Source organism: Artemia sp. Qi Xiang Cuo, chromosome 3, assembly GCF_049724085.1.
Source record: "Artemia sp. Qi Xiang Cuo chromosome 3, ASM4972408v1, whole genome shotgun sequence".
Lineage (NCBI taxonomy): Eukaryota > Metazoa > Arthropoda > Branchiopoda > Anostraca > Artemiidae > Artemia > Artemia sp. Qi Xiang Cuo.
The window spans coordinates 55429714-55573892 of record NC_142796.1 but is presented as its reverse complement, the minus strand read 5'-3'; the positions used below and the strand labels follow the sequence as shown (position 1 = coordinate 55573892).

Genomic DNA, 144179 nt, shown 5'->3' with positions numbered 1-144179 from the left:
AAAGATGAAGCATGAGTGATGATACAACGACTCCATTGACAAACAGTCGCCATTTTTTTCAATTAATTTCAAAGATCGCTTATGAATCCAATTGAGCTTCTGCAGGTGAGATTTAAAAGTCGATGGCCAGATCATTGCACAGTACTGTAAATAGGGTTTGATGTAATCTGAACGTTCATCTTTTAATTCTTGTGTTCCTTAAATCTGTCAGCCCACGGCTAATTATTCAGACTAGAATTGCTGTTACTTGTCCACCCTCTCCGGATCTGGGCCTGGACCTCCAGAAATCTCAAGACTTGTACGATTTAACCTATAATTTTCCGAATGATCTTGATGCTCTTTCCGTGTTTTATGCACAGCCCCACCTTTTTATTTAAAACTCTACTTTATGTATTATAGTTTGCACATCTCTTCAACCGTGTTTTGTTTTGTTCCTCTTTAGGAAAAGTTCGTTAAACATTCAGAATTAGGGGATGAGCACTTTCAATTGCTGATGAACCTGACTTGACTCGTAATTTTTCAAATTATCACAATATCCTTTGCCTATTACCCCCTCAGTTATTTTAAGTTAGATAGGGCTATTCCTCCCCTACCCCTGTTACTTTATGTAATAGTATACTTTATAATTTATGTACCTCTTGAGTATCCTGGTTTTTTTCTTTTTGTTTTTCACTTAAAAGGTAAGTTTGACATGGGGAAATGGGAAACCACTTTCAATTTACAGTGTTCCAAGCTCCCTGTACATCCCAGTCCAGGTTTTGGCCAGATCTCCCAGTATCTCAATACTGGTTGATTCGACTCACGATTTTTCCATACAGAAGTAACATTTATTGTTTTTCTGCGTTTAGTTACATCCAAATTCTATGCATTGATATTTTTATATAAAATAATTTATGCACTTCATGGTGTTCAGTTTTTTTTTTTCCAAAAAGCACGTTTAACATGGTAAAACAAGAAAGTAGCACTTTCAATTTTCAGTGATCCCCCTTTCCTGTTTACCCTTGTTCAGGTTTAGGCAAGGCCCTCCAGGATCTCAATGTTTTTAGAATTTAAACGATAATTACTATTTAACTTAAATGATATTTACGTTTTATTCGACCTCTCCCTTAATTTTATGGATTACTTTATTGCATACTTTAGGCACCTCTTAGACCTGTTACTAGACGTGAGAAAAGAACGTTTGCAAGGAGGGTTAGAAAACCAGCAATTTCCATTGGTAGTGACCTCCCCTACCTGTTCATCCTCGTCTATGTTTGTGCCTGGCCCTCTAGAATCTCAAGACATACGATTCAACCTATATTTTTCACACAATTTTGTTGTTCTTGGGGATCACCCAAATCCCCCTTCTTTATTTTATGCACTAATTTCTTTTATATATCATAATTTATGTACCTCTTGAACCTCCTGCTGTTTAGTTTTTTACGGAAAGCACGTTTGACACGGAGAATTAGGAAAGCAGCACTTTCAATTGACAGGGGTCTCCGCTCCCCGTTCATCCCAACTGATCACAGTTGCACTGAGAAAGTCATCGCATTACTAAGATTTTCTCCAGTAGCCAAGTGGCTACTCAGTTTTCTAACGCAGACGTGAGGATGCAGTCTTTAGGAGAAGAAGTGTTAGGAATCAACAATGTAAATCGTAGGTTGTCGTATTAAGATGATGAAACTAATTAATTAGTGAAATGGGTAGGAGTTCAATCAGAACTCGGTGAATGAGTCACTCTGGCAAAGCTGTTGAACTAGGAAAAGGGAATTTTTTAGGATGCATCTGCAGCTATAGTTGAGTAGGCTGTAAACTAAAATGCATCTAACTATATTATCTTTATGCTGAATTTAAACAAGTAAAATCGAAACGTAGACAATTCTAAGGGCTGAGGAAAATTTGTTAAGCATTTTGCAGAGGAGCTAAGAATAGTCTCAAGTTCTCGTTTGACTGACCATATATCAAACAATAAGCTGTACAAAATATGTGGCTTGACCAGATTTTCTAGGGCGGTACTTACGTATTATGCAGAACACACTCAAGAAATTTGTTTTGATTAATCTGAGTAAACCGGTTTTTCTCTCGCATTCGGTTATAATCTACTTCTTCTTTTATAAAATAGACTACAATACAGGCATATATTAATGAAATAATTTATGTATAGAGGTGGTTAGGTTATGTTAGATATTTAATCTAATATATTTTAGGCTTTCCATAATTCTTTGTTGTAGTTTCCATAATTTTGTTACTAAAGTATTATATTTTCATCATATTTTGGTATATTTCCTTATGATCAACCTAACTTCACTCTTTTGCTGTGTTCTGGATAATACGTAAGTACTTCTATGGCTATGATAGGACTAGACCAAATTTCAGGGATGAAAGATGACAGATTGCCAAAAAATGTGCTTTTTGGCATCCAGCAGGGGACAAACAAATAGCCAAACAAGAAGGAAGCGTTGAAAAGATTGAGGATTGTGCTCTGCTGTGTTGTCTTTAGAGGCTTGATGTTGCTTTGACTTATTATTATTAATAGTAGTAGCATTAGTTTAAAGTTATCCAAATATTATTGCTACACTTAGAGCAATCATTTTATTCATTTTGCCATTACCTGAGGCGTGATGGAGGCTAAGCATTCGATCAAATGACAGTTTCATACTACTATGCCAGTATTTTCATTCATAGCAAAAATAAGAGACCTTAAAGATCATATCTGATAAAAATATGAGGTTTTCAATTTCAAAGGAGTCGCAAATGAGACACGCACGTTAAATACATCACACGCACATTCACATAAAAAATATTTTATGGGAAAATTGCAGCCTGGCTATAAAACGAAATACCTATACTACAATTTCTATTTTATGTTTATTTTACTCTCTGTTTATGTTTATTTATTTTACTTATCTGATTTATTATGTATTTATTTACCTTCCGTATATTTATAATTTACTTATTTATTTTATACCTGTATTTATTTATCTAATTGAGATTTATTTCTACATTTTATATTTATTATCTTACAGTGCAAAAATTTGATTGTCCAATTTGAAGCCGTTTGAGCCACCAATCCGCTTCTATGGGAATCGGTGTCTCCCGACACCAACAGGGAGACTAGAAATTGCACTGCGAACTGCGGTAGGAATTTCATCATGCAAACGCTGTCATATACTGTTGCGTCTTATCAATAAAATAAAAAAATCCTTTAGTAAAACAAAATAGGAAACTAACTTCTCTTCATTTGGAAAATGTCATGGACTTCATGGAATCTGTTAAGGACTTCACTGATCACAAAAAACGTTAACTACAAAAATTCCCGTTTTGTGGTGAGGAATCGAATAACTCAAATATAACAATGGTTGAAGCACCAAGAATAGTGAAAATTATATCTGATTGTTTAAGTTAATCAAGTAGAAAACTACTGAATCCTATATCTTAAAAGATTTGAAAAAAAGTCGGGAATTCAATTTTTCAGGGAAAAGGCCTACACATGCAGTTATGCCGTTTTCAGTAATAACAGGGGTTAAGTTTAAAAAAAGAAACATGGATCGTTTAAATGTAAGTTAAAAACAAATGGTACCAATCAACTTAGGTAGGTGTAGCTTTTTTAAAGAATCAGCACTGATCGTTAATGTTAGTGCTATTATGGAGGAAAAACGTTGTCAAATTTAATTAATTAGTTTTGCTTATTCATTGTCACGGTTCAAAGTAGCAACACTGACACAAATGTGATACTGCCCTAAAAATTCATAATTATGAAACAATCATCAGGAAAATCTAAAATTATCCCGGTTTTTAGAAATGAATAGAGCTGAGATGGGTCAAACCAAGTTTATTTTGTGTTTTGATGTCCTTGACACTTTAAGGGGAAAGCTTCTCGAGAATATGCATCTCACTTGACCTAGGCTATTCAAGCTTTCTGATATGAATTTACAGCCCATACAAGTTTCTATATATGTGTTTTCATCATTTCACGAAGAAATGATCGGTTGATATATTTTCTGCTAATATATTGAAATAACATTCCCTGTTTTAATTTGCACATAGCAATTATTTAAAATAAAGAGCTATTCCACATTTATTGTCATTGAGCTTAAGACCAGTCGATGATGGTTTAAAAAGTTGACGAAATTATTTCAGTTCATGGGCTCAACATTTTATTTTAATCTAATTTTGATTTTAAGCTAATTAAATGGTGTGCTCTTTCGTAGCTCATTTGTAAAATGTTTAGAATATATATATATATATATATATATATATATAAATATATATATATATATATATATATATATATATATATATATATATATATATATATATATATATATATATATATATATATATATATATATATATATATATATATATATATATATATATATATATATATATATATATATTTGTTTATTTGTAAAAAAAATAATTTAGTAAAGGTCTATAATAGCGATACTTCAAAAGGAGACATGCTAGAACAAAATAAGAGACACATTTCGATTACTAGTTCTGTGTTCATTTTTATGGTTTTGTTCGCATTTTTGACAATTCATCCCCAGCCCCCCTTTAGTGGTCTGATATAGCACTAGGTCACATAAAAACAATTGATGAAAACTGATTAAAAAACAGATAAAAATGGGAGAAAAACAAGGAAATTCCAAGTTTTTTGGTTAATTTTTGGGTATAGCCTAGGGCTATAAGACACCAATAGAGAGGGCTGGGGATGAACTGCTAAAAATGCGAACAAAACCCTAAAAACGAACATAAAATTAGTAACTTAAAAAAGTTTCTCTTTTTATTCTAGCATGTCTCCTTCTGCAGAGCCGCTATTCTTGACCTTCACCACTAATTTTTTTCTACTTTAGAAATAATTTTAGAAATAAATTCTTTTTTTATTTGTCATGTTCTTAGAAACTTTGAGCTTTAATTGGGATTCACATTTCAATGAATAAAAATTACACTTCATTTAAGGTTGTTTTGAATTTTCCAGGTCTGCTAGTTAGCATGACAATGTCATAAGCATTACTATTTCTTAATTCCTAGTTCTATCCTTTCAAAGCGTTTGCTACTTTCTTCTATAAGTTCCCAATTTCTTCGATCTCACGTTTACGATCAAATAGTAACAACAAATTGGTAAAATAAAATCACTAAGCGTAAAATGAAATAACTCAAAGAACTAAAGGATAAATAAGAAAAGGAATAGAATAATTTGTATATATTGGGGTCTAAATTATTATCGAGAGTTTCATCTTACCAAACAATCTTAGCAAAGCATTGCATAATCGGGAAATATTTCTTAAACAGAAGACTCTAATCCGACTATTAATTTTTATGATTAAAATTATGTGAAAGAATACACATTGAAACAATGACTAAGATTGCTTTTGTTGTAATTGCTTTTGTCCGTGACACAACCTGCGGCACGCAGAGTAATATGCCAAAATAAAATCAGAAACATACCCAAAACCCGAAAGAAAACCTGCTTCACTGGGTCGAGTAGATACCATGAGTTGATCGCATTAGGCTAATGAGCTCGTGACGAGGAAAACCCAAAATTAGCTAAACTGGGAGTTCTAAGTTCACCCAAATATTCCTAGGGAAATCGTCAGGATTTTGGAGCTGCTCATACTCTGAAGCCTAATATTTTTCTCATTGTAACTCAGACACGTATATACGCATACGACGGGATTGAGGGGAGATTTTGTTTCTTCATCCCCCCTCCAAACAAAAAATCAAGATTTTAATTACATTTCCCATAATTTGGTATGTAATTTTCCTGGTGCTAGGCACATTTTCCCCCGTACACCCCCCCCCTCGTTGAAAAGTGTCCCCAAATGCAAAACTGCGCAGCCACAGAGAAAGTAGGACAAATAAAAATAATGAAGAAAAGAAGTAATTTTGGAATATTATACCAATATTCAAAAATATAGGCAGGCTATGGGGGTGATATCAACCCCAAAGGCAAACTTCTTAAACATTTCGAGGTTTTTGAACAAAATAGATATCTATAAATTTGATTCGATATCATTGGAGTTTGAGAAGTGTTGGATAGCAGAAAAGGAACCGAGAGGGAAGTTTGATTACCCTCCAGCAGCTATCGGTCTTAAAAAAGCACGCTAGAACTTTCAATTTTCGAACGAATGATCCCTCTCCCAAGTTTCTAAAATTTCACCTTCCTTTAAAGTAGGTGGGAAAAAAAAATTAACACCCCGTTTTTTCCCTTTTTTGGGCTGCATTTTAAGGGGAAGCAATACTTTTTATTTTATTTTCCTTCTGAGTTCGAGGCCTCTTGCTCCAAAGCTTCATATAATTTTCAGGTCAATCGGAAAAAATCAGAGTCTCCTTTGTTAGAGGAGGGACCAATTTCAAAGAGACGAATCCCTTGAGTAGTTTCTTGTACAATAGTCCTGTGGGTCCAAGGACTTGCGTAAGTTTCAAAATTGATCAGGATAAACATTTTTATGGCTAATTTCCAGGCCTCTAACTCTTATCCCTTCCCATAGCAAAATGTTGATGCTCTTTTTGACTAACAGTATAATCCCTAGAAGTTTCACACCACTGGACTCCCGATATAACCCCCCCCCCCCGGTTTAGCACTAATTTTTATATCAGTAAAGAATTGAAAGTTCGCAAAGTTTACGGCCCTTATCCCAGGAGCTTTGGGGTTATTTCATCCTTGGATGTAAATTTATTGATATTTTCAATTATTCTTAACAAAATGAGTACCTCTAAATGTAGATCAGATGTCTTAAGGATTTACAAAAGGACCAGCTATCGAATAAAATTCAAAGACAGTTGGTTGCTCTCCAATCACTTGGACTCAAAAGGCATTAGAACTCTCAATTTCCGATCGAATGAGTATCCTCCAAAGTTTCTACGACCATGATAGGAGGGAAAGCTAGGGAGGAAATACCTCGCCCTTTCCTAGCACTAATTCTATATTTTTCGGAAGAAGCAATGAGAACTGGGATGTTTGGAATTAAAATGCCCTCTTTGAGGTATCAACCCCCCCATCTTCAGAAAGGCTCACCATCCCTCCTTCACAATAGCTAATGCGCACTTACACATCGTTGCACATAATTTAATGAAATACGGGAAAATTAGTTTAGCTAAAGAAAGCTTCACAATAAATGTTAAAAACATTTTTCTGCAATACGGGAACGGAAATATCCCCCAGAAACACCCGCATTCAGGCTTAGTCTAAATGAAGGAAGACGAGAGATTAATTCCTACCCCCCCCATACCCCTTCTTGTATGTATCTGAAGGCTCACAGAGATTCAGACAATTTGGGTATTGAATCTTTTAGGCATCTGGTATCCCCTGTCGCCAACATAATGACCATTGCCCCTGCTTCATAATGGCTTATGTACAATTATACACTTTTCTTCGCTCTTTTTATTTTTCTTAATTTCCCTTTGGCTTCTTAATTTTAAATTTGGGGAATATTTTCCAGGGGGGGGGGGTTCGTTTATATATTTATTGATATCAAAATTCCGTTTTCGGAACACCGGTTACTATTGAGGCGTGTCACTTCTTACTTACAGTTCGTTACCACAACCTGTGCGACTTAACGCGAGCAAAACTTAAAGTAAAAAAACTTAAACTTCTAGAACTTAAAGCGAGCAGAAACTACCCTAAAGGGGAGAAGGGCTAACACCCCTAGAGCCTTCTTAAGACCAGAACATAATTTGCGCTTTACTTATAACTATTTTTGTTCCATTGTGTTTATTTTTCGTAACATAAAAATAATAACCAAAATAACCCAAATCAGATAGTGCGTGGTAACGAACTGCAAGTGAGGAAAGGCTCGGAAAAATAGTAGCCGAAACTCTAAAAACAGGGTTTTGATAACAATTAATACATATATCAATACAAATTTGGCTCTCTACTTTTCATTGAGACCTTCTCATATGTGTTTTGATTTAGTTCAACATACGCCTCCCTAATTAATAAACATCCACCTCAACATTTCAGGAAATTTTCAATTAAATACCTTTAACCGTTCCTGAGATATCACAAATACGCCCAAACAACAAACTTGGAGGTATATAATGTCTTTTGATTTACTCCAAAATTCCCTATAACATGCTCAAAGCTTCCCACGTAACCCCCCTGATCCCGGGATAATACACACACGCCTTCCTGATAATCTGGATACACATAGTACCTCTTGATTTAGTTTTACACCTTCCTCAACTTGGCTGAAATTTATAATTTCACACCTATTCGGTTCCTGAGATACTGTACATTTGCCATTTGACAACCTGGATGCATTTAAACCCTTTTGATTTGTCAAATTTGCCATTTGACAACCTGGATGCATTTAAACCCTTTGGATAGGTCAGATACATCGGACAAAATTGACAATAAATAAAAGTTCAAATAGGGATAAAATCCTTTTAATAGACAGTGATGATAGAAATTCACAAAAATACCAGATATTTCGGTCACATGTACAGGGACCGTCATCAGTAGCAAAACTTCTTTAACAAGAGTTTTACTACTGATGACGGTCACTGTATATGTAACAGAAATATCTGGTATTTTTGTGAATTTCTATCATCACTGTCTATTAAAAAGGATTTTATCCCTATTTTGAACTTTTATTTTATCGTCATGGAAAGGCAGTGTGGTCTCCGAAATTATCTACAAAATTGACAAAACCTAAGCATCAGAATGAATAAATTCTTTTTCAAAGTTTTTATCGGATACATCAGATAACAGTCATAAAATACAATTTCTATTCATTTTGACTTCATGACTCGTAACGTTGAATTTAGATTAACTCTAAATGAACCTCTAACCACTCTAAGTGAACCTGAATTAACATAACTTTTGCATATCTCTCTCACTATGACTGTGTGTCTGAGCGGGTGTGGTGCCATGCCATCTATAACCGGTCTAACCTAAATTCAACGTAACGAGGCATGAAGTCAAAATGAATAAAACTTGGATTTTATGACTGTTATCTGATGTATCCGATACAAACTTTGAAAACGACTTTATTCATTCTGATACTTAGGTTTTGTCAATTTTATCCGATATATCTTACATATGATGTTGATAATGCATTTAAAGGATGTTGATAAAGCATTTTTTCACTCCGATACTTAGATTTTGTCAATTTTATTGCATGTATCCGAGAAAGGGATGTTGATGTAGAATTTAATAACTTTGATAGTTAGATTTTGTCAATTTTATCCAAAATATCCGAAAAAGGATTTAGATAATGAATTTATTCACTCTGATACTTGGATTTTGTCAATTTTATCCGACATATCTGACAAATGATGTTGATAAAGCAATTATTCAATCTGATACTTATATTTTGTCAATTTTATCCGATGTAACTGACAGAGGATGTTGATAAAAAAAAATTATTCACTCTAACGCTCAGATTTTGTAATTTTATCCCATGTATTCGAGAAAGGGATGTTGATGGAGAATTTAATCAATCTGATACTTAGATTTTGTCAATTTTATCCGATATACCTGACAAATGATGTTGATAATGCATTTAAAGGATATTGATATAGCATTTATTCACTCTGATACTTAGATTTTGTCAATTTTATCCCTTGTACCCGAGAAAGGGATGTTGATATGGAATTTAATCGCTCTGATACTTAGATTTCGTCAATTTTATCCGACATATCCGACAATGGATGTTGATAATGAAGTTATTCACTCTGGTATTTAGATTTTGTCAATTTTATCCCATGTATCCAAGAAAGGGATGTTGATAAATCATTTATTCAATCTGATACTTAGATTTTGTCAATTTTATCCGACATATTTTACAAATGATGTTGATAAAGCATTTATTCAATCTGATACTTAGATTAAGTCAATTTTATCCGATGTATCTGACAGAGGATGTTGATAAAAAAAATTATTCACTCTAACACTTAGATTTTGTCAATTTTATCCGACATATCCGACAAAGGATGGTGAAATAGCATTTATTCACTCTAACATTTAGATTTTGTCAATTATATTCGTTGTAAGTGATAAAAGATGTTGATAGAAAAAATTATTCACTCTGATACTTAGATTTTGTCAATTTTATCCCATGTATCCGAGAAAGGGATGTTGATATAGAGTTTAATCACTCTGATGCTTAGATTTTATCTGACATATCCAACAAAGGATGCAGACGAAGCATTTATTCACTCTGATATATAGATTTAGTCAACTATATTTGATGTATCTGAGAAAAGATGTTGATAAAAAAATTTTATTCACTCTGACACTTAGATTTTGTCAATTTTATCCCATGTATTCGAGAAATGGATGTTGATATAGAATTTAACCAATCTGGTACATATATTTTGTCAATTTTATCCGAAATACCCGACAAATGATGTTGATAATGCATTTAAAGGATGTTGATAAAGAATTTATTCACTCTAATACTTAGATCTTGTCAATTTTATCCAATGTATCCGAGAGAGGGATGTTGATATGGAATTTAATCACTCTGATACTTAGATTTTAATCACTCTGATACTTAGATTTTGTCAATTTTATCCGACATATCCGATAAAGGATGTTGATAAAGTATGTATTCACTCTGATATTTAGATTTCCTCGATTTTGTTCCATGTATCTGGCAAAGGATGTTGATGGAAGTGGATTCAATCGATACAGAATGTTAATAAAGAATTTGTTCAATTTTTTTTCATAATTTCCTGAATTAAATTTCTGTATTGTGTATTCAAGCAGTTAATTCAAGAAATAGTTTGTTCCTTAGTCATTTACAATTTTTTCATAATACTTAGATTTTTATTTTGTCAATTGTATTTGTTGTAACAGATAAAAGATGTTGAAAAAGAACATTATTCACTCTGATACTTAGATTTTGTCAATTTTATCCCATGTATCCGAGAAAGGGATTTGGATATAGAATTTAATCACTCTGATACTTATATTTTATCCGACATATCAGACAAAGCATGCTGATAAAGCATTTATTCACACTAATACTTGGATGTTGTCAATTATATTTGATGTATCTGACAAAAGATGCTAATAAAAAAAAATTATTCACTCTGACACTTAGATTTTGTCAATTTTGTCCAACATATCCGACAAAGGATGGTGATAAAGCATTTATTCACTCTGATATTTAGATATTGTCTATTATATTCGTTGTATCTGACAAAAGATGCTGATAAAAGAAAATTTATTCACTCTGACACTTAGCCTTTGTCAATTTTATCCCATGTATTCGCGAAATGGATGTTGATATAGAATTTAATCAATCTGACACTTAGATTTTGTCAATTTTATCCAATGTATCTGGCAAAGGATGTTGATAAACAAAATTTATTCACTCTAACACTTAGATTTTGTTAATCTTATCCTATTTATCCGAGAAAAGGATGTTGATATAGAATTTAATCTCTCTGATACTTAGATTTTGTCAATTTTATCAGACATATCCGATAGAGGATGTTGTTAAAGCATTTATTCACTCTGATATCTAGATTTTGTCAATTTTATCCGATGTATCTGGCAAAAGATGTTGATAAAAAAAATTATTCACTCTAACACTTAGATTTCGTCAATTTTATCCTATTTATCCGAGAAAAGGATGTTGATATTAAATTTAATCACTCTGATACTTATATTTTGTCAATTTTACCCGACAAAGGATGTTCATAAAGCATTTACTCACTCTGGTATGGTACTTAGATTTTGTCAATTGTATCCGATGTATCTGGCAAAGGATGTTGATAAAAAAAAATTATTCACTCTAACACTTAGATTTCGTCAATTTTATCCTATTTATCCGAGAAAAGGATGTTGATATAGAATTTAATCACTCTGATACTTATATTTTGTCAATTTTACCCGACAAAGGATGTTCATAAAGCATTTATTCACTCTGGTACTTAGATTTTGTCAATTTTATCCGATGTATCTGACAAAGGATGTTGATAAAAAAATTTATTCACTCTGACACTTAGATTCTGTCAATTTTATCCGATGTTTCTAAAAAAAATGTTGATAAAAAAAATTATTCACTCTAACGCACAGATTTTGTCAGTTTTATCCTTTGTATTCGAGACATAAATGTTGAAATAGAATTTAATCACTCTGATAGTTAGATTTTACGGTCTGTCGAGGTAGCGAATTCAATAGGTAAAGTGTTATTAAGGAGTCTGTTCAATTTTTTTTTCATAATTTCCTGAATTAAATTTCTGTATTGTGTATCCAAGAGTTGACTTCAAGAAAGAGTTTGTTACTTACTTACAATTTTTTCATAATGACATATCCAATAACGGATGATGATAAAGAATTTATTCCTTCTAATACATAGATTTTGTCAATGTTATCCGACGTATATGACAAATGATCAAAGAATTTTAATAAAGAATTTGTTTAATTCGATACTTGATTTATGTCGGTGTTATCAAAAGAATCTGTCAAAACACATTGAAAAAGAATTTATTCACTCCGATACTTAGATTTTCTCAATTTTATCAAGCATATCTGACAAAGCATGTTGATACAGAATTTATTCCCTCTGATACTTAGATTTTGTGAATGTTATTTGATGAATCAGACAAAGACGTTGATATAGAATTTGATATAGAATTCACTATGATACCTAGATATGGTCAGTTTTATCAAACGTATCCGTCAAAAAGACATTGACAAAGAATTTCTTCATCCTGATAGTTAGATTTTCCCAAATTAATTAGACGTAACCGATAAAGGATGATGATAAGGAATTTATTAACTTCAATAAACAGGATTTGTGAATGTTATACGATGCATCAGACAAAGGGAAGTTGATAAAGAATTTATCCACTCTAATACAGAGACTTTGCCAATGTTATCCAACATATCCGAGAAAGGATGTTGATATAGAATTTATTCATTCTGATACATAGATTTAGTCAATTTTATCCGAAGTATCTGACAAAGATGTTGATAAAACAAATTTATTCACTCTGATGTTTAGATTTTGTAAATGTTACCCCATGTGTATGACAATAGATGTATGCAAATTCCTTTTCTTACATCTCCGATGTTTTAATAGACATTCTAAGCGTTTGATATGCTAGCATAATCTAAAAATAATGAACAGATAACAATGTAATGCATAATATATTTTTAATGAAATAACACCATGTAAAATATTAATACAAAATATATTATGATACATTATTAATATCAATGATCGACTTTGGACATTTTGAATCTGTTCAATAAAATAGTTCACCATGTTCTCTCTTGATATTGTAGCTATTGTTTTTTTATGTTTTAAGTATGTTACATGTCATTCTAAGAGATGTAAAAAAAAGTTGAAAAAATATATCATGTTCAAAAAAATGATAAAAAGTTAAAAAATCTTCAAAATTAAAAAAAAATGGGTGGAGGGGCGGGAAAGCTGCATAGTGTCTCTGAGCAAGCATAGAGTACAATTGTTAAAGCCATAAGCATATTTCATGTCATTTTAAGATACGTAAAAAAAGTTGAATAATTTCGAAGTCCCAAAAAATTTTGTCCAATAAAAAAAAAGTACTACTGCAAATAATTTTTTTCTAATAGTAAAAGTCACGACTAACATTTCTGTATCATTCTCATTTTGAACTTGGAGAATATTAAATGTGATTTTTTTTATGTTTTAAGTATGTTACATGTCATTCTAAGAGATGTAAAAAAAGTTGAAAAAATATATCATGTTAAAAAAAATAAAAAGTTAAAAAAAAACTTCAAAAAACTTCAAAAAAATGGGGGCGTGGGAAAGCCGCATCGTGTCTCTGGGCAAGCATAGAGGACAATTGTTAGAGCCATAAGCATATTTCATGTCATTTTAAGATAGGTAAAAAAAGAAAAAAAAGTTGAATAATTTCGAAGGCCAAAAAAAAGAAGTTTAGCCCAATAAAAAAAGTGCTACTACAAACAATTTTTTCTAATAGTAAAAGTCGCGACACACATATCTATACCATTCCCGTTTTGAAGTTGGAAAACATTAAATGTGAATTTTTTATGTTTTAGGTATGTTTCATGTCATTCTAAGAAATGTAAAAAAAAGTTGAAAAAAGTGCTTATGATGCTTCACGGTTCGTACTCATATACACCTCACCACTTGATTTGTAAGGATTTCTATGGATTGTTCTGAACTTCTTAATAATAATTATTTTCTTGCATTCTACATCTCTCTTAGTATCACCTTTTTTAGTATTTTAAAACGTTAGACTCTATTTTAAATTGACAACACTGTTCAAACGCAACGTGTGTATTATACAGAACACATCGAAGAAGTAAAGCTAGGTCAAGTCACAAGACCATTTTATCATTGTTAACCATTTTCATAGATTGATGATATTCCAAATTTATACTAAATAAGCTATGAGTTAACCACCCCGAGGGGTTACCTTAACTGCTAATCAGTTTAACCCTTTTTCTCCACCTTCATACGATCCGATCACTAATTAGGATCATTCACATCCCTATTATTGAATCAAAAATTAATACACCTTCATATAATCCAATTCACAAATGTTATCTAGCTCTTTTTTCCCTATTATTCAATTAATATCGTTCATACAGTCCAATTCATAAATTCTATACCCTTTTTTGCAATTAGAGTTTGCTTTTAATCAAAATGATACAACTTTTCATCATTCACAGTTCTGTAATTACCCGTGACGCATTCTTAACCAACGGAAGTTTAATTTGGCTTTCAAAGCTACAAGTAATTACCCTTTTCAAAAACATTAGTTGTTAACTACACCCAGATTCTTTTATATCCTCTAAACCAGTCTGGTTGTATTGCACAATCTCAACCATAGTTCCAAAATGTTTGATAACTTTGCTTGGAAAGCTACCAAGGAACATAATCTACCCAAATGGTACGGGAAGGAACATAAAGGAAGCAAATAGCATGGGAAGGAACATAGAGTAAGCAAAATGGAATGTACTACTCTACTTTGGAGGTCACCCAGCCCCCTCCCCATACACCAATCATTTCCCCAAATACAGACAATCATAAATTTTGGGATAGCCATTTTGTTTAGTGTAGTTTAAAGGTCCAGAAATTATGTCTTAGAGGATAACCCCCCCCCCGTCATATAGCCCCCAGGTCAAGGGTTGGAAGTTACGCCCTGGGGGCATATAAGGTTTTTATAGAAATGGTGGTCGTAGAAACTTCAAAGAGGGCTCATTGGATTGGTAATCAGAAGTTTTAGTGCCCTTTTCAAGAGTCAAAGTGATCAGAAGGCAAATAGCCCCTCCCACACACACACAAACACGTCGTATTATCCAGAAACGCATCTGATAGAAATTTTAAGATGGCCATTTCTTGTCGTAAAAACTTCGAAAGGGGCTCAGTCGGTTGGTAATTAAAAGGGCTAGTACCTTCTTTGATAGTCAAAAGTGACTGGAGGGCAACCACCTCCCCACGCCCATCATTTCCCCAAACACTTCCAGTCAAGATCACGAGATAGTTATTTTGTTAGACGTAGTTTAAAAGTCCATAAATTATGTCTTTGAGGATGAGAACCCACTCATGGTCCTCAGGGCAAGAGTTGTAAGGTATGCCCCGAGGACATTTAAAGTTCTTATGGAAACGGGGGTCGTATACACTTCGGAGGGGCTCATTGGATTGGAAATCGGAGGTTGAAGAGGCATTTTTAAGAGTCAAAAGTAGAGGAGCCTCTCCAATTTTGAGGCGAACAAGATCATAGCCAATCATAGGGCTACAATCCGAGGAGAACAAGACCCCATCCTCTTTCTAAACCAATCACAGAGCTAGAAATACTAACGAGAGTGACGCTACTAAAATAAGGAAGATACAATTTCACCCCGTGAACATTCTTTTATAATGTTAGAAATACTAACGGGACAAGATTTCTGTTTGTCACAATTTCACCTCATGAACATTCCTTGATAACATATTATAATTAATTTCCAGGCAGGATGGTGTGTACTTGATACAGACATGAATTATGTTGAACTTATAGAGCTTCGATTGTGTAAGAATTCAAGACAGAAAAATCAAAAAGCTTCACAGGAATTGAAAGTATCTATGCACAGTTGCCAGAACAAAGGAATTTGGGGTGAAACAGATTGAGACATGTGACTTGACCTAGCTTTACTTCTCGGCTGGGCTCGCTATAATAGACAGTACACAATATAGGATTAGTGAGATGGTTATGGATTTGAACCATCAAGGACCAAATGACCATAGCCACCAAGGACTTAAACCTCCATGGTCCCCTCTCCCCAAACTCCAAGGGGCCCCCTCCATCCAACTTTTTGGGCCCAACCCTCCATTTATATATACTGTTTTGAAGTTTATTTTTTTTAACATGATAATTTTATTTCAACTTTTTTTTACCTTTTTTGAATGACATAAAAAATTCTCAAAGCATAAAAAATCACATTTAAGCTAGGTTTTTTAACGTATGTAGATATGTGTTGTCTGAAACCTGTGATTTGGGGTGGTTAGTTTACTATTTCGCACTTTTCTGACCTAGGTGACTTAGGCTGTCGTAGATGTGTTTTGTCTGAAATCTATGATTTGGAATTTTTGGTTTACTATTTTAGACTCTTTTGAGCTAGGTTTCTGAACCTTTCGTAGGTGTGTGTTGTATGAAACGTATGATTTGGGATGTCTAGTTTGCTATTTTGGACTTTTCTGAGCAAGATTTCCTATCCTTTCGTAGGTGTATGTTGTCTGAAACTTCTAATTTGGGATGCTTGATTACTATTTCGCACTTTTCTGAGTTAGGTTTCATAGCCATTCATTGGTGTATGTTGTATGAAAGCCATGATTAACGTTAATATTATTTTTTTTGGGGGGGGGGATGATCCAAAAGCCTCATTGGGTATATTTTTGTATATTTCTTTAATGAAGTTGGTTTTTAGTTTTCAGAAATATGAACATCCATCTGTGCACAGTTGTCAGAACAAAGAAAACGTCAGAGATTAATTGACATTTTAGGAGATTATTTGGGGTGAAACAGTTTGAGACATGTGACTTGACCTAGCTTTACCTATCAGCTGTGGTCACTGTAATAGACAAGCACACAATAAGGAATTAGTGAGATATTAATGGATTTGAACCATCACGGACCGCAATCACCAATGACCCTAGCCACCAAAGGCCTCAACCTCCAATGTCCCCTCTCCCTAATCTCCAACGGGCTCCCATCCATCCAACTTTAGGGCCAATCCCCCATTTTTTATACTTTTTTGAAGTTTATTATTTTTAACATGATAATTTTATTTAAACTTTTTTTTACATGTCTTAAAATTACATAAAACATACTTGAAGCAAAAAAAAATACATTTAAGCTAGATTTCTCAACATTTGTAGATGTGTGTTGTCTCAAAACCATGATTTGGGGTGCTTGGTTTACTATTTCACCCTTTTCTGACCTAGGTCTCTAAGCCTGTCGTGGGTGTGTGTTGTCTGAAAACTATGATTGGGGATCTTTGGTTTGCTATTTTAGACTTTTCTTAGCTAGGTTTCTTAACTTTTCGTAGGTGTACGTTGCATGAAATTATGATTAGGGATGTCTAGTGGGCTATTTTGGACTTTTCTGAGCTCAATTTCCTAGCCTTTCGTAGGTGTATGCTGTCTGAAACCTATGATTTGGGATGCTTGGTTTACTATTTCGCACTTTTCTGAGATAGGTTTTACAGCCTTTCGTAGGTGTATGTTGTATGAAACCCAATGATTAACTTCAGTAATTTTTTTGGGGGTGGGGGATGATCCAAGGCCTCATTGGGTACATTTTCGCATATTTTTTTAAATAAAGTTGGGTTTTAGTTTTCCGAAATAATAACACCCACATTTAAAATACATGTGATTTTATTAATATATTTGATATTTTGTAATAAAGTTGGGTTTTAGTTTTCAGAAATAAGAAAACCCACGTTTAAAATCCATGTGACTTTATTAATGATATTTGATTTTTTTTAATAAATTTGGATTTTAGTTTCAAGAAATACGAACATCCACGTTTAAAATACATATGATTTTATTAATATTATTTGATTCTTTAATAAAGTTGGGTTTTAGTTTTCGGAAATATAAACACCCACGTTTAAAATACATGTGATTTTATTAATATTATTTGATTCCTTAATAAAGTTGGGTTTAAGTTTTCGGAAACAAGAACATCCAAGTTTAAAAAACATGTGATTTTATTAATAATATTTGATTTTTTTAATATAGTTTGGTTTTAGTTTTCAGAAATATGAACATCCCAGTTTATAATAAATCTGATTTTATTAATAACATTTAATTTTTTTTAAAAATAAACTGGGTTTTAGTTTCAAAAAATACGAACATCCACGTTTAAAACACACATGATTTTATTAATAGTATTTGATATTTTAATAAAGTTGGGTTTTAGTTTTCGGAAATAAGAGCACCCACGTTTAAAACACATGTGATTTTATTAATATTATTGATTTTCTTAAATAAAGTTGGGTTGAAGTTTTCGGAAATAAGAACACCCACGTTTAAAATACATGTGATTTTAATAATAATATTTGATTTTTTTTGTAATAAAGTTGGGTTTTAGTTTCTAATTTCTTCAAAAATAAAAGAGTTCCTCTTTTCCTTTCTGAATTTTCTCAAAAAAAGGTTACAGATCAGTTTTAATTTTTTTGATGAAAATAAAAATGTTACACTTAAGTTCTGTTTTTTCACAAAAAGGTGAAAAAAATTTAAAGTTCCGTTCTTAATTTCTCGTAAAAGATAGAAAAAAGTAATTCTTTGATTGTGAATAATTGCCATAAGGATAAAGAGTTCCAATTTAATTCTAAGATTTCTTGAAGAAAAGAAAAAAGTTATAGTTCAATTCTATTTTTTCCATAGAAAATAAAAATAGGTTCCACTTCAGTTCTTAATTTCTCGCAGACATAAAAAATTTAAAGTTCTGTTATAAATTTTACCATAGAAGATAAAAAAAATTTATAACTTGATTGTGAATATTCGCCATGAAGATAAAAAAAGTTCCACTTTAATTCCAAGTTTTCTCAACGAAGTGAAGAAAAGATCGTCCTCTTCTGAATTTTCTCAATGAAAAGAAATAAGTTATAGATCAATTTTAGTTTTTTTTTCAGAGAAAATAAAAAGATTCGATTTCAGTTCTAATTTTTCCTACAGAGGTGATAAAAAAATTTAAAATTCTGTTCTAAATTTCTTATTAAAGATAGAAAAAAGTTATACTATAATTGTGGATATTCGCCATGAAGATAAAGAGTTCTACTTTAATTCTGAGTTTTCTCAATAAAGTGAAGAAAAGTTCAAGTTCTCTTCTGAGTTTTTTTAGAGACAAAAATAGGTAATATACCATTTCTATTTTCTTCCAGAGAATATACGGAGGTTCCAGATAAGTTCGGGTTTTTCTCAAAGAGGTGAAAAAAATTTAAAGTACTTTTCGAAATTTCTCGTAAAAGATAAAGAAAAGTTATACTTAGATTGCAAATAATCGCCATGAAGATGAAGTGAAAATTTCTCAAAGAAGTGAAGAAAAGTTCAAGTTATCTTCTGAAAATTTCTCAATTAAAATAAAAAAAAAATTACAGTTCAATTTTAATTTTCTCCAAAGAAAATAAAAAAAAGCTTCCACTTGAGTTCTGATTTTTCCCAGAGGTGAGAAAAAAGTTAAAGTCCTGTTCTATTTTTTTCTGTTGAAGATAGAAAAAAGTCATACTTTGATTGTGAATATTCTCCATCAGGATAAAAAGTTCCACTTTAAATCTGAGTTTTCTCAATGAAGGAAAGAAAAGTTCTCTTCTGAAAATATCTCAATGGAAAAAGTTTCGGATCAATTCTAATTTTTTCAAAAAATAAAAGGGTTCCTCTTTTCATTCCTGAATTTTCTCAAAAAAAGTTCTCTTCCTGAATTTTCTTAATGAAATAGAAATAAGTTACAGATCAATTCTATTTTTTTCCAAAGAAAATAAAAATATTCCATTTTAGTTCTGGTATTTCTCAAAGAGGTGAAAAAATTTAAAGTTCTGTTCTAAATTTCTTATTACAGATAGAAAAAAGTTATACTATGATTATGAATATTGACCATGAAGATAAAGAGTTCCACTTCAATTCTGAGTTTTCTCAAAGAAGTGAAGAAAAGTTCAAGTTCTCTTCTGAAGACAAAAAGTTCCACTTTAATTCTAAGTTTTCTCAATATAGTGAAGAAAATTGAATCAACACTCTTAGTAAACCTAAATTAACCTAACTTTTTACAGGTCTCTCTCACTATGACTGTGTGTCTGAGCGGATGTGCTGTCATCTATATCCAGTCTAACCTTTTTTTGGACTGAATTTTCTGGACTTTTTTTACGAATCTTAAAATTACATAAAATATGCTTGCGGCTGTACCCAACTTTATTTAAAAATATACAAAAATGTACCCAATGAGGCCTTTGTATCAGCCCCCCCCCCCCCGAAAAAAAAAAAAGTTAATCATGGGTTTCATACAACATACACCAATGAATGGCTATGAAACCTAGCTCAGAAAAGTTCGAAATAGTAATCAAGCATCCCAAATCATAGGTTTCAGACAACATACACCTACGGAAGGATAGGAAATCTAGCTCAGAAAAGTGCAAAATAGCAAACTAGACATCCCAAATCAGAAGTTTCATACACAACACATTTACGAAAGATTAAGAAACCTATGTCAAAAAAGTGCGAAATAGTAAACCAACCACCCCAAATCACAGATTTCAGAAATCACACATCTACATACATTAATAAATCTAGCTTAAATGTGAATTTTTAATGCTTTAAGTATGTTTTATGTCATTCTAAGACATGTAAAGAAAGTTGAAAAAAAATTATCATGTTAAAAAAAATAAACTTAAAAAAAGAATATAAAAATGGGGGGATGGACCCAAAAAGTTGAAGGGACGGGGCCCCTTGGAGGTAGGGGAAAGGGTAACTTGGAGGTTGAGGTTCTTGGTGTCAATGGTCATTGGTGGTTGCGGTCCTTGATGGTTCAAATCCATAACCAACTCACTAATACTATATTGTGTACTTGTCTATTATAGCGAGCACAGCCGAGAAGTAAAGCTAGGTCAAGTCACATGTCTCAATCTGTTTCACCCCAAATAATCCCCTAAAATGTCAGTTAATCTCTTACGTTTCCTTTGTTCTGGCAACTGTGCATAGATACTTTTAAATTCCCATGAAGCCTTTTGATATTTCTGTCATGAATTCTTACACAGTCGAAGATCAATAAGCTCAACGTAATTCATGTCTGTATCAATTACAAATCATCCTGCCTGAAAATTAATTATATGTTTTCATATATGTTTTCAAGGAATGTTCACGAGGTGAAATTGTGCCAAACAGATATCTTGTCCCGTTAGTATTTCTAACATTATAAAAGAATGTTCATAGGATGAAACTGTATCTTCCTTATATTAGTTGCGTCACTCCCGTTAGTATTTCTAGCTCGGTGGTTGGTTTAGAATGAACGTTTGGTCTTGTTCTCCTCGGATTGTAGCCCTCTGATTGGCTGTGATCTTGTTCGCCTCAAAATTAGAGAGGCTCCTCTAAAGTAAAATTTACCCCCCCCCCCACGTCATATTTTCCCCCAACGCATCCAATAGAAGTTCTAAGATATCGATGTGCTCAAAAATAGTCCAGAGATCTCATAACACGGCTCTTGGGGTTGACACAACCCCCCAAAGTATGGGGATAAGGGTTTTAAGTTATGTCCCAGGGGGATGTAAGGTTTTTATGAAGAGGTGGTCTTGTGAACTTAAGAGGAGGCTCATTTGATTGGAAATGCTTAGTTCTAGTTTTACTTTAAGAGTCAAGCGTGATGGAGCGGAAATAAGCCCCCCCCCGCTCCCTGATATCCTCTTTTCCCCAAACACAGTCGATTGAAATTGGGAGGCAGCCCTTTTGTAGCCATTAGTGCAAAGAGAATACAACGCTGTATTCAGTAATTCAATATAAGAAATATTTAGGCGGGCGTTGATCTAAATCAAAATAAAGTATGAGCATATGAACTTTCAAAATGGTGACAAAGCAATATCCTGAGAACAATTTATATTATTAAGTTAGATCTTTAAGAGTAAGTTGTGGGGGATTTTGGACTAGTTCGAAAGCACGATGTCTATACTTTTAGTACTACAACTACAGTTACTGTAACTAATGACGCTTAGAGTATTAAAGTAAAACTTCTAAGGAGTTTTTAGGGGCGTTCCAATTAAACGAAAAAACTGCATACATGCAGCTTTACAAAAAGGCATATAAGCAATATCATAGGCAGCACCACTCTATAATGGCTAGAAATATCATTGAAACATTTAAAGAAGCTAATTCGATTAAAAATTAAAAGTTCTAGGGTCATTTCTAAGGGTAAAAAGAGATTGGAGGGAAATCAGCCCGCCTCTCAAACCGATTTATTTCCCAAACACATGTAGTCAAAATTTTGAGACAACTATTTTGTTCAGCATAGTAGAACGGTCCAGGAACTATGTCTTTAGGAATATTGGGCATGTCAAACTCCCACAATATTTTCCCATGAAAATGACTATGTAAATAAAAAGCAAACAGAAATTAATCTAAAAAAAACTTTTTCCACAAAACAAGTTTTTCAAAGAAAAGTAAAGAGTTCCATTAAGCCAAAAATGGGCAGAAATTAAGTCAAGTATTCATCCAAGCGTAAAACTACCAAAAATCACTATCAATAAATAAATGAAACTTAAAATGATCAGAAAGTAGAATAAATATCCGAGTCAAACTCGAAACGATCAAAAATTAACATTAGTAGGGCTGATAATCTCCATGTCTTCTCAAGAGCAGAACATAATTTGCGCTTTACTGAAAACAAAATAAGTTTAAATGTTTTCACTTTTTTTACTTAAATAATTAAATAAATTTTTTCCCTCAGTTTTTTTTACCCATTTTTATTTTAAGGAATAAATATAAGTATAGGTAAATTGCACTGAAAATCCACGGTCATTTATTTATATTTTTTTTAAGTAAAGCCCAAGTTATGATCTGGTGATGAGAAGGCATAGGGGTTGTCAGCCCTAGTAATGTTAATTTTTGCTCGTTTTGAGTTTGACTCGGTAATTTATTATAATTTCTGTTCGTTTTGAGTTTCATTTAATTGTTGATAGTTATTTGTGGTAGTTTTACGCTTGGAAGATTATTTGACTTTATTTTGTCTTAATATAGCTCTTTACTTTTCTTTGAAAACTCATTTTATGAAAAGTTTTTTAAACTATTATAAATATATGACGCCGTCATTCAGCCAAAGGGGGGGGGGCCGGTGCCCCCCCCCTGATGGGCGCCCATGCAAACGTCATATTGTCCCGAAATGCGCCTAATAAAATTTTTGAGATAGCCATTCTATTCAAAATAGTCTAAATATCATAACAAGGCTTTTGGGGTTGAAACAAACCTCAGATATTAAGGGCAAGGGTTGTAAGTTAAGCTTAGGGGGTATTAAAGGTTTTTATGGAAGGGATGGTTGTTTAACTTCAGAAGTGGTCTTTCCCCCTGAAAAAGATTATGTCAATATAAAATGAATAGAAATTAATCAAAAAAAAACTTTTTATCTACCAAGTATACAACTACCACAAATCAGTATCAATAAGTAAATGAAACAAAAAACAAACAGAAATTAAAATAAGTCAAACTCAAAACGAGCAGAATTTAATCTGAGTAGGATTCTAAGCCTTATGCTTTCTAAAAGCCAGAATATAATTTGTACTTTACTGAAAAAATTATTTTAAATGTTTTCATTTATAGCTTTAAGAAATAAAAAGTTAATTAAGATATTAAGGAATAAATATCAGCATATGTACATTAAACTGACAATGCACATTTTTTTCAGTAAATTCATTTGATGTTTTCAGGCCAGCACAGCTGCACCTGCTCCTCCCTGACCCCAATTTATCAAGCTCCCTGACCTCCCTGACCCCAATTTATCAAGGCTTCACTCTTTATCCCCGCCCATGGAATCCCACTTTTCTTTAAATTCCTCCTTACAACCTCTTCCTCTCAGATTTGAGGTCGAATTGCTCTTCAAAGCAAAATCTTTGGCAATCCGTCATCTATCATCGGTAAAATGTGGCCTAGCAATCTTAACCTTCGTTTCATTATATTGGGGATTTCCTTTGATTGGGATCGAACAAAATTTTCCGTAGAGATTATTGTTTGACATACGGTCAGTTAAACTAGTACCTAAGAGTATCTTTAGACAATTCCTATGGAAAACATTGAATAAATCTTCCTCGGCCTTTCGAAGCACCCCCGTCTCAGAACCAACCTGGATCACTATCATTGCACAATCCGTTTTAAAATTAGACTTCACAATCCGTAGTAAATTGTTTGTATAGCGACAATTTATACTTTGCAGAATTTGTTTTCGTTACATATTTTACTTTTCTTATTCTTAAGGTTATTGCTTTCTACTGTATATTTCTTTTTTGCAATAAATTATTATCCTTGTCATTACAAATATACATACACATACAGACAGTTAGCCACAGCTTGTCACTGACTCACTTAGATGAAAACCAGGTAGGCTACTATACATTTTCCATGAAACCAATCTCCATCCAATGTGCTTTTAAAAATAAATGAATCTAGACATACGCTGTCTTTTACTTAGCTTGGAAAGGCTTTCGACTCCATAGAGCAACAAACAATTTGGATATTCCTCGATGCAATTGCTTTCCTGTAAAGCCAGCTTGAGTTATTGCACGCCTTATGTAAAGATGCATAAGTGTTTGTTGAAAACTACGATAGTAATGGTAAGTACTGTGCTAAGCTAATGGTAAGTGTTGATAATTTCTTTGACCAAATTGCCTTTAAATCTTCATTTAAAGCCACCTGCAAATATGTAAACGGGTAAGGCATTTTTCGATAAGGCATTGAAAAAGTAACCCGAATTTTTCCCCCTAATAATAAGTCCAAATATTCCGGAAGCCTTTTTCAACAGAAAAAAAAGGAAAAGAAAAAAAAAACAACTAACCTAGTATAAAGAAAACATATAAGGCTAGACAAAATTACAAGAAAAACTTTTAGACCTTTTAAAAACTTTTTATCTTTTGCTAGATTCGACTAGCAGAAAGACCTTATCTGTCCTGTCTCGTTGGTCTTACTTTTTGCATTTACAAAACTAAAAAATGAACATTGGACGGTTTTGAGATGTGAGTTTTTATCTGTGTTTGTTTTTTTTATTTAATAGCTTTCCTATTTTTTCACTTGCTTTATGTTTGTATATCTTGGGTTACTCTGTTTTGTTTTCTTTTACTCTTGCTCCTGCTGATAAATGCTTCCGGATGTAAAGCCGAATTTCCGATTTTAATTATTATTAGTGAAAACTTTTTGTGAATGTTAATTATACATTGTGTTTTTGAAAAATTATACCTATTTTTCTATATTTTGAATTGTTTTTACTTTGGTTTATTATATGATTTTATTTCTGCTCAATTTAGGTTTTAATATGACTCTTTACTTTTCGTTGAAAAGATTCTTTATTGACAAACATTTGAAAGAATAGTAAAATAAAAGTTCAAAATAGGGATAAAATCCTTTTTAAGGGACAGTTTATAGAAATTCACAAAAATACCAGATATTTCGGTCACATATACAGTGACCGTCATCAGTAGTAAAACTGATGACGGTCAGTTTTACTACTTTATTTAGTAGTAAAATAAGCCTCTATTTAGTAGTAATATAGGCCTCTTCATTTATACTTAGTAGCTTTTATTGTGATGCATCCTTCTGTCAAATGCAATACGGTGGGGGGGGTTTATATTTTCAAGGGTTTTGGTTTTATAAAAGTTCCTACAGTCGCAGACTTGCCTCTGCAGCAAACAAACCTACCCTATGTATTTGCACAACCAATCTGTGAATTTGACCTAAAATATGGAAAAGAAGTACAAAATTTGTGAGGATAAAATAAAAGTTCAATATAGGGATAAAATCCTTTTTAGCAGACAGTGTATAGAAATTCCCAAAAATACCAGATATTTCGGTCACATATACAGTGACCGTCATCAGTAGTAAAACCGTCACTGTGTGTGACGGTTACTGTATATGTGACCGAAATATCTGGTATTTTGATATAAATTTCATTGATATAAGATTCTGGCTAATGATATAAATTTAACCAAAACTGAATATCTCTATCTCCGGCGCAAAACCAGGGAAGATAAAATTTTTTTAAGATTCCTTGGAAAGTAGGTGTCGACTTTTAGTTTTCTGTCCTTTATATAGATCTCTTATCAAAGCTCCACAAGTTATAACAAGACCGCCCAATCAATTCTAAATAGTTTGGCCATAATACTAAAAACGTCTTTAATCAGAGGGATAGGGTGATCCTTCAAACCCCATTAAATATTATCGAAATAGGTGCCAAAGCTCTTCTGAAGTGAGTGGTGAGTGTTTGTCAACCTAACCAAAGCCTGTAATCTATGTTCTTAGCCAATTTTCTCCACTAATTGTTTTCTGAATTTGATCGATTTGGCATTAGAACCCTTCAAATATTCCTGTCTAATATTTTCCTGATAGAGGTAATAGTGAGGTTGTGACGTTTTATTCTTGTTGTTCCTACTGTAAAAGGGATCCTTTTTAGAGGAGGGGATAGGACGACATAGGTGTCACTATTAACTCCTTTGGATTGATTAGGTTTTTCGAAAGCTGAAGTCATTAAGAGTAGAAGGGGAGGTTCTACTCCGGGACGACACCCCTGCTGCCACCTACAACTTTTTTTACATAGTTTAAGGATGGTTATGAGTGAAGGTCAATTTATTTGATGTTTTATGGATTTTGTCAGTGAGAATGGAAAAACATGAACTTTGTCACTTTCATGTCTGTTTTCATGGATGGTTATGTGTGTTGGTCGATTTATTTGATGTTTTTCATGGACGGTTTTGTGGGTAGATCGATTTATTTGACGTTTTTATGGATTTTGTCAGTGAGAATGGAAAAACAGGAACTTTGTCACTTCCTTCTTGTTGTTGTTCGATGCAGGTGTTATGAGTTCCCGGGAAATAGTTTTTGTTGCTGTTGTTCAAGCCAAATGTTATGAGTTTCCATGGTAACAGTTAGATCACCCTTCTCAGCCAATCAGAGGACTTTGTTTACATAACAATTTGACCTTGAGATTTCGTATATAACGGGCATGCAATGTGATTCATTTATTGGAAAGTATTGTGACACAATGGATAGAACAATTGACATAATTGATGAGCTTGAGGCCTTGGCAGCCGCAATTAGCAATGTAAGTGCATTTTTATTTTCAAACGAATTTTCCTTGATCACCCTCTAGTATATTTAAGTACCCCCCAACAAACCTAACTATCATACAATCTTTATACTCAATGTAAAACGTAAATATATTCCTTTACCCTCAAACCCCCCCCCCTCCAACAAACCATACAATCTTTATACTCAATGCAAAACGTAAATATATTCCTTTACCCTCAAACCCCCCCCCCCCAACAAACCACACAATCTTTATACTCAATGTAAAACGTAAATATATTCCTTTACCCTCAACCCCCCCCCTCCAACAAACCATACAATCTTTATACTCAATGCAAAACGTAAATATATTCCTTTACCCTCAAACCCCCCCCCCACAACAAACCATACAATCTTTATACTCAATGTAAAACGTAAATATATTCCTTTACCCTCAAACCCCCCCCCCTCCAACAAACCATACAATCTTTATACTCAATGTAAAACGTAAATATATTCCTTTACCCTCAAACCCCCCCCCCCCCAACAACCCATACAATCTTTATACTCAATGTAAAACGTAAATATATTCCTTTACCCTCAAACCCCCCCCCACAACAAACCTAACCACCATACAATCTTTATACTCAATGTAAAACGTAAATATATTCCTTTACCCTCAAACCCCCCCCCCACCCCAACAAACCATACAATCTTTATACTTAATGCAAAACGTAAATATATTCCTTTACCCTCAAAACCCCCCCCCCCCAACAAACCATACAATCTTTATACTCAATGCAAAACGTAAATATATTCTTTTTACCCTCAAAACCTAATCAACTTCTGTCTATCTCTTAGCTATTAAGCCGCTATGTTTTGACATAAGCTCTCCGCGCAAAGTTATACTTACTTTGCCACGCCTCTTCCGGTTTTGCTTACGATAGCACTCTAGCCAAAGTTTTTGTTTTGGTTGTCAAATTAAAACAGTTTTAAGCAATAATATGTAATGCACTATTTTGGAAAAGTGAAATGTATTATAAACAAAATAATTGCTAACAATATATTTAGAACATTATGTAAAAGGGGAAGGCAATACATCGCTTCTAACAGCTTCGCTGTAAAGTAAATTATGTAAAAGGGAGGGGGCAATACATCGCTTCTAACAGCTTTGCTGTAAAGTAAATTACGTAAAAGGGGGAGGTCAATGCCTCGCTTCGAACAGCTTCGTTGTAAAGTAAATTACGTAAAAGGGAGGAGGGCAATGCCTTCAATTCTCCCGCCTTCAGTGCAAAGTGAAAACAAACTGTTTCTTCACATTAAAAGTAAGGGGGGAGTCTGTGTGCAGACATTTACACAAATTGAAAAGAAAAAAAATTTGTAAATATAAGTAATGCGTCTCTATGCATGTTTTTAAATTTTTTTCAATCTTTCAATTAAGTTCCTTTTATATTCCCGGGGCTCGAATCCAGGATTTTTGTTGGGGGAGTGGGGTTAACACTTTTATTAGTGACAAAATAGAAAATGAAAGATTGTTTTCATCATAATTGTTTTCGACTACAGTGTCTAACCATTTCTCATTGACATTTTAGCGATTTTAACTATAACAATTTTCCTAAATTTAGGGGAGGGGGCGTGAATCTGTGATTTTTGTTGGGGAGGGGGTTAGCGCTTTTATTAGTGACAAAATAGAAATGAAAGATTGTTTTTATCATAATTGTTTTCTACTTCGTTGTGCGAACCATTTCCCTTTGACATTTTAGCGATTTTAACTATAGCATTTGAATAAAAGGTAGTAAGATATATTCGTTATTGATCTGGCATGCGCTTGAATAAAAAACTGAACGTTCGTATAATAATGCATTGAGTTATTTCTGAGAAAAGTTGAATTTATTATAATCAAACTATGATTTTCAGAGTTTAGGTTGCTTTCGACAAAGATTTCTCTTTACATACGGCAAATTTTTACAAGGTGATTGATCCATGGCCCTTCTAAATGTGATAGAAGCTACTACACCCTGCTTCAATCTCTTTTTACGTATTCAAACTGAATGTTCGTATAACAATGCTTTGAGTTATTCCTCAGAAAATTGACCCCTCCAAATATTTACTCAGAGGAGCGGGTGCTGAAATATAAAACGTTACTTATTTGCCAATCATTTTCACAGTTTTCAAGTTCAGATCTTTGAACACACTCCCTCCTTCTCAGTTTATTCTATGAAAGTGAGCATTATATGCTAGAGGTTCAGAAACATTACATATTTATTTAATTTAAGCACTTTTTTTCAGATATAATAATGTTTGGTGTGATTGACACAGAATATATTGGTCTGAAATATTCTTCAACTGGCATTATTTTCGAAGTAGCTTTATTACTCCCAGACAATCAACGACGTGAAATTCATTGCTATAAATGTAACATCAGATACAATATGTATAAGTACGAGAAAAACAGATGGAGTCCAACACTAAATTTTATAAATCGAAATGGCTTTTACGCTAAAACAATAAGACCACGTAATGAAAATGGCTATGAAATAAAACATGTACAAGAATAAATTCAGGAAATATGCAGTATTTTCGGTGTGCAAGTTGTATATGTTAAGGGAACGTGTTAATTGATAAATTTTTACTAGAAAAATATGATATAAACATATCATTATTCAATTTAGAAGACTTCAAATGTGAAAAATACCTGCATTCAGTCCATTACCCAGAAGATGAAGTTAGATATTTCGCTCAATGGATACCGGAAAAGATACCTGACATGGAAAAATGCATCAGATATCCAAAGTCCTAAACTTGCTCCTCCTCATATCAAATGGATTAAGCTTCTTTTTTTTGAATTGAACTTTAAATTTCTTTAAGGCTTTGTGAAATAAAGAACTGAAGTGGAAGGATATCCAAAGTCCTAAACTTGCTCCTCCTCATATCAAATGGATTAAGCTTCTTTTTTTTTAAATATGTCATTATTTTAGAATTGAACTTTAAATTTCTTTATGGCTTTGTGAAATAAAGAACTGAAGTGGAAGGATATCCAAAGTCCTAAACTTGCTCCTCCTCATATCAAATGGATTAAGCTTCTTTTTTTTTTAATATGTCATTATTTTTTTCAAATGTTTTTTCAAATGTTTAGAATTGAACTTTAAATTTCTTTCCGGCGAGAGAACTTGTTCTCTCGCCGGACTCAGAAGAGAAGAGAACTTGAACTTTTCTTCACTTCGTTGAGAAAATTTTAAATTGAACTAGAACTTTTTATCTTCAGGGAAAAAATTCACATGTATGGAAATTATCTTATGTGAAAATATTAACAGGTCTGGTATTAATTTTTCAATCTCCCACCGAAAAATTTAGATTTTTACTTTTAACTACTTTATATCTTTGTGAAATAACGAACTGAAGTGGAAGATTTTGTTTTCTCTGAAGAAATTACAATTGAAGTGTGTTCTTTTGTAAAGTTCAGAGGAGAACTTGAACTTTTCTTCACTTCGTTGAGAAAATTTTAAATTGAACTAGAACTTTTTATCTTCCGGGAAAATATTCACAAGTATGGTATTACTTTTTCTATCTTCCACCGAAAAATTTAGAATTGAACTTTAAATTTCTTTATGTCTTTGTGAAATAAAGAACTGAAGTGGAAGATTTTTATTTTCTCTGGTGAAATTAGAATTGAATTGTGTTCTTTGGTAAAATTCAGAAGAGAACTTGAATTTTTCTTCACTTCGTTGAGAAAATTTTAAATTGAACTAGAACGTTTTATCTTCTGGGAAAATATTCACAAGCATGGTATTAATTTTTCTATCTCCCGACCGAAAAATTTAGAATTGAACTTTAAATTTCTTTATGTCTTTGTGAAATAAAGAACTGAAGTGGAAGATTTTGTTTTCTCTGGAGAAAATAGAATTGAAGTGTGTTTTTGGTAAAGTTCAGAGGAGAACTTGAACTTTTCTTCAATTCGTTGAGAAAATTTTAAATTGAACTAGAACTTTTTATCTTCCGGGAAAATATTCACAAGTATGGTATTACTTTTTCAATCTTCCACCGAAAAATTTAGAATTGAACTTTAAATTTCTTTATGTATTTGTGAAATAAAGAACTGAAGTGGAAGATTTTTATTTTCTCTGGTGAAATTAGAATTGAATTGTGTTCTTTGGTAAAATTCAGAAGAGAACTTGAATTTTTCTTCACTTCGTTGAGAAAATTTTTAATTGAACTAGAACGTTTTATCTTCTGGGAAAATATTCACAAGTGTGGTATTACTTTTTCTATCTTTCACGAAAAAATTTAGAATTGAACTTTAAATTTCTTTACGTGTTTTTGAAATAAAAAACTTAAGTGGAAGATTTTTATTTTACTCTGGGTAAATTAGAATTGAATTGTGCTCTTTGGTAAAATTCAGTAGAGAACTTGAACTTTTCTTCACTTCGTTGAGAAAATTTTAAATTGAACTAGAACTTTTTATCTTCCGGGAAAATATTCACAAGTATCGTATTATTTTTTCCACCTTTCATAGAAAAATTTAGAATTGAACTTTAAATTTACTTATGGCTTTGTGAAATAAGTAACTGAAGTGGAAGATTTTTGTTTTCTCCGGAGAAATTAGAAATGAACTGTGTTCTTTAGTAAAATTTCGAAGAGAACATAAACTTTTTTATCTTCTGTGACAAATTTGGAACAGTATTTAAAATTTTTCATCTCTTCGAGACATATCTGAACTATAGTGGAAAATTTTTATATTATTTGGAAAAATGGAAATGATCAAAGACTAATTTTTTTTCATTGAGAAAATTCAGAAGAGAACTTGAACTTTCCTTGACTTTGTTGAGAAAATTTTAAATTGAACTAGAACTTTTTATCTTCCGTGAAAATATTCACAAGTATGGTATTACTTTTTCTATCTTCCATCGAAAAATTTAGAATTGAACTTTAATTTTCTTTATGTCTTTGTGAAATATAGAACTTAAGTGGATATATATATATATATATATATATATATATATATATATATATATATATATATATTATTATATATAAGCTCTGAAATGGTCTTTGAAAAGTATTTTTCAGTGTTTTTCGATAATCAGGCAATTTTCTCAAGCTCTTTTCTCAAGGTCATAGCTTTTGAATGACAACACTAACATCAAAACTTAAACGGTCAGAATTAGAGGCTGTTTCCAAAGATTTAGAATAAGAAAAAATTGTCAGGTGTGGGACTCGAACCCACGACCCCATATGGGGACCAGATCTTAAGTCTAGCGCCTTAACCACTCGGCCAACCTGACTTGTAAACAATTCTTGATGATATTCATATTGTAATTCAGTTTCATTGGTAAAGTTCAGAATTGAGCTAACTTTTTTCTCTTCTTTCAGAAAATTCAGAACCTCGTCTAAATTAACCTTAAAAAAATAAAATAAAGCTATGTTGACTTTGCAGATTCTATTAAACATATCCGATACAGTGCTGGAGGGGGTGCATTCCTGTCGACTTTTGGAGGATGTTTCCCCATTTTTCGAAAATCAGGCAATATTCTCAAGCTCTTTTCTCAAGGTCATAGCTTTTGACTGACAACCCTAACATCAAAACTTAAACGGTCAGAAATAGAGGCTGTTTCCAAAGATTTAGAATAAGAAAAATATTGTCAGGTGTGGGACTCGAACCCACGACCCCATATGGAGACCAGATCCTAAGTCTAGCGCCTTAACCACTCGGCCAACCTGACTTGTAATCACTTCCTGATCATATTCATATTGTAATTCAGTTTCATTGGTAAAGTTCAGAATTGAGCTAACTTTTTTCTCTTCTTTAAGAAAATTCAGAAGAGAATTTGAACATTTTGCACTTTTCTAGTTTTTTTATTTATTTAATCTATTAAAGGCCCTAAAAATTTAGGTTCTGCATAAATCCTTTTACAGAAGTTATTTAGTGAAATCACAAGACATGATGAAAGAAAAAAAGTACATAAGAAAAAAATTGTCAGGTGTGGGGTTCGAACCCAAGACCCCGTATGGGGACCAGATCTTGAGTCTAGCGCCTTAACCACTCGGCCAACCTGACCTGTAAACACTTCCTGATCAGATTCATATTGTAATTCAGTTTCATTCTGTGTGTGTGTCGTCTCTTTGTGTGTGTGTTGTCTCTCCATTCAGGCTGAAGGACTAAGACCTCAATTCTGAGCTAGTGAATTTCCACCATTCAGGCTGGTGGACTAAGACTCGTATTATAAGCTAGTGAATTTCCACCATTCAGGCTGGTGGACTAAGACCCCTATTCTGAGCTAGTGAATTTCCACCATTCAGGCTGGTGGACTAAAACCCCAATACTCAGCTAGTGGATTTCCACCATTCAGGCTGGTGGACTAAGAACCCAATATTGAGCTAGTGGATTTCCTTCATTCAGGTTGGTGGACTAAGACCCCAATTCGGAGCTAGTGAATTTCCACCGTTCAGGCTGGTGGACTGGGACCACAATACTGAGCTAGTGGACTTCCACCATTCAGGCTGGTGGACTAAGACCCCAATTTTCCAACTCTTGCATTTCATGACAGAAATTCAAAATGAACTTCGAAAAATCAAGAGAATGTAACTGTGAGAAGGTAAAGCACAACAAGTCACTACTGAAATATTCCAACTCTTGCATTTCACGACAGAAATTCAAAATGAAATTTGAAAAATTAAGATCCAACTCAGAAAAGCCCGAAATAGTAATTTACATATCCCAAATCATAAGTTTCAGACAACAAACGCCTATGAGAGACTAAGATTCATAGCTCTGAGAAGCCTGAAATAGCCAACTACTCATCCCAAACTTGAAGTTTCAGACAACAAACACCTATGAGGGACTAAGAATCCTAGTTCTGAAAAGTCCAAACAGCAAACTATACCTCCCAAATCATAATTTTCTGAAGGCATACACCCATGAAATGCTAAGAGATCTAGCTCAGAAAAGTCAAAAATAGCAACCTAACCTGAAATTGTGATTTCAGAGAAATTCTTTAAGCGTTTAGGGTTAACTTACCTTTTTTAGGGATGAGCATTTAGGGTTCTCCTATGTGCTGAACCTGAAAGTGTGATTTCAGAAATTCTTTAAGCGTTTAGGATTAACTTACCTTTTTTAATGATGAGCATTAATGGTTCTCCCACATGCTGAACCTGAAAGAATGTTCCCTGGCCCGCTGGATCTGAAAGTGTAATTTCAGGGAAATTCTTGAACCTTTTAGGGTTAACATACCTTTTTAGGGGGTGACTATTAAGGGTTCTCTAACATGCTGAAGTTGAAAGTGTGTTCCCTGACATGTTGAATCTGAAAGTATAATTTTCATGGTGATGGATTATTCTAAAGAATAAAAATGGTTGAGGATTAAGACATTTATTGCTTAAACATATTTAAAAACATTTGAAAAAAATATTTGCATATTTAAAAAAAAAGAAGCTTAATTGATTTGATATGAGTAGGAGCAAGTTTAGGATTTTGGATATCTGATGCATTTTTGCATGTCAGGTATCTTTTCCGGCATCCATTGAGCGAAATATCTAACTTCATCTTCTGGGTCATGGACTGAATGCAGGTATTTCTAACATTTGAAGTCTTCTAAATTGAATAATGCTATGTTTTTATCACATTTTTCTAGTAAGAGTTTATCAGTTGGCACGTTTCCCTTAACATAAACAGCTTGCACACCGAAAAAACTGCATATTTCCTGAATTTCCTCTTGTACATGTTTTATTTCATAACCATTTTCATTATGTGGTCGTATGGTTTTAACGTAAAAGCCATTTTGATTTATAAAATTTAGTGTTGGACTCCATCTGTTTTTCTCGTACTTATACATATTGTATCTGATGTTCCATTTATAGCAATGAATTTCACGTCGTTGATTGCCTAGGAGTAAGAAAGCTGCTTCGAAAATAATGCCAGTTGAGGAATATTTCAGTCTAATACATTATGTGTCAATCACACCAAACATTATTACATCTGAAAAAAAGTGCTTAATTAAATAAATATGTAATGTTTCTGAAACTCTAGCATATACAGCTCACTTTCATAGAATAAACTGAGAAGGAGGGAGTGTGTTCAAAGATCTGAACTTGAAAACTGTGAAAATGATTGGCAAATAAGTAAAGTTTTACATTTCAGCAACCGCTCCTCTGAGTAAATATTTGGAGGGGTCAATTTTCTGAGGAATAACTCAAAGCATTGTTATACGAACATTCAGTTTGAATACATAAAAAGAGATTGAAGCAGGGCGTAGTAGCTTCTATCACATTTAGAAGGGCCATGGATCAATCACCATGTGGAAATTTGCCGTATGTAAAGAGAAATCTTTGTCGAAAGCAACCTAAACTCTGAAAATCATAGTTTGATTATAATAAATTCAACTTTTCTCAGAAATGACTCAAAGCATTATTATACGAATGTTCAGTTTTTTATTCAAGCGCATGCCAGATCAATAACGAATATATCTTACTACCTTTTATTCAAATGCTATAGTTAAAATCGCTAAAATTTCAAAGAGAAATGGTTCGCACAACGAAGTAGAAAACAATTATGATAAAAACAATCTTTCATTTCTATTTTGTCACTAATAAAAGCGCTAAACCCCTCCCCAACAAAAATCACGGATTCACGCCCCCTCCCCTAAATTTAGGAAAATTGTTATAGTTAAAATCTCTAAAATGTCAATGAGAAATGGTTAGACACTGAAGTCGAAAACAATTATGATAAAAACAATCTTTCATTTTCTATTTTGTCACTAATAAAAGCGTTAACCCCCTCCCCCAACAAAAATCCTGGATTCACGCCCTGGAATATAAAAGAAACTTTATTGAAAGCTTGAAAAAAATTTAAAAAAATGCCTATAGACGCAAAGAAAATATTTACACATTATTTTTCTTTTAAATGTGTGTAAATTTCTACACACATAATCCCCCCTTACTTTTAATGCGAAGTAACACTTTTTTTTTACTTTACAATGATGGCGGTAGAATTGAAGACATTGCCCTCCCCCCTTTTACGTAATTTACTTTACAGCAAAGCTGTTAGAAGCGATGTATTGCCCTCCCCCTTTTACATAAAGTCCTAAATATATTGTTAGCAATTATTTTGTTTATAATTCATTTCACTTTTCCAAAATAGTGCATTACATATTATTACTTAAAACTGTTATAATTTGACAATCAAAACAAACCCTTTGGCTAGACCGCTATCGTAAGCAAAACCGGAAGAGGGGTGACAAAGTAAGTATAACCTTGCGCGGAGAGCTTATGTCAAAACATAGCGGGTTAATAGCTAAGAGATAGACAGAAGTTGATTAGGTTTTGAGGGTAAAAAGAATATATTTACGTTTTGCATTGAGTATAAAGATTGTATGGTTTGTTGGGGGGGGGGTTTGAGGGTAAAGGAACATATTTACGTTTTGCATTGAGTATAAAGATTGTATGGTTTGTTGGGGTGGGGGGGGGGTTTGAGGGTAAAGGAATATATTTACGTTTTACATTGAGTATAAAGATTGTATGGTGGTTAGGTTTGTTGTGGGGGGGGGGGGGGGGTTTGAGGGTAAAGGAATATATTTACGTTTTACATTGAGTATAAAGATTGTATGGTGTGTTGGGGGGGGGTTTGAGGGTAAAGGAATATATTTACGTTTTACATTGAGTATAAAGATTGTATGGTTTGTTGGAGGGGGGGGTTTGAGGGTAAAGGAATATATTTACGTTTTGCATTGAGTATAAAGATTGTATGGTTTGTTGTGGGGGGGGGGGTTTGAGGGTAAAGGAATATATTTACGTTTTGCATTGAGTATAAAGATTGTATGGTTTGTTGGAGGGGGGGGGTTTGAGGGTAAAGGAATATATTTACGTTTTACATTGAGTATAAAGATTGTATGGTTTGTTGTGGGGGGGGGGGGTTTGAGGGGAAAGGAATATATTTACGTTTTGCATTGAGTATAAAGATTGTATGGTTTGTTGGAGGGGGGGGTTTGAGGGTAAAGGAATATATTTACGTTTTACATTGAGTATAAAGATTGTATGATAGTTAGGTTTGTTGGGGGGTACTTAAATATACTAGAGGGTGATCAAGGAAAATTCGTTTGAAAATAAAAATGCACTTACATTGCTAATTGCGGCTGCCAAGGCCTCAAGCTCATCAATTATGTCAATTGTTCTATCCATTGTGTCACAATACTTTCCAATAAATGAATCACATTGCATGCCCGTTATATACGAAATCTCAAGGTCAAACTGTTATGTAAACAAAGTCCTCTGATTGCCTGAGAATGGGTGATCTAACTCCTACCTTTGAAACTCATAACATTTGGCTTGAAAAACAATAACCAATACTGTTTCCCGGAAACTCATAACATCTGCATCGAACAACAACAAGAAGGGAGTGACAAAGTTCCTGTTTTTCCATTCTCACTGACAAATCCATAAAAACATCAAATAAATTGATCAACACACATAACCATCCATAAAAACATCAAATAAATCGACCAACACACATAACCATCCATGAAAACAGACATAAAAGTGACAAAGTTCCTGTTTTTCCATTCTCACTGACAAAATCCATAAAACATCGAATAAATCGACCAACACACATAACCATCCATAAACTATGTAAAAAAAGTTGTAGGTGGCAGCAGGGGTGTCGTCCCGGAGTAGAACCCCCCTTCTACTATTAAGCCCCATTTACCATGATGTTTTACTAATATCAAGATTTAGCTAATAACGATTCGGCTTTAATCGAAATCGATATCTAACAATCAGTATCGAAATAAGTATCTATATCCATTTACAAAAGAAGCTTAACTAGCAACCATAAATAAATCAATCCAAAACTGGAACTTACCTGAATTGAGCAGCTTATGTCCTGGAGGTGATGTGCAATAGAAACTGACCTTTCTCGGGGGAGCTTTTGCAGAGCTAGATCCAGTGGTGCCAATTCACGAAAAGATAGAGTAAAATACATATATTTTTTGTAACAACTAAGGAGGCAATAATTTTGTTTTTTTTCGACTTTTTCAAAGAAAATGCAAAAAAGTTAACTTTAAAAACGTAGGGTAGGGGGAGGCAAAAAATTTGGTTTTATTCTGCCTTCCTCATCGCGAACGGCACCCTGACGCACTCACCCCTGGCTTTTATAGAACAAAGACCTTACTCTAATACTTGCCTGTGTACAAACATGCATCGATACCCTTATGGTGCTTTCACACAACCCGTTAAAGTTTTCACACTACAATAACTTAAGACGTAAGATCTACATCATTTACGTAATTTAACCTTACAGAGCAACTTTTGATTGTAACTTAGGCAGTGACAAGTAGACTTAATAAACTAAAGTAGACATAAGTAGTATGAGCATAAGGCTTTCAAGCGCGCCCATAGCCACCACTCCTTTCTTCCATTAATGGTTTAACGGCGCAAGAAGAAGATTTAACGGTGCATCCCTCTTTTGGCGATGCCCTGTTTCCAGAAGTTCCTGTATTTTTATATGATTAATCGGAGCATGGTCGGAATATTTAACAAGTATCAATAACTGAAGTTACTAGCCCATGTGCAATACGTTTCCAGGTGTTCTATCAAAGGTAACATAGCTAGCAACACACCCTCGCGCTTTAAATAAGTCCATAGAGAAATAGCATGGGATTTAAAGGTATCCATAGGAAAATAGCATAGGATTTCCACAAGGGTCCTGTTTCTAGCTAGCAGACTTCCCATGACACTCCCAGGTATTCCATTATTTACCCTAGCAACAGCAATTTGTCTCGGTTCGTAGCCATTTTTGGCATATTGTTTTTCTGTGTATTACCCTCTCTCTATAATAGAAGCCCTAATATAGGAGTCTAAACATGTCTTGTTTTCCTGTACTTCTCTTGTCCCAGGACCACTAAAAACAGAAGTCCCATGCAGCCTTTCAACCTCGATCAGAGCTGGAATCTCCGTCTCCTTTCCACATTTTTTGAATAGTTTGCTTCTGATGATTGTGATCATATTTGACGATGGTTATGATGGTTTTATGGATTTTTGCGATGGCCTAGTGTGAAACACGCTGCTTGTGAAAAAAAAAACACGAACAAAAAAGATTTGAGCAATTATAATTTCAAATTTTCTGAGCTTCAAAATCTGCAAATATGGGTTAAAAAATATGGGCAGAACTTAGGAAATCATTTGACAAATTGTAGCAATCTTATGATTGTATGGACTAAGTAAAGTCCCACACCCCTTCCACAACAGCCGAAAATGCTGTGGCGGTTCTGTCCTCTCTTGCCCCCGGGGCAAAATATTGATTAGCACTCCGTCCCCTGTCTCCCCAAAATTTTGAGGCCAAATTTTAACAAAAATTTTCATTCATTAACAAATCTTTCCATTTATTTAAATCTAAATTTTCTTACTTGAGCCTATGTAAAATAATTAATTATCTCGTCCCAAATGATTGCTGTTAATTCTTTGAGTTCTATACTCATTAAGGCTAAATCCTTTAGTCACTTCTGGCTTATAGTCGATCATAGAAATATTCATATTAATTTAAGTTTACTAAACGACCGCTCATTACTGGCCACCGACACCGCAATTGCTAATAATATTTGATAGTTAACTCTATGTTTTGCGAAGACTCCGTATTGCATAATTAATTGTAACAACATTAAATAAATTAAATTCCGCCTACTTAGTTTTATTTTCAAGGAACGTTGAAGATATGGGAAAAATAAAATTTCGGATTAAATTTGCTAGTACTTGCTGGCAACTGCGTCCTCTACTTTATTTTAATAAAAATAAAGTTTTAAAGATTACAAAATAATCATAACCGTTAATTATTTATTTCAAATTTTGCGCCCCTAAAAGTTCTACACAGTTCTGCATCCGGGGCAAGTGCTCACTGCCCCCCACCCCTAAAACCACCTCTTATAAAGTGCAACCTGTTAATAACGTGATCTAAGACTAGAATAGTTAAGATGATCTGTCAAAAACTAAAGATCATATTATATTCATCATGAAAACATGTTTTGAGCAGCTGTATTTTGTAATTTACTCAACTTCGAAAAAAAAAAGCAAAATAGCATGAGTAGAACACAAGGAAATATTAGAATAATCATGATGATATTGATCTCCCATGGTATGAGTATGGCTATACTCCCCCCCCCCCTTCCACATTTGCCTTAAAACAGCCTCCACATTTATGCCAATCATCTTATACTAAAAAGAATGGTAAAAGTGACGCGTCTAAACTGATGATCCAAACACGGTTTTTAGAAGAATAAGTTTGAATAACTGATTTTTGAAACTTGCTCAACTATAAAAATATACAAAAAAGAGGCTACAAAAGCATTTGAACAAAATAAGAGATCATTGTTGAAATCGTATAAACATCGAAGTTTCGGGAAACAAAACGGTTCCAAGCCCCCCCCCCGTATGTACCTGACTGCAGCCTTCAAGTACACGTTATCCACGTGACCTTAATATAAAATTATAGAAAATTATCTAGCAGAAATCAACAATTTAACACACATATCTTTCAAAAACAAGTTTTGAATATCTACCAACAAAAACTATTTTCGAAAAAAATATAAACTATACTAAAAGTATTATATACAAATATATGTATATTAAGACAAATCCGTGATTCCACAGAGGTCACTAGTCGACAAAGCAGAGGTAGTGACCATATACGGCATTTCTAACTTAAAATTTATTTTGTGAAAGGGATTTTTTTTTAGCCTGGGACAGTCAATTTGTTCTCCTTCTACAAGAAACACTTTCTTGAATAAAAATAAATCGATTTTACTTTCTAAAACAAAAAAAAAAAGAGAGAAAAACAGACAACCGCAAAAGAAAAACATAAAAGAAAGAAAAACAAGTGTACATTTTTCTTAATTCTTATAATTTTTTTAGAAAATTCTTTCTAAAACACAAAAAGAATGAAAAAGAAGCACTGAAAAAAAGAAATGTGAGTATAAATAAATATAAAATGAAGCAAAGTAAATGAGACTACAACAAGAAAATAGAAATAAAAACGGACAGCTTTATTTCTACGAAAATGTGATGATTTGGTTATACAAACTCAAGGTTTATTTACAATAATTTCTTACGAAATATTTACACCCCTTTTTTTTCTAATATGGGTGCGTGTAATATACATCCTGATAGTCCTGATGTCCTGATAGTAATCAGGGACGACAATCAGAGGGGTGAATTGAAAAACACCGTTTTTTATATTTTCATCGAAAAAAATTGCACCCCCTTCCCGACTTTTAAAAATAACTTTTTGGTATCGTCACTTTAAAACAAAATGAAGAAAATTCAACCACACTATAGTTTAGAGAATCGGCAGTCTTGGCTACTATTTTCATTCTTGTCTCAGAAGCTGTTTGATACCCCGTTTAAATCACTTATACAATAGATTTAATATAGAAAAGCTTAAAAAATCATTTTGAGAATCTGATCACTTGACAACTCTGCATTCATCGTCACTTGAGTCACTAAAAGAACATTTCTGCACCTTCTTAGTTTTCTTTCTGTGCGCAGTTATGTCAAAATCTACACCATCATCATCATCTAATATGGATTCCCCCTTTTGGCTACGTTTCCTTTCCTCGGTACTAGTTTGCTTCCCTCGGGAAGTCTCACCATTTTCAACCTTCTGCATTTCAGAATTTGAGCTAATAAGAGACTGGTCAACAGAACTGACCGATGAACCCTTGTGTGTTTTTTTACTGATGAGAGGGGTGGTTGGTTTTGATGTGACCAAAGACCTTCCGGGTATCTCCATTTTAACTGTAGTTTTTCCAGAAACTACACTGCTCATTCGAGGACCTAGAATATTAATTTAACATTTAATACATGATCTTGGTGATTTTTAGGCAATTTGTTTGAATTTTAATCATTAGATCTACCACAGGATATGTGGTTGAAGATTGGGAAATATATAATTCGGGCTGTACATTCTTAACATGTTTCCTTCTCAACAGCCCTAATTCTATGCTTATACAAATACATGTACTTGAACAGTTTTAGTAAATTTAGCTGAATATAACTCAGTCTTTGACTTTTCAATTCAACAGAGTCTTAAGCTAAGGCCTCTTTATTTATAGTTAGTAGGTTTATTGTGATGCATCCTTCTGTCAAATGCAATAAGGTGGCGAGGTTTATATTTTCACGGGGTTTGGTTTTATAAAAGTTCTTACAGTCACAGACTTGCCTCTGCAGCAAACAAACCTACCCTTTTTATTTGCATAACCAATCTGTGAATTTGACCTAAAATATGGAAAAGAAGTACAAAATTTGTGAGGGTAAAATAAAAGTACAAAATAGGGATAAAATCCTTTTTAAAGACAGTGTATAGAAATTCACAAAAATACCAGATATTTCGGTCACATATACAGCGACCGTCATCAGTAGTAAAAGCGTCAGTGACGGTTTTACTACTGATGACGGTCACTGTGTGTGACCGATACAGTGACCGACATATCTGGTATTTTTAGGTATTTCTATACACTGTCTACTAAAAAGGATTTTATCCCTAATTTGAACTTTTATTTTATCGTCATGGAAAGGCAGTGTGGTCTCCGAAATTATCTAAATTTGTGGGGGGTTTCGGCTCTAACTATTCTCACAGAATCTACCATAAAACTCATGTAAAACGTGAAATTCTATTTAATACATGTAAGAAAAATTGATAGTGGACCGTGACTAGCAATACTGAAGCCGCCCAGATAGCATTGACCGCCTACATTCTAGAAAGAGAACTGGTGCATAAAAATAAAGTAATAGTGGATAGTAACTTGTAAAATTGAAGCCGCCATGACAATATTGGCCGCATAGATATTAGAAAGGGAACTAGTGTATAAATAGGCCGCACAAACTGTAGAAAGGGATCTCGCGTGTAAATTGGCCCTATAGATTTTAGAAAGTAAACTGGCTCATAAAAAAAGTAATCGTGAACAGTAAGTAGCAAAACTGAAGCCACCATGACAATATTGGCCGCATAGATATTAGAAAGGGAACTAGTAGATAAATAGACCGCATAGACTGTAGAAAGGGATCTCGTGTGTAAATTGGCCCTACAGATTTTAGAAAGTAAACTGGAGCATAAAAAAAGTAATCGTGAACAGTAAGTAGCAAAACTGAAGCCACCATGACAATATTGGCCGCATAGATATTAGAAAGGGAACTAGTAGATAAATAGACCGCATAGACTGTAAAAAGTGATATCGTGTGTAAATTGGCCATACAGATTTTAGAAAGTAACCTGGTGAATAAAAAAAGTAATCGTGAACATTTAGTAGCAAAACTGAAGCCACCATGACAATATTGGCCGCATAGATATTAGAAAGGGAACTAGAAGATAAATAGACCGCATAGACTGTAGAAAGGGATCTCGTGTGTAAATTGGCCCTACAGATTTTAGAAAGAAAACTGTCACATAAAAAAAGGAATCGTGAACAGTAAGTAGCAAAACTGAAGCCACCCTGACAATATTGGCCGCAAAGATATTAGAAAGGGAACTAGTAGATAAATAGGCCGCACAAACTGTAGAAAGGGATCTGGTGTGTAAATTGGCCCTACAGATTTTAGAAAGTAAACTGGTGCATAAAAAAAGTAATCGTGAACAGTAAGTAGCAAAACTGAAGCCACCATGACAATATTGGCCGCAAAGATATTAGAAAGGGAACTAGTAGATAAATAGACCGCATAAACTGTAGAAAGGGATCTGGTGTGTAAATTGGCCTTACAGATTTTAGAAAGTAAACTGGTGCATAAAAAAAGTAATCGTGAACAGTAAGTAGCAAAACTGAAGCCACCATGACAATATTGGCCGCATAGATATTAGAAAGGGAACTAGTAGATAAATAGACCGCATAGACTGTAGAAAGGGATCTCGTGTGTAAATTGGCCCTACAGATTTTAGAAAGTAAACCTGCACATAAAAAAAGGAATCGTGAACAGTAAGTAGCAAAACTGAAGCCACCATGACAATATTGGCCGCATAGATATTAGAAAGGGAACTAGTAGATAAATAGACCGCATAGACTGTAGAAAGGGATCTCGTGTGTAAATTGGCCCTACAGATTTTAGAAAGTAAACTGGCGCATAAAAAAAGTAATCGTGAACAGTAAGTAGCAAAACTGAAGCCACCATGACAATATTGGCCGCATAGATATTAGAAAGGGAACTGGTAGATAAATAGACCGCATAGACTGTAGAAAGGGATCTCGTGTGTAAATTGGCCCTACAGATTTTAGAAAGTAAACTGGAGCATAAAAAAAGTAATCGTGAACAGTAAGTAGCAAAACTGAAGCCACCATGACAATATTGGCCGCATAGATATTAGAAAGGGAACTAGTAGATAAATAGGCCGCACAAACTGTAGAAAGGGATCTGGTGTGTAAATTGGCCCTACAGATTTTAGAAAGTAAACTGGCGCATAAAAAAAGTAATCGTGAACAGTAAGTAGCAAAACTGAAGCCACCATGACAATATTGGCCGCATAGATATTAGAAAGGGAACTAGTAGATAAATAGACCGCATAGACTGTAGAAAGGGATCTCGTGTGTAAATTGGCCCTACAGATTTTAGAAAGTAAACTGGCTCATAAAAAAAGGAATCGTGAACAGTAAGTAGCAAAACTGAAGCCACCATGACAATATTGGCCGCATAGATATTAGAAAGGGAACTAGTAGATAAATAGACCGCATAGACTGTAGAAAGGGATCTCGTGTGTAAATTGGCCCTACAGATTTTAGAAAGTAAACTTACTTACTTAACTTACTTAAAGCTCTTGCTCGGCAGCGTCGCCAGCGTAGAGGGAACCAGTCGTCAGCGCCGTCAGTCTTCTCCAGAGTGGTCGGTTCAGGGCGAGGGTTGTCACTTCAGCCGGGTTGATGTTTCTGGAGGCGAGCCGATCACGGATAACGTCTGCCCATCTGGTGCGTGGTCTTCCCCTAGGACGCCTCCAGCCGTTTGCAGCTGGGTCGAAATCGAAGATGAGCCGGGCGGGTGTTTGGGCAGGCAGACGGAGCAGATGACCATACCAACGCAGCGAGCGAGACTCAAGCTGCTCGGACAGGGGTGGGAGTTTGAAGCACCTGAGGATTTCCGAATTTCGTACCCTGTCGGGCCATCGGGAGCGTTTGATTTTTCGGAAGTGTTTCGTCTGGATGGCATCTACCTTCACCGTCTGTGTCTGAGTCAGCGACCAAGTCTCAGCAGAATAGAGAATAATGCTGGCAACCGCAGCAGAATATATTCGAGCTTTGGTGAGACGGCTGATCTGGGGTTTATGGAAGACTGTTTTTAGAAGGCGACCGAAGACAGAGTTTGCTTTTGCCGCTCTTGCTGATATTTCAGCATCTAGGCTTCCGTTTGAGCAGACAATTGAACCAAGGTAGGTAAACTGCTTGACTACCTCTACAGTCTGGCCACAAACTTCCACAGATGACAGGGGGTACGCCAGCAGACTGGAGGATTAGCCATAGTGACTGCCTATCGACAGTGTCGAAGGCAGATCGAAAATCGACAAAGGCAATGTACGCCTTCCTCTTATATTCAAGAGTTTTCTCTACTAGCTGTCTAATCGCATGAATTTGCTCGGTGGTGGACCTGCCTGGCATGAAGCCAGCTTGCTGGGGGCGACGCAGGGCATGGAGGTATCTTGTTGCCCGTTTGAGAAGCAGCATAGCGAAGAGCTTTCCAGGAACTGAGAGTAAAGTTATGCCACGATAATTGAAAGTAAACTGGTGCATAAAAAAAGTAAACGTGAACAGTAAGTAGCAAAACTGAAGCCACCATGACAATATTGGCCGCATAGATATTAGAAAGGGAACTAGTAGATAAATAGACCGCATAGACTGTAGAAAGGGATCTCGTGTGTAAATTGGCCCTACAGATTTTAGAAAGTAAACTGGTGCATAAAAAAAGTAATCGTGAACAGTAAGTAGCACAACTGAGGCCACCATGACAATAATGACCGCATAGATTTTAGAAAGCGAACTGGTGCATAAAAAGCAATAGTGGACTGAAGCTGCAATTACAATATTGGCCGCATAAATTTTTAAAATGGAACTGGTGTAAAACCCTTTAATTGAATGCCCCACAACCAAGTTATGCTTATTTTGCTTTACAATATAAATGAGATATTGTACATAAAAACAGGCAAGACACATAAAAAAAAATATACATACTAGCCTATTATTCTCATTCTCACCATTTCAGCTGTGTAGAACTGTGACTTGGAGAGTCATGCCTAATGATACCTCATTTTTCCTACCTGAGTAATTAAACTTTTGTTTAATTTTTGTGAAAAAATTAAATTTTTGTGAAAAAAATTCAGATTTACAACATACAGATATTCCCCTCTAAAAGCAAAATAACTTGAAGCATCACCCCTCCCCTCTCCATTTCAGCTCTGTAGATATATGGGGAGTTATGCCTAGCTGAATCGGCCTTAAGTTTTTGTCCATTCTCAGGACAATTCGTATGAACACTTTGAAGCACTCAAAAATTCCCTGGAGAAATGTTGTTTCTTGGAAGAAATTTACGAACAGCAGTTTGGTTTTACGTCCGCCTGTTCGGAGAATCACCTGGGGAATGCGAATGAATATTCAATGATTGATAGTCAAGCAAGATAAAATGAACAAGAATGGGCTTAGTTTACATGCAACTGGTGTCTACGAGGTCTTCCGGCAATTTTCTTTTTCGAGAAATCCATTTGACAAGCAAGAAAATTAGAAATTTTAAAAGTCTTTTCTTGCTTAATGTTTTAAGAATATGTTTTATAAACGAAAAAACAAATTATTCTCGAAAGATTTTTATGGGATGATATAGACGAGCGCATACAAAGATTGATAGACTTGAAAATCTAGAAAATACTTAGAGTGCATCAAACAACCGAAAAAACCCTTTCTCAGAGGCGTCAATCCGCGAAAATGTAGGGGTGGGGGGGTGCAAATTTGTCAATTAATAAAATTATTAAAAAAATAAAAAATTAGAAACGCAAATGACAGAAAAGGCGTTTTTCAATGAAAACACCCCAAAGAGGTATTTTAAAATTTGAAGGGGGAAGCAAATATATAAGGGCCCCTATCCCTTGTCCCTCCAAATTGACCCCACTGCCTGATCTACGTCCCAAAACACAGCTATTACAAAATTTTCCTCTACAATTCACAAAAAAGTTCTCGATACTTCGGGATAACTTTTTGGCCCGCTTTCACTCACTGTTAGGTTCGTGCACCAACGAGTTAGATTGGTGCAACAACGGTTAGGACAAGGAGGCAAGTACCCAGGAATTTCTGACTGGGGCCACAAATAAAGAAAACTTCGATGAGGCAAAATAATAGAAAACATTAGTTTCATGATAATTTGAATAAGAAATACCCATTAACTTAACACAATTTTAGAATTTCAGGGAGTGCGGGCAGGCCCCGAGCCCCCTGTATAATATAAGGGGCATGTGTCCCCTGTCCTTACAAGTTGATGCCACTGCCCTTTCTACGCCCCCAAAATCGGCTATTACAACTCTTCCAGCTAAAATTTAGGAATTTTTCTTGGTAGTCGAGGAGAATTGTTTGCCCCGTTTCCACCCGCTGTTACGATTGTACAAAAACGAGACAAAATCACAGTTACGAAGTGGTCGACATTTATCCACCCCCCCCCCCCCACCGAAATTCCCCCGCGGGAAATACCATTTGCGAGAAATCCTCCCTCGAAAAATACCCCCATCCCCCGCGGCTGGTTGGTTTCCAATCACTTTCGACTTATAAAAAAGGACTTTAACTCTCAATGTCCGATCTAAATAGCACCCTCCGAAATTTCTGCGACCATCAGGTGGAGGTGTGGATAAGAAAGTGGGCAGTCCTCCTTCTATACAGAATAAATTCTGCTCCTTTTGGGGTTTAATGTTACTTTTTACTTTCATAATAATAGCGTAGACCAGAAATATTCCCAGAAATCATAAGGGAGTGTATATCAATTTCACGTTATTATGTGTTTTTAAAAGTTTCTTTTGTACCCCGGGAGGGGGAGGGGGGGATATTTTAACTGGTTACGAAAAGCAGGCACATACCCATTAATTCATTTTTTTTGGGGGGAAGGCAAAAATAAAGAAAACTTCGATGGGGCCCAATAATAGAAAAGGTTAGTTTGGTTTGATAATTTGATAAGGAAATGCCCATTCTTTTTTTCAAATTCCCGACAGTTTTGTAGAGCACGGGGGTAGGGGCCAAGAAGTCCCCGAAGCCAAGCCGAAAACCGACAACCCACCACCAAAAATATTTCAGTGACCCGCCGCTGCGGCCGCTTCGGCGTGCCGGCGCGCTACCATCATGGTCGGCGGCGGTGGGCCGCAGAGAATTTCTACCACCGAATTACTTTCCAAGATTATCTGTTCAACGGAGAGGCAAATATAAGACACAATCCACCATTTAACGGTAAATGCGAAAATTTTGGATTCCCATCAGAATGCTTTCTAATTTTATCACTAGTTCTTCACTACTCTCTTGTTCGTTAATTTTCGTCTCTTGTGTTGCTTTGAATAAACCAGACAAATACAATTGCAATATACAAGGTTCTTCATATGCTGACAAAAGTAAAGTCTTTATGAAATTAAATTTAAAAAAACAAGTTTTTCTTTAACTGAAAGTAAGGAGCGACATTGAAACTTAAAACGAACAGCAATTATTCCGTATATGAAAGGGACTGTCCCCTCCTCAATGCCTCACTCTTTACGCTGAAGTTTTTTATTGTTTTAAAAAGTAGAGTGGTGACAAAGAGTCAACCTTTAGCGTAAAGAGCGGGGCGTTGAGGAGGGAACAGCCCCTTTCATATATGGAATAATTAATTTTAGTTTTAAGTTTTAATGTCGCTCCATACTTTCAGTTAAAAAACTTGTTTTTTATTTAATTTCTGAACGTTTTTCAACTAATGAAGGTGTGATATTGGCACACCATGCATCAAAAATTAAGACACAATTTGCAAATTAGTTTTGACAGATTTAATCCGGGTAGGAGGGGTCGCCCCTTCCTCAAAACAATGCTTTTTACGCTAAAGGTGTTTGCACTTTTAAAAAAGCTTACTATTCTAATTAAACATCCCCTATGTTTCAATTTTAGTAAACAGTCAAACTTTAGCATAAAGAGTAAGGTATTGAGGAGGGGGCAACCCTTCATGTATGGCATAATTTCTGTTCGTTTTTCAAATAATACCGGCAAATCTGGCTCACCCTCTATGAAATATACCCCTCCCCCTCACGGAACGCCTCCATTTGAATTTAATATAACGTAAAGTGCAACCCCCCCCCCCCGTCAAATTCCCTCCAGACAGTTCCTTCCTCACAGAACCCCCCCATCTCTCTGTAAAATTGCTTAGGACGATTCACCCTGAAATATTCTCCTTAGCGTTTTTCATTGGAATAAGACTTTAATCTGTAACCGGTTTCTCGGTCTCTCCAGAAATTCCCCCTTCCGTGGAAATTTTTTCCTAGAAAACAAAACATGCGGAAAAAAGCTCCCAGATAATCCCCCCGGAACATCTCCATATAAAAAATTTGGCAAAGAGAATGTAAGACAATTAAAATGAATTTCGTATAGTAATTCTGTCAAAACCCCCAATGTAACATTTCCCCTAGAATATTCACTCATCAGAAATTTCCCTCCCAAAGGAAGATTTTCCCTTTGGAAATCCACCCCAAGCACACCCCCCCCCCCAAAAAAAAATGGCTGTATACTTCCCAATAACAAATACTAGCCTATATGTAAACAATGGGCAAACTTCACAACTTGCAGCCCTTCCCCCGGGGACTGTGGCGGGTCATTTTACACCTAAAGACATAGTTATTAGATTTTTCGACTATGCTGAAGAAAATAGTCATCTCAAAATTTAGATCCGGTGACTTTGGGAAAAAAAGCATGGGAGGGGGCCTAGTAGCACTTCCAATTTTTTTGGTCACTAAAAAAGGCCACTAGTACTTTTGATTTCCGTTCGAATGAGCCCTCTAGCGGTATTTTAGGACCACTGGGTCGATACAATCACCCCTGGGAAGATAAAAAAAAAAACAAATAAAAAACACATCCGGGATCTTTCTTCTGGCAGAAAAAAAAAAGAAAATCCACATTTTTGCATATAAGAACTTTAAATCTGATTTTTGGATATATTTTAAACTTTTCAGACGAACTTACCAATTGGTTGACGAGGGGGGCTTTTTAAACTAGCAAAAGTGTCTTTTGCATGTCTTGGCTAAGAATCTTCTGTCATACCTTCTCAATTAAGTGTTTATCTAAAAACCAAATTACCCCGTGCAGGTTTACAAAAAAAAAAAAAAAAAAAAAAAAAAAAAAAAAACTTAAATGCTAAGACTTTTCGAGTAGTTTGTTAGCATACCGGCATCATTTGTTAATTCTAAACGTTCAATCTCAGACATGAGTGATTAGAATAATTTTGCCAGATTTTGAAAGAAAGAACATCTTGACGAGTTTCGAGGTTCCATCTAAGATCTATAGGCTCTTTTTTTCAAATTCCCGACAGTTTTGTAGAACACAGGGGGAGGGGGCAAGTAGTCCCAGATGCCAAGCCGAAAACCGCCAACCCACCGCCAAAAATATATCAGTGACCCATCGCTGCGGCCGCTTCGGCGTACCGGCGCGCTACCATTATGGTCAGCGGCAGTGGGCCGCAGAGAATTTTTAGCACCGGATTACTTTCCAAGATTATCTGTTCAATGGAGAGGCAAATATAAGACAAAATCCACTATTTAATGGTAAATACGAAAATTTTTGATTCCCATCAGAATGCTTTCTAATTTACTCGTCTACTACGGACTTTAGATTGTCTTTCACTTGTTTGTGTGGTCTTAGATGCAATCATTAGTTTTGGAGACACTGAATACTCACTAATGTTTAAAAGTAGCTATTTTCCAAAAGTCCATTCGCAAAATTCAAATATTTGACAATAAACCTTTTAGAATTTCTTATGCACAGTTTGGTACGGGAAAGCGTGTGTAAATATCTTAACGTCTCGTGTATCCTCAGAGAGTCTGTCATCATATAAAGAACAAGATGAAAAATAACTAGATTGATCGTGATTGATTTGCATACAAACCAAGAATCAAAACTGTAAGTTCATGCCCGTGCCACATAATAGTCACATCTATCGATAAAGAAAGCCAAATATCATGAATGACAAGGCAATTTTCTTGATTTTAGCGTCACAGTTGTATTTAAAAAGCAAAAAATTATAATTGCGAAAAATGAGTTTCAAGAGTTTGCTCCAACAGTAATTTGTGTCCAACTGTTCTCTACTAATACTAAGTCTTTTCAACTTCTGCCAGATTCCTCTCCCAGATAGAAAAACCACTGTTCTAAGTTTCCATCTTTTCTAGTTTCAAAAAGTATGCCTTAATCGTTGACTCTGATTGGTCAGTCAATTTATGCTCGAAAGTTGAACAATGTTCAACTCGACAAATTACGAATGGCGAACGTAAGTGGTGCTGTAGTCGCGCGTAGTTTTGATTTTATCGACAAGTGTCACTATAATATGGCACGGGGATCACATTTTTGCAGTAGGGCTGCTCAAATTAAAGTTTAAATGTGTTAATACTGGGGTGCTGGGTTAGAAAAATAGGTGAAGGGGCTGTGACAGTCATCAATAGAACTAAGACATACAGAAAGAAATAAACTTTTTAATCCTGCTTCTACTGGACAGAACCTCCGCAAATTTACAGCCAAATGGAATGAACAATCATAAGCAGCGTAATAATACTGACTAAGTAAAGAGTGATGTGGGCAAAATGTATTTTTTTTTCTACCAAGGCACTTCGGGTAAAAAGAGTTGTCTTAGAAACTTCGAAAGGAGCTCATTCGAATGAGAAATTTAAAGTTCTAGTTCCTTTTTTAAGCGGCAAAAGTGACTGGTGGACAGCAAGCCCCCGCCCACGCCCATCATTTCACCGCACATCCAATCAAAATTTTGAGATAATAATTTTGTTCAATATAGTTGACAGGTCCAATAATTATGTCTTTGGGGATTTTAACCCTACCCCCCACAGCCCTCGGGGAAAAGGCTGTAAGTTAGGCAATCCGCCCATTGTTTACAGATAGTATATGTAATTATGAAAGGTGGACACGTATGACCTTCATTTTCCAAAAAGGCGACGGACATTCAGTAAATCTTTCAGAGAATGTTGAGGGGAGTGTTGAACTAAATCAAAACACGTAATATGCTTAATTCAGGAACGGGTGAGTATATTAACTTAAAAATTTCAGGAAATAATAAGTGAGATGATCAAAAAGCACGCAGCTACAACTACCACTGCTACTGCTACCACTACTAGTACTATGACTACTACTACTACTACTACGGTGGCCGGCGTTTACCCCTCCCCCTCCCGCGAAAAATACCTCCCCCCCCTGCGGGAAACACCCCCATTCTCCCAGAAAATACCACCCCCACGCGGCTGGTTGATCACCAATCCCTTTGGACTCTTAAAAAAATGACTAGGACTCTCAATTTCTGATCTAATGAGCAAATTGCGAAATTTATGTGACCATGAGGTGGAGGTGTGGATGATGAAGGAATAAATTGTGTTCATTTTGGGGTTTAATGTTACTCTTTACTTTCATAAAAACAGTGTAGAAGAGATATGTTCCCAGAAATCATAAGGGAGTAGAGATCAATTTCACATTTTGATACATTTTTAAAGTTTCTCCCCCCCCCCCAAACAAAATTTTGGTTACGGGTCTGGCGATTAAACATCAATTTCTACCTCACCACCCCCCTCCCACCCTCGTCTATCCCTTAGAACTAATTCTGTGTTTGCATAATGGCTCAACGAAACCTGGGATGTTGTGGCATTAAAATGCACCCTATGAAGTATCTCCCTCCCTTCCTAACGACAAAACAATCAGAGAGCCCCATTGTAGAAGTTTAAGTGCCTATTTAAGTTTTGTAATTTGTACATCAAACAGTTCAGGGGCAACGAACTGTAAGTAAGGAGCGACATGGCTCAATAGTAAACAAAACTCTAAAAATCGGAATTTTTATATTAATAGATATACCAAAAGATTTACCTTATTATGCTACTTCCAAATATATAAGATTCATTAAGTTTAGTGTTGCCCATCAAAAGCTAAGAGCCTAGCAAAATCTGCCTGATTTTCGAAAAAGGGAGAAAAGACCCCTTAAAGGTCAAGGAATCTTAATGAAAATCAAACCATCAAATTCAGCCTATCCGAGAACCCTTTTGTAGAAGTTACAAGCTCCCTTTCTTGTAGAAGTTTCAAAAATGTGGAATTTTGTGTTTTATGACAAAACAAAGATCAATGATGCGTGTTTGTTTATGTATATTTTTTTTTGTTGCGCCCTCGTGATACCCTCTCTTTAAGGGACTAATATGGCAGATGAAGGTCAGGGGACCTGGAATCTCACAAAGACATACCCCTTAAAAACATTCTTAACGATATTCACGTAAGGTTTTTCTTATGTAAACATTAATTAAAAAAAAAATATATCCACAAAAAAGTTTTTTGAATATAAGTAAAGAGCTTCAATAAATCATCAATGTTTATCAATAAATAAATAAAACCCAAAACGAACGGAAATTACAATAAATAACCGAGTCAAACTCGAAACGAGCAAAAATTAACATAAGTAAGGCTGACACCCCCCCCCACCTTCTCAAGGCCAGAACATAATATGTACTTTACTGAAAATAAATCTTAATATGTATATTAATAGTTATGTTTTAATAGTCAGTTTAATATGTATATTAAACTGACAATCCACAGTTATTTGCTTTTTTTTTAGTAGAGTGCAAATTATGTTCTGGTCTTGAGAAGACATGGGGGTTGTCAGCCCTACTCCCTGTAACTTTTTAGGTTTTGAGTTTCATTCGGCTATTTATTGTAATTTCTGTTCGTTTTGAGTTTCATTTATTTATTGATAGCGATTTGTCATAGTTTTACACTTGGAGGATAAGAAAAACTAACTCGCAGAATTTGACAACGCTTTCGTCTGTAAAAACTTAAACAATACGAATTTGTTGGTTTCCAAAACCAACTATGCTTTCAAAGGAAAGCTAAACCTTCTTAAACTTTTTGGTGCCAAATGTTTTTTAGCTTAATTTTGATAATTTTCGCATTTTCACATTTTTTTTCTTCTTCTTATTTTTTAATTTGTTACCCGCTACTGCCAAAAATTACAGAAGTCCACATGGAATTATTTTCAACAGAAACAGATTTGCGTTTTCTTAAGTATTTGATGAGGGGATATTCCACTGACCAAAAGGCAACATGTTCTGCTGCTACTAGTACTAGTGCTATTACTGTCAATACAACTAGTATTTCAAAGAAAACTTAAGGGCTCCAATCTTCTAATCAGAGGAGTTCTCAGGTCATTTTTTCTTGATTCTGCTCCGATCAGTAGTCTTTGAACTTTGATGAGAATATCATACACTCTGTTTATTGCCCTATTGGGTATGGAAATTTAAATTTAGGCACTTTTTTCTAAAATCAGTGAGCTCTAAGATCTCAACACTTTGATTAAAAAAAAGCTAGCTAGGTTAGATAGGTTTTGATATAAGTCAAGCAAGATCTTAGCAACAAAAAACAAACCTTATGTTATGCTCACTGGTGAAACTATAGTCTGGATTGCACATAATTCAGACCATGAAATATGTATCGTACATAAACCGTTTTGATTTTTCGCCACTTGTCTGCGGTAACACAGTAGAGCAAAACAAGGGAAATTTTTTTTCAGAGTTTTTGGCTGTTTTTAAAAAAATCAGTTGTTTGACAAGATATGAGCCAAACAAGTCTGTGACATCTGGAAATTTTCCATGAGGGGAATCGTCCGGTGGGGAATTTAATGCGGGGGAATTTTCCGCAGGGAGGAATTTTCCTCGGGGGGGGGGGGTCTTTCCAGAGGGGAGATTTCCGCGGAGGAAGGGGGGAGGTGGCTCCTCCTTTTCTTATAGTTCAAGTTACTATTGGCAGGGTTGCTCTTTACTTACAATTCGATTCCACGAGGTGTTTAAAACAAATGTATGTACATGTGCCCATGGGATAAAGAATAGCCAAAAGAACTTCTGTAAAAACATATTTTTGGGCGAAAGGCTTTCATTCAAACCCACCAGGAGACGATAACATTTTGTTTGTGATTTTATGATATTCAAAGAATAATTTGCTGAACAAGCATTAAGTAACGAAGCTTAGCTCATTTATATAGAATTTTTAAAATTTTCAAGGGAATGCAAAAATTTTTATATTGGAAAGGTAAGTGCTAAAAAGAACAGTATTTAATCTGAAAACGGTCTAAAAGGTATTACAAGTAAAGCCCCAGTCAGGTCTCATTTGTAAATTTCGATTAGTATTGATGGATTGTTGTTGGTACTATGATAAATAAAAACACACAGCTCAAGTCTGTCTTGCATAATCATCTTATTTTCTGTTCATTTTAAGTTTACCACAACCAAGGAAGCCATCGATGAAACTTATTTCGTTTGATTGGAAGGGGCCAGACATGCGAATCAAATTATTCAAAAAAAAAAAACATGTTACAGAACACTTTTCGAATTACCGCAACGAAGCTAAAAGAAAAAACAACAAATCATAGAAAAAGCAATTCCTTACCTGCCAATATGTAACTTATTGTGTTATACGGTGTAAAATGAAAATCTTCTTTGAGGAAACCTTCCAATAAAAGATAAGATACAATGTTTTCGCAAGATTCCCTTCCTAGTGGCGGTGCTTTGAGACCAGGGACTTTCAAGTTCGACTGACCTTTCCCTAGCCAGGCGTCGATTAACTTCGGGCCAGTAACTTTTTGTTGGGCAGCCTTAGCGTTGGATAATACCTTTCCTAGATCTTGAGTGTAGTTCGTTATGTCAACCAACTTAACTGCCTTGGGATAGCGACAATGGTCACACATTTTATCGCAATCAACACTTTCCCATATTTCTTCGAAGTGTTCGGCTATTATGTGTCGACGGCATCTGGAAGGGAAAACAGCTGTTAAAGAAAATATTTTAAAAAGCTGCTTTGAAGAAACGGACAAACACGTTAAAAATACCATGAAATAAAAAAATAAAACAAATTGACGTTGAAAACATTTTTCCACTAAGTTAATAAATAATAAGTTTTTTTTTAGAAAGTGGCAAACTGCGGCCAAGAGAGCCAACAACGTACGCCTGAATCCTAGAATCTATTGACGCGTCGATCACTCTGTTAGAAGAGGACAAAATCAACAATATGAAAATGGATAAAGCTTCAAATATAAGATGTTACGGACTAAGGTCCCTTCCTTTACATAATGCAGCTATTCAAAAGACAGTATGTTACATACAATAAATTTTACTAAGAAAAACGGAAAAAGTTTTTTTCTTGTTTTTTGAAGAGCTAGTCGTACATAAACATTCAAGATTTATCAAAAAGAATTTTGATATAAAAAGCTCCATGTCTCAACTATTTCTGAGAACGAAAAAAAGACGATTAAATGCATTTAGGAAAGACTTGAGTAGTACATAAATACGAGAAAACAAATTAAAAAAAGGAGGAGAAAACCCTTCTCCCTTCATTCCTGGCTATTGGGCCTTGCGGGGGGGGGGGGGTACAGTGAAGCATGTGTTTTTACTGTTTATTATTATTTGTTTATTATATCTGAATGAACATGTATCCAATCTAAACCAATCGATATAACTTGCCTAGTTGAAGGGTATGGACTGTAGATTTAATTCCCACATGAAAAATATCACACAAAGCCTTTTAAATTACTGCGGTCGTACCGTCGGCTTGTCTCAGAACCAAAAATAGAACTGACGATCGAGAAGCACTCAGCTGTTCTCTGTGAAAACCAAGAATTACACCAAAATTCGATTTTGAGTCAAGGATCTCCTTCAATCTTGACATAGGGAGCCCAATGGCACAATCAGATATGTTCTATTTGCTATAGTTTCAGAGGATTCTAGGAGTTTACTCCCCCCCCTCCATGGAAAATAAGGCTTCCCAAATTTGAGAATTTTATTTGAGTTTTATTTTTTCAATTTCTGTAGGGGGAAGGAATTTTGGTAGGCTACTTGTGTATTATGCGCCACTCACTCAAGTTTACGCTGTGTAAAATTTAAGAACAAACCGGTTTTTTCGTTAATTTTTTCGTTATTTTAGAAATAAATTTGCACATTAGGGGAGGGGGGATTATAGCGGGTCTGCATGCAAAATGTGTTTTGTACAATTATTCGGCATATTAGATAGATAGATAAATAAGTGTATTTAAAAAAAAATTTATCTAGAACTTAAAAAAATAGCATCTATGTCCATTAGAACACGGAGCACGAAAAGGAATTTGGAAAACTTTTTGACTGAATTTTATATTTTCATCTATTTCTCTCGTTCTAGAAATGAAACAAACCACTGTTTTTCGATTTTCCCGAAAACTTGACAAATGTAGGTGCTAGTTTTCTATAGAAGACAGCCCCGCTGTACGCCCCAAGCTGTAGATCTGATTTTTTTTTTTTTTTTTTTTTTTAAGAAATGTCAAACAAGACTTGGTTAAATTACCATAGCCGGATAGAGGGTTGGTCATCACAACCAACAATTTAGCTAAAAGGTCGAGCAACACATAGTGACAAATTCTTGCGTCATGTTGAAAAAATCCGATGCAAATCGGATAAAGGATAATAATGCCAGTTAGTAATAGCACGTGGCACAAGACTAATGCCCGAGCCACATCATAGTCACACTTGTTGATAAAAAAGAGGCTAGATTCTCGAATGTCGTTCCCGGGCCACTTTATAGTAACACTTCGATTAGATCAAAATTGCGCACCACTACAGTGCCCGCAATTATGTATGCCGTTCGCAATTTCTCGAATTGATATTGTTAGGCTTTCTTACACGAAATGTGGGGTTTACCAATCAAAGCGAAGGCTTAAGCACAGTTTTTTGAAATTAAAAACATGGAAGCTTTGAGCAGATGTTATCTCGCGAAAGTATTATTAGGCAATATTAAAAAAAAAAAAAAATTAGCTGTGGAACTTCCAACCAATTTTTCACTATTTAAATTTTCTGCTTTTATAGTACAAGTATGACCTTGAAACCAAGAGCACATGTCATTCATCAAACTTGGCTTTTTAATCAATATGAATGTGCTGCAGTTCGGGCATCATCATGATTGCAGCAATAGTTGCAACCTCGTAAGAACAAACCACGGCCCATAGTAACCAACAGTTTAAAAATACGTTAAAAAAAACTCCGTCGAATAAAAAACGAAAAATACACCACTCAAATCACCATTGCCAAAAGCAATAAACAGGAAATTATTTACCCCCCCCCACCTTGAACAACAAGGGAATTACTATTTGCATGGGCAGCACTGATGTGTCTTCTTTTTTTTTTCTTCCAGTGAACCCTTCTCGTTTTATAGAAATACTCGTAAACAACTCAAAATGAAAGCCAGATGGGCATAAATTGGCTTCCTCGATTAGCTGACTCCTCCAACCTCGTATCACATTGAAAAACTTGGTCTATCCCAGAGTTCGACTCATGTAGCCTACACATGCTCTACAATAGTAAACGATTTTAATGTATGCGATCAATTTCGAAATTAACAACTTTACTTTTTACAGTTCGATTTTCTTTGACCTCTTGCTTAGGGATGACAAATAGGACACAAATACTGTTACAGGGCAGATACATGTGTGTTGTTCAATATTTTCGTTGAGCTTATCATTTGTTAGACGATGAAAACAAGTTTTAAATATGCCAAAAAAAAAATAACAAAAAACAAACAAGATTGAAATCAAGAGTGACAAAAGAAAGAAAAAACACTTTCAATTCTTGATAAACATCAAGTCACTATGAATAATCTTGTTCCAAGAAAGATATTTTGACACTTCCTTAACTGACTTTGCGGTCTAGACTATAAGAGCACAGAATTTATAACAAAAATTTCAGTTTATGTAGAATTTTGAACACATACGACCTTGTTCTGAGATAAAAACGGCCTAAGTAAGAGTTTTACGTTATTTTAAGAGCATGTTTCAAATGTTGAGTATCCCCATGTCCAAGGGTACTTCAGGGTCAAATGGGTGTCACGTTGCCCAATTGGTTTCGGCCCTTGAGACACAAAAGCCTTTAATTTGCGATAAAATAAACCCTCTCAAAGTTCCTAATACAAATCATTCCATACGATGAGGCCAAAATAAAAATGCATTGGAGATACATCGCTCTTTATTGAGTCAGCATTACATCGTTATCTAAGAAATGAATATAAGAGGCTTCTATTTAATTTTGGGCCTCTACCCCAAAGATTACACTTATAATGCTTCCCCGGGAACTGTTTCTGAACTTTGCAGCCATTTTGATTAAGTCTAGGACAATTTTAGGAGATTGGCCTGGGCCCTTGTTTCGTCGGGGTAAAGATAAAACAAGAAAAAGAGGCGCATTAAGTCTGAGTCTGATTGTATGAAATGATATTAAAAACATAAAATTTTGGACAGGGAGCAGGACTCAATACCTCCTACCCACCTCAGCCTACGTGCCTCATTTTAGGGTTCAATACCAAAGAAAAGCGAGTCTGAAAGGAATTAATTAAAAAAAAAACAAGTTTTCTGACGGAAGTAAAGAGCGAAGTTGAACCTTAAAACGAACAAAAAAGATTGCTTCAGTCTATCTAACACATATGAATAAAACTAATACAAATAAACCAAATAATCATATTTCCCTATGTTTGTGGGATTATAGAAAACTAGCGCTTTACTGAAAACACAGAAACTAAGTATATAAAAACAAGAATATTGATTTATTATTTAAAAAGTGAGTACGTAGCCTGACAACAACAAACTAATCTATAAAGCTTTTTATAGTCTTACACCAGCTGTGATATCAGTAACTTTCAGTATACAATTACAATTACCTTAAAAACATAAGCATAAAAATAAATATTATTTTAATATCCGCAAAGTCATTGAACAGTAAACAGAAATATTGGATTGATTTATCAGGTAACATTTTGGTCTCACCAGCTATAATACCAATAGTGAGCAATAAACAATCTTAAATTGTAATAAAAACACTTTAGTATTACTAAAAAAAATGCTTTATTTTTATACTGTAAAAAGTGGCATTAGTCGATTTACTTTTAATGTACCAAAACTCCTATATTGTTTTGTGTTCTCAATAAAGCGCTAGTTTTTTATGCTGATTTCAATGGTGCACTTTTTATTTCGATCCGACGTCATTTTCGAGGGGTTTCAGGCTTTTTTTCGAAATCACCAAATATTTCTTTTCGCAATAAACTTTCACTTTTAAGACGAACGGAAATAATAGTTAACATTCCTGTGTCAGTGTCAGATGGCAATTTGTTTTCACTGGGCAGTTTGTTTTCGGAACGCGATTTTGACTTTTGGTTACTATGGGCTGTGGTTCGCTCTTTAGTAGGTTGCAGCTACCGCTGCAACCATGATGCCAAAGCATGGATTTAGAGATAAAACGGCAAAATTTTACAATCCAGTCCAATACAGAAACGTACAGAGGAACTGAAATGGGAGGAGAGGCGGAGAGAAATTCAAAAAAAGGCAAAATAGACGAAAAATATGAGAAAAACCTGTCTAGAGCCTTTTATTTCAATTTCGAGTTCCAGTTGGATGAGAATTTACAGCAAGAGAACCAAAACTGGATGATACATTGAAAAATCACTTCATTATATTAAATGAAATCAAAATTTTTTTTTTCACGAAAGCAAAAAGGTGTTATGACTCAAGACGAGTCGAAATTAGAATGCGTTACTTTTGTGTTGCTACCACCCCCTTTCCCTACTAAGAGTGGTAAGTTAAAACTTGCTGTTTCCTAATGAGATAGAAGATTAGGGAACATGTAAGATTCATTACTTTAATTTGGGACTTAACTCCGAACCTACGGAACTACCCTATAGTGTTACATGGGCCATCAAAAGTGATAACAACACTGAAAGCATCACAACACAGTACAGTCATGCGCACAGGAGTTTATTGCGGGGTGGTAGGTGGGGGACATAAATTCAAAAAAAGCAAACTGTAGGATAGAATTATCAATCGCAAGTCTCTGACTGCGGGAGAGGACACGGACTATAATCCCCCCACCCCACCCAGCGCACATTCATTGTCTATTAGGTTTTGGGGTTCCTTTGGTATGAATCAGCAGATCAACTAAGAAATGTAGTCAACCCTAAAAGTGCTAACAGGGGAGTTTTTTTCCATTTTCCCTGAAAAGTGTGGGTAAGCCCCCCTCTGCAGTGGCTGCGTCAGGCACAAACAGCATTGTCGGGTACGGGCACACAATATTTTCCACCCATACAAAGTAACTCCCAGGGAGAAGCCACATGAACCACCTAGGAAAAATGAAGACCTTAGAAAACTTCATTTTGGGATCTATAAACCCGTGTACTTGCCTACCCTCCCTCGTCCTAGGATCTGTTTAAATCCACATCATGTAAGACAAGTAAAGAAGATATTATTACTACTACGTATTAATACGCTGAATTTACCTTAGTTCATTATCATCACACCTATTCATTGGACAAGTGGTTCCCCTGAAAATTTCCTGGCAGCCTTCTTAAGCCCAGGCAACGGTTCATTTTGATAGATCTTATTTAAATGCCTAGAACAATATGTTGCTGTAATCGTGACATCTTAGAAAAGCTTCTCGATGCTTAAAAATCCAATGGCTGTGCAAGAATTTTCATCCGACGGCATTTGACCCTTTTAGGGACAACATTGTCGTTTTGTGGAACAGAGTGGTGTGGAAAGTGGCACTTTACATTAATCTGGTCTTCTTGTTACTTAGTTTTAATGAAGATCCGAAAATTTTGAGCATTTCCCAAATTCTGTCCTAACAACAGAATGTCCTAGCTAGCAAGAGTGTCATCAGGATATTTTCCCGGGGCGGGGGTGTAAGTGTTACCAGAAGCCTTTGTTTTCATCAATATTAAAAGCGAATATTTCTCATTTTTTTATTTTATACATTTTTTAATGTGTTCTTGTTTCCCAGGAGGTTTCCCTTATGCTTTAACTCCCACTGGATTTCCACACTTGGAAAGTTTGTATACCAAGCAATGTTTCTACCATATTTCACTCCACCAATTCCAAACAGATCAAATGGTTTATAAAACCCAAGTGGCCAACCTATCTCAACTAATCATCGTTTCACTCTGTACCTCCCCGCACACTTATCGCCCTCGTAAGGGATAAGCTTCCAATGCTCTTTGCAACGCGCGACGGCGTCAAAGGGAAAATGTTATTTCAACCTGCACAACCTGCACTTACAGTGCCCAGAGCAAGGCTGGAGTTATTTCGAAAAACATCCATTCCTATCAAGGCGGTTATTCCTACGTTCAACATGACACGTATCAGGGAAAGGGACTGGAACATTTCTCTTCTATTATTAAATAAAAAAACAAGTTTTTTCAACTGAAAGTAAGGAGTGACGTTAAAACTTAAAGCGAACAGAAAGTATTCCGTATATGAAAGGGGCTGTCCCCTCCTCAACGCCTCAGCTCTTTACACTAAAGTTTTTTATTGTTTAAAAAATAGAGTTGTGGGAAAGTCAAACTTTATCGTAAAGAGCGAGGCGTTGAGGAGGGGACAGCCCCTTTCATATACGGAATAATTTCTGTTCGTTTTAAGTTTTAACGTCGCTCCTTACTTTCAGTTAAAAAAACTTGTTTTTATATAATTTTTGAACTTTTTTGAATAAATTCAGGTTTTGATTTTGGCTCACTGTACATGAATAATCAACACCAAATTTGCATATTAATTTTACTTTTATTTGGTTAAATGGCTTTCTCGAACGTTGTTTAATTTTATTTACGTTGATTTTGAATTGAAATTATCAAGTATTTTGCAGTAGGTTGCATAGGTTGCATCAAGACATGGCTAATTGTAGACAGAGACATATTTTCTGTTTGTTTTAAGTTTTGATGTTGCTCCTTACTTTTATTAGCCATAAATATACGTAACTTACGAATTAACTTACGTAACGAATTTCTATATTCATTTATTTTTAATATGTATATCAGGGGGTTCGCCCCCTAGTCAATACCTCGCTCTTTGCGCTAAAGTTCGAATTTTGTTCCAATTCTGTAAAAATGACCCCTTAATCACAAAGACCGTTAATTAGAATAAATAACTCTTTACACTAAAGTTTTTTATTGTTTAAAAAATAGAGTTGTGGGAAAGTCAAACTTTATCGTAAAAAGCGAGGCGTTGAGGAGGGGACAGTCCCTTTCATATACGGAATAATTTCTGTTCGTTTTAAGTTTTAACGTCGCTCTTTTACTTTCAGTTAAAAAAACTTGTTTTTATTTAATTTTTGAACTTTTTTGAATAAATCCAGGTTTTGATTTTGGCTCACCGTACATGAATAATCAACACCAAATTTGCATATTAATTTTACTTTTATTTGGTTAAATGGCTTTCTCGAACGTTGTTTAATTTTATTTACGTTGATTTTGAATTGAAATTATCAAGTATTTTGCAGTAGGTTGCATAGGTTGCATCAAGACATGGCTAATTGTAGACAGAGACATATTTTCTGTTTGTTTTAAGTTTTGATGTTGCTCCTTACTTTTATTAGCTATAAATATACGTAACTTACGAATTAACTTACGTACCGAATTTCTATATTCATTTATTTTTAATATGTATATCAGGGGGTTCGCCCCCTAGTCAATACCTCGCTCTTTGCGCTAAAGTTCGAATTTTGTTCCAATTCTGTAAAAATGACCCCTTAATCACAAAGACCGTTAATTAGAATAAATAACTCTTATGAAAGTACTAAAAAATCTTTGGTTTAAAGAGTGAGGTATTGACTAGGGGGCAAACCCAATCATATACATATACAGAAATTGTTTTCTTGACTTTTTTTTCCTTACCTTCTTTTTTTCTAAAAATATGAATTTATTAATAATTATTATTGTTTTTATTTATTTTTGATTAAAGGGCGGTTAGAAGATACAGCCACGAACAGGATTTTTTTAATCTTAATGTGGTTGTCTAGTTATTTCTGATGTTTGTTGAATGTTTTTTTTGGTAAAGTAAAAATGTCTATGTCTATGCCTATGTCTATACGTAATATTTTCTGTTTGTTTTAAGTTTTGATGTTGCTCCTTACTTTCAGTTGAAAAACTTGTTTGTTTTAAATTTAATTTCTGATATTTTTTTTTAAATGATACTGGGAAATCCGGCGCCCCCTTCATAGCAATGTCCCTTCCCACACCCATCCTCCCCCCACTACCAGAAAAAATCCCCCTGAAAACGTCTGTATACTTCCCAATAACCAATACTATATGTTAACATTGGGTAAAGTTCATAACTTTTAGCCCTCCCCCCGGAGATTTTGGGGATTAAGTCATCCTAAAAGACATAGTTATCATGTTTTCGACCATGCTGAACAAAATGCCTATCTCAAAATTTTGTTCGGGTGACTTTGGGAAAAAAATGAGCGTGGGAGGGGGCCTAGGTGCCCTCCATTTCTTGGTCACTTAAAAAGGGCTCTAGAACTTTTAATTTCCGTTCCAATGAGCCCTCCCACGATATTCTAGGACAACTGGGTCGATACGATCACCCCCGGGAAAAAAAAACAAAAACAAATGAACACGCATCCGTGATCTTTCTTCTTGCAAAAAATACAAACGTCGACATTTTTGCAGATAGGAGCTTGAAACCTCCACAGTAGGGGTTCTCTGATACGCTGAATCTGATGGTGTGATTTTCATTAAGGTTATATAGCTTTTAGGGGGTCTTTCGCCCTTTCTTCGAAAATCAGGCAAATTTTCTCAGGCGCGTAACTTTTGATGGGTAGGACTAAACTTGATGAAACTTATATATTTGAAATCAGCATTAAAATCTGATTCTTTTGATGTATCTATTGGTTGGTATCCAAATTCGGTTTTTAGAGTTTCGGTTACTATTGAGCCGAGTCGCTCCTTACTTACAGTTCGTTACCACGAACTGTTTGATTATGATTGTCTTCTTAAGAAGAATGTGGAGGCAATGAGCTAGCATTGAACCAATCAGCTGTGGCCATTTTAGCTAAGTTTGCAGCCAAAGTTATTATATAAAAAAAGTTGTTTTTTTGTACAGTTCTACGCACAATACAGATATATAGATATTTATATATTTTTATACTGTGGTTCTACGCTACTGTGAGCAGGATATATTTTTGATTTACTATATTAATAAATAAAGCAGAAAGCTTAACCCTCCTTGACCCCCGAGATCCTGAATTTCCCAAAATTTCTCGGTACTTCTTATTCAAAGTATCAAATATTTTCTCTTCCTTTTGTTACTGGGCCCCCTGAATAAAATACGTGTCTAGTACGTATTACAGATACATGTTTTATTTTTCAATGGCAATGACTTTAAAGCATGTCTTGCGAATATTTGGAAATTCCTGCGTACCTGTCTGTCCGGTTTGGGTCAATTTGGACTAGGACGATAAAATCCAAAGTGACTACGCCACGGCAAAATACCAATTTCTGCCATTTTATACCGCTTGGAAAACATTTTGTTTCGAATTGAGCCAATATACTTTCTAGAAAACGGTCACCAGGAAGCAAACAGCTTTAAAACAATCAACAAAACAAGCTGTTAGAAAATCTCCCACTTCTGCCACGCAGAGGATCCCTAAACTTGCAATCAGTCTATTTAAAATGAGTGGTTAGTATGGTAGTAAAAAGAACAGTCTCGCTGAAAGTTACATCCACAAACTCAAAACATTGAGGAGCGGACGTATAATCAGCTTAGCGTGAGAGAGATAAACTACAATGTAGTTACATTTTAATTAAATATTTTAGTTGGTATTTTGGTTGGTGGCCGGTCACCGGGCGGAGGGGGGGGCGAAAACGCCTAGAACCATTTTGGTTAGGTTAGATTAGAAACCACTTAATATAATGTGTTCCAGGGGCCTGCTTTCCACAATTCTCCCTTGTAGTTTCCATAATTTTATTACTGAAGTATTACATTTTCATCATATTTAGGTATATTTCATTGGGATTAACCCAACTTCAATTCTCATGTGTGTTCCGTATAATTAACAAGCACCAACGTATCCAGCCTTTATCGACAAGAATACAAATTCATATTTTTTTTAAATGGATGTTCACGGGTACCTAATTTCACCCGATAGCATCAAACTAAGGATCGTACAATATCAGGAGGATAACTCACTTGAACGAATAATCAAAGATTTAATGCTAACGTCTACCGTTTTGCACTGCAAAACAATTCTGTTCCCAATGTGGCCAAAATTATTTAGAGCAAAAATTCTGAGATAGGCAATTTCTTTTAGGGGGTTTATCAAAGGAGGTTATCATTCACGTAACTAGAAATAATCCCGAGAAAAACAAGAGAAACGTATGGTCCAAAACTATCCAATTGCAAAATCTTGCAAAGACAAAATTCAGTTCACTTCACATTATTACTAACGCGTTCACAATACGTGAAACAGTGGAGCACAGAAACACAAAATGAAAATGAACATTAAAAAAAAAAAAAAAAAAAAAAAAAAAAAAAAAAAAAAACCTGACCTCACAGTTTACCAGCTCTTTCGCAATAAAAATGTCACTCGAAAACTGAAAACTACATTTTTGTTTCTTTTTAGTTTTAAAAAGTCACGAGAAATCAGTAATATAAATAAATATCAAATTCATTCATTTCAGGTCAACATGCTGAGATTGCCAATCATGAGACCTGTGGGAATGCAAAGAGGGCCCATGTCCCGGATGGGAAGCATGCCGAGCCCCATGAACCGTATGCGCCGTGAAACCATTCTCGACCCAAAAGACATCTTGCATAGCGAAGAAACTCAAAAAGAAGAAACCCGTGAGCGTCGCTCTACCTGTGATTGTGATAAAAAGGATGAGAAGGAAACGGAGTGTTGCATCGAAGAAAAGAAGGAATACAAACGCAAAGACCACAAGTACCGTGAAAAACGGCAATGGAATGATGAAGCTTTGTCCCGAGAGAAACGTCAATGGCAAGAGCAGCAGCTTTCCCGAGAAAAGCGTCAATGGGTTGAAAATACACTTCCACGCGAAAAACGTCAATGGAATGGAAATGTCCAATCACGCGAAAAACGCCAATGGAGCGAGAATGTTCTACCACGTGAAAAGCGTCAATGGAACCCAGATAGTCTCTCTCGTGAAAAACGTCAATGGGTTCCACGCTTCCGACGCGAAGATGCTGCTAAGCCAACTTTGGTCGTAGAAGATATCGACGAAACTGCTGCTAGTGTTCTTCCAGCACTCGAAAATTTCAAATTTTAGCACACATATGCACTACAACTTTATTTTTTTATGCATCATATTTGTGTGAATTTCAATCAGTCCGAATAAATATATTTTCTATAGCATTTGCGGAGTTTAAGCAGCAGTAATGGGCAATTTACGAATCTTGGAAATCAGGAATTGAAAATACTTGCTAGTTTATAATGAAGATTTTAAAAAACCTCGTTATCAAACAATACATTATAAGTAGCAGGAATTGATTTCAAGGTTGGTGAATTATTTTGAAACACACACAAAAAAAGAAAAAAAACTGATAAAACTATATAAAAAAATAAAGGAACTGATCGGAAAAATCGTAATAATCTTGGAATTTTTGGATAACCGAACCAGAAGAACCCCTCGGCGCATGTGCCTGATGATCATTTCAATTAATACACGCAACGTAACACAACGGAGTATTTCTTTAACTGAAAAACAAGAACTACAGCTTTGAATAACGTCTCCTCTTTAGAACATTTTCGTTTTTTAGACAAGAATTTGGATTCTTTTTTCACTACAGGGTTGAACTATATAAAATTTCAAATCGAGTAGAAATTTCTCAAGAGTATTACCCACTCAGGTACGTGTGAGATATTTTTCAGTGGAGGGGGGGAGTAGAGGCGACAACGAAATACAACCTATTGAAAATTGGGATGAAAAGTGGCCGGAAATTCGAAGAATTTAGGATTTCAGGGGGGAAGGGGAAGGAAACCTCCTGCATACGTCCCTGTACTCGCTTGCCAGTCCCTAATATTAACGTAACGCGATATTATATACCCTTTACTGAGAAGTATACTGGTTCCCTGGAAAACGTGCGGCGTAACATATTTAATATCAGGAATTGAATCCTACATTTGCCTATATTTTACCTCTGTTTTGCATCCTATAATCAAACAGTTCGTGGTAACGAACTGTAAGTAAGGAGCGATGCGGCTCAATTGCAACCGAAACTCTAAGAAACAGTCTTGATAACAATGGATACATCAAAAGAATCGAATTTTGACGCTTATTCAAAATATATAAAAATTATCAAGTTTAATGTTGCCCATCAAAAGTTACGAGGCTAAAAAAATTGCCCAATTTAAAAAAAAGGGGGAAACACCCCCAAAACATTTAAGAGATCTTAATGAAAATCATACCATACATACCACCAGATTCAGCATATCAGAGAACCCTTGTGTAGAGGTTTCAAGCTCCTATATACAAAAACGTGGAATTTTGTATTTTTTGCCAGAAGAAAGATCACGGAGGCGTGTTAATGTTTTGGTTTGTTTGTGTATTTGCTTTTCCCAGGGGTGATTGTATCGATCCAGTGATCCTAGAAGATCAGGAGAGGGTTCACTTTATCAGAAATCAAAAGTTCTGGTGCCCTTTTTAAGTGACCAAAAATATTGGAGGGCAGCTAGCTCCCCTCCCACGCCCTTTTTCTCCAAAGTCGTCCGATCAAAATTTTGAGATAGCCATTTTGTCCAGCACAGTCAAAAGAGCTAATAACTATGTCTTTGACGATGAATTAACCCCCAAAGCTCCAGAGGGAAAGGCTGCAAGCTATGAAGTTTGACCATTGCTTACATATAGTATTGGCTGTTGGGAAGCATACAGATATTTTTTTTTGTGGGGGGGGGGGCTTATGTTGGAGGATCTTCCCATGAAAGAATTTTTGCGGGGGAAGGAAGTTTGCTATGGAGGGGGAGCTGGATTTCCCGGCATTATTTAAAAAATGACCAGAAATTAAATAAAACAAGTTACCTCGGTATTTACGCTAAAGTTTTTTTAGAACTTTAAAAAATCTTATTATTCTAATCAAACGGCTCTTGTGGCTCTTGTGCTTCAGGAGTCATTCTTAAATAATTGGAACATAAAGTCAAACTTTAGCGTGAAGAGCGAGGTATTGAGGAGGGGACGAACCCCTCTCATATACGTAATAGTTTCTGTTCACTTTAAAATTTAATGTTGCTCCTTACTTTCAGTTGAAAAAAAAATCTTTTTTATTTATTTAATCGTATGGAAAAGGGCTGTCGTATCACAGTGCACTGTTACAACGTTGTATTATTGAGCACTGTTACGACGAGACACTGCACGGTGCGATTACGGTGCTATTAGGGTGGAATACAGCTAAATGATTTTAAGAATAATTTAAGACTAATAGGTGACTCTATTTTTGAAAAACACTTATACATTTAAAATCCACCGGAAAGAAGATTATAATGTTTTGCGTTGTCGAATATATTTTCCCTCCATCAAGCATCCGTTTAAATATTTCGTGTACGGGAGCGCTGTGGAGAAATTACTGTCTTATCAGACCTATTTGGCTCCCTTCAAGGGAGCGAAATATCTTAAAAATCGATTTAATGAAAATTGGTTTCAGAAATTCAAGGGTTCGTAGCCTTGCAACGATAGCAGAGGAGACAGGACCTCTTGGGCTTTGGTGCCCTATGTGATTCCATAAAAGGGTAAATTTCTGCTATGAAGCTTGAAAACTCAACCATAAAGTCAACTTTTTAATACTAAATTAAAAATTAGAAAATACACATTTTCATAAGATACAGTTTTTAGTGCCAAAATTTTCCATCAAGTGCAAAAGTTTATTTAGCTAATGATTAAGAAATGGCTTCGAAATAATTTGATTCGCCGCCAGATTTTATTATATAGATGAGTATGAATCTATGCCTCTTATTAAAGCTGTGAATGCAGTAAATTCAAGAAGCTGGTTTCGACTCCTTTTATAAAAACCTATTCCAAAGCGCTAGACACATGGTGAATGCCCGATGTGACACTAATCCTCAACTATATTTAAATTTTAAGCAATAATTTTACATTATTTGACTTGCTGCTAGTCCTATATTATATTAAATTTCTGAAAGAAAAGTTTTACTCTGTTCGACCTGCCGCTAGCTCTTATATCACCAATACTTTATTGTATTAGAATTTTACAACTAGAATTTGACATAATTGGGCTGTGAATCCTAGAATTTTCAAAGGTACGAACCTTTTGTATGAGCAAAACTTAAATCTGCATGGGCCAATTTTGAACCTTTGGCACAAATTGGCATGAGCCAAACTTGTATGAGCCACCACTTAAACTGTACGAGCCAAACTCCCATTTTTGGCAATAGTTGGTATAATCTTTTAGATCAATAATCTTATGAGTAGGAGAGGAGGGGGGGAGATGAAGCCTAGAATTGTTATGGCTAAAAAAATTCGTAGGCTAGTGTTTTAATGGTCTGTTTTTGGCTCGACAGTTACGTAGTTATTTTTGAACATCTTTATCTTTTTGCTCGTCAATTCAGAGGCAAGCATTTTCATTACATTTTTTTGGGCCCCAAAAGTTTGTAGTATACGTTTTTGCTTAATGATTCATATGCTAGTGTTTCGATCACAACTTCCAAAGGTAAACAAAACCGAGACAGGGGGGGGGGGGTCCCGTCTGGGGTGGGAGGACATCATAAAGAAAGATTTAAAGGAAATGGGAACTTCGTGGGCGAGTGTAAAAAGGGAGGCTTTAAATAGATTTGGATGGAGGAGGAGCGTGCGTAGCTGTGTTGGCCTCAGGCGGCTTGGTGATGCGGTGAGTTGTTAGTTGTAGTAGTAGTTTTGTAGCTCTCAAACTTGAGTCGTGATGGTCGACTATGTGCAATTGTGGATTTTTATTTGATTTGATTTTAAAAACAAACTTTTTCCACAGAAGCAGTTTTTCAAAGAAAAGTAAAGAGCTAAACTAAACCAAAGACGAGCATAAATAAAATCAAATAAGCTTAAAACGACCATAAGTCAATATCAATAAATAAATGAAACCCAAAATGAACATAATTTGCAATAAATAACGAAGTCAAATTAAAACAAGCAGAAACTACCACAAGAAAGAGCAGGGCTGACGCCCCCTGTGCCTTCTAAAGACCAGACCATAATTTACCCTTGACTGAAAAAAATTGTAATTTCGACCAATGAATTTTTATTCCGCATAACAAAAAAAAAATTAATGATAAATAAATCATCATGATAACCAGGATTACCAAAGAGCAAACGTATGTGAATTGACAGTTTGATATATACTGATATTCATTCCTGAAAGTCTCAACAATTTTGGATTTATTAACGTTATAAAAAAGACAAGGTTTCGAATGTATTTTGTTTTTAGTAAAGTGCAAATTATATTTTGGTCTTTACAAGACATAGGAGTCGTTAGCCCTACTCCTGTTTTCTGTAGTTACTGTTCGTTTTAACTTGAACTTGATTATTAAATCTAATTTCTGTTTTGCATGGTTTCACTTATTTATTGATAGTTATTAACGTCCGTTTTGAATTTGAATTACATATTTGGCTTTACTTCTGGTTGTCTTAGGTTTGAGGCATCACTTTACTTTGAAAAACTTTTTTGTGGAAAAAGCTTTTTTTAAATTAATATCTGTTTGTTTTTAATTGACATATTTTTGTTTTATAGGAGTTTCAACTTGATACCCTAAGCCATACCTCAGGTATTGTTATACTAGAAACAGTAACAACAGTAGTACTAGTATGCACATAGTGTATTTTCGTTAGTACAACATTCCCCGCAGCATGCCCTGGAAGTGTGGGCTTAATACTCTAAGCCGATCCGGAGCTATTGCTGATACGCCGTTTTGACAACCTGCATATGCATAGCATTTCTTGATTTCGTTCAATATCCTCTCAACATTTCTTGAAAATTTGACCTTGATAATCCTAGCCCTATTAGTAATAGTAGTAGTTAGCACATTGTGCATGGAATATAGGTCGTAAGTACTTTAACGATACGTTGATAAAATTCCTGAGATATTGTTGATACACATTTTGAAAACCTGCATGCATATAGAGTGTTTTTATTAAGTTCAACCTCCCCCTCGACATTCCCTGAAAGTATCACCTTAATAGCCTTGGTAGTAGTAGTAGCATCGTTAGTAGAAGCGGTAGTATTAATAATAGAAACAGTTGTAATATGTATATAGTGCAATTTGATTAGTTGAATCCTCAGCATTTCCTGAAAATTTGACCTTAACCCCCTCGCGGGCGCTGGTTGCTTTTGAGGACACTTAATTGTAACCCCCTCTTTACCCAAAGCTGAGCTTTTAACATATGTGTCCTGGTGCCATTTGATTGCCGACTCTTCCATAAACGTCCCTGAAGAGCCGTCTACGGGATAAGCTGTGCTTTCTTCCTGCCATTTTAGCAGAAAATTGTAATTTGAGTTTTATCAAGGATTTGCAAGGTAACTCCACTTTTTCTTTATTTTATAGACATTATCGCTGACCTGGGGAATTCGGGAATTTTTTCTCAGAGAATTCGTACCCTTAGAACTGTGTTAGAGTAATTTTTTCAACTTCTGAATATTTCATACAGTTGAGCCACCTATTTTCCTTCTGTCCCACATGAGGACATTGCCCATTACCAACAGCTTTCTGTATAGTTTTTGTTCCGTATAGTTTCCGTAGAATGTCACAGGTAACACTACTGTTCATTTGTCCCCGCTTTTACCTTGTGCTCGCAAACTAGTAAAGCTTCTGTTCTTGACAGATGAGTCGGCAAAAAATCAGGCATGATGAAAAAATCATGAAAATCATGTTTGAAGACGATAATGACAATGGAATTGATTCAGACCAATCATATCTTTCCTCCAACGAAGAAGATGGCAGAGATCCCACTTGGCGGCCTCCAGGTGAAGAAGAGGACGTCCAACTTTCTACCGGATTAAGCCCATTGGCTAGAGATAAGCAAGAGAGAGCTACAAACGAAGACAGTGTAGACCACGAGGTAGCGGAACCTGATCGAACGGAACCATCTCTCCAGCGTGTTGCTAGAATTTATGCGAGGAAAATGAAAAGCCAAAGCACGGAGCCCAATAGTTCTGCTTCTTTTGCGACGTCACAAGCAGACCCTGCTGTCAACAGTTCAGTTTCAGATGGAAGATCACAGACCACTCCTTCACAGTCTAACACTGGGATTGCAGCTAAAACCAAAGTTCCACGAGACAACCCGAAGTCTAAACCGGTCAAGGCCAGACGACGTATTTGGAGAGCCAATGTCGATAATCCTCTAGCAGAGTCGGATCCTGTCGATTTCTTTGAGGGACTTCTTTCCGACGAAATGCTTGGATGTCAGGGAGTCTGGCGACGAAATGTCAGGGAGTCTAACGGTTACGCATTGTCAAAAAAGGGTATGAGTTGAATTTGACATCAGCAGAACTACGCATCTATGTTGGATGCCTTCTGATAATGAGCTATGTTCGATACCCAAGAATTGAAAACTACCGGTCAAATACCCTGAGGCTACCTCAGATTGCTGATTATATTTCAAGCAAAAGGTGCAAAAAGATCAGAGAATGTTTACATTTCACTACTCAACAAAGTAGCCCTGATGGTAACAAATACTACAAGATCCGCCCATTTTTGGAGATGTTGCGCAACTCTTTCAAAGCAGCAGTGGCCGACAAAGAATACAGTTCAATAGACGAGATGATGGTCGACTTCAAGGGAAGAAGCAGCCTCAAGCAGTATATGGCATATAACCAACTAAGTGGGGTTTCAAAATTTGGGTTCGGGTTGGAGTCTCAGGATATGCGTATGATTTTGAGCCATATCAAGGCAGCGGTGCCAACCGCAACCCACCAGCGTAAGGGTTAGGAGGAGACGTGGTTGTGAAACTCACTCGTGGCCTTGAAAACACAAATGCTAAAGTGTATTTCGACAACTTTTTTACCTCGGTATCTCTGGTGGAAGCATTAGCAAAGGAAAAGATTTATAGTGTTGGAACCCTTCTCACAAATCGACTTGGAGATGCTGTACCTAAGCTAATAACAAAAGTCGAAATGAAAAAGAAAAAGCGAGGAACCTAATCGTTTGCTATGTCTGCTGAAGGAGTGACGGTTTTACGCTGGAAAGACAACAATCTCGTAAATGTTTGTTCATCCTTCACTGGTTATGCCCCGACTGACAGTGTCCAGAGATGGTGCAGCACAGCGAAATCGAAAGTGGCGGTTGAAAGGCCATACGCAGTGAAGGAATAGAGGCGTGGATTTGATGGATTCGCCGACTTCACTTTACAAAAACGACTTTCGAAACAAACGCTGGTACATGCACCTTTTCCACCATTTCCTTGATGTTGCTGTTGTCAACGCTTGGATTCTCTACAGAAAAACCTGCCCTGTCGGCACACTTGATCTCCTCCATTTCAAAGCGTCTGTTGCAGTAGCTATGACGAAAAAAGGTATGGTGTGGATGAGGACAAGCCCTGGTTGGCCTTCAAAAATCGGCTTTGTCAAGAAAAGGACTGTCATTGCTATCCCAAACGAGATCCGGCTTGATGGTCTGAGTGGCCATTGGCCTGGCAAGTCCGGCAAAAATAACGCTTCTCGATGCCAGGACAAGAACTGTACGAGTAAAACGAGATTCATCTGCAAAAAATGCAAAGTCGCATTGTTCCCCGAATGTTTCGAGAACTTTCACAGTGTCCGATAAGCCCTTCGAAAGAGTGTTTTCTGGGCGGCGTCCCCATATGTGGACAGTAGCATATTTTACCTTTTTATCCTTTTTTGTCAGTTTCTGAATACATATATGAAATCTATGTATTTTTCTACATAGGAAAGAACTTTTTCCTGTCAGTTTATCTCAAAAATTGGAAATTCGCCCGCGACAGGGTTAATACCCTTAGCCTTAGTAGTAGTAGTAATGACACTGATAATAGTAGCAGTAGAAGTTCAACAGTAGGATAGTTCAACATCCCCATCAACATGTCCTGGAAGTTTCAAATTAATATTCTAAACCATTCATAAGATATTGATGATTCTTACTTTTGACAACCTGCATTGCACGTAGAATGTTTTGAGTTAGTTTAACATCTCCCTAAAACCCAGAAAGTTTCATCTTAATACCCTCCCAGGAATTTTCAATTTCCCTTAAATCCTTCTTCTAACCTCTTCCCACCCTATTCGGGGACAACCTGCTTTTCGTTTGGCCCAAGATGGTTGACCGAAAACAATTATATTTAGCAAATTGCCATCCTTTATCTACAGAACACGTTCTAGCAATCTCGGCCTTTCTCTCATTATAGACCTAGAGATCGTAGTGGAATCACATTTTTCGTACGACTTGCTGTTTGAAATATGGTTAGTCAAACGGGGTCTTTTTCTTTTTGTATTTCTTTACTCTACTTTTTCCTATTATTTATCGTGGGTTGAAAATAAATTATTATTATCATAACCTATCATTATATATATATATATATATATGTATATATATATATATATATATATATATATATATATATATATATATATATATATATATATATATATATATATATATATATATATATATATATATATATATATATATATATATATATATATATATATAATTCCCCGATGCGAAAAATTCTTCCCCGGACAATTCACCCCCACCCCCCCCCCCCACGCAAAATTGAGCAGCGAAAGAAAAAGTACAAAATAAGTACCTCAAAATGTCGATCAGATGTTCTAAGGGTAACAAAAGGACCACATATCAAAAACAGCTCTAGGACAGGGACTGGTTGGTCCTCCTCCAGTAACTTTCGGCTCATAAAAAAGGACTAAAACTCTCAATTTCTGATCGAGTGAGCATTATCCGAAATTTATACAACCATGAGGTGGAGGTGGGAATGAGGAAGGGGCAGCACCCCTCCTATACGGAATAAATTCTGCTCATTTTAGGTTTTAATGCTACGGTTTACTTCCATAATAACAACATAGACCAGAAATATTCCCGGAATCAAGAGGGATTATCAAGGCCATATTCAGAAGAGGGGTTAGAGGCTTTTAACCCCACCCCACTCCCGGAATATTTTTTCCGACTTTTTGATGAGTTTAACGTTTTTTGTACCCCCCCCCCCCCAAAAAAAAAATCCTGGATACGGCCCGGGGGATAATATGTCGATTTCTACCTCCAAGCTCCCTCCGTATCTCCCTTAAAAATAATTCCACTTGAATATCTTCAGTAAAATTATTATTAAGAACTTATTCAACAAATTACTGTTACTCGAAAATTTAGACTAAACATTCAAATCCTGTGGGAAATTTTCTTTTCAATCCAATATCTGAATTCTCAAACAGAAAACTGAAAAGCTACCAACCAATTTACATGCATTGGTATATACGCTTAAACAGCGAGAAATAGTGTGTTTATTGGGCTGGTAGCCCACATCATATCAAACAGTTCGTAGTAACGAAATGTAAGTAAGGAGCGACCCGGCTCAATAGAAACCGAAACTCTAGAAAACAGAATTTTGATACCAATAGATAAATCAAAAGAATCAGATTTTTTTGCTGATTTTAAATATTTACGTTTTATTAATTTTAATCTTACCCATCAAAAGTCACGTGCCTGAGAAAATTTGCCTTATTTTCAAAAAAGGGCAAACACCCCCTAAAAGTCACAGAATTTTAATGAAAATCACACCATCAGATTCAGCGTATCAGAGAACCCTAATATACAAGTTTCAAGATCATATCTGCAAAATGTGGAATTTTGTATTTTTTGCCAGAAGAAAGATCACGGATGCATGTTTATTTGTTTTGTTTTTTTTCCCAGGGGTGATCGTGCCGAACCAGTGGATATCGCGGGAGGGCTCATTCGAACGGAAATTAAAAGTTCTAGTGCCCTTTTTAAGTGACCCAAAAAATGGAGGGCAACTAGGCCCCCTTCCACGCTCATTTTTTTCCCAAAGTCACCCGATCAAAATATTGAGAAATATTGATTCTATAACAAGGTAATAAGTTACACTTTAAGGCCCCATTAAGGGCTCAAAATAGAATTTCCCCCGGATGCGATTTTTAAATTTGGAAAGAACACAAAAAAAATGCATCTAATGATGTATTTACTTTCTTACTAGCTAAATTATATAAAAAAGGAAAAACTGACCTAGGAAAACAGGATCCCTTCTTCTCGTTGTTTTACCCCATGATAAACGCAAAATGTGTTTTTTTCATTCGATAACTTTTCGTTCTTTTTACTGGCTCCTGGCGGAGATGAGCCACATCAGACTTTAAAAGGGCCAGTCAATAACATGACTGGCTTACGGAATAGGTCACTTAAGTACCAATGAAACCAAATCACGCTTTTTACCTTTTTGAATCTATACAGTATGCAACCATGCCATATACATTTTCCAAACCTGTAGCTTCAGCAAAAACCATTGTGCTTATTCTGAAAAGGTCACCAAAACGGTAATACAAAATGCAGTCTGCTGGGCTATCGTCCCGTCCGGCTCTTCCACTTTCCTAAAAGAATGGAAAGAACAAAACTGAATATTCATCTCCAATTCTTCAATTACATCCACTTCAATCATGTTCGCCTCACCAGTCTTTACAGCGCTTCCCGCTGCCACATATTATGTATTTGCCCCCTTTTGGAAGATTTTCACTTTTGAATCACATCTAAAAAATACATTTTTATCTTCGTCCCTTTCTAACAAAAGAGGTAAAAAAGCCCACCCTAGAGCTTGTAGTACCGTATCATTTCCGTTACATCTATGCAATAAAAGAGAGTTGACATTTTTTCTTCATGGTGGCATCCTCAACACCGCGACTACTAATACGACCATTACCATTTTGTTACTGCCACCATTTCTGGACTTGCCAGCTGTGTTACCAGATGTCTAGTTTGACATTGCGCAACCATTAAAGTGAAAATGCACCAAAAGCTCTATTTTTCTAGTGAAAATGAACCAAATGAACGCTTCCTCCCCCCCCCCCCCAATATGGACCGATTTGAAAAATTCAATGTGCAACCGTCTCAAAAAGGGCCGAAATGGTGCAAATGCGCCACATCTGGCCACTCTGCTTACCAGGTGTTTGCGAGGACCTCCGCTTCAACCATTTTCAACCCGCCCGTCTTTACACCTCTATCGCGCTGCCTCATACCCTGTATATTATTCCTTTTTGTAACACATTTAATCAACTGATAAAGCAAAAAACTGTTCCAACTTTTTCTGTTTTGCCAATTTTTTATTCAAATAACCACTAAGGACACTGAACATAATATTGTTCAATAGATGTATATAACTTCGTTTCTCCTTCTTACCTTTATGTTGTCCTGCTCTCCTGCTCTGTCCTTTTTAATGTTGCTGTAGACGAGTTTTCAAATAATCAAACAAATAAAATTGCTCAGGTTACCAATCATGTTTAAAAATATACATACAATAAAAATATACATCTTCAGGTTACCAAACATGTTTAAAAACAAAATGCACACCGCAATCCTGACCACAACTGAACCATCCTTCAATGCAAGTTTTCTTTTTTCCTTTAATTTTTTTTCTTTTCATATTTGTTTCTCTGAATGAGCGGGGAAATGGTCTAAATTACTCAATTTATTATTCAAATGACGGATAATTGCTCCCTTACTCATGACAGAACGCTACCACTTCTTCTCTTAAACATGAAAAAATTGCGTTTAGTATCTAACTGTTCATGGTAATGAAGGATGACCTTTGCTAGGGCTCTAATTTAGCTGGGGGTAATTGCCCCCCCCCCTATATTTTAAAAAACATTTTTACACCTTTTTGTACCTTCATTACGGAAAAAATCGAAAAATCCTTGCTCACTCTCTTGTATTTTCTTGAGCCCCTGGACTTTTCTCAATAGGCTAAATGAAATTGGGTAATTTTTTTTAGATGAAAGTATAATGTGATACTAAGACATTTAATGAACAAAAATCATCCCATATATGAGGAGGATATCCTCCTTATTTTTGAATGCAACAAAGGTAGTAATCTGGTAATCACAAATGTTTTCCCACCTCTCAAAGTAATTCAGCTGACAATCACATTGTTCAAAGCAAGTGCACATCAATAATCTCTTCCATTCTTGGGGTAGTGGGTAGAGAAATAGTCCGATCTTGGTCATTCAGGAGTGGTCCAATCTTGGGGTAGAAAAATGCCGAAAATATCCTTCCGAATTGAAAAATCAGGGTTGGAATTTCGTATCTGTATTTCACTTGTGGAATACGGTAATGATTAATGGAAAAATCTTATTTCAAGCGTGGAATGGTTCTAACTATCAAGTTTTATTTTGGTGAAAGAACATTACTGAGCTGGAAAGTATATCTGGAAAGTAAAACCAAATTTCCAAGCGCGTTCTCCTCGAAATAATGTCGATCTTAGACAGAACAAAACCATTCTCACACGATGAATCATATTGATTCTCGTCGCATAATTTTTTACAAGATTGATCTCATTTTGGGGGGTGTTTAACCTCTTTTTTTCAAAAAAATATGCAAATTTTTATAGTAGCTTTTGATGACAAAATTGAGAATTAACAAATGACACATATTAATAGTAAGAAATAATAGATGTTGACATACCTATTATAATCAAAACTTCGTTTTTAGAGTTCTGGTTTCTAGTGATTAGGGGTTGCTCTTTAATTAGTTATTCACTACAAATTGTTTGATCCAGGTATGAACTGTTTGATCCTGAATACCCTTAAATGTTAGGAAGGCCCCCCTACACCCCCGTATAAAACTCAATTTGATATAAAAAAACACCGAAAGTTAGGAGATTTGAGCCTAAAAATACCCTTTTTGAGGCTTAAGACACCGAACTCCCCCCCCCCCCCTCTTTGCAAACAAAGATCATCTGGCTCTCCTTCCCAATAGCCGATTCGCAACCATACACCACTGTACATAATTTCTTGAAACATCAAATAAATATTTCGTGCTTACTTTTACTTTTCGCAATATTTCGTGCTTACAAAGTTCCCTAGTGAAACCTACAAACAGTATGAAATATGGAGATCTAACAAAATCGGAGTTTAGATCTCTATTACCTGATAAAAGTTGGCCATAGACTTCGAAATTGAGTGATGAATTACAAAGCGGACATCCGGTTTGTCCATACCCATACCAAAAGCAATAGTAGCAATTACTGCCTGAAAAACAAACGAAAACGTCATTTCAACGTTAAGTCAAACAGAGTTATTTCATTTTTCAGCGTCAAACTAAACATAGAAACAGAGACGTCACTTCAGCGGATACAGATTAGGCGGGCTCCCAGAATACTCCCACATAAAAGATTAAAAAAAATATAAAAAGTAACTTAGTTTTTACTTTTGATGAAAAAAATATTGCTTCAATAACAAAACATTTATTTACGAAAACGAACTTTAAATTTCATTCATTATTAAAAATTACTTCACAACAACCATCAGAGAAACAAGGTAAAACATTAATCAGGAAACCTTTTTATTTTGTAGACGTATTTGTTAATTTCAGAAAATTACAAAATTGTAAGAGGAAAATTCCTCAATTGTGCATTTGAGCAACAAAAGATAGCTGCTATTTATTTTTGTTATATTTTATAGCAAATTATATCTTGTTACATTTTGTATAAAATCATGTCTTATATAAAACACAAAATTTTATACAAAATTAGATTTTATGCATATTTATGTAAATTATCTTATTATGTGTTATATAAAAAAGGTATAGCGATTTCAAATCGGCTAAATGTTTCATAATGGGTTGGTTATACCAGGATTTTGAGGTTTGAAATTAAAACCAAAACATAATGGGTAACTTAAGGCTAAATAAATTAAAACACGGCAACACTGACGAGGTGTAAGGACGAGACAGTCTGCCCAATTTAAATTTAATCTATATTACACCTTGAATATACTCAGATCGAAAAAAAATGTTTTTTTACGATCTCATTTTTTCGTTTTTATAATAATGAATTTAAAGTACCGGGGAAAACAAAATGAAAACATATTTAATTCTTATTTATATTTTTTAAACTTATTTATCTATTGAACATCCATCATTCGAGATGGGGACGAGAAGGAACGAGAAAAAAAGATGAAACAGAAAAAACACATCTTAGGTCTATTCATACCTGAAAATTGCGATTTCTTCAAATTTGTCCTTTGACTGTTTTGAATAATGAGGCTTTAAAGCAATAACACATTTTCACTACTATCGTCATGGTCAACCACAAAAATAAAAAGGCAAAATAAAATTATATTTACTAATTTTATTAATTTATTAATTATATTTTATCAAGTTTAAGTTATCAAGTTATCCTGCTCTAATTCAATAGTGTTTAGTATTTTTGTACGTCTGTGTCATGACAATAATTAGTGTAATAGTACTTAAATTTTTTTTTATCTCAAGCTTCATTTTTATCATTAAATGTCGTTGCTATGACAAGAGTTAGTGGAGTAATTGACTTCTTGATCTTGTGGGGTTTTTTTTCCTCTTCTTCTTTTCTTCCTCTTCTACTCTCTTTTCTCTCGTCTACTCTATCTTATCATATCATGTAAATGATGGGTGTTCAATAGATAAATAAATTTATCAAATATAAATAAATAAATAAAAATATAAACAAATATAATAAAATAATAAACAAATAAATACAATACCCTATAGAAAAATATAAATAAGAAATAAGAATAATATAATTAATAAAAACATAAATAAATAGATAAATAAAGGATGTTCAATAGATAAATAAATTGACCAATTCGAACAACCAGATTTAATTTTCACTCTCTTGCTACTTTAATTACAATTCAATACATATGATATTAAGTATAATAATATGTGTCAATTCATGTAAAACATCAAAAATATGGTGCTCAATTTTACAATATATATACAAAATACATTTCAAACTCCAGTGTCATTGGCTGGTGTGAAATACACCAGTTTTGACGAAATTAATTTAGTTCTAGGTCTATTTCCTAGAAATAGAATAATTTTTGAAAAACTAATTTTGAAAAAAATAGCGCACAAATCACTGGATGATTTAAGAAAGTCATTAATCAGCCAGTAAATCACTAAAATCTGGTGTTTTTTTTTATCACCGGGTAGCAACCCTGATTTTAGCACCTTGGGTACTCATGCACCTTCATACAGAACTGGAATCAACAGGCTCAGTTTTATACTAATGAAATATAAAAAAATTTTGAAACAGTTTAAATAATTAAACTATTATTAAAAATAACAAACTAAAACTAATTTCATTATAATTTCAGTATAATTTTTCTGTCTATTTCCTGCTGAATAGGTACTTTGTTTACAAATTCACTGTTATTTAGTTTAGCAAAATGAAAAGAGGTATCTTCAATTTTTATAATTTTTCGGGAGAACGAATGTTCGTAATAGGCTTTAAAGCAATAACACATTTTCACTACTATCGTCATGGTCAACCACAAAAATAAAAAGGCAAAATAAAATTATATTTACTAATTTTATTAATTTATTAATTATATTTTATCAAGTTTAATTGATAATTTTATTTTAAGTTAATAATTTAATTTTAATTTAATAAAAACGATTATTTAATAATTTAATTAATTGATCTAACTGATTTAATTTGATTAAATTTACAACGCTTTTCGTTCGTAAAAATTCCAACATTAACTATCTATCGACTTCCGAAGACACCTACATCTTCGAAGGAGACCTAAACCTTCTTAATCTATTAGGCGTCATAGGATTTTCGCTAATTTTTATTTTTACTGATTTTTAAATACGTTTCCTTTTTTTTCAATTAGGCACCTGCTAGTGTTGAAAACCACATGGATACATGCAGAATTCTTTCTCATTATAAATTGAATTCTTCTCCATTGATCCAGAAAATCTAGACTTTCTGACCCTGATCTTGCAATTCCTAAATTAATTTCGAAGCATAACCAAAAACACCATTTTTCACAGAATGATTGTTATCCTGCTCTAATTCAATAGTGTTTAGTATTTTTGTACGTCTGTGTCATGACAATAATTAGTGTAATAGTACTTAAAAATTTTTTTATCTCAAGCTTCATTTTTATCATTAAATGTCGTTGCTATGACAAGAGTTAGTGGAGTAATTGACTTCTTGATCTTGTGGGTTTTTTTTTCCTCTTCTTCTTTTCTTCCTCTTCTACTCTCTTTTCTCTCGTCTACTCTATCTTATCATATCATGTAAATGATGGGTGTTAAATAGATAAATAAATTTATCAAATATAAATAAATAAATAAAAATATAAACAAATATAATAAAATAATAAACAAATAAATACAATACCCTATAGAAAAATATAAATAAGAAATAAGAATAATATAATTAATAAAAACATAAATAAATAGATAAATAAAGGATGTTCAATAGATAAATAAATTGACCAATTCGAACAACCAGATTTAATTTTCACTCTCTTGCTACTTTAATTACAATTCAATACATATGATATTAAGTATAATAATATGTGTCAATTCATGTAAAACATCAAAAATATGGTGCTCAATTTTACAATATATATACAAAATACATTTCAAACTCCAGTGTCATTGGCTGGTGTGAAATACACCAGTTTTGACGAAATTAATTTAGTTCTAGGTCTATTTCCTAGAAATAGAATAATTTTTGAAAAACTAATTTTGAAAAAAATAGCGCACAAATCACTGGATGATTTAAGAAAGTCATTAATCAGCCAGTAAATCACTAAAATCTGGTGTTTTTTTTTTATCACCGGGTAGCAACCCTGATTTTAGCACCTTGGGTACTCATGCACCTTCATACAGAACTGGAATCAACAGGCTCAGTTTTATACTAATGAAATATAAAAAAATTTTGAAACAGTTTAAATAATTAAACTATTATTAAAAATAACAAACTAAAACTAATTTCATTATAATTTCAGTATAATTTTTCTGTCTATTTCCTGCTGAATAGGTACTTTGTTTACAAATTCACTGTTATTTAGTTTAGCAAAATGAAAAGAGGTATCTTCAATTTTTATAATTTTTCGGGAGAACGAATGTTCGTTGTGCTAGCTACCGCTGGCACCACTTATTGGGGTGTAAGTACGGGTGTCGCCACTTATTGATGCAAAAATGGCGCAAAAAGGTTGCTATGCCACTTACTCGAAGGGGAGAACCCCTTGTCGGCCCAAATGTTAGTGAGATCCCCGCTCTTACCCCAACGGTTCTGCAAATATCAGGTTTGGTACTACCCTATTTACAGCATACCCTGTCCCAGGGTATGATAACGCGATCGAGTGGTCAAATGGCCACTTTCTAAAGCCAAATGTACCCGCCTTGGGATACGGCTAGAAAATATCTTAACTCTCTCCTTGGAGGTAGGACAAACCTCCCTGTCAATATAATAATGACGGTAACTCGTAGCTCTATTCCTACCCTGCCTGGGTTACGGAAAATAGTACACAGTTTGTAAAAAATACCTTACTTGTATTCTTCCAAAAGGGTTACATATAACAATAGAAATATCCTTCCCCAATCGGGGTCAAAACGCAGACTCTTTCCCCAAACGGGGTCAAAACATAGACTCTTTCCCCAAACGGGGTCAAAACATAGACTCTTTCCCCAAAGGGGGTCAAAACATAGACTATTTCCCCAAACGGGGTCAAAACATGGTCTAAAACATAATAATAATTTTTACAGCACTGTTCGTATGGGCAGACCTCCGATTGGCCAAGCCAATTAGCTACCTCCCCATTCAAACCCAATTCATCCTCTTAGATTTATCTTTCAATTACTCCCAAACCAGGAAGTATAAAAATAACTTGACTCAAAGCTTCCCTATTGCAAAACCACTATCGCTTAGTAACGGGAATTTAACCTGTCTTTTGAAATTATGCTATAAGCAAATGTAATTAAGAAAAAGAAAACAGGCCATTTATCTGAAAAGAAAAGAAACAGGGGTAGAACCCCAACACCTCCCCCCGTAAGATAAATGACCGCCCACGCGCTACCTTGGTCCACCCTTACAAACATAAACACTTAACTTCAACTTTACAAAATCCATTTGCCTTCTCTCTTCCACCGCTTGGCTCTGGATCGGTTGTCCACACCACGTCCGGATTGTAGGATAACTGTGATCTAACTTGCATAGAATCTGTACTAAATTTTGAAAGTTGAAATCTTCAAGGTTCGTAGGTATTGATTGTGTGCTGAACAACTCAAAACAACAAATTTTATCGCTTTCACAAATTTACATTGGAGGGGAGCAGAGAATCAGTTTCTGGCACATATGATGATGCCAGCCATCGTGAAAAATTTGGCTGCACTACCATCTTAATTTACATCTGTGGAAACAACCCCAAATCTCGATAAAAAAGTAAATTGCCCCTTGGCATAATTTCAAATTGTCTAAGGCCGAAAATACACAGGCCAGTGAAAACGATAAGGGTACTGGAAATGAAGTAAAATTTTTCGCGAACCATGAATCGCCTTTTTTCTGGGTTCCCTCCCCTGGGATAATCATATGCAGAATATGCGTTGATGCTAATTGAAAATGAAATTTGGGTACATCTCCCACTGAATACAATTTGCCGGAAATAATTGTCGATTCCCATGAAAAATAACAGCTATGAAAAGGGTTACTGGACAAAGGTTTGGGTGAAGTATGAAGTGACAGAGAGAGTATCACCCAAGGACTCCAGATCAGAAGGGCAAAATCTCGGTAAAGGGATCACAACTTGTCCATCAGTTGTGTATTGAGAAAAAGGGCTATCTCTCGCGACTTCCCGCAGGAGATCTTCCCCAAGGGATTCCTCCCCCCTCATAAAGGAACAAACCCTCTTTTGAGTTGATGAAACTAATATCAGATTCCTTTCCAAATCTTTCCAACCCGACTCAAAATTCCATGTCTCCCATCTTCCCCTCAACCCGTTGTAGGTCCTTTATCTTTATTTTGTTTTATTCCCCATGGGTTTTTGAGCTCTTTTTCCCCCTTATCGTCTATATTTTCAAGGCATAGCCCATCCAACATTTTATTTTTCTCCCTAATATTTATGTTATCACGGCACAGCCCATCCAACATTTTTTTACTTTTCGCCACTGCAGGCTGAATCTCCAAATTCTTTCTCTTTTCTAAACTTTTCTTTTCTTCTCTACTTTTCTCAATTCTGTCATTCGCGCAAAATAATAAATAATCATGAAATCTGAATTGGACTCCAGTGTCCACCTTCTTTGACTGCATTTCTTCATTGTATCCCCGTTTAATATCTTTTTTCCCTCTTTTAGTCTTCTTTATTCTTACCGCAGAAACAAATATTTCGTCATCAAATAGGAACTGAATTCCGACATTTGGTGTTTCATATTAGTGTTTCAAAACATAGACTAAAACGTAATAATAATTTTTACAGCACTGTTCGTATGGGTGGACCTCCGCTTGGCCAAGCCAATCAGCTACCTCCCCATTCAAACCCAATTCATCCTCTTAGATTTATCTTTCAATGACTCCCAAACCAGGAAGTATCAAAATAACTTGATTCAAAGCTTCCCTATTGCAAAACCACTATCGCTTAGTAACGGGAATTTAACCTGTCTTTTGAAATTATGCTATAAGCAAATGTAATTAAGAAAAAGAAAACAGGTCATTTATCTGGTGGAACCCCAACAACGAAGATATGTCTTTAAGCTTTCCACTGGAACTCTTTATGTTCAAGATAAAAGAGGAGAATTTGGGAAGCATGTTAAATTTGCAAAGGATTATTACATTTAGATAGAGCATATGACAACATTTCAAAAGATAAGTTTTTTTCTTAGCTATCCTTTTATTCAACTGTTCATGGAAATATTTAGAGAGGATTTTAGTCATCATAGTAAGTGAAGTCACGAATTACAACACGGGTGGAACGCTTTCAAAACTTTTACCTCGAAAACGTAATTATCAGTGTAAGTGACGTCAGAAATTACTGCGCGGATGGAATACTTTCGAAACTTAGACCTCGAAAACGTCGTCACCATGGTAACTGATGTCAGGAATTAAGGCGCGGATGGAAAACTTTTGAACCTTTTACCCCGAAAACGTAGTCACCAAGATAAGTCACGTCACTAATTACAACACGGATGAAACGCGAATTGGACGACATTTTTTTTAATAGCTATTTCATCAGTGAACTGTTTATGAAGCTTCCCCACAGGGGGCTACTCGAACCTCTCACCCCGAAAATTTCGTCACCATGGTAAGTGACGTCACAAATTACAACACTTATGGTAGGTACTCATTTTTACTCAGATCTTGAATCAGCTCAGGGTTGAAGTAATAACAATAGCAAATGCTTCCATACTCTTAACTGAAAATGAACTTTGTCAAAGGAATTATAATAGAAATGATTTTATATTTAGATAGAATATTCATTTTGAATCATTTGTCGTCATTTTGAATACTTTAGTTATTTTTCCTTAGCTATCTTATTATCAACTGTTCACGAAAATAAATCCGCCTTTCTATTGACTATCTTTTACGTAAGAATTCTCACAATACCGTTTTAGAACATTTTCTTATAAAGCTCTTTTTACAATCATAGCCTATTTCCGTAAACAGAGCAACTGGTTAATTACAGGAGCACCAATTCATAATAATGCAGAGGGGGAGGGATATGTTTTTTCAGTTTCGTTTTTCTAGGGGAGGGCCCTATTTTTCAATGAAAAAACGAAAAAAAGGTATTTTTTTTTAATTTAAAAAGAAGGTTGACTCCCCCCCCCCAATCGGAACCCTTGGTTAATGCTTCTAATACAACTAATAAAAAATTGGTCAATTATTAATTACTTGATAGTAATTTGATATCCACTTTTGATGACATTTACTTCTCATTTCCGGGCTTAAATTGGCATGGTAACATCCAACTTTCAACCCTCTTGACCTAAGATCCTTCATCAATTCTTCCGTGTCCTTAATAGACGTTGAATAAATAATCCCGGATTGACCTCTATATTTGGTAATTAGCAATTTTTCCAGTTCATCAACACACTCCTTATGGGACGCTGGCTTTGGACGAACCTGAAAAATATCAACAAGAATGAGCAAATTTATAAAGATCGCCGAACACATATTTAGAAGCAATTCCAACAAGAATTCTTTAGGTTCTGTACCAGTTCTCTGATCAGTCCTTACCGGTCTTATGGATGTTTGCTATAGAGTAGTTCTATTGTGTCAAGTTTGAACAGAGCTCAGATCTTTACAGTTGTTGCTCTTAAATCGGGTGACATTTGAAAAAAGCTTCCGCTCTGTCAATGATGACCCCGCATATCCCTTGCTCTTTACAGTTAGCGTAGTTGGCCTTTCATCCTAACCGTGTACTTCCACATAGTTCGTTTTCCAAAAAAAAATTGTCACTTTGGGAGTATGAGTCATTATTTGGGAAAAGGATTTGCGAGAAAAAACCCGCTCACACTCATTGTTATATTTCATCACTCGAAAAATTCAGGTTTATTGAAAAAGAGGATTACAAAAAAATTATTTTTATAAGTTTTTTATAAGTAGAAAAAATTTAGGTTCTTGTGTAGAAAGTGGTAAGTGCGCAAGAATTTTATTGCAAAGTTCTAGATAAAGCTGTTCCTGTGAGGAGATTCCGTGAGATTTGAAAATAGTACTTCGAGCTGCTTTACTAAACTAGAAATTTCAATGTTTACAAGTTAAGAGATTATCAACTAACTATTTTTATTCATCAATGTTTCAGTCATTATTCAAGAAATTTCTAGATCCAACTGTTTTATCATGATTGTGAAGCTGGAAATTCTTTGGGGACAGTATCGGAGGCTCGGAGTACTCAACGAGGATTTTTATCTCCACGTTTCGCGGCACCACAGGTATGGAATTCTCTCCTGGAGGGTATAAAGCTAGCGGATAATGTTAATCAGTTCAAAAATAAGTTGAAATGTTACCTTCTGGGAATGTGTTATTGACTTAGATTAAAAATAATTGATTTATTTTTATTAATTTTGATATTCGTTTTTTAGTTTTGTAATTTTTGATTTGAGCATCAGCATCGAGTAGTAGGCTATAATGATTGAAACAACCATCATATACAGCACAATGGGTTTCCGATATGATTGTTGAAATGTGATGTAGGCGTTGTTTTTGCTAATAATTTTATTTGTCTTTATTTTTGAATTCTCCCATTAAAATCTTACAAATCCATAAGGCACAAATTGCGATTATAGCTTATTCCGTATAAGTTCTACCACAGAGAACAAACTTAGGTTTAATTAGACATAAGTCAAACCTAAGCCTAATCTAGGTTTTAATTTTCAGCTGCTTTTTATGTTTGAACTAAAACTTTGAAATTATTGCTCAGGCACCATAAATATATTTTCAGTTTAGATAATAACTTTAGCGATTCTGAACTGACGTAATTTTTGAACTGACGCTGCACGGATTTTTTTTCCTTTTAGAATAACAACATTTGTAGGCGTGTTTTTTTTTACAACTTCGAAATTTTTTCAAGGACTATGAAATGAAAATAGTATGGTATGGCATTCCGCCTCAACTAAGCTTCAAACGTTTGGTTTTCTATTTTAAGATTTTTAAATTGTTGAAATCCCTTGTCAAAATATATACAAATATTTTTGCAATTACCAATTTTTTGCTTTTTAAGCAATTTAATGTAAACTTTTCCAGGCATGAAAATCTTCAAGTTTTCAAGGTGTGACAAAGTCATTGCAATACTGATGAAAATAAAAATGACATCACTCACAAATTTTTTCTTCTTCTTAAATTAAGGCTCTTAACCAATTTTCTCAAACTTCTGACCGATCTAGATCGTTTTTTTTTAGGCCAAAATATTCCAGGATGCCAGGATGCCACCATCATTAAAACGTGTTTGCCATCAAATGTAAATAAAGCAGCTAACAACTGTTATATTTTGACGCAAATTACAGTAGCCTTAGCTTCCACATGCTACAATTTTTTGCATGCCACAATTTTAAATATACATATATATATATATATATATATATTTATATATTAAACTGTCCATGTCCATAGGTCAATGGTCAGTTCTGCCTTTTACATTTTTACGGCATCCACCATCTTTACTATACTGTCCAGGCAAGTGAACCAACCCGTTTTTCCAATTTTTTCGTTGCCTAACATCGCCTCTTCGCCTCATTTATTCTTAGTCTTGGTAACTTGAGCACGATTGTTTTTCTCTAAGCAAGAACTATCCATTGAAGCTATCCATTTAATTAATTTTCTCGTTATATAGTATTGACTCTTCACCCTGATTTATACCTAGTCTAAGTGATTTAGAGACGATTGCATGTTAAACAACAACCAAAGCCATAAAAAGACAAGCCTGTACGATCATAACAGCAATTAATTTTGCTCATTGATGTAGCTCAAGAACAATACCAAATTATTGAAATTTTTTCGAGAATTATAATTTTTTTGAGAATTATATGAATTTTTTTCTTCAAAATCCTGAAGTTTAATGAAGCACTTAATTTTAAAAGACTTAGTCACAAATTATCGAATGCCTTTGCAATTTACATTAACTTTTAGGTTGATTCATTATCCTTGTACTTTAAAATTCAGAAACAATATATACTAGTCATTCTACGTAAACAAAAGGTCAAACCTGAACGAAATTGAAACCAAATGGTTTTCGCACCAAAATATTCCCTAAAGTCGGGAGAAAACGTACTAAAACATCACAAAAATCAAAACCGGGAAGTGCCCCAAAATTGGAATTTTATTTAGCCCAATTTTATTTTTTTCATTTAGCCCATTTCGAGTTTTAGCCCAAAAATATAAAATAAATGCTTTGACTTTGAATAGGTTTTAAGGGTCGTATGCCAGGCATTTGGACCTGCCGAGAACGATTATCAGGTTCAAAATTGTTATTGAACTCAGAGTCCCCATTTGATGCTTTATCTTAACTGCTCAATTACACAAAATTTAGGTACAAAAAACCTTAAGATCCCATATTCACTTAGCCAAAATTTCTTAGGCAGCCCAAAATCGAGCCATAAGTCCAAAATAGTCTTTTTTTAGCCTTTGAAGCTAAGCTAAGAAGACATTCACATCATGTTTACGCATTAGAAAAGATTACTCAGTAAAAAAACATATTTTCTGTTAGTGTTTGAAGTTACGAGAAGTCCCAACAAGGCTTTTCTTGCAAACTCCACCTATAAGAGATGCTTCAGATTCGATCCCGTGGATCCCAGCCCTTATATAGTAATATAATTGCTGCACAAGATTCCATGACGATTAGAGCAATCTCATGGGGTCATCTGTGACAGCTATGTGGCTTACTTGTGGACGAATTTTAACAATGCAGATGTTGTCTTTGACGGTAATAACAATGGACCTTCGATAAAAGACTGCAATCACCAAAAAACAAAAAACAAAGGTATCTTTAGCCAGAAGATCCACTTCCCACATTCTAAGCCACTTTCAGTTAAGAAGGAAGAATTTATAAGCAACAAAGGGAACAAGTAGAGGTTCATTTTGCTACTTGCACTACGGCTTGAACAGAAGGCAATTAAAATTCGTTATGCCATCGGCGCATTCCAGTATTCTAAAACCGAAGCAAGAGACTCCCGTGACGCTGCACCTGACATTCTGTTTTTGCATGCCTTTCTTGGTTGTGCCACTACGTCAAGACTGCAGGGTTTGGGTGAGCCGGTCGGGCAAACGCTTTCGAAACGCTACAAGCGTTTTCACAAAGCTGCTTCAGTGTTGGACCAAGACGCAGCGCCGAAAGATGAGCTAGTTAAAGCTACAGAGCAGGCGCTACTTAGCCTTTATGGAATCCTTTATGAAATCAGCCTAGGGTGAAATCCTCGTTTCCCCAGGATACATATTTTTCGTAAGATAACTATAAACCTCGATATCCTTTGTCAGCTCTGGAAGACTTATCTCCAACACCCTCAGCTACTCGATACTACTTCTGCCAAGTCTTCTTAAAGGTAGCTCAGTGGAATACATTTCCTTCCACTCTGGTTTCTACCACTTGGGGTTGGAATTTCAAGATGGTGTAGTCGTGCCAGTCATGGCAGATACAAAACCCACATCAGAGCGGCTGCTTACTGTCATCAAGTGTACATACAAGTCGGAAGGTTAAGCAGCAAGATGCGTATGTCAAAGACCTGCGCCGCGAGACACTCCTGCCCATCCAGAATGTTTAGGCGACAGTTGCAGGAACGTGGATGAGGACAAGCAAAACCACAACGGGAGTAAAGCTGAAACAGATTGTTAGCATAAAATCAAAGCGAAGCAAATAATGATGTGGTTCCACTTTAAGATGCTAATTAATTTTAGCCAAATTGTGTTTCTCACTTTTTATGTGATATTGTAAGTTTTTACCTTTCACATTCGAAGTAGCCTAAAGCTTTCTTTTGAAATATTATTTCAGAATTCCAGGTGACTGACACGATGGGTAAATTACACAGGTGCTTTTTGTGAAGAAGAAGAGGCTGGTTATTTCGTTGGAAATAGATTCGACGAATGTTTGCATTTCATTTGCTTGTCCATTTTAGAAGGAACCATTCTCTCAGGTTTTCTTTCTTCAGCAAAATATGTTTTTCGACTTCTAGCTCAAGTTTGTGCTGCCTAACAACTTTGGGCCACCTGAGTTTGGGGTCATAAGTTTTTTCCGTGTCTAAATTTTGACCAGTTCAGCAGGTATGATAAGGTATGAAATGACATCCCAAAACTTCTGCGAAGGAAAGTAAATTTTCGGGCTTTTACCGGTGATATTTGGCATTATTACGTTTTTTTTAAGGCAAAACTGAAGTCTAAATTAAAGATGATATAAGACATAGAAAAACCCTTGTAAACTCATTCAAAGCCAGGGTATTTATTTTCTTTTTGGGCTAAAATTCCGACCTTTAGGTTCAATTTTTGGGCATTTCCAAGTTTCAGATTTTTGCAATTTTACTATGCTATTTTCCAAATTTTTTGGAGAATTCTAGGATCAAAGAAATTCGTGTTGCAATGTGTTCCAGACTAACCAGTCTAACATTAGGCTGATATAGTATGTATTGTAATTCAATAATGTGCCATAATTCAATAATGCGCTATAGTATGTATTGTAATTCAATGGTATGACAGCTATTCCTCAGATAATGAATAATTTTACAACAATAACATTGTATTTAATTAAAATCAGTTAAAATTTCCCAGGAACTTCCTACCTCAATTTCACAGCAATTTCTGACTCTTCTTTTAAAACGGCCGTTAAATCGAGAATTCTTGGAAATTTTCCAAGAATTCGTGAAGTCTATCCTCTAGGAAGTTTTGTCTTTTAAAATCATTATTTCTTAAGATGTCTTTAAAATATTAATCTTGGAAACCTTGCTAATCTTGAATGTATTGTTTGTTTGACATGTGTTTAATTATATGTTTTGGCCTTTTTTATTATATTTCTTGTTTTGTTTAATTTTTTTCGTCATTAGAAACTGTCCCTTTCTCTTTATTCCAAATAAGGAAAAGAGCTACATGTTCAGACTACATCTACATCTTCAGATAAAAACTTCATCTACATAAAGGTGTTCGGTTGCGAATGGTTTTAGCTTTTATTTTTATTGATTCATACGTAAGAAAAGATTTATTCATGATGAAATGCACATACAATAATACAGTTTAGTAATCCCCCAAAGGCTCTTTGGCGTGCAAAGAAGAAAGAAGACACATAAGTCACTCCCTCAGAAAAAATAAAATCACTTTCTTACTCACAGAGAGAAAAGCAACGACATAAATCTAAATATATTAGATAGATTAAATGAATTAAATAAACTCCAATGAATCCCGCACAAGAAAAAGAGAATTAAAGAAAAACTTCTAAAAAGTTCAAGGTTTTTTTTTACATTTTTTGTAACAAAGTGAAAAAGTGGCACATTCGAGCTGACAGGCATCGTACTCCACACAACAGGACTGATAAAAACCTTACTCCCTTTTTTAAAATTTGACGCCCCCACTGGGAAGACCGGTGGCATCAATTCACAAGGGGCAAGTTATATTTAAAAAATTAAGAAGGGGTAAGTTCGAAATTTTGTTTCCAATGAAAGCACCACAATACTATGTTTAGATGAGAATACCCAAAAGAATACTTTTTAGAATCCAGGAGGGGGGTCAAAGAAATTTTGGTTAGCCAATGCCCCCCCCCTCCCCAACCGCTAATGCATTATTGCATCAGATTGCATCTTTCAAAGTATCTTACTTATCGTTTTGCATCATTTACTTTTGCAGCAGAGAAGCAAAGCCATACTTTTATCTAGAGGATAAAAGACCTCGTTTCTAAGGTGACTAGACCAAACCAAATAATAAATTAAGGCAATAAACACTTTGTATATCTATGATAACCTCTCTTTACGAGATGTTTAGTTCCATTAAAGAAAATTGAGTAACCTAGCCTAATACTGCAACAATTTAACACCACCAAGAAGTAACTAGGCAATCTATCACCTAGACAACAAAATGAGAAAAATATTCTATCAAAGAGCTAATTTATAATAGCTAGAGTACTAGTGGTGTTACCAGTAGAAGTTCATAAGGATGAAAATTTTAGACGAAATGCTTTTATTCCCAAAAAACACTAAAACGTAAAACCAAAATTCCCCACCACCCGGAAAACTGAGAATATTTCAGGTTGGAGGAATAAAGAACTATTTTTTTTTAATTTTTAGAGCACCTGAAACATAAATTTTTCTTAAAAATGTTTTATTGAAGGTTTTTTAATTATTTCAAGGCCTTTTTATATGTGTGGGTATTGTTTATTTACTGCTAAAGTACCAAGGACATCAAAATAAAATATTTTTCACCCTAATGCCCCATTTACCTAATTTTTTGCCCATCTTACCTTAAAGCCGTGATTTTCTAGGTTTTTTTGTTTTGGTTGCTTCAAAATTATAAATTTTTTAGGGCAGTTTTACATTTATGTCAGTGTTGCCACACTGAAGCTTAAAACAAACAAACAGAGCCAATTTCATGCCAACATGACGCTTACTTTCCCTCAACTACAGCAATAGTCACAACCTTACTTGCATACAACGAATGCCACAGTTTAATTTGTAAACGGCCATTCCAAAGAATATGGGTAACGTCGAAAAAAAAAAACTTTCAACGCCATCTATCGCTTGGTGATGCTTGGCATTTTTCAGTGTAATAATAAGAATAATTAACTAAATTAGTACAATTGGTAAAAATTAAGGGAGTAATAAGTGTCTGATTTCAGTTCCTGACAGAAAAACTATTACAAAGCTTTAAAAATGCCAAGAGTGCCAGACGCTAGATTGCGTTGATAGTTTTTTCTTGTCGACGCTAGTGCCAGTTTCCCCTCTTATAAGTTACCCATTCTCTTTGGGGCAAGCTCAATGGGGCATTAGTACTTACAGATCTCTATACGCTTCTTCCCCTTCAATTTGATATCCAAACGAGGATACTGAAGGAGGCACTTCAATGTATACCTTCTGCCATGGCACTTCATTTTTCACGACAGGCTGTCGGTAAAAGTACCGCCAAAGAGTGAGGCGGGAACTTACAAGAGCGGAAACTAGTGCTAGTATCAACAAAAAGCCATCAGCACCATCTAGCTTTTGGCATTTCTTCGCATTTTTTTCAGTGTCATAATAAGAATAACTAAATTTATTTGTGTAGTTTGTAAAATTAGTATAGTAATAAAAGTCTGATCTCAGTTCCTAACAGAAAAACTTTTGCAAACCTTGAAAAAAATGCTAAGAAAGAATCATTTCTTAGACACTTTTTTGAAACATCTGAAACAACACATTCAGTTGCACTTAGTATGTGACACATCTAGTTTCTTGCCCTTTTGTTATTGCAGCGCAGCCTTTTTTTTCAGTTTCAGATATCATATTTAGGCTTTGGGTCAAATTACAAATTCTTTTTTCACATTCAGATTCAGAATTCTCAGATTAGACCTAGAATATTTTCTCAAAGACGTGGTAGTTGCGCGACAGTTCCAGAAACAGATTAAGAGGAAAAATGCAAAGATAAAAATTAGTATAATCAAAGAAAACATCATTATTTAAAGACTTTTTGAAAAATTTGAAAATAAATATATCTTAAGTTTCTTAACTTTTTTGCCGTTTCAGTACAGCATTTCTTCAGCTTCAGATTTCGGTTCTCCCATCAAGATTCCCGATTCCTTTTGTTGCTTTCAGATTTGAAATTTTGAGATTAGGCCAAGAATATGCTCTCAAAGGGATGATATGATAGTTCCACCGTAGTTTCAAAAGCACAATTTTTAGGAAAACATAAAATGAAAAAAAGTTCTAAGAAAATGAAATATAGTTCTAAGAAGAACTATCGTTTATTTTTACTTTATTGAGGCAAATAAAACATTTTGTTTATTGTCGTTTCCTGCCAACTACATGTTCATCCTCTTCCTGAATTTGTTGGGCTAGTAGTTTTCTTTTTTTGCAGTTTCAAATTTCACAGCTACGCTTACAATAAATTTACTTCAAGCAATCAGTAACTATTGCATTGCCTGTAGGCCTGCCTCATTAATGCCATGACCTTATTTTTAAACGGGTATCCGAATTTCTGAAGATTTAACCTTTGGTCCTCTAAACAAACAAATTGAAAAAAAAAAATGCTATTTAACAAAATAATGACTCAAGCATCGACCTAAGCACATACTCTTAGGGTGGGGATTCAGCATCTTCAGCTTGAATTATTTCAATGATTCACACTGTAAAAAAACTTCAAATATATTCTTTTGCGATACTTTATTGCAATTAGAAAAACCAATAATGGCTGAAATGCGATACGATAGATTGTGCACTGTTATTCTATTCACATTTGTTAGTGGAGTATTCTTTTGTATGGTAGCTATATATTCCTTTGTATTTTACTATTATTATCTATTTTACTATTCATATTTACTATCATCATTGTTTAAATTAATGGTATGTTCTCCTTTTCTTGTTCTCTTTTTCCCCTTTTTTAAATATAAAACTCAACATCTGGATTCTATTTTCGAGACTAAATTATTTTGACTACTATTGTTCCAATAGTTTATCTATGACGGGACCAATACAACAATTTAAAGTTGAAATTTTTATATTGCTCTGTAATGTCACAAAGAGAAAAAAAGAGAGAAGGACAGAGGGAGAGAAAGAGAGAGAAGAGAGAGAGAGAGAGAGAGAGAGAGAGAGAGTTTTGCCAGCTAAGAGCCCACCTCCCATGACAATTCTATATATGTGAAGAAGTTCAGGCATTTGGGCCTAGAAATAAAATTTTGCTTGAAGCATGACTTTTATCCCCCAACGAATCTTCTGTGATGTTTCTTGAATCTTCTCTAATTTTTCAGTTATTTTAACCTATAATGACCTATAATAACCTATTTTAACCTATAATGAAAACTGCAAAGATCGTGAAGAGCTATCAAATTGAAAAAAGTATAAACAACTATTTTAACCATGGTTAAAATTACCTCATAATAAAGATTAGGTCGGTTGAACGAAGCACGGAACACAAGACAGCCCTCTATATTAAGAATCTTTTGGACATCAGTCAATACTCTTGAAGGTGCTGTAGCAGTCAATCCAATTATAGGTACTTTGGGAAAAAGATTCTTTAAAACCCCAAGAAACTTGTAGTCTGGAAAAAGAGAAATTTTTCGATATTGTATAAGCGATTGGGCATACTTAATAGCAGAACACAAAACACTGAACACAATAGACGTACACAGAACACTTACGAGATATATTAGAAAAAAGAAAATAGACACAAATGCAGGAATATATTTCGTGATATGTGAAGACCAACTTCAAAAAAAAAAAAACGAAGCGCAGGCAAATTATATGGAAAATAAAAGAAATAAAAGAGATTCGCAAATGTTTCATTGGAGGGGTGAGTGCCCAAAGCTCTTCCTCAACTCATGCACGCCTTAACAGATCCTTGCAGAAACTCTTACAAATTCCTGCACGAATAATAGACGCAAAATTTTCAGAGGGTAAACATTGCTGCCAAACTGCCTAAAACATATAAAAATGGTGTGCATTTTATATTATTGGTTTTCGTTCTTACGAATGATTTTGGTGAAAATTTCTAAAGGTGCTCGCTGCTATGTCATACATAGGCAGATTTATTGGAAAGTGCCCAGATTTAAAAATGGTCCTTGAGAAATTTAAGCGCTTTAAGTTCTATTAACAGGGATTTTGGCTCAAGCTTGGCCTAAGAAAAAAAGAAACAATACATAAAAAATTGACAGCTTCTGAGTATTTTTCAACCACTATAAAAGTAAGGTTAGCAACGGAATTTACATGGATACTATACCTGACATAATAAGTCCCGTATGTGGGATTTCTTTTTTTTGGGGGGCGGGCAAATCTTTGGTAAGAACACAAAAAAAGCGACATAGAAAATGTCAAAAACATAGTAAAAATATAAAGATTTCAGAGGGAGGCACAGGAGCCCGAAGAATCCCACCCCCATACGCACATGCCTCACAGCTGGCAGGAAACTATTCAAATTTACTGGATTTTCCATTATTAATTGGCACAGCTGCAACATCTATATCTTTCTCGAAAACGACTGAGCCACAACGCGCTTCAACGCCTTTTGAAGTGTTAAATAAACACAAACGAACCCTTTCCTGAAATCATTATCCCATTAGTTAAACCAAGAAACTTTATCAATGGCTATGCCCAGGGGCGCGAGTGCACAAAAATTAGGGGGGGGAGCCCGAAGAATCCCACCCCCATACGCACATGCCTCACAGCTGGCAGGAAACTATTCAAATTTACTGGATTTTCCATTATTAATTGGCACAGCTGCAACATCTATATCTTTCTCGAAAACGACTGAGCCACAACGCGCTTCAACGCCTTTTGAAGTGTTAAATAAACACAAACGAACCCTTTCCTGAAATCATTATCCCATTAGTTAAACCAAGAAACTTTATCAATGGCTATGCCCAGGGGCACGAGTGCACAAAAATTAGGGGGGGGGATGTATTTTTCAAAATTTACTGGAAAGGGGTAGTTTTGTATTTTATCGATTTTTTTGAGTAAAAATACCAAGAAAGGTATTTTTCAACGAAAATATAACGGACAAATATTTTTCAAGTGTAGGGGGGTTGAATAAATCTAAGTGGGAAATCTGCACCCCCCCCCTAATTGACATCCCTGGTTATGCCAGCTATTCTGAAACAAAAGGTTTGCTATCCAGTTCACTGCTGAATTACTTCAAGATGATGTCTTGAAATCATCAATCGAAGAATAACTTCAACGAATTAAATTCATTGCAAATAGGATAAAAAAGTTAAATCGAAAATACCATTGAAAAATTTATTTTTAAAAACCATAATTCGATATTTTTTTTTTTTTTAACCATTAAAAAACCTAAACCACAAAAAACAGATTAAAATGCAAAATAGAAAATACGTAAAACGTTACTACTAAAAACTTAAATAGTAAAAAAAGGGTAAAGAGAAATTTTAAATTTCCGGAGGGGGAGGAGGAGCTGACTAAAAAAGAAAGAAAGTGCATTAACGTCCATGTTGTCCCATTTCTTGCGATATTAAGTCTATAATAAATTTATCAGAAAAATAAAACACAAAAATACCTTTTCCAAAATCATGACCCATGACCCCTTTCCTACACTATTTTTATCAAAAAAAAAGAGAACACAAAAATACCCTTTCTAAAATCCTGACCCATGACCCCTTTCATGCGATATTAAGTCTATTATAATTTTTTCAGAAAAAAAACCACAAATACATTTTCTAAAATCATGACCCATGACCCATTTCTTGCGATATTATAATTTTATTAAAAAAAAAAAATTAAAGATTACTTAAAAAAAAAAAAAAAAAAAAAAACTTCCAAAATTACACATACCTTTTCCATAAAAATACCCTTTCTAAAATCATGACCCAAGACCCCTTTTATGCGATATTAAGTCTGAAATAATTTTATCAGAAAAAAAGCAACACAAAAATATGTTTTCCAAAATCACGACCCATGACCCCTTTCCTGCGATATTAAGTCTATAATAATTTTATCAGAAAAAAAGGAAAAATACCTTTTCTAAAATCATGCCCCCATTGACTACAACAATGAACCTCATCAATGGCTATGCGATCAAGACGTTTCATCTCATGTGCTTTTTGCAATTTGGCCATAAAACGCTTGCTTTTCGCTAATTTCTCAGGAGTTACATACAAGAGCTTCATAGATGACAGCTTATCAGTCATCGCCTAGAAGAAAGAATATTCAGGGATTCATTAACTCCAAAGCAAAACCAAAAATTCAAAAAGAAGGTACACCTGATTGTGATTTAAACATAAACTATTTAATATGAATCAAATGTATGATTTAAATATTTGCATAATATACGAAAAAAAATGCCTGAAATATTTCGATTTTTGTTATCTTGGATGGTAAAAAAAAAACAAAAAAAAAAAGAATACAAAAGCATCTTATTGTTTTATCTTCAAGTTTTTTTTCTATGTTAATAAAAGTAAATTTTTACGTAAGCATAAATTTTAGGAGACACTTGCTACTAAAGTCATTTGCAAGGGGTCGACTAAGACAATACAAAATACGACGGTTGCAGGCAAAATACTAAAGGGATGTCTTTCTGCAGCAAAAGCGAAAATCTCGCTAATGTGACTAGCTAATGTGGGATTCCCATCCCCCTATTTTACTGACTATAATTGGCAATATTTTTACAGTGAACGTTTTTCAGAGGCAACGCTATATAGCGTTGCCTATAGTAAAGCCCATAAGGCTCCACTATTTTCTTATTTTTTCCGACAGGGGCGCTTCATACAGAAGGGATGATCGTATAAACTTGAAGGGGGCTCATTCGATTGTAGATTGGGAGTTCTAGTGCCCTTTTTCAGAGGCAAAAGTGATTGGAGGGCAATCACTTCGCCCCACGCCCTTTTTCCCCAAACCCATCCGATAAAAACTTTGAGATAGCTATTTTGTTAAAAAAAAATAGTTCAAAACTCAGATAATAAAAACTCCGGGGTCGACACAACCTCCCAGAGCCCGGGGGCAAGTGTTTTAGGTCATGCCCCGGGGGCATATAAGGCTTTTATATAAGGGGAGATCGTATAAACCTCAGAGGTGACTCATTTGATTGGAAATTGAAAGTTCTAGTTACTTTTTTACGAGTCAAAAGGGATAGGAAGGTGTCTATCCCCCCCCCACACACACACACATATGCCCTCTTTCCCCCTAATGCATCCGATCAAATTTCGAGATTGTTAGTTTGTTTAAAATAGTTCAACGATCAGCTATCCTTATATGGCTTTTTCACCCGTGCCCCAGCCATTTCAACATTTGCCTCTCAATTACTTGGACTATCTGTCTTGGGTTTTCTCTGTCTGCAATTAGCCATGTCTTGACGCAACCTATGCAACCTACTGCAAAATACTTGATAAATTCAATTCAAAATCGAGAATTCGAAAGTGATCGGAGGTCAAATAGACCCCATACCTTGTTTTCCCCAAATATATCCAATAAAAATTTTAATCTTAGTTCAAGGATTAGACAACAAAAACCATGAGGTGGACAAAACCTCCTTAAAGGCCCAGAGGCAGGCATTGTAAGTTGTGTCCTGAGGGTATATATGATTTTATGGAAGGGCTGCTCGTATAAACTTCAGAAGGGGTTCATTTGAAGGGAAATTGAAAGTTCTAGTTCACTTTTTAAGAGTCAAAAGAGGTCGAAGGTCAAACTAGCCCCACGCCCTTTTTTCCCCAAACCCATCCAATAAAAATTTTAAGACAGCCATTTTGTTAAAATAGTTCAAAGATCATAATAAAAACTCGCGGTCGACACAACCCCCTGGGCCCGGAGGCAGGCGTTGTAAGTTATGCTCTGGGGGAATATATGGTTCTTATAGAAAGGATGCTCGTATAAACTTCAGAGAGGGCTCATTTGATTGTAAATTGAAAGTTCTAGTTCACTTTTTAAGAGTACAAAAGATCGGAGGGCAACCAGCACCTCCCCCGTCCCACGCCCTTTTTCTCCAAACAGGTCCGATAAAAATTTTGAGATAGCCATTTTTTTAAAAATAATTCAAAGATCATATAACAAAAATTCCGGGGTCGACACAACCCCTCAGGGCCAGGGGCCAGGCATTGTAAGCCCTGGGGGCATACAATGGTTCTTATAGAAGGGATGATCGATACACTTTAGAGGGCTAATTTTATTGGAAACTGAAAGTTATAGTTCACTTTTCAAGAGTCAAAAGAGATCGGAGGTCAACTAGACCCCACGCCCTTTTTTCCTCAAACCCATCCAATAAAAACTTTTAGATAGCCATTTTGTTCAAAAAATAGTTCAAAACTCAGATAATAAAAGCTCCGGGGTCGACACAACCTCCCAGAGCCCAGGGGCAAGTGTTTTAAGTCATGCCAGTAGAAATGGGGGTGCCAGTCGTGACAGGACATAATTTATGCATGTTTTTATGGTTTTCTCACTGAGAATGAAAAAACAGGAATTTTCTCACTTGAAAAAACATGAATTTTCTCACTATGATGGATGTTTCCTTGGACGGTTATGGGTGTTGGTCAATTTATTTGATGTTTTTCATGGATGTCAACAGCAATTCATGTCTGTTTTATGGTTTTTGTCAGTGAGAATGAAAAAACAGGAACTTTCTCACATTTATGGATGTTAACAGCAATTTATGTCTGTTTTATGGTTCTTTGTCAGTGAGAATGGAAAAACAGGAACTTTCTCACATTTATGGATGTCAACAGCAATTTATGTCTGTTTTATGGTTCGTTGTCAGTGAGAATGAAAAAACATGAATTTTCTCACATTTATGGATGTCAACAGCAATTTATGTCTGTTTTATGTCTTTAGACGAATCTAACCTGAGAAATTGATCTATCTAATCGGTAGGGGAATTATTTATTCACAAAAGAAAAGTAAGAAACAAATATAGTTTCTTTGATCTTTAGGCTAACCTAACCTGAGAAATTGATTTACATAATCGCTAGGGGAATAATTTGATTCACGAAGGGGGAATTAAGAAACATTATGGCTTTCTTTAATCTTAGGTCTGAGGGATAAACGTTCTTTAGGTCAGAGAGAAAAATTAATATTCTATTTTTAAATAGGGCTTCATTGATCTTTACTGTCAGGAATTAGAAACGACATCAAATGTTATCTTGGAATTATGTGGGAGGCTAAAGAGATAGAAATTCTATTTTTAAATACGGCTTCACTGAGCTTTAAGTCGGAGAGATAAATTGATATTCTCACGAAACCTTAATAGTGTAGCTAGGAACATTTATGAGATGAAGAGATTAACGTAGGAAAGGGTTTCCTAGAAATTTGAAATGTGAAAGCACAGAGATGCCAAAAACAAAAGGAACACGCTGAGATTACTTTTAGGGGATTATTTGGGTGAAACAGTTTTAGACATTTTAGGGAATTATTTCGGCGAAACAGTTAGAGACATTTTTAAAGATGATTTTAGAAAAGGTTTTAGAAGAGGTTTTGAGTGTGGTCGTTATAGTAAACAAGTTCTATTTGAACAGTGTCGTGAGGTCCTCTACCCCAACCCCAAAGGGCCCCGATCGCCCTACCCCGATCCAAAAGGTTCCAATCCCCATACCAATTAGAATTGAAGTGTGTTCTTTGGTAAAGTTCAGAAGAGAACTTTAACTTTTCTTCACTTTGTTGAGACAATTTTAAATTGAACTAGAACTTTTTATCTTCCAGGAAAATATTCACAAGTATGGTATTACTTTTTCTATCTTCCACCGAAAAATTTAGAATTGAACTTTAAATTTCTTTATGTCTTTGTGAAATAAAGAACTGAAGTGGAAGATTTTTATTTTCTCTGGAGAAATTAGAATTGAATTGTGTTCTTTGGTAAAATTCAGAAGAGAACTTGAACTTTTTTATCTTCTGTGAAAAATTTGGAACAGTATTTAAAATTTTTCATCTCTTCGAGACAGATCTGAACTAAAGTGGAAAATTTTTATATTATTTGGAAAAATAGAAATGATCAATAACTAATTTCTTTTTCATTGAGAAAATTCAGAAGAGAACTTGAAGTTTCCTTGACTTCGTTGAGAAAATTTTAAATTGAACTAGAACTTTTTATCTTCCGTGAAAATATTCACAAGTATGATATTACTTTCTTCATCTTCCACCGAAAAATTAGAATTGAACTTTAAATTTCTTTATGTCTCTGTAAAATAATGAGCTGAAGTGGTAGATTTTTGTTTTCTCTAGAGAAATTATAATTGAATTATTTTATTTGTTAAAGTTCAGAATAGTAACTTGAACTTTACTTCACTTCGCTGAGAAAATTTTAAACAGAACTAGAATTTTTTATCTTCCATGAAAATATTCACAAGCATGGTATTACTTTTTCTATCTTCCACCGAAAAATTTAGAATTGAACTTTAAATTTGTTTATGTCTTTGTGAAATAAAGAACTAAAGTGGGATTTTTATTTTCTCTGGAGAAATTAGAATTGAAGTGTGTTCTTTGGTAAAATTCCGAAGAGAACTTGAACTTTTCTACGCTTCGTTGAGAAAATTTTGAACAGTATTTTAGATTTTTCATCTCTTCGAGACAGATCTGAACTAAAGTGGAAAATTTTTATATTATTTGGAAAAATAGAAATGATCAATGACTAATTTCTTTTTCATTGAGAAAATTCAGAAGAGAACTTGAAATTTACTTGACTTCGTTGAGAAAATTTTAAATTGAACTAGAACTTTTAATCTTCCGTGAAAATATTCACAAGTATGGTATTACTTTTTCCATCTTCCACCGAAAAATTAGAATTGAACTTTAAATTTCTTTATGTCTTTGTGAAATAATGAACTGAAGTGGAATATTTTTGTTTCTCTGGAGAAATTAGAATTGAAGTGTGTTCTTGGTAAAGTTCAGAAGAGAACTTGAACTATTCTTCACTTCGTTGAGAAAATTTAAAATTGAACTAGAACTTTTATCTTCCATGAAAATATTCACAAGTATGGTATTACTTTTTCTATCTTTCACCTAAAATTTAGAATTGAACTTTAAATTTCTTTATGTCTTTGTGAAATAAAGAACTGAAGTGGAAGATTTTTGTTTTCTCTAGAGAAATTAGAATTGAAGCGTGTTCTTTGGTAAAATTCAGAAGAGAACTTGAACTTTTCTTCACTTCGTTGAGAAAATTTTAAATTGAACTAGAAATTTTTATCTTCCATGAAAATATTCACAAGTATGTTATTACTTTTTCTATCTTCCACAGAAAAATTTAGAATTGAACTTTACATTTCTTTATGTCTTTGTGAAATAAAGAACTGAAGTGGAAGATTTTTGTTTTCTTTGGAGAAATTAGAATTCAATTGTGTTCTTTGGTAAAATTCTGAAGAGAACTTGAACTTTTTATCTTCTGTGATAAATTTGGAACAGTATTTTAAATTTTTCATCTCTTCGAGACAGATCTGAACTAAAGTGGAAAATTTTTATATAATTTGGAAAAATAGAAATGATCAATGACTAATTTGTTTTTCATTGAGAAAATTCAGAAGAGAACTTGAACTTTCCTTGACTTCGTTGAGAAAATTTTAAATTGAACTAGAACTTTTTATCTTCCATGAAAATATTCACAAGTATGGTAATACTTTTTCTATCTTCCACCGAAAAATTAGAAATGAACTTTAAATTTCTTTATTTCTTTGTGAAATAAATAGAATTGAATAAACACTAATTTCTTTTTCATTGAGAAAATTCAGAAGAAGACTTGAACTTTTCTTCACTTCATTGAGAACATTTAAAATTGAAATAGAACTGCTTATCTTCCGTGAAAATATTCACAGCTATGATATAGATTTTTCTATCTACTATGGAAAAATTTAGAATTTGTAAAATTGGTTTAAGAAGCATATTAAGAAAAGAACTTGTTCTAAAATGCCTTTGAAAAGTATTTCTTGGTGTTGGAGCATTCAAAAAGCTGTAAAGTATAGTTGTGGTTTAAAAAGATAAGTACTTCAAGTTGGAAAATGGGTTTAGGAGGAGCATTAAGAAAATAACGCGCTCTGAAAAGGTAATTGAAAAGTATTTCTTGGTGCTGAGGTATAAGAAAAGCAGTTAATTAGAGTTGTGGGTGAAAAAGAGAAGTACTTAACATCTGACAATGGGTTTAGAATGGAAATTAACAAAGTAACTTGCTTTGAAATGGTCATTGAAAAGTATTTCTGTATGTTGAGGTCTCCGAAAAGCTTTATAGTATAGCTTTGAATGAAAAAGGGAAGTAATTCATGATGGCAAATTTCTTTAAGAGTGACATTAAGAAATTAACTAGCTCTGAAATGGTCATTGAAAAGTATTTATTGGCGTTGATGTATCCAAAAGCCTGTAAAGTATAGTTGTGGGTAAAAAAGATAAGTACTTTAAGTTGCAAAATGGGTTTAGGAGGTACATTAAGAAAGTAACTTGCTCTGAAATGGTCTTTGAAATGTATTTCTTGGTGTTGAGGTATCCAAAAAGCTGTAAAGTATAGTTGTGCGTGAAAAATATTAGTACTTGAAGTTGTAAAATGTGCTGAGGAGTGACATTAAGAAAATAACTTGCTCTGAAATTCCTTTTGATAGTTATTTCTTGGTTTTGATGGATCAAAAAATCTTTAAAGTATAGATATGTGTGAATATTACATGTACTTTAAGTTGATAAATTGTCTTATTAAGAACATTCAGAAACTAAACTGATATGAAAATTTCTTGGAAAAGCAGTTGTTTGTGTTGAGTTATCCAAAAAGCTGTAATGTATAGTTGTGAGTGAAAAAGATAAGTACTTCAAGTTGGAAAATGGGTTTAGGAGGGACATTAACAAAGTAACTTGCTCTGAAATGGTCTTTGAAAGGTATTTCTTGGTGTTGAGGTATCCAAAAAGCTGTTAAGTATAGTTGTGAGTGAAAAAGATAAGTACTTCATGTTGGTAAATGTGTTTAATAGGGACATTCTGAAAGTAACTTGCTGTTAAATGGTCTTTGAAAAGTATTTCTTGGTGTTGAGTTATCCAAAAAGCTGTAAAGTATAGTTGTGGGTGAAAAAGATAAGTACTTCAAGTTGCAAAAAGGGTTTAGGATGAACATTAAGAAAGTAACTTGCTCTGAAATGGTCTTTGAAAAGTATTTCTTGGTGTTGGGACATTCAAAAAGCTGTAAAGTACAGTTGTGGGGGAAAAAGATAAGTACTTCAAGTTACAAATGGGTTTAAGAGGTACATTAAGAAAGTATCTTGCTCTGAAATGGTCTTTGAAGATTATTTCTTGGTGTTGAGTTATCCAAAAGGCTGTAAATTATAGTTGTAGGTTAAAAAGATAAGTACTTCAAGTTGGAGAATGGGTTTAGGAGGGACAGTAAGAAAGTAACTTGCTCTGAAATGGTCTTTGAAAAGTATTTCTTGGTGTTGGGACACTCAAAAAGCTTTAAAGTATAGTTGTGGGTGAAAAACATAAGTACTTCAAGTTGAAAAATGGGTCTAGGAGGGACATTAAGAAAGTAACTTGCTCTGAAATGGTCTTTGAAAAGTATTTCATGGTGTTGAGCTATCCAAAAAGCTGTAAAGTATAGTTGTGAGTGAAAAAGATAAGTACTTCAAGTTGGAAAAGGGTTGATATAAAAAAATACCATGTTAAAAAAATTCAAAAATTATTTTTAAAAAATGGGGGGATGGGGTTCCGGTGGTCTTTGGGGGCTCAATGTGCATTAGGAGTACCGGGGGCCGTTGGGATTGGGGTAGGGGACCTCACGACACTGTTCAAATGGAACTTGTGTATTATAATGACCACAGAGTTTCACCCTTAAATCCTCTTCTAAAACATCTTCTAAAATCATCTTTTAAAATGTCTCTAACTGTTTCGCCGAAATAATTCCCTAAAATACCTAAAACGGTTTCGCCCATTTCAACTTGTAAAATGGGTTTAGAATGGACATTAAGAAAATAACTTGTTCTGAAAAGATATAATAAAGCCTTAAAAAAAGTATTAAAAAATATGGAGGGGACTCTTTGGGGGCCGGGGGTGGGCCTTTGGGGGTGTGGGGGGCCGGGGGGGAGCCCGGGGAACCTTTGGGGACCGGGGGGTTCCTTCGGAATTGGGGTATGGGGATTGGAGCACTTTGGATCGGGGTAGGGCGATCGGGGCCTTTTGGGGTTGGGGTAGAGGACCTCACGACACTGTTCAAATAGAACTTGTTTACTATAACGACCACACTCAAAACCTCTTCTAAAACCTTTTCTAAAATCATCTTTTAAAATGTCTCTAACTGTTTCGCCGAAATAATTCCCTACAAATGTCTAAAACCGTTTCACCCAAATAATCCCCTAAAAGTAATCTCAGCGTGTTCCTTTTGTTTTTGCCATCTCTGTGCTTTCGCATTTCAAATTTCTAGGAAACCCTTTCCTACGTTAATCTCTTCATCTCATAAATGTTCCTAGCTACACTATTAAGGTTTCGTTAGAATATCAATTTATCTCTCCGACTTAAAGCTCAGTGAAGCCGTATTTAAAAATAGAATTTCTATCTCTTTAGCCTCCCATATAATTCCAAGATAACATGTGATGTCATTTTTAATTCCTGACAGTAAAGATCAATGAAGCCCTATTTAAAAATATAATATTAATTTTTCTCTCTGACCTAAAGAACGTTTATCCCTCAGACCTAAGATTAAAGAAAGCCATAATGTTTCTTAATTCCCCCTTCGTGAATCAATATATTCCCCTAGCGATTATGTAAATCAATTTCTCAGGTTAGGTTTGCCTAAAGATCAAAGAAGCCATGTTTGTTTCTTAATTCCCCTTCGTGAATCAATAATTCCCCTGCCGATTATGTAAATCAATTTCTCAGGTTAGGTTCGCCTAAAGACATAAAACAGACATAAATTGCTGTTGACATCCATAAATCTGAGAAAGTTCCTGTTTTTTCATTCTCACTGACAACGAACCATAAAACAACATAAATTGCTGTTGACATCCATAAATGTGAGAAAGTTCCTGTTTTCCCATTCTCACTGACAACGAACCATAAAACAAACATGAATTGCTGTTGAGATCCATCAGAGTGAGAAAGTTCCTGTTTTTTCATTCTCACTGACAAAAACCATAAAACAGACATGAATTGATGTTGACATCCATGAAAAACATCAAATAAATTGACCAACACCCATAACCATCCAAGAAAACATCCATCATAGTGAGAAAATTCATGTTTTTTCAAGTGAGAAAATTTCTGTATTTTCATTCTCAGTGAGAAAACCATAAAAACATGCATAAATTATATCCTGTCACGACTGGCACCCCCCTTTCTACTCATGCCCTGGCGGCATATAAGGCTTTTATGTAAGGGGAGGTCGTATATGCTTCAGAGGTGGCTCATTTGATTGGAAATTGAAAGTTCTAGTTACTTTTTTATGAGTCAAAAATGGATAGGAAGGTGTCTACCCCCCCCCCCCCACACACACACACACACACGCCTTCTTTCTCCCTAATGCATCCGATCAAAATTTCGAGATTGCCAGTTTTTTTTAAATAGTTCAACGATCAGATAACAAAAAGTTCGGGGTCAACATACCTCCGCCCCCCTGAACTCGGGGGAAGGTTTGTAACTTATATAAAGTTTTATTGAAGAAGTGGTCGTATGAACCTCGGAGGGAACACAAATCATTAAAAATTGAAAGTTCTAATTTCCTTTTTAAGAGTCATTAAAAGTAATCGGCGGGCATATACCACCCCCCCCCCACCCTCTTCCCCAAATGTATCCGATCAAAGTTTTGAAAAAGCCATTTTGTTTAAAATGGTCTAACGATCAGATCACAAATCTTTGAGGTCAACATACCCCCCCCCCCAACACCCAAAAAAACGGAGGAAGGGTTGTAAATTATGCCCCGGGAGCATATAAGGATAGGTGGTCATATAAACTTCGGAGGGGACTCAAATGATTAGAAAGTGAAAGTTCTAGTTCCCTTTTTAAGAGTCAAAAGTGAACCGACGGCAACTAGCCTCCCCCCACCAACCCCAACGCCATAAGGCTCCAATTTTTTTTCCCCAGAGGCGCTTCATATGAAAAGGATGGCCGTATAAGCTTCGGAGGGGGCTCATTCGATGGAAATCGGAAGTTATAGTGCCCTTTTTAGGAGTCAAAAGAGATCAGAGGTCAAATAGCCCCCTTGCTCTTTTTTTCCCAAATGCATCCGATAAAAAATTTAATCTTAGTTCAAGGATTAGACAACAAAAACTACGAAGTGGACACAACCCCCAGGGCCCAGGGACAGGCGTTGTAATCTATGCCCTGGGGGCATATATGATTTTTATGGAAAGGCTGCTCGTATAAGCTTCAGAAGGGGTTCATTTGAAGGGAAATTGAAAGTTCTAGTTCACTTTTTAAGAGTCAAAAGAGGTCGAAGGTCAAACTAGCCCCACGCCCTTTTTTACCCAAACCCATCCAATAAAAATTTTGAGATGGCCGTTCTATTAAAAATAGTCCAAATATCAGATAACAAAAACTCCAGGGTCGACACAACGCCCCAGAGCCCAGTGTTTTAAGTTAGGCCCCGGGGACATATAAGGTTTTTATGTAAGGGATGGTCGTATAAAGTTCAGAGGTAACTCATTTGATTGGAAATTGAAAGTTCCAGTTAGGTTTTTAAGATTCAAAATTGATCCGAGGGCATCTATCCTCTCCCCTAGACCCTATTTTCCCTAAATATATCCGATGGATTTGAGACAGCCATTTTCTTTGAAATAGTCCAACCATCAAATAACAAAACTTCGGGGTAAACATACGCCCCCCCCCCGGCGCACGGGGGAACTAAGGGTTGTAACTTTTGCCCTGGGGATATGTAAGGTTTTATGGAAGAGGTGGTCGCATAAACTTCGGAAGGGACTAAAAAAATTACAGAAATTCAAAGTTCTAGTTCCCTTTTTAAGAGTCAAAAGTGATCCGATGGCAACTAGCTCCCCCTCCCCCCACCAAACCTCTTTACCCAAAATGAGTCCGATCGAATTTTTTATATAGCCATTCTGTTCAAAATTGACCAAAAATCATGTAAAAAAAACTCCAGGGATAACACAGCCCCCCTCCCCCAGAAAAAAAACCGGGGGAAAGTGTTGTAAGTTATGCCCCTGGGACATATGAGGTTTTCGTGGAAGGGATGGTAGTAAAAACTTCGGAGGGGTTTCATTTGATTGTAAATCGGAATTTCTAGTGCCCTTTTTAAGAGTCATAAGTGATCGGAGGCCAACTAGCCCCCCCCCTCCCAAAGCCCCTTTTCCCCAAAGGTATCCAATCAAAATTTTGAAATAGCCATTTTGTTCAAAATAGTTTAAAGATAAAATAACAAAATTCTGGGTTTGACACAATCCCCAAGAGCCAGTAGGCAAGTGTTGTAAGTTATGCAGCAGGGGCATATAAGGTTTTTATGTACGGGATGGTCGTAAACTTCAGAGGTGGCTTATTTGATTGGAAATTGAAAGTTCTAGTTACCTTTTTAAGAGTCAAAAGTGAACGGAGGGCTATTCCACCCCCTCACACATTCCCTCTTTCCCCAAACGCATTCAATCAAAATTTTTAGATGGTCATTTTTTTAGTAGTCCAAAAATCAGATAACACAAAATTCAGGGTCAACATACCCCCCCCCCCAGGACCCGGGGGAAGGGTTCTAAATTATGCCTGGAGACATATAAAGTTTTTATGGAAGAGGTAAACTTAAGAGGGGACTCAAATGACTAGAAATTTAAAGTTCTAGTTCCCTTTTTGATAGTCCGAAGTAATCTGATAGCCCCTCCCCGCACCAACCGTGTTTTCTCCAAATTTTACTACAGTTTTACTACTGATGACGGTCACTGTGTATGTGACCGAAATATCTGGTATTTCTTGTGAAATTTATTATACACTGTCTATTAAAAAGTATTTTATCCCTATTTTGAACTTTCATATTATCGTCATGGAAAGGCAGTGTGGTCTCCGAAATTATCTTCCCCAAATGCATCCGATCAAATGTTTGCAATTTTCATTTTGTCCGAATGGACCAAAGATCATATAATAAAGACACCGGGGTTTACACAGCCCACCAGAACCCGGGGGTAAGTGTTGTAAATTATGCACCGGATGCATATAAGGTTTTTATGGAAGTAATGATCGTAAAACTTCGTCGGGGGGCTCATTCTATTGGAAATTGAAAGTTATAGTTCCCTTTTTAAGAGTCAAAAGGAACCGGAGTTCTCCTGCCTTCTTTACCGCAAATCCATCCAATCGAATTTTTGAGATAGCCATTTTATTAAAATAAGTCAAAAGATCAGATAATAAAAACTCCAGGGTCAACACAACCCCCAAGAGCCTAGGCGCAAGCGTTGTATATTATGTTCGGGGGGCATATAAAGTTCTTATGCGAGGATTTTAAAAATATTTCAAAGATCAGATAAACCAAACCTCCACCCCCACTCTAAAACTTATGAAAAATATTTTATTCCAAAACCTAAGCGAGCTGACCCCTGGTCTCCCCCCCCCTTCTCACCAAAAACCAACAACTGATTAACAATATTTTATTCCTAAACATATGAGAGCTGACCCCTGATCCTCCATGGCCCAATACACGCCTGAGAAAATTTGCCTGGTTTTCGAAGAAGGGAGGAAACACCCTCTACAAGTCAAGAGATATTAATGAAAATCACATCATCATATTCAGTGTATCCGAAAACCCTATTGTAGATGTTTCGAGCCCCAATCTGCAAAAATTATTTCTCCCATCTGCAAAAAGAATTTTGTACTTTTTTTCCTAAAGAAAGATCACGGATGCGTTGCTCCGAAAGCAAGGAGGAACATCAAAACTTAAAACGAACAGAAATTATTACTTATATGAGGAGGGATGCCCTCTCTTCAATACCTCGCTCTTTACGTTAAAGTTTTTTTTAATAATTAAAAAAAATTATCATTTTAATAAGCGGCCCGTCTGTTTAAGGAGTCCTCACAAAACAAATCTTCCTTCACATTCAAGGTATCACAAACTATTTAATTTTCCTTTATATCTTTTCCTGTACTCTATCTCTGTTTGGCACATTCTCAGAATGTACTGCCCATCTCTTTTTAACTCTTTCCTTATCACTAATTCTAGCCTTCCTCTCAATTTATTAACATACCAGTACAATATTTTACTATTATGCCGTCTAGCTGCATCTTCCAGATCCTCAGGCAATTTTATTTATAGCGTCAAATTCACACCTTCTTAAATCATATAACAGTGTCTCCACTTTCTTTACATTCCTCTTATTTTCATATGATCTATCACTCACATAGTTCTTGTACAAGGCCTTTCTCCTCTCTATTAGCCATAAAGCGTTTTCACTAATATTCCTAACTTTCTTCCCTAAGACGCCATCAGCAACTTCTAATAATTAATGTTTTAGTTTCTTGCCTATAACCGTTCACAATGACTTGCACGTTCTTTATTCCGTGAAGCCATCTACAGCATCCTCTTAAGATGTGCTTATTTTGCTAGTAGTTTTGATAATTTCTCATGGATGTTTGACTTGTTTTGGGTTTTTTTTCATCAGAAATAATGGTAAAGTTTAATGAGGGAATCCGAGGTATATTAATGAAAATAATTTGCTGTCAAACCCCTGAAAAGATTTAAAGGAAAGGAGAGTATCAATAACCATTTTATAAGAGATGTGTCGGGTGAAATAGAACGCTATTGACTGTGAAAAGGAATCTGGGTTCTCTAAGAAAAAGAATTTTTATAGATTATATAATTTAAAGAAATTACAGATATAATTTACTGATTTAGATATTTCTGTTATTCTGACTCCACTCTGTTCGGCAAAATTTTACTAAAAGTCCAACTCCAAAGCCCTAGTTGGAAGTTAGTTAGTTAGGCATGTCATAGTAGATTAATGAGTCACTGCTCAGTAGAGGCTTCCCCCAGGCCACTCAATATGTCCCCATATGGCGATAGGGGAACGCCCTACAGATATTTAGGGTACCTTCATAGGAGGGACCTTGGTTATAGGGGAACACCCTACAGATATTTAGGGTACCTTCATAGGAGGGACCAAGGGGGGACCTTGTCCCTGGGGGTCCGTAATAAAAATTGGGGCACCCTCGGCCGGATCCATAAATACTGGCGGAGGAGGAAAGAGGTCCCTCAAATGAACACTCAGCAGGGCCCATCGGTGCGTGGACACGGTGACAGACCTTCTCCCAGCAATGGGTCAAATGGCATAGTGACGCAGAACACCGTCGTTGGAGGATCACCTATAGGAGGACAACTGTGGCAGGGCGTAAGATCCAGATCTATGGACAACGGCCTCTGCAAAGGGCTGCCTCGACCTTTTCGGGGTACCTGCAAGACTGGGGACCTTTCGGTCAACTCTATTCCCACTTGAGGAGTGGCGTCCATCGAGAAAATTATAGCCCAGTAAATGACACAGCATTCGTACGGGATTCTGATTAATTGATAATTCTTCCGGGCTTGGTCTGTCTTGAAGGGCCTTTTCGGGCTGAAAAACCTCTTCCTAGCTAATTTATCTACTATGGGTTACTCCTCGTAGTATTCTAATATTTGTAGGTTTGAATATATACTGAGTCGGAGGTAATAGGCTTGAGATTGTCTGTGCAGGATTTCGACTCTTGTTGAGGGAAGTGCATCGCCAAGTGCTGAAAACCATATTGTGACCATGATTGTGCAAAGTTTTCATTCAACTAGAGATCCCCGGAATTTCTTGCTGTCCGGTTCTAAGCCTTCGGTATAACTTGAGAAGATGTGCTGGCCCCCGTCCTGCACTGGTATCCGGGACCATTGCTTTTCCTGAGGCCAGAACAATATCAATGATTTAAAGAATATGAAAATTGGAACTTAGAATGTTACGATGTTAAAAAAATAACTATCGTATCGACATTTTGACTGACGAATTCAGACGATTCGAATTGGACTTATAAGGGGTTTCAGAAACTCTTATCCCAGGGGGTAGGAAGTATGAAACAAGGTGATATAGAATTTATTTATTCAGGCAGGAAGGATGGGGTACATAGACAGGGAGTAGGGCTAATGATGAATAAGAAAGCTGCCAAGTCTTGTTTAGGCTGGGATGGTTTAATAATAAAATATAATCGCTAATTTTACGACTAAAAAGATCAGGATATCAGTTACAGTAGTATATGCCCCTGTAGAACCAACTGATGGAGATACTAGTAACTCAGAAGAATTTTACTTACAGTTACAGGAGCAAATAGATAGGGTTCTACGTAGAAATATGGGGTATTATTAGGAGATTTTAACGCCCAGGTTGGTAGAAATAGGTGGTAGATGGTATCCTAGGCTAGGTAAACTTGACGTAGGAAAGGAAAAGAGTAATGGCTACAGACTGTTGCAATTTTGTAGGTATAACAATCTAGTTATAAGCAATACATAACAATCTAGATATAAGCATGGTCATAAAAGGCCCATAAGTTAACTTGGTTTTCACGTGATTGTAAGACAGCAAACCTTGTTGATTATGTTATTGTAAACCGAAGACAGGCAGGATCAATACAAGATATTAGTTATTAATCTAAATTTTTCCCTAATCATAGTCAATATTTTTTTGTCATATTTTTAATGATTAATTGTGGCTTCATAATGCATGGATTCCTTAGTATTACTTTTTTTTTAGAAAATATCCATAAATCTGTTATCGCAATGAACTTTTACAATTAATATCAACCAAAATAATGGTACCATTCATGAATCAGCATTAAACGACATTTTTTTTCTCACCAGACAGTTTGAAAAAAACAACAAAAAAACAGGTTTTTAAATGTTTGCTTACTTTCAGCTGGGGTTTGCTCCTTACTAGTTAGCCTAAGGGGGGACAACCATGAAATGGTGTCCTACAGTAATGTTAAAACTCAATGTCAAGTATACTAATGTTAAAATTGTAGTTAATGTCAATGTCAAATTAATATAATATCTATTTTAAATTAATGTCAAATATATCAGAACATACATCTTTCATGTCATGAAAATATCAAACTTTAAAGTAGCTGAAAACTTTAGAAACTGAATAATGTTCTCTTACTACTAGCCGAAACATTACTGCAACTAAGAACTTATTACAACGCCAAGCCTCACGAGGCTAACACCTGTACACACTCCACGTCCACAAAAAAACCTGTTCAAACCACTCCCTTCCATCAAGATACAATTTCCTTTAATGCCTTTTAATGCCCCCATTTGAGGGTGGTCTACTTTCGATTTTAATAGGATCGAAACATACTTTTCACATAGCTTATATTTTGATAGACGATCGTTTTATTTTCGGGGAGTATTTATCAGCCAATAATGTAAAAAAAAAATTTAATGGCTTACGTTCTGAAATTGAGTAATTTTCTCTTTTGGCGTGGAGGCGGATATCATTTCGGCATCTATGTTTTTCTTCTTTAATGCCATTATCTGATCTTCCATCAATGCCACTAGCGGAGACACAACTAGAGTGAAACCTTAAACAAAATTAACCTTTATTTTTGTCTTCACTTTATGTAGGTTTCACATTGTAATATCATGAAGGTCTAGATAAGGTCCATAGGCAGGCAAAAATGTTTCTGATTGGTTAATTATTTTTAGCTGACCAGTCATCCACCTATTTACATAATACAGTTCCATGCGTAAGCTCTTACGTAGCAACGTAAAAGCTTCATTAAATTTCAGATCTGAATCTAAAATAAATTGAGTACGAAGAATTGAGAAGCATGTACGCTGGAATTTATTCTCGATCAGGGGAGATAAACAGCAAGGACTGAAGACATTTATGTACATGGGGGAGGGGAGGGAATAGCCTTGAACGTTCAGTTATATATATATATATATATATATATATATATATATATATATATATATATATATATATATATATATATATATATATATATATATATATATATATATATATATATATATATATATATATATATATATATATATATATATATATATATATATATATATATATATATATATATATAAAATATATATATATATAATATATATATATATATATATATACATATATATATATATATATATATATATATATATATATATATATATATATATATATATATATATATATATATATATATATATATATATATATACAAGGGCACATCCAGAATTTTTTTAGTTCGGGAGAGGGGATGGTTACAAAAACCTTAAAAACGCATCAAAACTTAGTTAATATACATTTTATTACGTCTTTACGAGTAGGACAAAAATTCGGGGGGGGGGGTATATATAATTAGTTGGGGATAGGGAAGGATTACCCTCAAATGCCCAATCGTCGGTATTAACTTCCTAAACAATAAAACAATAGTTTTCTAAAAACTTAAAATGAGGTGTTTGAAGAAGTTTGTAGAAGCAACTTATTTTTATTGTTTGGATAAATCTTGATTCAGTTTTATTAATAAGTTTAAGTTAATGAAAGCTAACATCGGTATATATTAGTACGCAAAAACAGTAAGTACGCATATTAATCATAATTCTGTATATTGATAAAAACTGTAGCCTACTAGTATAATTTTGGTATATGCTACTACGAGAAATAATAATAGCATAAACTAATGCTAGTAGGTCTTTTTTTAATCTCAGTTCCTCTTCACATGACGACATAATGATCTTACAGTTTAAATTTTAATTAACTTGGGGAAGGATTATTATGGTACCACTACAAATATAGACTTAAAAGAGAGTGTACCCTTACATCACTGCCAGGTGTCAAGGGAAAACGGCCAAAAGCAACCAAAATTTGGATTTGGTCGGGATCGTTATGATACCAACACCAATATATATTTAAATAAGAATGTACCCTTGCATCCCTGCTAGGTATCAAGGAAAAACGGCCAAAAAAACAAAATACTACCCATGAAATTACAAATGCTGTCAATGCCGAGCCTAGGTAATGACCTAAACAATATGAAAATGGCGTAGTGCCCAATACAAGGATAGGAAAAAGGACAAAGATCCTTCAGAGCCATTAATGGTGCAGTCACAACTATGTTTCAGTTGCAGGTTCTTTTTTACAAGGATAGGTAGCAACCCTGAGGCCCGTCCTTGCAGCAGCCGGAATTGACCCCCTTACAAGAATATTAATGAATAAATGAATGTAGTGTGTTAATGAATTCATTATTAGATGATCAATAAAAGAATACAATCATAACAAAAGAAATAGAATTATGCATATGAAAAGGGTGCGTTTTTTCTCTTTTAGTAAATAAATAACAAAGCGAATAAATATGTCACTTACAGATAATATGCAAATAATACCGACACATAAATAATTCAGCAAGTGCAAAATCAAATAAAATAAGTAATATCTACCGCTAGAGATGACTGCAGGAAGTTGAAAGCATAAACTCTTCCCTCCACCTGTTGGCATTAGCAGTATTACGTCCTGTCCAGATAGGGATGCATTCATCGTCGGTAGCTGATGAGGGCGCAGTGAACTTATCCCAAAAACATTATTCATCGTCTCCTTCAACTTCTTTGACCATGCATAGTCTAAAAAGGATTGGTTAAGGTTATTTAAGACATAAAAATCAGAAAAAATATGACCTGCAATTTTTCTTCAATCCTTAACTGCCTTAGTTAAAATTATATTAAAAAAAAAAGTTTCCAAGAATGGAAGTAAAGTGTGCGACATCAGAACTGAAAACGAACAGAAATTATTCTGTTTATCAAGAGAGCTGTCCCTCCTCACCCCCTCTCTTTAAGCTATAGTTTTATGGTGCTTCTAGAATATTTCTTATTCCAGTTCAATGGCCCTTGTGTATGAACAGTCGTTCTTAAATCATTGGGACTAAAAGTCAAACTTTATCGCAAAGACCAGGGAATTGAGGATGGGGCAGCCCCCGTGATGTGCCGAACAGTTTCTGTCCGTTTTAAGTTATAATATCGCAAGTTACTTTCATTTGAAAAATCTTATTTTTATTCATATAATCTCATTTCGTTTTTCATAGTATCCCAAGAGTTACTCAAATAGTAGCGTAGAGGACTAGCATCAAACTCCCATTTTTAAATCAAAATATAGCTTTTTAATAGCAATCCTTCACAAAAAAGAGCTCATTCAGTTTATTTACTTTTCGGAATACGGTAAAATTATCAAAATTAAAGTATCATCTCATAAACATGTAGGCACAATGTACTATGTATAATTTTTTCCCTTTAGAGCAGGGCACTTCATATGGAAGGGGTCGTCGTAGAAACTTCAAAAGGGGCTCATTCAATTGGAAATTGAGAGTTCTAGTCCCCTTTTTAATATTCGAAAGTGATTGGAGGGCAACTACCCCCCCCCACGCCCCTCATTCCCCCAAACACATCCAATCAAAATTTTGAGATAACCATTTTGTTTAGCGTAGTTGATTTCCAGATAGAAAATTATTATTATTATTCATTTATTGCCCGTCAAAAAAAGGTACAAAAGGTACAGTAGACGGAGTAATCACTAAAGAAAACAAAAAGAAAAAAAAGAAGAAAAAGAAGGACACAAACACACATTGAAAATTCAGATACATGACAAAAAAAACTCTACGAACAATGATGCTAACGAAAGGACGATAAAAGTTTTTCTTTTAAACGGGAGAGAGATTTATTAATACTAATATTATTATTATTATTATTATTCATTTATTACCGTCAAAAAAAAGGTACATATACGGAATAATCACTAAAATGACAATAATAAAGAGAGAAAAAAATAGAGAGAGAAAAAAAATTCATTACATACATTACATTAATACAAAAAAAAACTATCGTGAACAAATTGGTGACCATGGATGATTAAACTTACTTTGAAAACGGGATAGAGATTTATCAATGCTGACAGTAGGGTCAGATAGCTCATAAAAATGAATGGTTTTACTGTTTTTTGTCCAGGGGGGCAAATGTAAAAGATACTGACCAAATTTTAAGAAGATTTATCGTAGGTACGTTTTATGTGCAACTGTAAAGAATTTCCAGAAATGAGCAATGTAAAACAGATGTGGAAGGGCTGTGGCGTTATAAAAGGAAGCTAGAATGTAACGTTTGAAACGTAGCTTGCTTTTTACGATTCCAGCGTAAGAAATGCTAATTTTACGCTCAACGTGAGAAATCAGCAAACGACGTGTGTGGCCTATAGATGTGCCAATTGGAAGGCCCAGGTATGTAATATGGCCTGTGGATTTAACAAGAGAACCGTCCAGATTTAGAAGAAAAGTAGAGGGATTTCGCCAATTGAAAAGGACAACTTCGGTTTTCTCAAGATTAAAAGACAGCCCGATTTTTGAATATTCATCTTTGAGGATTTTGAAATTCAGCTCAATGCGCTGGATCGTTCGGCTGAGATTCAAGATGTCCTCAGCATAACAAATAAGAGACATATCGATTCTTTCCAAGAATGCATGAAGGAAGACACTTTGCCTGAGCTTCCAGGACACTATTATTGAACAGGGTTGCGGAAGTTATGTTTGGGGAAATATGTTGTACAGGGTTGGGGAAATATGTTTTTGAGGAGGACACTCCCCCACAACTCTCAGGGCAAGGGTTTTAAGTTCTGCCCTGGGGGACATATAAGGTTTTTATAGAAGATGTTGTCGTAGAAACTTCAAAACATGCTCATTCGATTGGAAAATCGAAGGGCTAGTACCCTTTTTAATAGTCGAAAGTGATTGGAGGGCAACTAGCCCCCTCCCCACCACACTCATAGTTCCCACTCATCCATCCCAACCGAATTTGGAAATAGACTTTTGTACAGCGTAGGTAATATTACGATAGAAAATATGTTTTTTAGGAGAATAATCCCCCAAAAACCTCGGGACAAGGGTTGAAATCTATGCCCTGAGGGCATATAAGGTTTTTTAAAATAGGTGTTGTCTTTGAAACTTGAAAAAAGGCTCATTCGATTGGAAGTTTAATGGGATACTAACATTTTCGTTAAGCGACAGTGATTGGAGATCAACTACCCCCCCCCCATGCCAATCATGCCCCCCCCCACATCCCATAACACTGATGGTATAGCTATTTTGATCGGTGTCATCTTTTTCTTTATAGAAAATATTTTTTTTAGGAGGAAACTCCCCTACAACCCTCAGGGCAGGGGTTTTAAAATATGTCCTGGGGGCATATAAAGTTTTTATAGATTTTGTCGTAGAAACTTCAAAACAGGCTCATTCGATTGGAAATTCAAAGGGCTCGTATCCTTTTGAATAGTCGAAAGTGATTGGAGGGCAACTAGCCCCCCCCCCACGCCCATCATTCCCCCAAACAAATCCAATCAAAATTTTTAGATAGCCAGTTTGTTCAGCGTAGTTGATTTCCAGATAGGAAATATATTTTTAAGGAGGATAATCCGCCAAAACCCTCAGGGCAAAGGTATTTACTTATTGCCTGGGAAAATATAGGACATTTATGCACAATTTGGTCCCAGAAACTTCAAAAAAGGCTAAATTGATTGGAAATTCAAATGGGTGCTGCCCTTTTTTAATAGTCGAAAGTGATTGGAGGGCAACTAGCCCCCCCCCCCCTCATCACGCCCATAATTTCCCCAAAAACATCCAATCAAAATTTTGAGATAGCTATTTTGTTCAACGTAGTTGATTTCCAGATAGAAAATATGTTTTTGAGGAGGACACTCCTCCACAGCCATCAGGGCAAGGATTTGAAGTTATGCCCTGGGGGCATAAAGTTTTTAAAGAAGGCGTTGTCGTAGAAGCTTCAAAAAAGCTCATTCGATTGGAAATTCAAAGGGCTAGTGCCCTTTTTAACAGTCGAAAGTGATTGGAGGGCAACTGGCCCCCCCCCCCGCCCATCCTTCCCCCAAACACATCCAATAAAAAGTTTGAGATAGCTATTTTGTTCAATGTAGTTGATTTCCAGATAGAAAAAAATATTTTTGAGGAGGACACTCCCCCACAACCCTCAGGGAAAGGATTATAAGTTATGCCCTGGGGGCATATAAGGTTTTTATTGAAATCGTTGTCGTAGACATTTAAAAAAGGGCTCATTCTATTTGAAATTCAAAGGGATAGTACTCTTTTTGATATTCAAAAGTGATTTGAGGGTCAATAACCCCCCTCTCACACCCATCTTTTCCCCAAACACATCCAATCAAAATTTTTAGATAGCCATTTTATTCAACGTAGTTGAAAGTTTCGGAAATTAGATCTTTAAGGATGACACCCCCTCCTCACACAGCCCTCAAGGCAAGGGTTGTAAGTTATGCCCTGGGGGCATATAAGGTTTATATAGAAAGTTGTTGCATAAATCATAGGCAGCACGATCGTGCACGATCGTGCTTCGGTTGGAAATTGAAAGGGTTAGTGCCTTTTTTAATAGTTGAAAGTGATTGGATACCAACTAACGCCCCTCTCACGCCCACCATTTTCAAAAACACATCCAATCAAAATTTTGAGATATCCATTTTGTTCAATGTAGTTGAACGTTCTAGAAACTAGGTCTTCTAGGATGATTACCCCCTCAGACCCCTCAGTGCAAGGGTTGTAAGTTCCACCTGGGGGGTACATAAGGTTCATATAGAAAGTTGCTGTATAAATATTATGCAGCGCGATCGCGCTGCCTAAGTAAAGAACGGGGACACTCGAGAAGGAGACAAGAAACGGAGACTAAGTAAAGAGGAGGAAATTCCCCACAACCCTCAGGGCAAGGGTTTTAAGTTATGCCCTGGGGGCACATAAGAACGATGTTGGCACACTAAATTATTTATTAATTTTTTCCTTTAGAGCAGGACACTTCGTGTCGAAGAAGTTGTCGTAGAAACTTCGAAAGAGCTCATTCAATTGGAAATTGGAGTGGCTTGTGCCCTTTTTCATACTCCAAGGTGAGAGAAAAACAAATAACGCCTTTTTCACGACCACCCTTTCCCCAGACACATCCAATCAAAATTTTGAGATAGGCATGTCATTTAACCTGATTGAAAGTTCTGGAAATTCGGTCTTAATGACAACCACCCTAACAGATCTTAGGGTAAGGGTTGTTATTTATGCCCTGGGGGCCTATAAGGTGTTTATAGAAAGCGTTGTCGTTTCCAAAAGGACTCATTCGATTGGAAATTGAAAGGCCTAGTGCCATTTTTAATAGTCAAAAGTTATTGCAAGGGTTGATATTTTTATTTTAGAGATCGATGTGGGTATAGTGTATTATTTTTGTTGTTGTTGTTGTTTAGACCAGGGCACTTCGTATCGAAAGAGTTGTCGTGGGAACTTCGAAAAGGGCTCATTCGATTGAAAATAGAAAGGGCTGATGCCCTTTCTATTCAAATCACTAGTCGAAAGTGATTTGAGGGCAACTAATGCCCCTTCCACTCCCACCCTCCCCTTTCTGCTCTTAATATTTAACCAAATCAAAACAGCGTAAGTGTATCCAAGCTATCAAAGAAAGTAAACAGATTTTTTTGCGAATGGTATCAAGTTTTCCATTTCAGGTCAACTAGAGGAGGTATGAAACTAAATTAAACACTACTATTTGTGTCCACATTTTTAAAAGGGTATATGTTGCTAAAAATTGCTGAAAATTTTTCTCCAGTATACAAATAGCAGGCCAAACAATAAAGTCTTAAAAAAAGCGCAAGGATTTAAAGTATTATTTTCTTTTTCCTGAAAAGACTATGTCAATATAAAACGAACAGAAATAAATTTAAAAAACTTTTTCCACAAAATATGTTTTTCAAAGAAAAGTAAAGAACTCCATTAAACAAAAAAATACAAATGAATGTGCATTGTCAATTTAGTATACATATACTGATATTTAGTAATCAAAATGTTAATATTATTTGATTTATTAATTTTATAAAAGTAAAAAAATTTATATTTTTTCAGTAAAGTGCAAATTTTGTTCTGGCCTTGTGAAGGCATAGACTTATGCTAATTTCTGCTCGTTTTGAGTTTGAATCGTTTAATTATTGTAATTTCTGTTCGTTTTGGGTTTCATTTATTTATCGATGCTGATTTGTTGTAGTCTCACGCTTGGTAGATTATTTGATTTCATTTTTGCTCATTTTTGTTTAATGGAGTTCTGTACTTATCTTTGAAAAAACTTATTTTGCGGAAAAAGTTTTTTAAATTAATTTTACAAAACATCAAGTGAATCAACTTAGTTAAAATGAAGCTTTAAGATAAATTTGTATAATAGATATTTATCTTGTATGGACTAGGTCACTTTTTAGGAACAAATTCGCGACTGTCGGGGATTAGTTCCTCTGAAACTGCGAAGTTGAATACTTCGCTATTTTATATACTTGAATACTTTTCGATATTTTTAAACTAATTGGCTATCTCATAATTTTCAATCCAAATCAATTTGGCCCTATTTGGGGCAAAATAGTTTGGAAAACTAACCCGGTGTCTTTTAAAACATCATTTCATCAGGTATTCATGTACCACCCGACACCGACGGCTAGGTCAGAAGTTTCTTCAAGAATTATGTGTGCTTGGGCATGGAACGCACTCCTTTAACAGATGCGATTATGTGGACCTTTGGGCTCCTTCAGAAAGGAATCTAAGCAATTTAAATAATAATAATTAATATTTGCTTATACTAACTATTACCTCTATTTTTCTAAATCTTGAAATTAGTATTGTTAATTTGTTTTAAAATCTTACTTCAATAGATGCGAGCAGAGAAATTCATGTAATTTATTTTTCATTACCTTTCCTTTTTAATGCTGACTTGAAATTGACGTTAGAAAAGAGCTAGACCGCCATTGGATTAGAGTTTGTTACCATTATGCGTCCAAACGTGAATCCGTCCAAACGTGGAGGAAGTTGTCGGAAAACTTTAGAAGCAGCTCATTCGATTGGAAATTGAAAGTTCTAGTGCCCTTTATAAGATTCAAAAGCGATTTAAGGGCAACCGTCGCCCCTCACACGCCCATAAATTCCCCAAACACATGCAATCCAAAAATTGAAACAGTCATTTTGTTCAACATAGAAATTTTCAGGAAATATTGAAGGGCATGTTAAATTAAACTAAAACACGATGTGTGTATGTAGGCTGTCAAAATTTCAGGAGCATAAGGTTGCATAAGGTTGAAATTTCAGGGCATATTTAGGGGTATGTTGAAAAATAAAATGCACTTTGCGCATACTAATTCTACGAGTAGTAGTATTACTGCTACTGCTGTTAGTGCTAATATTACTAAGGCTAGTGATATTAATGTGGGCGTATCAGCAATATCTCAGAAACGGCTTAAAGTAATAAGTTGAAACTGTCAGGACAAGAGAAAGGGATTTTAAACTAGACCAAAAAGGCACAATGTGAATACTATTGCTACTTACTACTAATACTAGTACTGCTATCACTAATACTACTCCTATGACTCCTACTATTACTTCTGCTACTGTGCCTACTATAATTATTTATGTCAAGAGTATCAGTTAAACTTTCAGAGGACTGTGAGGGTGGCATTGAACTGAATCCTTATAAACTATGTACATGTGGGTATTTGCATGGGTTTATTATCAATATAACGGCAACTGCTTAGGGTACTAAGCTGAAACTCCCAGGGCTACCAATATTACTACCCCTTTTACTGCTACTTCTACAATTACTACTGTTGCTAATGAACAACATCAAAATACCTTAAGTGCATCCAGGTTGTTATGACATGCAGGCAGCATATTTTAGGAGTAGAATAGGGTATAAAGTGGAAACTTTCAAAGAAAGCTTATGTTTCTTTAAAACTAGACGAAAAACACTATATGTATGCTGGTTGTCAATGAGACGTCTCAACAATATCTCAAGAACGACTGACGGTATGAAGTCGCATTTTATAGGGCTACTACTATTACTATTTGTGCTTTTACAGTTGAACTAAATCGAAAGAGCGAAAGTACATCCAGGTTGTCAAAATAGAATAGACACAATATTTTAGGAAGGGTATTAAGTTTTATTTTTCAAAGAAACTTGAGGAAGGTGTAAAACTAAATCAAAGGATACGATGTGTGTCCAGATTTTCAAAAGGGCGTATATTACTGAAAACTATTGAAGTTTCTTCAAACACATAAATAGTAAGCCAAAATATAGGGTCTTATAGAAAAAAAACTGGAAGATTTAAAATATTATTGTGTTTACCAATGAAAAAGACTATGTCAATCATAAACGAGTAGAAATTAGTTATAAAAAACTTTCCACAAAATATGTTTAAAAAAAAGCAAGAGCTACATTAAACACAAAATGCAAAAAAATAATGTCGAATAATTTCCCTAGCGTAAAACTGCCAGAAATTCTGAAACACCTTCTCAGTAGAGGTCTCCCCGAGCCTCTCAGCACGTCCCCAGGTGGGGGGAACCCTTGGACAAGAAACTTCCCACGGAAAATCTATGAAGATATGAGTCCTCCCGGAAATGTTGTGCCAGCTACAGCGTCCCCGGTTTCAAGCCACACGATCCCACTCCCTTGAATACCGCCGAGATCAATAAGTGAGCAAGCTATTTCCTCTGAAATAAATCTGCAGAAGGATGAAAACCGAATTTATAGTTGGAATGTGAGATCCGTGAAGCGAGAATCAACAAGGCTAGTGATGGCTATGAAAATGAATCGCTACCAAACAGACGTTCTTTGTCTGTCAGTGACTAGATTTAACGGAGTGCCCGAAGAAAACCATTCCAGTCCGTGATTTTGACAACTCGTACTTATTCTTCAACTCTGGTGGGTATGATGGCTGCGACAACCATGGAGTCGGCTTCATAATTGACCAACGTGCGCAAAAAGCTCTTCTTGGATGGGAACTAATGAACCCCAGAATGACCAGACAACGACTCAAGAAAGCCTATCCAACATCTTTATCATTGCTGTAACGTGCCAACGCGAGTGAAAACGGATGCTGATAAAGACTCCTTCTACCCTGATCTGGAGATTATGGATGCACAAATGCCAAAAACGAGACTTCCTGATTCTAGCGGATGATTGGAACTAACGTGTTGGCCCAGCAGACCCTAATGTTCGCGATAATGTTGGTCAATTCACTTACGGCCAGCCATGCTCCAATAGGGTTCCAACATAAACTCTCTCAAAAGATAACTGAGCGCTCAAACGATGGCTCCATAGCTGCCTCAACCGACCATACATTAATCCATCTGCGTTGGCGCTCCTCAGTCATCGATTCTTGAATTTACAGAGGAGCGTGTGCGGGATCAAAATTTGGAAGTGATCTTACGCTTGTAGGTGCAAGGATACTCTTGAAGTTGAGAATGAGGAAGAGGTAACCCCCAAAAAGAAATTTAGACGTGGATAAATTGAAAAATTAATCAGTGAAAGAAGACTTGTGTCTGAAGTTACAAAACCAGTCCGCAAGTCTGACAGACAGTGATGAAGACCCCACCCCCCTATGGAAACAATTCCACGACACTACTGAAAAGGTGGTCGCTTAAGATATAGGCTATGCTCCTGCAAAGCCGAGAAAAAATTCTGCTAGGTGTTCGAAAAGCACATTTGTACCGTACTGTATATACTCTACTTGGAGATCATCCACCCAAGGCGCTTTACCCATTATCAGAAAACGAGTGCAAGTGGATAACATAGAATGTGTAATAGTGATGTAACTTTTATAGGAATTCAGTTTTGACAATTGTTTCAGCAGTATTGCATAAGAATATGCGTCAGTTATTGGTGGGTCACAAGCAAATATTGGTGAAAAATGAGTATGCCATTCAGTGGTGGCAATGTTATTTGTTGGAGTTGAAGTGGAATATGTAAGTTTATTAACCTCTTTCCACAAAAACTGCCGATTGTTCTGTATTGACTGTGATAGATTTTCTATCGGCATTTCCCCCATTAAATCATGACTTTAAAAAAAAAATGCTTTGTCCATTTAACTGAACCAAAAACTGTACCTGAACGATGTATAGCCTATAGCAATCCTTCCATATTTATACCAAAAAATAATTACGGAGTTTACCTTCTTTTAACTCCTTAGAAGCTTTTTTTAACTTCAGGAAACTAGACCATTTATGCGTATTAGTTTTCACGGATACAGGTGGAACGGCAATATTTGCAGCAACCATTAGAGAATATAATAGTTCTGCAAGGTACCATTACACATCCAGGGAGCTTGTGCGGGATCAAAATTGATCCCCCACAAGTTCTCCCCCTCAGATCCATGAAGGATCCGAGGGGGGTGAAGAAGGTGATATGGTACCTCCAATTTTACTCAATATATAATTTAAATTACAATCATACAACTTTATGCCAGTTTTATCCCAAGACTTCCTGGTGAACCGTTTCCTCTCTCAGGAAACCCCAATAATGACGCTGGAATAGAGCAAGATAGTTCTAAGTAGGAATGATCCCTAATTATATATCTTGCGATACATTTCCTTTAAAGTTCGCTGATTCTTGAAGATCTGCTATAATAAAATCTAAATCTGAGGTGTTACCAGAGCTGCGCAGATGCGTGTAAGTCTGATGTTTCCATAAAATATGTATGTTACAGGGAAACGAGGTTTTTAGCACTTGAGAAAGGGGAACAATATCATTATTTAAATTTGTGTTAAAGTCACAATACAGCAGACTTTTCTTCCCTTGATGCCTTAATTTTATTCGTAATTTTTGATAATCTGGCGAATGCTGACGCGACTTTATGATGTGAAGTAGCGTTAAGATAATTAGTTGGCATATAAACAAAAACAAATTGTTATTATCAATAGCGGTATTTGTCTTAACGAAATATTAAAATTGACTTGAGAGAGACCTTAGATAGATGTTCCACAAAGAATATATGACAAAAGAGACAAAAATGCAGGAAAAATAAAAAGAACAAAAAATGAAAAAAAAAGATGGAAATAAAAGGGGAAAAAGTGGGTCATAAAAGAGAAAATACCTTCAGAGTTCCAATTTAAGGCTGCTAACTTAGCAGTTTTTTTGTTGTTAGCAGTTTCAATTAATTTGTCTTTCTTTTGCACAAGGAGGCGACGCTTCCTCTGAAGTTCAGCTATTTCACCATCAAGTGATTCGATTTCTAACGTTACTTTTATTACCTGTTGCTCTGGATCTAAAAAGAATGTTATAGGATGAAATGAAAGACCTCCAAGGAACTATTTTTTCACTGATATAAATATTTTTCAATGAAATGAAAAAAAAAGCTCTTTTGAGACAAAAACTAAACTGACTGCTTAAATTCTTGAAGATGAAGAAGTACACAAAAAGTGGACAGAATTTGGGAGACTTGAGTCTAAAACATTAGCCTATTGTACTAAATTGGGTACAATGAAAGGGCTTTTAAAGACCCTACATACACAGCTATACGCATATCTTATATTTTGGTGGGGAAGGGGCATCAGAGGAGTTTTTGTGGGGAGTAGAGAAACTCAGTAGACCAGAAATAATTCAAAGTAATATGATTGCAGGATTCTATATATAAAATTGACATTAAATATTTCACATTAAAACCTGATATTTCACATTAGGGCTAACATATGTTGACAAGAACGCCTCCCACTTACCTGGGTTCCTATTCTGATATACTCAATTGGAAACATAGTTAGACTAAAACCTTTCACCAAATGTTGGCACAAAGTAAGAGGGATACTATACTAGATGATTAAAACGCACAAGAAAATACCACAAATAGACAAAAAACATTACAAAGAAGACCGTATTGGGGGGGGGGGGGCGAGCCCTCTCCGCCGAAATTTTTGTCCGACTCGTAAAAACGTAGCAAAATGCATCTAAAAAAGATTTTCATGCGTTTTTTAAACCTTTTTTTGTAACCCTCTCCCTCCCCAAACAAAATCCTGGATACATCCTTGGTTGCAAAACAAAAGAAAAATTTCCTATCCTTTTTTTGGTGAGACCTCGTTAAAACCTGAATGAGAAGATCTCACCGCTGCAGGATTGCTTCAGGACGAGTGGAGAGGCTTCGTCGACACCCTATGCACCACCAATGGCGCAGGAGGAACTAAGTTAAGTAAGTATATAGAGTTTTTCACCATAGGGTGAGATATCAATGACCCCCTCTTTCTCTCTATATGCTACGATCAAGGAAGCATGGGAGGGGAACATTGTTTTAAGATAAAACTTGATAAAGGGGAATTGAAGTGAATAAAATTGGCAAGAGGAAATTTGCTACCACTTGGTGGTAGGATAAAGTATATGAGAAGGGTGATGTCGAAAAGACGACCTTATTTTTGCCTAATGTGTAGAGAGGAAGAGGATTTAATTTGATTTTTGTCATGAATTCAATAGACATAGGGAGGATATTTTTCTATAATAACATAAAAGGGAGGAATGGACAGATTTTATATTAAGTGATAGAAGTTTTATGGGTATTAAAAGGTTGCAAAAGTTTGTGGGTATAGGTACAGCACATAGGGAATATTCATTTTATTTATTAGTCTGGATGTAAGGGTATGCCTTTGATACAAAATTTTATGTTGTTTTGAATTTTGGCACAAACCATGCCCCAAAAAGGCTCTTAATGTTAATGAACATCACATCATTTCTTTTATCTAAACTACTCAAGATAAGTATGTAAAATGGTCTTTGAATGGTCTGCTGAAAATAATGCAACAAAAAAAAAACAAGCTTATATTCTTACAGCTCTTATGTAAATTAGCGTGATATGCCTACATAGTCAAAGTGAAACCACTTTTAATATATATTTTCATTTCATTTTAATTCTAAATGGAAAGGCAGTTTTGTCTAAGAACTTAACATCATCCCTAAGCCTTGGCTTTTTCACCAACAGGTGTGGCTCAAGATCATTGTAGCAATAACTCAAGTGGCCTCAAGATGATTCAATATACCAGTCCCTAATTAATTTCTCCTTAGGAAAAATTACTTTAGAAAGGAAAGGGCATTCTCTTTAGGTCTTTAGGTGTTGTCCTTGCTTTATAAGAAGCAAACCTGTAGGATGATAGGTGTAAAAGACAAATGATGTATAACAGCCATCATTCAAGGTTGCTCCTTCTGAATATCTTCCTTTGACCAAAACTTGAGTCAGGACATGTAAAACTAAGTGGAGGAAAGACTTTCAGCTTCAGGATGTTAATAAATGCCCCTAATAAATGTTAATAAATATTTGCACAGGTTTTGGCTATTTAAGGTCATTCTGTTTATTCAAGATTGTTACAAAGCATGAATATAGAAGGATCGACAAAGCTGATATATAGAATTTCTGTGCAACAGTTGAGATGGCATGAAATTTGTAACCATTTATATGATACGGTATTCAGAATAACCACCAGTTGCAGTATCATCACATGCCAAAGCTTGCCTCACCATCTTTGTAAGGGTAAATCAAATTATTATTGCCACTTAAGAAATTCCTTCACCTTGTTAGGTGCTTAGAATAATTTCTCAAGATATACTTCTGGGTCATCTTACAAAACTCACTGTTTTTATGATAACTGTTGTTGTGAGTTTCATACTTCATTAGCTTTTTTTTACAATTTTTGCTATTTTTCTTATTTATCCTTTTGTTTATTTTTTCTGTTACGGTTATTGTTCTGCTGTCTTTTTTACAATTTTGCACAATGGATAAAATATTGATTATTATTATTTACTTTTGGTACTTTGTTCTTTATATTTGTCAAAATTGAATATATGTCATGTAGGCAGCTGTATGATGCAATAGAATCATTGATTTTCTGAAATTTGTCTTTTTTCAGTTCCTAATGCTGGATGCTGAGACGCCCCACAGCCTATGTTGAACATTTGTCTAAAATTGTATGTTAATTACAGTTACACGTGAATTCATTTATTATTCACGAATGTATTTATCTTATTTTTAGTGTAATATTTATCTCAATTTTCTTTGTCATGTTTCTTAAAAATAACTTTGCTGATTGGTGCAACACAACTGTTGGTTTTTTGTTGATCTTCTTTCTTCTGGGTCTTTAATACCTATCATTGTGTATCATGACTTCCCACAGGCTTTAATGAAAGGAAGGAACCATTGATTGTTTATAAGTTTCAGCTGGTATATTTGTGTGTTTTTTCCTTTTGCCGATGTCCTTTTTAGTCTAGTTTTTATGTTTTTTTTTCTTTTTCTTGTTCTTCTACTATACTGTTACTATAAAGCACTCAATGCAGCACCAGGCAGCCTGAAACCAACACATCCCACAAGCTCCTTCTTCATCCCAATCTATTCGAAATGCTCCTCCCATCCCATTTGGGGGCTTTTCTTTGGCTCTAGATGTTTGGCCAAAAAGGATGATCTTTGGCAATCTATCCTCCTTGATCTGCAGAACATGTCCTAGCCATTTCAACTTTTCTATTATTATAGCCCTAGAAAGTGAGAAAAAATCACATTTTTCTTACAGCTAATTATTCGAAACACGGCCAGTCGCAGGTACCCAAAAGAGACCAATGACGTTTCTGCTGAAAAACATCTAACAACTCCTGCTCCATCTTTTGAAGCACCAACATTTCAAAATAATACTTGGCCACTGTCATCACTGCAGGTTCTAATATTTGAATGTTGGTTCACATGCTTAACTTCCTACTCTTCCAAAATCTCAGTATCATGCTGTATCTTTGTAATGTAGAGCAGATTACAATAGATTATTACTGCCTTACAGTTAGTATTTCTGAACTTTCAGTTGCAGACTCGACCAGAGTACAATGTCTGAATACTGCATTTTGCAGTACCTTTTCTACAATATCTATTGTCTATTAAAAATATTAAATCTGTGAGTACTGTTGGCAAAGGCAGGATTGACACAAATTAAAAATAAAATGTCCAAAAGCAAGTTAAAGTGTCCACATATTGTTCTATTCTTTATAAAAGTATCATAGTCTTTATTGTTTGAATATCACCTGCAAATATGTACTTACATCCTCTTTAATACAAAAGTCTTTCACATGAGCCAATTTGAATTAACAAAAATGTACCATCTATTGTAGGTGTCACTGCCTACGTCTATTGTAGGAGTCACTTCCTGTCAATTAGAAGTCTTTAAAAATACTATTTTGACAGAAAATATCCATGTCGCAACCTGCTTTTGAGGCTACAATTACACAGACATGTTATTTTAAAAATAAAATGAAACATTACCACCTATTGTAGGTGTCACTTCCATTATGTCTTCATCTGAGCTTGCCATTTTCATCAGCAGACATAAATTATGACAAATGCAAGGTTAAGTTTTATCTGAAATAAAATTAATTTTTGTAAACATGACAAAAAATAAAAAATAAAACAGCACCAACAAATCACCAGAAGGGATTATTCTGGTGAACTTGGTAACTACTAAAGTGACAACTTAGATAAAAATGCAAAAATTAGGCAAATTATGGGAAAAATATAAGAGCAACTCCAAAAATTTCAAGATTCAAAGGTAGAGATGCTTTGTATGTGCATGACCTAATCAGTAGTATCAATTACCCTCCACCCCCCTGAAATTAGAAATACGTCTGTTTTTGGAGAATATATTTTAATTTTGCTGCTTTTTGGGAGAGTTTTCTTTTGGAAACTTGTAACAAGTCTATCTTTCTAGATAGGCTTCCCAAAGCCTTTTTAGATTAGGCTTCCCAAAGTGTAAAGTCTACCAAAAGAGGGAGAGGTAATAGTTGAATTAAAGAGAGGGAGGGAGAGAAAAAAAAGAATGATCGAAAGGAAAGAGAGAAGGAGAAAGTGAGAAAGGAAGAGAGAAAGAGTGGGGAGAGAGAGAGAGAGGAGAAAATATCTTTTTTATGTATTTATATTTACATTTTAACCATCTTGTCTCAAACTGATATCAAATTTTGCTCAATATGTGTCCCAAAATATTGGAAGGGGAGGATGGATCTTTGCTGTTTATAGATAAACATATATCTACTTATCTGTCAGATTAAAATAAATCAAAATTAAATTCTTTGCTGTTATATTTGATGAAACCAAAGACATATCAAAGATAGAACAGCTTGCAGCACTGATTAGATACTTTTACAATGTGAATAAGGAATAAAGAGCTCTTGGCTGTTTTTACATGGAGAAACTTGATGTAGAAAGTCTGTCCAGATTCATTGATCATCAAGCACAGAAAACAGAGCTCAGCTGTTCAAATTATGTTGCACAATGCTATGACAGATTCCCTGTCATGAGCAGCCACTTTTTAAGTGTGCAAGCTTGTATTAAAACATTACAATTTATATTCACTGCCACGCAAATAGACTTAACATTGTGTTGTGTGATTGCATTCAGAACTTGAGACAAATGTCATCTTTCTTCTCCATTCTCCAAGAGCTGTACTATTCTATTACAAATTGAAATATGTGCTACCAACTGTATGTTAATGCTCAGAAAGCTGCTGGCATAACTGTTCTTCTGCTGGAGAAATCATCAACTAACCAATGGGCATACAGGTATAGATTGTTGAACAAAGTGCTTGATAAATACAACTATGTCTTTGGCCATTTTATAAATTACCACATTATCTTGTGATGGAGACTTGGCAGCTCATGCTCAGGGACTTGCAACCAGCCTTCAAACATTTGAATTTATATTATGATATATCTAGCAGAAATGACTTTTTGTGCTGCAAACTCTGTGTGTGAGCACCTGCAGGCAGTAGTTTTCTCTACAGCTACCAGTAAGATTGCAGCTATGCAAGACGATATTATAAATATGCAAACTGACAATGCTTCCCATTAAATATTCTATAAAGCAAAAGAATTTTCTTGCAAATGCAACCTCACTGATAACTGTGTATGGCAAACGTAGGGCAAATGACATTTTGAGCCCTTAAAAGGAACCTAAAAAGTACAGTGAAACAACATCTAATGCTGAAACTGACTCTAACAATAGAAGAGCATTCATGAAACAGCTTTCAAACTTGGAGCACAGTCTGTCTATCACAAAAAAATAATTGCTTCTGGAAGTATTTTTAGTTAAGTCAAACATTTTTGCAAACTCACATAAGCAAAAATCTGCTTTGCTGTCTTTTATAGGAAGAATCAGAATTCTATAATTTTGCAGAATAAGGGTTGGCACCATTTCCATTTCTGTTTTTCTTCCACCATTTTCTCTGTTTTCTGTCTTGTTTTTTTTTTAGAAAACGGGAAGCCGTTTTTTTTACTGTTTTTGTTTCTGTTCTGTTTTTTTTTTCTTATTGTTTTTGCTGTTTCTCTTTTTCTTGAACCCATTTTTCTTCATTTTCTGTGTTTTGGTTAAGAATAGAATCATACTGCATTCTTGCAACTTTTATTGGATTTGGACACTTTTCATGTATAGAGACATATAATCTTAGTCTATCCATCACAAAAGACATGAATGTTCAAAGGAACAGCACCCTTACTATGACAGAAATGTATTGTGCCCATAAAGAACCACTTTACAAATTCTTTAACTAAAGCCTTTGTGACACTAAAATCAGAGAGCTCAAACTTAATAACAATGAATGGTCCACTGTGGAAGTTGTCACTGAGGTTCTTCACTCAATTATTAGCTGCCTAACCCAAGAGATATTTTTCTAACAGTCCTAGGTTTTATATACTACTCTTCACAAAAGCTGGTTTTTTGACCATGTAATCTAAAAAAATGAACAATATAGACAGAGATTCAGATTGTCAGTCTGTCTTCACTTCTCCAGCAGTTCATTTCCAAGAAGAGAAATACAGAAGAGCCCCTTCAAATCCAATTGAACTCTGCATATTTCCTGATTGACATCACTCCATCAAGACAAAGACTAACAAAAATGTATTACCAACTCCACAACAGGAAGACAGCTTGTTTGCTAAGTTTCTTGACACAACTGGGTTTTGGATGAACTCTTCAAATCAAAATGCTAACAATATAAGCACTACCAACACAGCAGCAAATATTAGGGCCATTCTTTTACTCATCTACATGCTAAGATCTTACATCTTTTGACAAAGAATGCTTAAAAAAGAAATCATTGCACTAAGATCTTACATCTTATAGCATTCTTTTGCATATGTCTTTCATCATTCTGTTTTGATCAGCTGTCTAAGAACAATGATGAGTAGGCTATATCATCAAAGTTCTCTCATCACCATTCTATATGGCAGAAAGATGGTGCCCTTCACACTTTTTGCAAACATCATTGAGCTGTAAGATCAGAAAAGAACAGAAATCTTTGCAGAAAGATGTGAGATCTTAGTGCAAAAGATCAGGCCTATTATTAGGGCATATGAAGAGAGAGTTCCAGTGTTCTTGAGTGAGAGATGTAGATCAGGAAAAAATAATTCTGATCCACTAGAATTTTAGACTAACTATCTCTACACTTACTCAGAGTTAATTGAAATTGGTTTATGCATCTTGCAGTGCCTGCAACTTCAGTACCAAGTGAGAGTGCATTTAGTGTTGCTGGGTACTTTAATTGAAAGTAGTGCTCACAAATGAATGTAAAGTCACTTGAACTTTGAATGTTTCTAAGTGATAAGTTTTGATTTATGTAGCCATTTTGAATGTTTGGTCTTTTTTATTGATCAAGGCTTGTCAATGTTCATTTTACCCTCATAAGCCTAAAAAACTGAAAAAATGGGAAATATCTGTTAAAAAGAAAAAAACAGGCCATTTCTGTTTTCCTGTAAAAAAAACTGAAAAAAACAAAATTCTGTTTTTTCCCCTTGTTTCTGTTAGAATCTGTTTTTGTTCTGTTTTTTTAATTGCCATTTTTACTGTTTCTATTTTAGCTAAAAACAGAAACGGTGCTGACCCCTAATACACACCAATTTTTCTGTAAGTCCTTCTTTTCTGCAAAGAGATTTGATTATATGTTTAGACAGTGTGAAAATACATTTTGTATATGCAATTCAGGGTATATATTTGACCATTAGGAAGGTAGCCTCTGGGTAAAGTTAATTTGCAATGCAGATAATAACTATATGTGGATTATCAATAAAATTTAGATTCCAAGGATATATGTATTTCTTAGCTAAGTAAAATTTTACTTTAGGTACTTTTGGCTATCTTGGAAAAGGGTTAGGTTAGGAAAATGAAACTTTCAGGGATGGGTCTACAGGCTAAAATATGTCCCTGGAAAATATTTTGAAGTACCTACCTCTACTCCTTCTCTCTCTGAGAGTCTTGAAATTTGTCTACATGACAGTTATTAGTTTTTTTTCTGGCTTTAGCTCTGAAAATGTAATTTCAGTTATTTGAGTAGAACTTTAAGCCATATCAATGTTTTATTTTCAAAATTTAGAAAATGTATTTGCATATCTTTAAAACCTTATAAATTGGGAGTGAGCAAAGTTGTGAAGCTGAAAACAATTTTGTTGTAGGCTACTTCATTTAAGCAAAAGATCTATTTTGCAAGGTTTTACTTTTATAATGCATATATTTTTAAAGATTGTCAAAGATCAGGCCCCTCTACAGGGAGAAGGAGTGGAGGTAGGTACTTCAAAATACCTTCCCAGGACATACTTTAGCCTGTAGACCCATCCCTGAAAGTTTCATTTTCCTAACCCTAGCCCTTTTTCAAGATAGTCAAAAGTAGCTAAAGTAGCATTGGTAAAGTTCTATGAAATCATATTATTGAGTTAGGAATAAAGTGAATACACCATTTAATGCCTTTTTTATGATGATTTCGAATATAATAATAATTTATATTGTAAATTAATTTCAGCCCCCCCCCCCTATATATGCCAATTCAGGGTTAGGTTGGGGTAGTTTAGGTAGCCTATATAGGGGGGGGGGCTGAAATTCATTTCCAAAAGAAAAGATTTTTATATTTGTAATCAGCATAAAAAAAAGGCATCAAATGGTGTATTCACTTTATTCCTAACTCAATAATATATTTTCATAGAACTTTACCATAGAATTTTACCCTTACCTAGCCTATCTAAATACTCCATTAATCAGAAAATTCAAAAGATATTATAGCCTAGCTTGGCATTATGGCCTAATAGGCTAAGCTATATTCCCAGGGTATATGCCTATTCATTTTGACCCTGGATCCATTCCTGAAAGCTCTATTCACCTAAGGCAACCACTTTCTAAGGTAGCAAGAAACTCCTAAGCCAGAATTCTACCAAGCCATGAATTGAATAGAATAAGATTCCTTGATGTTGACCAGGTCTAGGCCTACAGCTTCCCATTGGCCCAGGTACTTGATTAGCAGTCCTTATTCGATTGTCTCTTTACCCTAATCACTGAAATAGTTGTAGAGTTTTATTATTGCAGATACGATGAAACCTATAAACCTAAAGTCCCAGAATCATGATTTGATTTCCTTTATCTAACTATGATAGATATAACCATGTTTTTAAAGTTTTAAATTATTCCAGCCAAGTATTTTCAGTGTTACCAATGTCTGGTTTAAAGTTGCGCCACCATCAGAAGCTCCGGGGGCATATAAGGTTTTTATTCAAGGAGTGGCCGTACAAACTTTAGAGGTGGCTTATTTGATTTGAAATTCAAAGTTCCACTTCCCTTTTTATGAGTCAAAAGTAATCCGATGGCAACTAGCCACCCTCCTCCTACCGTTCCTTTTTTCCCCAAATGCGTCCAATCGATTTTTTTATATAACCATTTTGTTCGAAATAGACAAAAAATCATATAACAAAAACTCGAGGGATAACACAGTCCCCAGAACTCGGGGCCAAGTGTTGTAAGTTATTCAACGGGACACATAAGGTTTTTATGTAAGGGGTGGCCATATAAAGTTCAGAAGTGGCTCACCACATGATTTGAAATTGAAAGTTGTAGTTACGTTTTAAGAGTTAAAAGGGAAAGGAGGGCATCTACCCCACCTTCCCCTCACACACACTTCCTCTTCTCCCCAAACGCATTCAATCAAAATTTTGACATAGCCATTTTGTTTTATATAATCCAACGATTAGATAACAAAGACTTTGGGGTCAACATAACCCACCCCCCTTCCAGAGCCCTGGGAAGGGGTTGTAACTTACGCCCCGGGGTATACAAAGTTTTTATAGAAAAGGTAAAATTCGGAAGGGACTCGAATAACTAGAAATTGAAAGTGATAGTTTCCCTTTTGATAGTAAAAAGTAAGCTGATGGCAACTAACTCCCCCCCCCCCCCCGCCACCTGTCCTTTCTTCAAATGCGCCCGATCAAACTTTTCAGATTTTCATATAGTCTAAAATAGACCAAAGATCATATAACAAAAACTTTGGGGTTTACACAACCCCCAGAACCCGGGGGCAAGTGTTGTAAATTATGCCCCGGGTCATTTAAGGTTTCTATGGAAGGAATGATCTTATAAACTTCGGAGGGGCTCATTCTATTGGACATTGAAAGTTTTAGTTCCCTTCTTAAGAGTCAAAAGGGACCTGAGGGCTACTATTCCCCCTGGTCTCTTTACCCCAAATCCATCCAATGGCATTTTTTAGATAGCGATTTTGTTAAGATAAGTCAAAAGATCAGACAAAAATTCCAGGGTAAACACGGCCCCCAGAGACCGGGGTCAAGAGGTGTATGTTATGCCCAAAGGGGGCGTATAAGGTTCTTACGGGAGAGTTATGAAAATTGTTCAAAGATCAGATATGCCTAACCCCCGCCGCCACACAAAAAAGTTATTAACGATATTTTACTCGAAAAATCTAAGGGAGCTGACCCTTTGACTTCTCTGCCTGGCCCGACCCCCCCCCCCCTTCAAAAAAAGGTTAACGACATTTTATTCCAAAAATTATGGCAACTCTATCCGTTTCCTTAATGGTAAAAGCAGATGTATTATTACTACTACTTCTACTACTAACAACAACTCCCCGCAGCACCAAGCCGCCACAGGCCAACGTAGCTACGCACGCTCCTCCTCTAACCTAATCTATTTAATGCCTCCCTTTTCACACCCTCCCAGGAAGTTTCTATTTCCTTTAAATCTTTCTTTATGACGTACTCCCGCCCAAGAAGAGGGCGACCTGCTTTCCGTTTAGCACTAGTCGGTTGGCTGAAAAGAACGATATTCGGAATCTCTCATCCTTTATCCACACAACGTGCCCTAGCCATCTCAACCGTTCTTTTATTATAGCCCTAGAAAGCGGGATCGAACCACATTTTTCGTACAGCCAACCGTTTGAAATACGGTCAGTCAGCTGGGTACCCAGAGCAATCCGTAGGCAATTTCTCTGGAAAACATCTAGTAAATCTTCATTTGCTTTTCGGAGTACCCATGCTTCCGAGTCACATTTAACCACTGTCTTCACTGTTGCTTCCAATATTCTAATCTTAGGTTGCAGACTTATCTTCCTATTCTTACAAATTTTTTTAACTGTGAAAAATCACCCTGAGCTTTGACTATTCTACTTTTAACATGTTTACTGCTACCACCGTCTTTACTAATAATGACGCTGTGCATCAGATCAAACTTTTCGTTACCTAACTTCATCTTTTTATCTTCATTTATTCCTAGCCTAAGTAACTTAGTCTTCTTAAAATTTATTTTCAAACTTATCCTAGCACCCTGAACTCGCAAAACCTCTAAAAGTTCATTTATTTTGCTAACATTTCGATCTAGGACGCTTAGATATCAGCATAATTTAAGCCCAGGAGATTTTCTCCTCCCTATTCGATTCCTTGGTCTCCCATTGCCTTTCCTTTGCTTCTTAAGACAAATCCATCGAAATGATCCATATAAAGAGGATACCATGCAAGGATAAAACCTTTACTAAGGCGTTTCCATCAACATAATCGAATGCTTGCTCATAATCTATAAAATGTTTGCTAACTCAGGGACTTCTCAATTATTAACCTAGGTCCCTAGAACCTCCAATATAAAGGGAGGTTTTGCGCAATCCTGGGCCCATTCTTTGTCACAACATAGTTTTCAGCACTTGGCGATGCTCTTGAATCAACAAGAGTCAAAATCCTTCACAGAGAGTCTCAAGCCTATTACCTCATACTCATTATATATCCATGTCTACAAGTATTATGCTACTACAGGGAAGCAGCCTATAGTAGACAAATTAGGTAGGAAGAGAAACGCCCACCAAAACAAACCAAGCCCAGAAGAATTATACATTAATCAGAATTCTGTGTTAATGATGTGTTGTTTATTTCAATACAGTAACCCTTTTATGAAATTAAATAGAATAAAACAATTCAACTAAAAGTAAGGACCTACATTAAAGCTTTAAATAAATTAAATATTTCAAAATATGAGGGGGTTTTCCCCTCTTAAGTCCCTCTCTTTTTATGCTAAAGTTTAGCTTTTTTCTCAATTCTTTAAGGAAGACTTCATAAGCATTAGGGTCATTTAATTGAAATAAAAAGCTGTCAAAGCAATAGAAAGGTTAGTTTAATGAGCAAGGGATTCAGGAGGGTGCAGCCCCAGTCATATATGGATTACTTTTTGTCTTTTTCAATGTTGTTCTGCACTTTAAGTTGAAAAAACTTGTTTTTTTTTAATTCTAGTTTCGGATTTTTAATCAGATTATGGCGGAAAATCCGGCTCCCTAAAGGTGGTTTCAGGCACCTTCCCCTCTCCCCACTTTGCACCCAGCGACACTCTTTCATAAAAGGTGATTGGAAATAAAAAAAAACTTATTATCATAGGCAGCGTAATAGCGTTGCCTAAGTAAAGAACAATATTGGCGCAATGTATTTTTTTTTCTCTTGGTCTTAGACCAGAGCACTTCGCATCGAAGGAGTTGTCGTAGAAACTTCAAAAAGGGCTCATTCGACTGGAAATTGGAGTAGCTTGTGCCCTTTTTAATAGTCGAAAGTGATTGGAAGGCAATTAACACCCATTCCACTCCCACCATTTCCCCAAAAACATCCAATCAAAATTTTAAGATAGCCATTTTGTTCAACGTAGTTGATTTCCAGATAGAAATTTTGTCTTTGAAGAGGACACTCCCTCCACAGCCCTCAGAGCGAGGGTTGTAAGTTATGCCCTGGGGGCATATAAGGTTTTTGCAGAAAGCATTGTCGTAAAAACTTTAAAAAAGGCTCATTTGACTGGAAATTCAAAGGGCTAGTGCCCTTTCTAATATTCAAAAGCGATTGGAGGGCAACTAACCCCTTCTCACGCCCACCCTTTCCCCAAACACATCCAATCAAAATTGTGAGATAGCCATTTTGTTCAACATAGTTAAAAGTTTTGGAAATTAGATCTTTTGAGGATGACAACCCCCCCCCCCCACAGCCCTCAGTACAAGGGTTGTAAGCTATGCCCGGGGGGCATATAAGGCTTTTATAGAAAGCGGTGTCATAGAAACTTCAAAAAGGGCTCATTCGATTGGAAATGGAAATCGCTAGTGCTCTTTTGAATAGCAGAAAGTGATTGGAAGGCAACTAACACCCCTTCCACGCTTACCACTTCCTCAAACATATCCAATCAAAATTTTGAGATAGCCATTTTGTTCAATGCAGTTGAAAGTTCTGGAAATTATATCTTTAAGCAGGACACTCCCCCCACAGTCTTCAGGACAAGGGTTATATACCCTGGGTGGTATATAAGGTTTTTATTGAAAGCTTTGTCATAAAAACTTGAAAAAGGGCTCAATCAGTTTGAGATTGAAATGGCTAGTGCCCTTTTAATAGTCGAAAGTGATGTGAGGGCAACTAAACGCCCTCTCACGCCCACCTTTCCCCAAACACATCCAATCAAAAATTTTGATAGCCATTTTGTTCAACGTATTGAAAGTTTTAGAAATTAGGTCTTTATGGATGACAAACCCCCAAGGGCAAGGGTTGTAAGTTATGCCCTGGGGGCATATAAGGTTTTTTTTATTGAAACAGATGTCGAAGATACTTCAAAAAGGGGCCAACTCATTTTGAAACGCAAAGGGATAGTGCCTCTTTCAATTGTAAAAAGCAATTGAACGGCTCCTAACCCCCCTTTTACATCAACCATTTCCCAGGACACATTCAATCAAAATTTTGAGATAACCATTTCGTTCAACTTAGTTGAAAGTTCTGGAAATTAGGTCATTGAGGATGATAACCCCCTCAGAGCCCTCAGGGCAAGGGTTGTAAGTTATGCCCTTGGGGCATATAAGGTTTTTATAGAAACTCTTGCCTTAGAAACTTCAAAAAGAGCTCATTTGATTGGAAATTTGAAGCGCTAATGCCCTTTTTAATAGTCGAAAGCGAATGGAGAGCAAGTAACCCTCCTCTCACGCCCACATGCAGAGACGTTACACACACAGAGACGACCATTTTCCTAAACACACTCAATCAAAGTTTAGAGAAAGCCATTTTGTTCAACATAGTTGAAAGTTCTGGAAATTATGTATTTGAGGATGACAAACCCCCCAGAGCCCCCAGGGCAAATTTTGCAAGTTATGCCCTGGGGACATATAAGGTTGGAAATTAAGAGGGATAGTAATTGGAAATTAAGAGGGATAGTGCCCTTTTTAAAAGTCGAAAGTGATTGAAGGGTACCTAACCCCCCTCTCACGCCCACAATTTCCCAAAACAAACCCAATCAAAATTTTCAGATAGCCAATTGGTTCAACATCGTTGAAAGTTCTGGAAATTAGAACTTTAATCAACATTTTGATATAATTATTTTGTTGAATGTAGTTGTAGGGTCCGAAAATTTTGTCTTTGAGTATGACGACCCTCACAACTCTCAGTGCTAAGGTTGTAAGTTATGCCCTGGGGGTATAAGAGGTTTTTATAAGAAGCGTTGTCGTAAAAACTTCAATAAGGGATTTTTTGGAAATTGAGAGGCCTATTGTCCTTTTTAATAGTCGAAAGTAAACGGAGGGAGAATCCCCCCCACGCCCATCATTTTCCCAAACATTTCCGATCAACATTTTGAGATACGATAGCCCTCAGGACAAGGGTCTAAAGTTATGCCTTTGGGGCATATAAGGTTTTTATAGAAATTTTTTTCGTAGAAGCTTCGAAAAGGGCTCATTCGATTGGAAATTGAGAGGACTAATGGATTTTTTTTTTATTCTAAATTTATAAGAGTGCAAATTGCCCCCCCCCCCTACGCCCATCGTTTCCCAAAACACTTCCAATGAAAATTTGTGATAGACAGTTTGTCCACCATATTAAAAGAGTTCATTCGGAAAATAGCTGATATCAATAATTAAACGCTACTATTTGTGTCATAATTTTGAAAAGAGTTTATGTTGTTAAAAATTTCTGAAAAAGTTTCTCCAGCATACAAATAGCAGGCTAAACTATAAAATCT

At 35.2% G+C, this 144179-nt stretch overlaps 3 protein-coding genes and 1 non-coding gene across 7 annotated transcripts in view; 1 reads left to right on the top strand and 3 right to left on the bottom strand.

The window, feature by feature from the left end:
* wake (ankyrin repeat and fibronectin type III domain containing protein wide awake) overlaps window positions 1-1504 on the bottom strand; it is a 417377-nt gene extending 415873 nt beyond the window's left edge. Inside the window, exon 1 of the mRNA XM_089086234.1 lies at window positions 1393-1504. Coding sequence (XP_088942360.1) covers window positions 1393-1496 — 104 coding nt within the window. The 5' untranslated portion in view covers window positions 1497-1504. The remainder of the gene's footprint in view (window positions 1-1392) is intronic.
* A 30874-nt stretch (window positions 1505-32378) lies between these two features.
* TRNAL-UAA (transfer RNA leucine (anticodon UAA)) lies at window positions 32379-32461 on the bottom strand. The gene has a single exon. It is a non-coding gene; the product is annotated as a tRNA-Leu (tRNA).
* Window positions 32462-40593: 8132 nt separating this feature from the next.
* Window positions 40594-138338, bottom strand: LOC148954301 (ATP-dependent DNA helicase Q1-like). 4 transcript variants are annotated; one of them, XM_089087015.1, is made up of 12 exons: window positions 138272-138338; window positions 133179-133274; window positions 129003-129173; window positions 118511-118690; window positions 116507-116637; window positions 100220-100394; window positions 97626-97792; window positions 87998-88228; window positions 80268-80369; window positions 77566-77720; window positions 55793-56154; window positions 40594-41990 (listed from the first exon to the last, which is right to left on the bottom strand). In XM_089087015.1, the coding sequence occupies exons 2-12, from the start codon at window positions 133231-133233 to the stop codon at window positions 41620-41622; spliced, it is 2100 nt and encodes a 699-aa protein (XP_088943141.1). In that variant the 5' UTR covers window positions 133234-133274; window positions 138272-138338; the 3' UTR covers window positions 40594-41619. The 4 variants fall into 4 exon arrangements, with proteins under 4 accessions (XP_088943141.1, XP_088943140.1, XP_088943142.1 ...); XM_089087014.1 differs by having other exon boundaries at window positions 138264-138336; XM_089087016.1 differs by having other exon boundaries at window positions 138213-138295.
* On the top strand, window positions 59082-67542 carry LOC148954302 (uncharacterized). Its single transcript, XM_089087013.1, has 2 exons — window positions 59082-59163; window positions 66851-67542. Exon 2 carries the CDS (start codon window positions 66857-66859, stop codon window positions 67454-67456), a length of 600 nt encoding a protein of 199 aa, XP_088943139.1. The 5' UTR covers window positions 59082-59163; window positions 66851-66856; the 3' UTR covers window positions 67457-67542.
* Window positions 138339-144179: the final 5841 nt, after the last annotated feature.

Bases quoted from the DNA above. Each gene is read 5' to 3' on its own strand.
- LOC148954302 (XM_089087013.1), top strand. From the start codon at position 66,857: ATGCTGAGATTGCCAATCATGAGACCTGTGGGAATGCAAAGAGGGCCC.
- LOC148954301 (XM_089087015.1), bottom strand. From the start codon at position 133,233: ATGAAAATGGCAAGCTCAGATGAAGACATAATGGAAGTGACACCTACA. The intron at 77,721-80,267 runs GTAATAGAGATC...CCATTCTTTTAG, and splicing joins CTATGGCCAACTTTTATCAG to GAAAGTGGAAGAGCCGGACG. The intron at 41,991-55,792 runs GTAAGGAATTGC...TTAATATTCTAG, and splicing joins AATAAGTTACATATTGGCAG to GTCCTCGAATGAGCAGTGTA.